The sequence below is a fragment of the Channa argus genome, chromosome 2, assembly GCF_033026475.1.
Source record: "Channa argus isolate prfri chromosome 2, Channa argus male v1.0, whole genome shotgun sequence".
Taxonomy (NCBI): Eukaryota; Metazoa; Chordata; class Actinopteri; order Anabantiformes; family Channidae; genus Channa; species Channa argus.
The window spans coordinates 7,448,049-7,577,470 of record NC_090198.1 but is presented as its reverse complement, the minus strand read 5'-3'; the positions used below and the strand labels follow the sequence as shown (position 1 = coordinate 7,577,470).

Genomic DNA, 129,422 nt, shown 5'->3' with positions numbered 1-129,422 from the left:
CACACTGATGAGAACTGATGAGTCTGGAGGCGTCAATTCACACCTCAGCTGTGAGAACCAGGGACACGGTACTTCGAACCTCTTGCTGTCCCCATGTCTCCCTTCTTCTCTCTGTTTTCACAACCCTCTTAGTTTGCCCACCACGTACAACAGAAGAAAATGTTTCAACATTAGATTGAAAAAGAATAATGCATTTTGACATAAACTTACTTTTTGAAGTTTAACCATGTGTTTCATGGACACAGAATATTTTCATTATGAAATAATAATCCAAGTTGGGTGTTTTGCAGGAGAAAACTAATTCTGAATTTATTGGGGTGGATTTTTCTCACCTTTCTGATTTAAAATGTAGACGCAGGGTTAAATGTGAAATATTCACCTGTAAACATGTGTGTGTGACAAGCATTTCTTAAACATCAACAAGTCTGGGTTAGCGAGTGCATCTGCGCACATTTGGATTTTCTCTCTATTTTCCACATCTAATCAGATTGCAGGCAGAACTTCTCTTGAGGCATTGAGTTTGTTTCTGTACTATCCAACATCAACTCGACATGAATACACTCCTGATTCCCAACACTATTCAACAAAGTGCATGATTCTGGTCTATGTCACCTCAGTTTCCGTGAAACCTAAGTGCAGTGCTTTGGCTTAGAATCAAAATTTTGGGTGAACCAGGGCTGAACCCACTGCATGACCCTGCCAGTCAACCCTGACCAAGGTGAGGCTGTGGGAGCCTGGTTGGGAGTTTGGCACCTCTGGGTGGACACCCACCCACAGCAGGCTCAGAGACTGGGCTGCCTGCCACCTGTCTGTGGTGGCCATCAACCTCAGCACGACCTCCAGTGTGCTCCCTCTGCCAGGAATGAAATGAGACACAATTGAAATGATTCCTGTTGGACAAGGATTTTAAAATCTTGGCGGTAACGCTAACAGTGAGTGAAAAAATGGAAGCATGAAAAATGGAATGTCTGAAAACAAGCACATGCAGTAGCCTAATCTGACATGATAAACGTCATGGCCATTTTCACTGAAATTCATTTGGCATCACATGGTTGCAGATCACACACAAAATGTGAGAAACATGATGCAATACAAATATTAAAAGAGCTTTATTTTCTTGGTAGCTCTTTTGTCTTGTTTTGTCTCCTTAATAAAAAAGTGAAATAGCTCATGGCTGTTAAGAGAACACCGGCTCCTCATTGCAACACTGTCCAATTCACAACAGTAAATTTTAAAAAAAGGACTGAAATTATTGTGTGAATGTACCGTATGTATCTTCCTTTCATTCTGCCTTATCAAAACCTGGTGACTACATTACCCATGATACAGTTCTGTCAGACATCTGGGTGTTCAATGCCCACACATGGCTCATTTTGCTCTCAATATGATTCAGTAGGAGTATTTCTTTTGGATGTGTCCCCTATGGCTGCAGAAGCCATAACTAACTATTCACGATGTAACAACGTCAAGATTTGTTTAGGTTGAGGCTCCAGAGCCGTGTCGAGGCAAAAAAAGCCGTAGAGAATTGTCACGGTTTCTTTACAATGAGCGTTAAAACGTGTTTCTCCTCATGGTTTTTCAACCCATGCACCCACGCAACCTTTAGTTTTTTTGTCATAATTAGTAGGACCACCAGAGGGCTTGACCACACCGACGTAAAGTTTCTGGGGCATTTGCTGAAAAGTTCTGTCTCGCACAACAATCAAACAAAACACCAATAAGCTGCTTGTACCTTCTCTTCAAGCCATTAGTCTCAGACAAAGGTCTGCTACGCTCATTTCTTTCTAACGTTTTACCCACTGTACATTTTCTATCGTTAGCCCAAAGGGACGTGGAGTCTAGTGACACCAATTGAGGACATTCCAAAGACTTTCTTTGGAGCCATGAAGACAAACTTTGTGTTTTTGTACCACTGCACATACAGTGTGAGAGACTGTTGCACTGCGCTTTTTACCCCATTTTTTATATTTAGTTATTTTTTAAGTTTTGTTGTTTACAGCTGTTGCACGTTATTAGAGGAAACCACATTATCAAGAGATACTATGATCTGTCATTAAATTCACATAATATGGATTAATAAAGGTGTGTGGAGGGAACTGAGCAAATAAACCTTAATATAAACTCTGCTGAGTGGGGATTGAATTCAGCACCCAGGCTAAAAAAACAAAATTCACAATAATATTTTAATTGATTAGAAATATGTATGGTATGTGTGTGTGTGTGTGTTTGCGTGCGTGTGTGTGTGTGTGTGTGTGTATGTGTGTGTCCGTGGATGAGGTGGCAGGTGAAGGGGATACATTTTGCACCCTAGGTGTGAAACCTTGCTGGAACTGGAGGGGTCAGCCAGAGGTGGACAGTAAATTTAAGAGACTGAGGCACGACATGTAAGAAGTTCACAGTGACTGTCTCCATGGAGGAAAACGGAATAATGGTAATATTTCAGAAAAATGAAGGCATTATACATTAAGCATTATCAACACAGACCAGCTAAATCTCACTCTCTCTGAAATAAGACAAGATAAAATTTGTATTTCCCCAAAAAACATTGACTGCCGCTTGCAGTCTGACATCCTGATAAACCTGGTGGACACATCAGCAGAATTCGTCTTTCACACCCCTGCCAGAGTAAACACATACTCCTACTGCTGGCACTTGCTCACACTTGTATGCTGCCATGTTTTTACAAGTCCCAAACCCCCCGACAACACACAGCTGCCACTGACATGGGGAGAAATATGTTGGGTTTCCATGCACTGTTATAATATAAATATATGACAGGTTTCTAGAGAGTTGGGTCTGGTGGGACTGGTGACCTGTCCAGTTTGCCCCCTGCATTCACTTTATTAAAAGTGCTATATACAGTAATGTACTACTACTAATTGATATAGATAATGCACAGATTGATAAATCCATCACAAAACAAAAAACTAGCAATTATGTAATTTTATTCTTTTAATCTGAAATTTTGTAAATATTTTTCTAAATAAATGAGTGTTTCAGCCGTGTAGCTTTTCTTTAAGAGAGCACTGGCTTCTTAACCTACCTCGAGGACCACACTGTTATTATGACATGCTCTCTTCATCCATCTTTTCATATTTTTACTTGTCTTAGTGTGAAACACTGAATTAAAAGCTGCCAGCCTCACACTGTCTAAAAGGAAAACATACTTTGCCGAAATCGGCCGCTAAATAACCCTGCATGCATATTTCCACTACATTTTCTGAACAGATTATTAAATCCACATTTAATGAGTTAGTAATAAGCTACATGGTGTATTCAGACAGGTGTATATGTGGTTTATCTCCTACATTCAAACTTTATCGTTTGTTTTATGTTTCCATTACACCTTGTGCACGTAGGCTGTTCTTATTAACCAGGACACTGGATCATGAGCCCTCAGCTTTATTCAAGTCATGATGGAGCTACTATTTTACAACTAATACACACAGGTCTACAATATGTACAACAAATACGGTATGAGTACTATTGTGCTTGAATGAATTCACAGGCGTGTGAAAAACATCAACAACAACACACACACACACATGCACACACACTTGAAAGTTTTGTAAAACAGTTCTTCATCAGTGTTAAAATGAGAGCATCATATCAAAACATCTAATGTCACAGTTTTATATCATCCTTTTTTTTTTAGAAAAAAGATGAAAAAACAAATAAATAAACAGTACAATTCCACACACTTTGTCATGGCAAGAAGTGACAAATAAAACTCTAAGTTATCACCACCTACAGAACATAGCTCTACAGTTAAGGACAAGAGTCGAGGACAAGACGACAAACAGGAGGAGAATCCAGTCAGCTTAGATCAGGTGGGAATTATTACAAGGCGTATTTAATTTTAAAAATACCTCCTACATGTAATAAAATTCTCAATCCAAGTTTATATCTACGGAGAACAAAGCAAGCAATAATATGCAAACTAAGACTATGGACACCACGGGACAGTGCAGAAAAAAACACATACCGGACAACAACACCAGCAGTAATATTGCTGTTGTGCCTCTGCAGTAATACAACAGGATTTAAATTCAATTCAAGTTATGACTACAAGTCCTTTGTCTTTCCTTCCTTTTGGTTTTTTACGGAGTGAAATCAAAGCACAACCTGGCAACATGAACTACATCACCTTTCAAATACAGCCACATTTTCATCTCATCTTAATCTTTCTTTTACACAAACCTCAAACGAAGCAGGGGGGGTTGGGGTGGGGGTGGGGTGGGTTTAATAGACAAGGAGCAGTAAATGATGAAAAAGAAAAAAAACACTAGTTCCATGTGATGGTGAAGAAAAGCTGAGCAGTCTGAGGAGCTTACAGAGTGAACAGAAAGCAACCACGGAGTTGTGGAGGCAACCAGACAGGTTCTTTCTTCCCTGTCTTTCCGTTTCGCTTTAAGTTGATGCTTTTCCGAGAAGCTCTCCTCTTAGATACACTGTGTTCGAGAGGCTGGAGGCTGCAGGAGTTTGGCTTTTCAAGACAGGATTTTCTCCCGGGTTTCAGGCAGCTTGAGAGCCACCAGACCCCCACAGGCGAGGGCGGCAAAGGCCATCAAGATGGGGATGATCTTAGTAATGCCGATGAAAGCTGCAAAGATGAAGCTGGCAATGATGGCTGCAAGCTTACAGATGCCATTCAGGACACCAAATGCTGTGCCCCTGTAGAGAGAGAGAGAGACAAAGAAATAATTAGATGCTTTTCCACATGGTGATGTCTTTTTGTCCTGCTGTCCCTGTAAGGGGAGAGATTTAATTGGCCCTCAAGTAAGTGCAAACTTGGACTAGACCTTGCAGGGTATGAGCACAGATGGAGTGTGGTGAAGGTTACGACAGAGTCAAGTGCTTCCCAGGGGCCTAGAGTTGACCTGTACCTTTTAGAGGAAGGGTAGAGTTCCACAGAAATGACCTCTAGTCCGTTCCAAGCCGCCACGCTGACCCCATAGAAGAGACACTGCCAACATATTACAGCTCCTTGACTGAAACTTAACAGCAGCAGGAAAGTACAGGCAGATGACACCAGCATAGATCCACCTGGAAATAAAGAAGACGACAAACTGAACGTGACTCACATCCGCACCAGGTTATTTTACTTCCACTGACACTTTCTGCTGAACTCACCTATTATTCGGATCCGTCCTATCTTGTCCATAAACAAGGCTGAAATGATGTTACCGGGCAACACAGCCAGGCTGCCAAGGAAGCTGACCATGTAAATGACGATATCATTCTCCTCCTTGAAATTCAGATGGCAGCCTTTCTTTGGGTGGAGGAAGGTGGTGTTCTCCATTCGACACTCTTTAAACTTTTCTTGCCAGAGGTCTGGGGAGAACACGAGTTATGGGTCATTATGTTCCAGCAGGTTTAACGTACTACCAACATAATACAGTCATGTATTGCGAACTCTGAGGTACCTGTGTTGTAGAAGACCGTGTTTTTTATGGTACAATTCTCAAAGAAGGTGTTGGTTGAACTGACATCCTCAAAGTAGCAATTCTCAAACAGAGAATCCTCAAACTTCACAGATTTAATCTCGATGTTTGCAAACCTGAATAGAAGGGAACAATTAACATTAAACAGTTGTTAAAAACTAATTTTTAAAGAGAAACAGACAAACGTCGTGACCGTAGAGTGTTGAGGAAACCAACTTGTCGTGAATGTATTCTCCCTCTTGGTGGACCTGGTTGACCAGAGAGAAGTTGAAGTGGAAACGCTCCACCCGTTCTCGGTGGAACACTCGGACCTTGGACTCATATTCCTCATACTGCATGTACTTGATCATGTCGGGGAACCACACTCCCAGACCATGGTAGCTGGCACACATGGAGACATACAAAATCAGAACACTTGAATCCAAAAGTCACCTGCGCAAAGCAAAATTACTGGTGTAGAACATATTCGCCTTTAAGTTTGTAACTATATGATTTTTTTATATTACAAAATTCTTAAATATTTGAACCATTGTCATCATCATGATCATATTACCTATGATCAGTCCATGTTGCAGGTCTGGACTTGGTAAAATTATTTATTTAGAATTGCCTCATTTTCTTATTATAAAAAACATTGATTGTATTATTTTACAAAACTGTAAGCATGCAACTTGCAACTATTAATTACCAACACTTTCAATAATCATAGAAAGTTAAAAAAGCCCCTCTTCAGCCATTCTGGGATTTATTAATTTTGCTCATGAATTCTTCAAATGAATGAAAGGGTTATAAAAATGAATTATTCAATTTATTAGTGAACTTTTCTTTTCAGTTGTAAGGCATATTTATTTATAATATTCCAAAAGGGCATAAATTGAATATAAATCTAGCCAAAGAGCACATGTGCATTGTACCATCATTTTTTATTCCCTAATATCTATGCGGTTCATTGTAAATGTCGTATTTCTACCTGAAGGCTAAACAGAACCAGACAATGACTAGAAAGAGGCCTTGCAGTCGGAGCTCTGGAGCCGATAATGACATCAAGTTAGCCATCACCTGAAAGACAGACAGACAGAAACAGAGGTCTATTATGCATGAAAGCAAACAAAAAGACTTTTTTCATGCTTCGGTTGAGAGAAGCAAAGTGACAGTTTTCACTGGACTTTAGTGCAGGAGTTCTTGCCAGACCTGTTGCAGCATGGTCACATGTCTGACGGTCCAGCGCTGGAAGGCGGTGCCAGTTTCACTCTGGATCTCTATGAACTCGTCTTCCTGTGTCTGTGGCGTCTTAATGCAGGTCACCTTCATAGAGAGAAAGGGGTGGGAACATATAATCAAGATTATCCTGCACATTATGGTTGATTATTTGTACTCGCATAGAGGGAATGTTAATGCACTTGCCCACTTGTAGGTAACTTTCTCGCTCTACACCAATCAGCCACAACATTAATCACCGGGTGGATTTAATGTTGTGGCTGATATGTAAATATTGTATTCCATAAGCATGAGAAGATATTTATCCACTGCACTAATTTTCTACTCAAATTCTTTTTTATAGATGTGGTATTTTTTTAGTGTATTTTGTAGTATTTGATATAGTCAAACATTATGTATCAGCATTGCCCAGATAAGTTTTGAGACTAACTCCTCTCAGCTCACCGTGGGATAAATGATTACCATACACACACAAAATGTATGTGTAGTTCTATTTGTGACCTTTACTCTATAAAATAAGACTTTCCATCAATGATATCCAGATTCTGGACCAGAAATACTAAATGAAAAGCTGTTGTGTTTACACCAGCACCATGTGAGCTCCTCTGTTCTGGTTTCTCACTTACTGTCATTGTGTGAAATTTATGCTATTTGTTACGTTCCTGAAATGATGCGTCAAAATACAGCATATGCTGTCAGGCCTGTACTGTTCGTCACAGAAAACGCTGTGTGTGCTGGTGTTTTGACTCTTCCTCATCCGTAGAGAGGCTTACAGTGAAGACTCTCTCTGGCTCCCCCTTTGCCTTCCAGTTGGTGTCATGAACTCTTCGCAGGATCATCCACGCCTCATCGTGTCTCGCATTCTGAAAGATACACACACACACACACAAACACACACACAATAATTTACAAACATATCTATAAATATCTGCACATCCACTGAGCAGTTTTTTGTATGTTGTATTAAAATTGTACAAGGATAATTATTTTTATCTGTTTGACCTTTTGAAACTTTCCCACTTACACTGTAGCCAGATATGCAGTTCCCATGAGGTCTATTTCCAATCAGAGGGGGCAATGTGTGATTATTTGGGTGTGTGTGATATAAACATGTTGGAGCAGTAACACACATATACAATACCACATGTGGTTATAGGTCTGACAATGTCTTGATGAGAAACAGGGCTGGGTGGTGTCGGGTGATTCTTTAGCGACCCTTTGTTACCTTTCCACGGCAGTGAGATGTTGCTGCAGTGGCTGATGACTCAACACTTTTTTAACCAATCACAACATAACAAGTATTTGTCTACTAGTTTTAAATCTGAGGGTGTTTCATTTGGTTACTGTATGTTGGTCCTAATATCTGACCTCCAGCAGGAAACGTGGGCTCTCTGGCATGAAGATGATGCCGATGAGCGCGGCCAGCGCGGGGAAGAGACACACTAGAATAAACACCCTCCAGCTGTGGATCTGGAACTCTGTGCCAATGGCGAAACCCCAGCCTAGACAAACCATCCAATAAAGAACAATTTCATATTCCAAGAACCCGTCCTTCTGGCACATGCTAATGTCCAACTCACAGAATTAGTGTAGTGCGACAAAACACAAACACAGTGCATTTAAAATGTTGCATTGATTAAAAAGTTGGCAGGCGACACACAGTGAAATGTGGGTTTGTTTTGGAGTCTCATGAAATGGATGCTGTCAAGATCTTGTTATTTTAATGGGAATTATTCATATTTAGCACATAATTGCTGAGATAACTTCTCAAGATGAGGCCTATTAGCAAGCTCAAAGAGGAGTCAAGAAATTAAGCCACAACCAGCTGAAAAGAGTCCTACTTTTCAAATAAAGCACTCCTGCAGTGATTTGAATTTCAATTAAATGTTAATTAAACAGCAAATGAAATCGCTTTTCTGAATGTAGGCATCTATGTACTGAATGTGTGTGTGTGTGTGTTTGTGTGTGTGTGTGTTACCATAGTGAGGGATGATTCCCCAGGCGGTGAAGGAGGCGTACAGGCCACCCAGCATCCAGAACATGCAGAGCCAGCTCAGATGTTCTCCACGTTTATCCATCTGAAGAAACTCAGTGAAGTAGGTGTAGACTATTGGGATGGAGCCACCAATTCTGGAGGAGGAGTTACAAGATATCGTTCTGACTTTTTAAAATATTAGCATCTTTGAGGATTTAAAGAGAATATGCTGGGGTCTCTGCCATTTGAGCTTTTGTCTATCAGTCTATCTGTTCCAGGAATTTAACTATATTCTTCTTTTGGCCTCTATGCAAGGGGGTCACCATGTCACACAGATATTTTTTAATCCAAACTGGTGGTATCATAGAGGAGCTCAAAACTTTGTCAGTAAAGTACCTAAACATGAAATTGAAAGCATTACACAGACACAGTCACTCTGGATAATCTGGATAGATTTGATTGTGGATGCTTTTAACCTCCTATCCAAACAATTAACAACCCTTTTGTGTAAATTAGTGACCTGACTCATTTGCGGGCAGCACAGTGGTGGAGTGATTAATACTGCTGCCTCTCAGGTTTGAATCCACCTGCTGGCTATGGTCCTTCTGCCTAGAGTTTGCATGTTTTCCCTGTGCTTGTGTGGGTTTTCTCCCACAGTCTAAGGACATGCATGTAAGGTTAACATGCTGCCGCTCGCCCTAGGAAAAGGTGGGACAGGCTCTAGCCCGCCACATCCTGGAACAGGATACGTGGTTACAGACAATGGATGGATGAATGACTCATTCTCACATAAACACAAAAACTGAACATGAATAGTCTGTTGATTGTTTGAAGAGGACTGACCAATTTGGGAATACGTTGAAATAATGTTTTGACCTAAAAATGGTTGATATTATGAGATTGGAAGTTTAATGTTTGAAGCCTGCTGATGGGGCAGTCTCCCTTACACTGGAATGGCACTGAAGAGGATGCAAACTTAACCCTAAACCTAACATAACAATAATGTACATTCAGTGGGTTCGTTGAGACCCTGGACTGAACAGAGGGACACAAAAGGACTGCAAATCAGGCTATTATGTAATTTTCTTGTATTTCTGTGTCTGTTTCTGTTGTTCTGTTGTATTTTGTCTCTTTGTGGTCACTTTGTGACTTCCAAACAAGAAAAATGAATGCTCACTTTATACAAAAGCCTCTGGCCCCTGTCGGGCCCCTGGGCCAGTGGCCAGTTCAGGAGTCCATCAGCTGAAAAACTCAGCAATACCAATACAGTACGTTAAACACTGAGTCACTGGCACTTTAGCGGATTTCTCTGTTTTTATGATGATGGACAATCTTCTTACGCTAGCGTTTGGAGTCTGCCCGGCTCTTTGTGTTCTGTAAAGCCAGCAGAAGGGGCACAATTGTTCAGCAGATGTGCATGTTAATGACTAACATGGGGCTCATTATCACTGTGCAAAAGCAACAGCTGAATGCTTTATTCTGGTGACCTTGTGTTTTTGGGCATAGCAAAAAAGCTCAAGCATCAATATTGAAAGTCTGGATACACTCAAGCTGCCGTCATTATCAAAAGAAAATTGTCTTTAAAGTTGCAAAATCTATCTGCGCACAGCAAAAAGCTTCACCCCGAGTTGCTGGTGGCAGCAAGAATCAAGCAATAAAAATCAAACACAAGCAAAGAGCACTTGTTGTCACTTGTTTTAATTAGTATAATGCAGAATTGCTTTGTTTAAGTAAATAAGCAGATTTCTCCTATAGTGCAATGTACAGCTATTGTGTCTTTGACTTTTTGGTAACTGTGTGTAGTGGTATGGTGGTGCGTGCCAACATGGTGCACACAACAGCATGCTATACCTGCTGCATGTTATCATCTCAGATCCATCCTGCAGACCACACCAAACTAGAACAACTACAAGAACGTCCTCATATAGCAGTGGCATTAATTTGATTGTATACTTTTAGAGAAAGTGACATTAAACCTTCCAGTGAGACCCAAACAATAACCTGGTTTCCCAGTAGGAGAATGAACAACCTGAAATGTCCTACAGTATATTGTCTTTTTTTTTTATCTGTTAGATCCCAACATCTTTTTCAAAGGAGACCCTGAATAGATGTTTAATTTACAGTAGTCTTTCAAAGCAGCAAGCCTTCATCTAGACATGAGGCACTGGGCAACTTGACAGGCTGCATCCCTTTAAGTGCTGTCTCTTATTTCGCAAAAGCAATCTTATTTTGTTTGTTCCCGTATATCATGTAGTTATTACCTGTGATGAGTCAGGACTTATTTTAGCATAACTGCAAATAAAAATGTCAGCCTCAAAAAGAAAATAGACTGTAAAATGTAAATGTGTTCCATTAATGAGGAGTTTAAACAAACTTGTTTGTGTGAGTTATGTCGTCTCTGCCACCATGTTGTTGTTAAAGCACTGTGATCTCTTTGAATTAAAATGCAAACTACTATTCATCTTGTTTAAATATCAGGCATCTTATTTTGGAACAAATGTGAAATATGTTATATGAAAATATTCAAAAAAGTTATTTGCAGACTACTAAAAGGATTCCGTATGGAAAAGGTCAGTCATTACAAAATGCTTGTCAAAATGACTTTAGTTGAAGCAAGGACTGCAAATGGAAATGGGAACGTGAGTGTAAATGGAAATGTGTCTCACCCAAAGCCCGAGCAGAACCTGAAGAAGAGGAAGAAGCCATAGCCCTGAGCGAAGCAGGACAGGAAGGAGAAGACCAGGTCGATGCTCAGGACGTAGATCAAACACTTCCGCCTTCCCAACTTATCACACAGCCCACCCCACACCAACGCCCCCACCAACATAGCCACGTACACCAGCAGACCTGTAAATACACAAACAACAAGCCGTGACTCACTCAGAGGTCTTTGACCTGGTACACATATAATACAGATGTGTTTTAGTCCTGTAATGCACGTTTGATCGCACTGAAAAAAATGCTCTACAGAGTCGCACATTATCATAAACCTGCAAACACACAAATGTCACTGAAATGAGTGATACTGGAAGTTCAACAATTTCCAAAAAAACAAGTGCAAGACCCCTAATCTCCACAGGGTGTCTCCCTTTACCCTTTTATGAACATTGCAACAAACAAATCATCACACTTTATGCCGTAATTCTATGTGCTGCCTCCAATCAACATCATGCGTTCTGATCAACCATTCTGATTATTCAGAATGACGTTCCAGGAAAAACGCAACTAGACTTACAATGACATTCTCAGAAAAGCTGAATGAGAAATAAAGGCCACAGTGATTTTGAGGCGTCAGGAGGACTTCACTTCACCACTACCATCGCTTATTGCTACCTGCTTTTGGCTTTGTTCAGATGTGACTGCTGTTGCCAGAATGTCCCTTTTCAGCTTTTTGTTGTTACTTTGATTACACGTTGTATCACTGCAGTATTCAATTTCTTTCCCATGCTACCTGCAGGTTCTCACAGTCGTCTGGGGTCTATGCCAATGTGCACTAAGCAGGTGGTCTAGTCTCATGTCTCTTTTAGATGTAAAGCAACAGCCCTTAACAGTGAACTGTGCTGGTCATTACTGTGCCAAGCAGATAATAAATATTACAATTAGATTATAGTCTAATTGTAATCTATATCTAATCTAATCTACATAGATATAGATTACTTCCTTTTTATGTCTCTGGGGAGACTAATATAGTCTAATATAGTCTCCCCTGCTGTCAGGACTCAAACCTACAACACTGAGCATCCATTCCTCAGTGTAGTTCACAGGATTGCTGAGGCCCATACCTCCTGCCTGCTCTGTGTTTTTACTACACAGCCCTAATTACAGTGGGGCTAAGCAGCTTAAAGGCACGTGGAGCCATAGTGTGCACCTTTCTTGTGGATTACTAGACTATCCAAATGCCCCTGTGGTCCACATGCCAAATTGCGCATCCCTAACTCAATCAACAAGAGACTGCTCAGACCACTGGGGGACAAAGAGCGAGGGCTGACATGAAACACAGTATGTTGTTCAGTTGGGCCAAGATATTAACCAATGTGCCAGCCTTGTACAGGTAGTAGGTAGGTAGGATGGGCTTGTGATGGAGGCCTAGGATCAACACCTGCAGCAACAGGCTTCTTTCTGCCTGCCCAAGTGTTCCTAAGCACAGGAAGTCGCTGAAATAAAAAAGGAGAAGTAATGCATTTGAATTTTTTTCTTTGCACAATCAAGAACCACTAATGCATTTAGCATGTTTGAAGAAAGATAAAAATACCAGAAAATGTCTATTGTCCACATGTGGTGACCAAAGAAATGCTAACCCTAATCAAAATAAACCCTTGTGATTTAAAAATTAATAATGTTACAGTTGGCAGCCTTGAGACTGGTTCCACTTCTGCTAACGTGTTTATTTAGGTGGAGTTTTTAAACATCTCTAAATTAAAACAGGTTGCAAATACTAGTTCCTACAAAGAATGTTTCTCCTTACGTTCATATTTAGACCCAGCTGTTATTGTTTCATAGCTATTGAACTAAGATGACATGCAGGATATGTCCAACACATTTGACCTGATGCTTGATCAATGGCTTTCGGCTTGTCCCTTCAGGGGTCGTCACAGGAGACTGTGTTCCACGCGTTGGTTTGCCGTGAGTTTTTGCTCTACCACTGAGGCACCAGCCCCCCTTATTTGACCTGATGCTTACTTTTACATAGCTACTGCACTACTACAGTAGCTCTGAAAATAAAATTCTTGTGGAAACAAATTTGTTCCCGAAATTTGAGTTTAATAAATGAAAAAAGTTTAGTCCCTACTTGTTAATATGGGTCATTACTTTTCTTTGGACAGTGCTATAGATGTCCTTTTTGTTTTATCAGTGATTTATCCATTTCTCAGTAGCTTAGACATTTATTAAGTTTTAATGGTCCGACCATTTAGGAAATGAAAACGACCTAGTAGCAAAATTAGCAAAACAACAATGAAGGAAAAAAGAAGCTACAGGAAGTGACGCATTTTACATTTTATCTCCCAAAATATTTGGAGTGAATGGGTAAAATTAGATAATTTTTCATGAGCAGTGAATCTATTCTTGAATAAAAAGTAGAGTTTCATCAGAAGGAAAAAGGAAACACAGACCTAGATATCTTTTTTGATTGATTTCTGACAGCCGCAATGCAAAACTTTCACAGTGAGAAAAACAAATCTGCATTACCATTTAACAGCAGGAGCCAGGTGTCATAAAACTATATAATAATATACGCAAAACTTTTTTAAAGTTTCGATTCCAGTTTTATTCAAGAAATGCATTGAAAGTTTTGCAATTTCCTTAGTTGTTGGTGAAATTTCTGCAACCACATCAAACCAGGGATTTACAACCTGCCAGAACTTTCTGTTCTTTGTCTCCAGCATTGTGTCTCCCGTAATAAGCCTCTTCTATTTCCACTTTATGGATTAAACAATTACCTCATTATTGAACATATAGCGAGTGAATCAATCATCCTCCTCTTTTTGACAAAACGTTCCAGAGGCCATCTGCTGTCCAGCACTAAGATTAAAATTACACGTATCTCTGCTCCTGAGTATCGGGTGAACAGAGCATGAGTGTGAATCAAACAGAATCATTCTGCAGACCTGCTTCATATTCTCAGCCAATGATCAGTGCTCCCCTCTTGCTCTGCACTAACAGACGCTGTGATTTCATTTTCGCCAGGCCTTCCTCCTGCTACCACAGCCTGTCAGAGGCCTGAAGCGTATCTGACAGCTCTGCACCGGGCACTGCAGGCCGCCGGGCTCTCTGACTGCTGCAACATGCTCCATATTAGCCTGGGAACACACACTGAATACAATCACCACTGGGTTCCTCATCAATCTCTCGCAATGCTTCATCCTAGGAGCCTGTTGTTAAGATGGAATGAGCGATGTGCAATCTGCCACATAACCTGGCTATACACAAGGCCTAGGAAATAAGGTGGGAGGCTTTAATTTGCAGTTTAGCTGTCCACACTGAAACTGAGGAACAGACATTTTTAGGGTATTCAAAGTAAACAAAAGATCTCCCTGTAAATTGGGTCTATGCTGAATACAAATGTCTGTGTTTGTGTGTGTGTGTGTGCGTGTGTGGTATTTTGAAGCATATGAAGCCAGCAGATAGTAATCAAAGAGACAAATGAGCAACCGTGTATTTCTGTATCTAGTCCTGCCATAATGAAATAATTAACATGTGGTGTGGCAGCCCTCAAGTAACCTCCAGACACTTCCATACTAATGCTAAGACAAAGTGAAGCTAATGTGGTGGCTCACGGTGGCCTCATGCTCTATTAGGACACACACGGCTTGGTATGGTCTTTAATTTTGCCTTTGCCTGAAAGAATGCCAGCTTTTTTCCTTAATTTGTCCTAGTAGCTGGGAGGTATTTCTGTGTGATACACTGGTCTGCAACCATGTGTTATTAAAAGCCAAACATATGGAGCATTTTGTTCCAACCAAGCACAACAACAGATTGCTTCACCGATGAGTTCTTCCTCTCTGGGTTAAGATCGGAACTCGCTGAACGATGATTGTAATTAGCTAGTTTTGTAGGTTTCCAAAAGGCTGTAGATGTTTTTAGGATAAATACATGTGTCCAAGGATGACAATATTAGGTGGTCCATAGTCACATTTCTGAGCAACTGTAGTGTGGTTTCCTCTGAAATTTGTTTCATTCTACATTCTGCTGTTCATGCATGTTGCACATTTTAGCGTTAATCGTCTTAGACTGATTACAACCTTGTGCTTTACCATAAACAGAAGCCATGGTGACACTTTGAAAAGTTAATGTTGAGATCACAACAGAGAAACTGGCAACACAGAAAAAACTATGAAAGTTTCTCCACATACGTGTTCCCTCCCTTTACTGTCACTTACCCAACAAGCCTTTGTCAGCATTGGATATGCACATGTCCTTCTCAGCACTGGGTAGGACGAATCCCACCACGAAGCCGTCCACTCCGTCAGCCATTAGAGCCAAGCCCAACACGAAGAACAGCATCCACTGGAAGCGCCCATGCCCGCAGTCCTCCATGATGGCTTCGTACTGCTCTGGCAGGTTTTCCTCCTCTTCCCCCTGCTGGGCAGCCAGACGGGCTTTCCTCCTAGCCTCCATCCGAGCTGCCCTTCTGGCCTCCTTGATCTCGTCTGGGTGGGGGATGCCCTGGTACTCCCCCTCATACATCTGATCATCCTCATCTGCCCCTTCAGTGGCATCGCTAGCAGCATCCTCGTCCTGTGGAGGGTAGTCAGTCTGGTAAGGGTAGCCATCGTTGCCTCTACCATCCTGATGGTAGGTGTACTCTCCAGGCTCTGTCATCTGCTGGTTCACATTGTTCCGATAGGGGTCGTCCATGGTTCCTGCCTCTTGGCTGTCGTACACTGAAGAAGCTCAAGTTGTCAGCTATAATGGCATAATCCTCCCCAGGACGTTCTAAGTTGCTCTCAGTGCTGCAGAGGTCAAAGGAAACTGCAGGTTTTCCGAAGTAAGAGTCTAGGTCTTAGTTTTAAGGCCTCAGCAGTTCTGTTGAATTGTTTGTCTTGCACAGTGCTGCATGCTGAACCTAAAACACATATTACAAACCAAGTTACACTGACAGTGAGAGAAATCTTCTCAATATATTGATATTAAGGATTTTAAGGACACATAGTAACTATTGACCATCACCACAGCAGAGTCCCAAACAGGGTAGATAAAAGTCTTTAAGCAGGCTTTGACATTTCCATGTAATTATAGAAGGGCAAGAAATGCTCTTATTGTTTTTAATATTGCTTTTTTTTTGCATGACTTTTTCTCACTTTAGTCTGCTTTCATTCCCTTTCCCCCCTAAATTTGAGTCATTTATTGTTTGTAAAGATTTAAGGTTTAACTAAGACCAAATTATTAATCAGAAATGGGAGGGAGTTCGGGACTCCCAGTTTCTCCCAGAATCCCCGGCTGCTTGTCTTTCCACACAAGCAGATAATCTCATCACCTCCCTGCTCGAATGCTCTGACGCCATTTTGATCCGTCACATAGCACCGCTGTAGTGATGACACATTCGGATCAGTGGTGATTTTCATAGTGAGCACAGGCCAGAAGCATCAATAGGGACACAATGACACAAATTACACTGGATTTTCAGAATTGTTCTGGCTGTCACAAGCATAACTGACATGACTGGCACAGTGAAGTCAGACACATTTTCTTGCAAAACATTAAGCTCTTCCTAGCCTGCAGCTGGTTCCTCTGTAATTTAGAGATAACAAATGACGACTCATTGTAGAAACGTTTTATGTCACACAACCGAGCATGCCAGGGTGAATTCCAAACACAGCGCACAACTTCAACAATTTTAAAGTCACACTTTTAATTAAACTGTTAATTAACACAAGTCTTGATTCAACCTTCATGTTCCTGATCTGGCCCAAATCTGGTTTGCAATACTCTAAACTCTGCTCAAATTCACATTGGCAATACCTTTAAAGCTAGCCAGCTATGTCCACCATTAATATACAAAATGATAGTATGTGGTAATGAAATAAAATGGTAAATGCTATAACCGTAGTAATATTAGTACAAGAAGACAGTAACAGTAATGACAGTTACACCACAATCTCATAAACTACCAGTCACACCAAACCATTTAAGGCTTGCTTCTTTTTTTTCTCTGTTTCTGCTTGGCTCACTACTGACTGTCACTGTGTCACACTGTTTCACCATTTGAACACATGGCTGACCAATCATAGAATCTCAACATACAAACAAAAAAAAAGTGCATGAAAACTGTTGAATCATGACACCCAGTAGGATTTGTGACCTGTTTCTTTCGAACAAGCTAAAGGTTTTGTGTTTGTCTTGCATATTTTGATGTAAAAACCTGTATTTTCTTTTGAGTAAACTTTGCAGAGTAAGTCCAGTAGTATCCTAATTACAACATCTAATGAGTTGATTTGTCAATATTTTTATGTTCGTCACTGACGACATTACTTGTTCAAACCAGAAACACTCACAGTCATATTGTCTAACAATGGTTGGTTTAGTTTGGTTTGTTCTGGTTTAGAGGCAGAATGACGAACACTATAATTTAATCCAGATTAAGACTGTAGATTTTTTTCATTTTGTCCCTTTTGCCTCACATTACTCTTTCAGCACGGAAATCACAGAGGTGCCTTCAGAGTGACCACGATTACTGATCGTGGATTGAAGCCCTGAAATGTATTCGCTGCTCTTGGGTATTTTTAAATCCTACCATCAATGTTCAAACATATGTATGCGACAGTTTGTTTGTTTAATGAGAATTACAGCATTGCGGTGTGATTTTTCTTTGTTTGTTTTCATTTGTTGCTTCCTTCAGCAATGTGAGAACAATCCAGGAGAGAAAAGAGAGGATGGATGCTCAGGCCGGTCGGGGGAAGCAGAGTTACTTTCATCAGTCTGTTGCAGCTTCTTCGCTCACACAGCTGGCGTTTACGTAACAGCTGGCTATACTCACTAATTTCCCCTCTGTCTCCCTCCCACTCCCACTTGATCTCTGTGTGTGTTTATGAATGTATCAACACATCCACGCACACACACACACGCACACACACACGTCAAATTTCAATTTCACAAGTGACCTTTTACTGTTCAGATCATTTATTAGCTCCTCACTTCATCAGCGTGTGAAGCTTGTTCTGCAGAGAGCTGTAGAGAACTATACACTGGTGTGCAGTTATATATTAATGCAGTTATAATGGAAGAACCACGGTTCACACACTCATACACACAGGCAGTGGATACAACAAAAGAGCCGCTCTGTGGTCAGCAGTTTAATGGAGTTCTTATATTTAATTCAAGCTTCCCAGTACAACCACATTGGCACCTTATTAGTAGTTACTGAGGGTTTGTGAAATGTTCTCCACTGTCTTCACGCGCAGATACACATGCAGTCTGGGCCCATCAAACGATGCACAGTTTTATGGGGATTTAATGTAAAGTTTGCACTCAAACATGAACTTTTTGGTGGGGAGAGGAGAGGAAATGTTTTAGCCTTACAAATACCAAAACGTCGTGTGACCTAATTTTTCTGAGTGAATACTGCATAGATCCCGGCTCCTGTGTGACCTTGAGAGGTCAAAGGACAACCGTGAGTGGGCTTGTGGGAACGACCTGTTAGAGACATTTATTTACGTACAATAGCGTCACTATAGGTCAGTTATGAAGTAAGAGCTATGATTCCTTATAAGTATATGCTGCTTATGTTGTTAAATAATGATACCTTTAAATAAAAATGCCACTTTGAGTAATTTGTAATCATTGACATTGCAGATTTAATAGACAATGTTCCTACCAATCTTTATAAATCCACTTTGACTTAAAAAAGACAAACGGTAAATTATGTACAGCCAGAAATCTAAACATATGTAGTTGTACATAAATGAACTACATGGTTGACGTGCTATGTAGGTAAATGGAATTTCCTTGATTTGTACTAACATTGATGCCTGAAAAAGAACTGTTGCTCCATGTTGATGTTGTTGTAACACATAAAAGTAATGGTAATGGCACTGCTGGGAGTTTTTGACATCTAATCTATTGTTCACTTCCTCACTAATTTGTCTAACGGAACTATTGAATAACACAAAACAGCAAACATAAAAAAAAAAAATCAGTTTCTTACCAGAGTTGTCATTCCCTTAATTTAAAAATGACAAAAACAAACATGAAACGAAACAAGGATGAATAAAAAAATCGGCAAAGCCCAAGTAGCATTTTCAAAATGTCCAGAGCCTACATGTCAGTTTATCCTAACGATGTGCTCCAGCCAAGGCTGAGGGATTAGGATCCAGCCTCTCGATCCCCCCACCCCCCACTCCTGCCACAAACACACACACACACACAAACACACACACACACACCACCCCTCCCTCACCACTACTCATCCTCACTGGAAAGGCCTCGGAAACGCACACCCACCCCACCGCTCCACCACTAGGCCACAGTGGTACAGTCCTCAAGGTTTCAAAAGCAACAGGCTCCGGTGACACAGACAACAAACTGTGTGGATACTCCACAGGAGTTTTTGTGATACTCTCGATCTCTGAAACTAGATCCATTAGATCAGTTACCAGAACAGGGGCACTGGTTGTGATTTTGTGTATGATTGCTCAAGGATACTTCAGCAGGGCAGATGCATGTTGTCACGAAGAATTTAATGTGGGTCTCTAGTGTTGTGCAATCATTGTGAAGACTTCTGAAATCAAGCACCAGGTGGTTTTAACTTTGAAGACTGGTTGTCTATGTGTATATCAGCCAGTTAGAAGGCTTTTTGTCCCATAAGCAGACGGCCACATCAGTGCAATAGCTGCATGCCCTGTCAAAGTGTCCTTGAGTGAGACATTGAATCACTACAGTAACTGCTCATTCATTCTGAGTCACTGCAGATAATCATATCAGTAAAAATATCCCTTCTCCCTTGAAGCAGGAAGGAAGGGCTGGTGGCTTTATTTCTTAGGGTGTGGATGAGTGCTGAGGTGATTATGGATATGTCTGAGTGGCACCTACTGCTAGAAATAGATAATCATAGCTCTCCTCCACCAGATATCATTGCTGAGCGTTACATACAGAAAATATAAGACTCTAAGTAAAGGGAGGACTGACGCCACAGGGAGAACAGCAGTTACAGTTCGATATTATAGTGAGTTTATACCGGATTTTACTAAATATAAGTACATTTTATATCATAAAAAACTTTTCATTAGATCTATTGCTCAGGGTTCAAGGGGCCTTCACGAGTGTTGAAACCAATATGAAACCTCTGGTTTCTCTTAGCCAAAACATTTTTAGTAGAATAATATAAATATAAATGAATATTAAAAGGCTTGATGCATCCACAATATGCTTGGGCAGAAATTATATTTATTTCTGGTAATTGAAATAATGGTTCAAATCTAAATAAAACTGCTCTTTAATATTCAGTCCAGACAATGTAAAATGGCTCAAACTTGAGCAGCTACAACATTAATATCTTGACTAATATATAAATAACAATAATTTAATAATACTATATATACTAGTACTTTTATTTTTGACACTTTTCGACATTACACTTGTCCTGTAATTCATAAGAAAATAAGATAGGTCAGTAAAGGTCAGACAAACAAATGTATCCAATCCTCGAGCAGGGAACCCTAAGTCTATAGGATCCAGTATGGAAGACATGACTAAAAGTATGCAGTGGTACTTATCACTCTGTTCGACTGGTTTCATTCACATGTTGTCTTTGTACTTCTGCCACTTTACATTATTGCATTATAATAGTGAATGATTTCAGCCTATTAAACCAAGTTCTTTTTCTCATTAAGCAGCCAGTTTTGGAATGAATGCACCCCCACCAGGGGACATGGTATGACCTGCTACTGGACATCATTATAGAGAGTAGATGTCTTGCATAGAGGCAAAGCTCTCTAATCCGAAGGCCAGATAATTCGAGTGCAAAGAGGATTAGCTCCACCCTAGCAGAGCCATTGGCTAAATTCAGCCTCAATATTCCCTGTCTTCCCCAGTCTCCATTTAACCTCGCATGAAACCCCGCCTAGACTTTCTTTATCCATCCATCCATGCAGGCATGCTGTTAACCAATAACACACCGCAATTCACCATTACCCCACCATGACATGCTTGGACCTCTCCGGCCAAATAATCCAGAAACTAGACCTAACCCATGCATCCTGTCAGTATAGTATGAAATCAAATCAACGGAAGGCCATCTTGATGTGATCGTGTAGATGAAAGTTTGGCTGCTAACACACTCTTCTCCCAAACATCTCTTCTCATCTGCACAGCTCTGTCCTCTGGCAAACACATGGGGATTACAGTTGACAGTGCCGGTCTGGCCTGGCTCACAATCCCTGTGATGGCGAGCAAGCGCCATTGCAGAGAAGTCTTATGCAAATATCCAAGAAATTAATAGCTTCCAGGGGGAGAAAGCTGGGAAAGAGTGATAAACCCACTCCCTGTGCCCCTTTCATTCTTATTTAACTTGAAACCATTGTTTCCTGCTTAGCTTCAAATATTGTCCTCCAGCAAACTCCATGAACACTTTAGAGCCATACGAATGTTTTATCTGACCCTGGACATCCACACTAGCAGGGATCATTAAGGATGCAAAACAAAAAGAAATAAAATATGCAATGTATTGACTTATATACAAAGGTTATTTTAGTGTCACGTCTTTTCTTTGCTGACAGAAACACTTGATAAATATTGGTTGTTTGCCTGCAGTGATCTCAAATATTTTTTACAAGCCCCTCATGGGTTCTCTAGCACCTTTTTCAAATGCCACATCTTCTGTAGATGGGCACAAAATAACTTTAAGATAACAAGGCAGAGGAGCCGCACAGCAAACAAAACCCTGCTGGTTCAATTACCGCTGCATATTTTTGTGACTATTTTTTCCTCTGCCAACTGGGTCTTAATTGAGTTGGTGTCACATTGTTTGGGGTGAATGTTTCCTTAAAAACACCTGTGGAGAATCACAGTGGATCTCATAGTTAGGGCAAGTCCCCTTTGTGATGTGAGAGCAAAATATAATCCAAAATATAAATACTGCTTCAAACAGTATATTTGAATGCTCTAAATTAATGTCTTTACAAAGAAATATTCAGAGAGATCAAATCTGACATTATGTGTCAACAGCAATACATCTCTCATGTTTCTCTCTCATGTTTATTTCTGCATCTATGCTCCTTTTGAAGGATCTCTATGGAGTCATTGTGCCTCCCCCCCCTCCTTTTGGCTCCTAATTAAAGAGGAGAGATCTGAGGCAGTTAATCTGCTGGGCTTTAGTGAATGGAGGTGGGACGTTAAAAAGCATAGGCACAACCTCCTCGTATTCCTCTCACCTGGTTGGACAGGGCCCCTCGGCTTAAGTCACCTGACCGGGATCCACGGCTGCATGTGTTTGGACTCATACAGTACTCAGACACAGAGGCTGGTAAACTTTGACGTAAGATCAGGCCTTTTGAGGCAAGGACAATTTGAGTTTTATTACAGTGAAAAAGCCTTTTGAACACTTTATACCATTTCAGATTATTAATGAAACACACTGAAACACTGTATGGGACCACAGATTTGTTCTGTGGTGTGTTTAGACTCAACAAGCGCAGTAAATCCCAGATGATAGGATCAACTGGAATTACTGACCTGCAGCATCACAGACAATGACATCTTGTGGACATGAGAGCAACTTGATTTATTCATTGATCCTGCTAATTACAAAAACGTTATTAATTTATCTCACAAAGACCTAAATTGGGACGACAATGAAATTTTTCATATTTTCTGTCTCGTCTTGCATATGATTCAAATCAAAACCCTTGTTGCAACTGCCCGCCTTATAGTTAACCTTTTTAATTAAATATTACACCACATCAGTAACCACGGCCAGACTGATAGCTTACAACTTTGATTGGATGCGTTTCTATATGTATTTAGGCTATAATTATATTTGTTTTTATTTGCTTTCAGACAATAATAGAGTTCTGATTTATAAAGCAATGAGTTATAACAGGCTCAAAGGAATTTGCTGACAATTAAAAACGAAGATTTATCTTTCAAAGGAGCACACACATTGGATGTGGGACAGCAGCGTTGCCCCATCCAACCAGCTGATTGACAGCAGCACGGCTGGTATACTATTATCTGTGGATTTACACAGTATTAGGATAATTCTGCAGTAAGTTTTGATGCTTTGAGACATTTTTACAAGCTGAGGTGAAAAAAACAATCACACACACACACACACACATCCAGAGTCAATTTAAAGTCGACAGTTACAGAGAGTTTGTTTGATCTATCCTGGGAATTGTTGTACCTGTGGGTTTAAACAAGCACAAAGTGCCGCTAAAACAAATTCTGTGTGGCGGTTGAATAAACTTTGTTGCCAAGAAAACAGGCGTCTTTAGCCCAGAGGAAGCTCTCAGAGATCATTTTGATCTTTACAGTGTCAGAACTCCATATGCTGAGCAATGTGTCAACTTTGCCAAAATAACAATGATCAAAAGTTCTAAAGCAAAACAGCCAGAGCTTGATGTGCTATGATACAAGTCAAATATTTAGATTCAGAGATTTTAGCTTTCGCCCGCATTTCGAGATTAGATTTTTTTCAGTTGTCTTAAAGATGCACCTACCATTATTTTTATTTTAACACTAGATCAAATGACTATGTGTAATATTATAGGGCCTATTCATAGTGATCAGCTTCAAAATCTTGTCAGCAGCTAATACTGCATGAAAGTTTTGTTTTCATCTTGTGCTGCCTCTAAGTGGCCAAAGATATCAACTATTTTTATCATTAATACTTGTGATTGAATTTCTTCTTCTTTTTCTGAGTTTGTTATTCTGGTGAGGTTCAGTGTAAATTCTAGAACTGGAAAACAAGCAATTGACTAAACAAATTCACTTCAAGAAGATCTTAAGGTCCCACTTGTTTTGTAAGCTACGGTCAACATTACTGCGAATGTTGAACCCCATATATTTGCCCAACATACGTGGGAAGTGTTGAAACTGTTACGAAAAATTCACAAAGTGAGCAAAGTTAATTTTCTGATGAAGATCACACAGCCTCAGAACAGCTACTAAATTTACCTTCAGCTTAGACCCTTAGACACAATTCCACCTTAAACAGCGGTGTATTAAGTGAGAGCAGACTGTCAGAATCCCATTTTTTGAGCTTGCAGTTAATTCACAAATGTTAGATTATTTGGGTAAGAAACTGACAAATTTAAACATTTCATGGAAAATATTAGCTCAATGCAGTGCTGCCTGAGGGCCCGAAGATCACGCATCATCCAGTTTTTAGCTTCTGCCCTGTCCATTGCACACAGAGATTCCTCCTGAATCTCTGAATCTTTTTCTGAAAGTGTTCCATAATTTTTTGGCACAGATTGTCACCGACTGGTGAACCTCTGCCCATCGTTACACTTGAGAGGCTCGGCCTCTCTGAATCATTGCGTTCGGCTTTTATTTATGTTTTCACATCATTCCAAAACTTTTTTGGAATTCGGGTTATACAAATTTTCCCAGTGCAGCGGAAGGAAAACAAATTCTTCGTGGCCCAGGCTCACTGAGAAGAAATGTGGACACTGCTGCTGCATGTAGCTTTCCACTGAATAGTGAGACAGTGCATGCATCACTCCAATGGCCCTTCAGCCAAATGATATGCCTCTCGCTCCCTCGCTTTCTCTTCCTTCTCCCTCCTCTTGCAACCGGTGTGTTTTTGTCCCTCTATTCAACTGTTTATTGTAGCTGGGGGTTTTTCAGTGCTATCTCTTGAATCTAAGTCCTCCAACTTACAAAACCTCCTTTTATCACTGCACAAAGGCAGCAATGTACTTCACTGTGTCATTCTGATTCCCTGTCTTGCTTATATTCTGGCAGTGTGCAGACCGCCCAGTTTCAACATTCCTCCCATGTCCTTCCACTCCTCCTCCAGACTGCAATAATGTGTCTAAGTGCAGCTCAGCATGGTGGTGAATGGGGACACTTTTCAATACCATCTGCCATTTATCTAACCCTCGGTTAGTTACAGGTGGAGAAGAGAGACAAAGCTCTAAGCTGAGAAGCTTGTGATCAGAGGATGACCTGGATGCCTGCTGGGTCTCCAAAACAACCTTTCTGGGGTTCAATTTCACATACAGTGATGGAAACCGTACACCTGGTGTGTTTGCAACACAATGGTGTGTGCTGTGTTTGATGAGGTGCCAGACACCAGCTTGTTTTGCAAAAAGTTAAGCTTTAAAAACAATAAAACTGTTGTGCTGTACAGTGCATCTTTGTATCTTGGTACAGGGTGTAATGAAAATCAGATTGAGGAACAAAATATATCTCAAGTTCAGCAAGAAATATTTTAAGTTTTATTATGTAATTTAGTCAAAGAGTGACATAACAAACTTCATATCTCTTTCATTATGATCAGCCTTTTTGTGTTTGTACAAACCCCAAATGAAAAAGTAATAACGACTGTTCCACAAATGTGTGGAAATGTATTTTTCCTCAGATTTTATGTAATGCCCCTCTATCCATGTGGCTTACTTTAAGTCTCTGTGTTCTTCCTGCTGCAGCTGAAGGCACTCAATGGCAGAACACGAGGTATTTATTCTGTTTTTTTCTCTTTCTGGCAAATTATTTGGAGAAGGCAGCAGACAGTAGTGTGATTCGTCTGTAATGCTTTTGTCACCGTTATGATCCATAACAACAGATAAAAGCTGAGAGTGGAGGGAGACAGACACAAACGACGATTCCAAATAAAATCTCATTTTGAGGGACTGCTCTTACTCTTTAGTGACAAGCCACCAATCTAGAGTCATACTTTGCTCATACAATTATCAAAATATAGTATTTAAAATGTTTCAGGGTTTACAGTCGATGAGACTCCTTGTCTGGATAATGCACAACTCCCTCTTTGCCACCCCAGGAACTATTGTAACATTAATAATAGTGATTTCATCCGGATGTGTGCAATCACATGCTAGCAAGGCTCAGCTGAAAACCACTGTATGCTCTTCGTTTTTCATGTTCACATAATACAGTCTCTGTTCAATTCCTGTCACTGAAATGATCCAGAATATCCTGAGGCTGAAGAGGTGTGATTTTAAACACCTTCGTGTATTATGCATTTTGAATATTTGATGTTATTTACACATTCTAGTAAGTGATATTTCAACTAACATTAGGGAATGAAAACACATTTTCAGTTCTACTCTGCCTTGCACACATACATACCCTGGTAGAGGTGACACGTAGGAGAAATCAATTCACAACAATGAGCTGCACAAGGACAGATGAATTTGAATGCTAAATAGTATTCATCATAATCATTTCTCGTTATCATATCTAAATATAAGTAACTAGTGAATCTGACTTGTTTTCTTGGGCTGTTAAACAGACCTCTGCTTAGGTTTGACTTTCCAGTCTCTGTGATTAGTGGTTTCAAATCCCGTACACAGGCATGTGAGAATGTGTCGTTGCTTGCAGACATCATTGCAGAAGGTCTCCTGAGCCAGCAGAGGGCGGTTCAAGCCACACATGTTTTTCCTGGGGCCTACAAGTGATACACAACAAGAAACCTCTCTGTAGACCTTTACAAACACCTGACAAGTATCTGTGATCCATACTTTAACGACTAATTGGCCCAAAACACTGAGCACTATATTATACATTAGTACCTGAAAACAAAAAAAGCTAGAAAAGAAAAGATTCTCTACAAATCAATTACCTTTATCAGAGGGTCCAATCAATATGGTTTTATGGATGATATTTCTACAGACAGGCCTGCAGCTCTGAATACTGAATTCAAACAAGTTAATGCACTTGATGGTTTTAAAACATAACAATAATACAATAAGTGATTTATATTTGCACTTGGTATAAAACAGTTATTAGCTACAGTGGCGTGGAATATGCACAGCAGGAGGCCAAGTTACTACATCTGAGAAAAACTACAACTAAAATGTAATAAAATATGCATCATCATATCATTTAAAAAATATACTTCCACTTTACTTTTTCTTACTTACTAATGAAACGTAACATTTAGTGGCTGGTGGCTTTGTGATTTACCTTCAAAATAAAGCCGACTAGCTGTTTCAATCTACTCGGCCAAATGTGTTTCTGATGTTCACACAAAGCAACTCCAGGGGGGTTATTTTACAAAGTTACTACAAGATATGAGCAACACGGAGAACAAAGGGGAACATAAATACGTTAGAAATGGAAAGTTATAACGCAACTTTGCTCACTTTTATTATGAAAAGTAGAAACAGGAAGTAAACGTCAGTTTGCTAACTTCAAACTGTCGTTGTTGCGCGTTCTCCACTTTTTATCCAGAAAAGTCTCAACGATACGAAACAGTAACAAAGGTAACGTGTTTCCTAACGCTAACCAGGCCAACACGAAGGCTGGAAATGTAGCGTAGGAGTGAAGTTGGGAAACCCGGCGCACACACTTCATTACAGTCCTCCTGCCGACTCCTCCCACCGAAGTGTCCTGGGAAACACTAACAACTGCGAGAAAGTGTGGACCGGGAGACTTCGACAGGAGAACCACGCCGCCGCTTGTCCATCTCACTCTACAAACCGTTTTAAGGGACGTTTCCCCCCCTAGGACCAAGCACAGCAAGTCCATCCACTAACTTACTATGTTTCCCCAAACTCCTGCTTCTCCTTCACGCTGACCTTCATCTGCTTGAGGTAAGAAGAACCCTTTAGCTCGCTGTTAACTCCGAGGACTAATTCTGGCGTTAAATACTTGGTGGGTTGTCGTGCTGTTTCACATTGGGGGAAGCCGCTGAACGGTTGCTGTAAGTTGGGTTTTAACTTGTTGCTTGGTAGCCATGACATCCATCCATGCACAGGGCCAATGTGGAGCTACTCACGTTACTGTGAACTCGGCGACAACGAGGAGCAGCTCAGTCGGCCCACAGACATGTAAAATGATCCCAAACAAAGGCAGAGAGGGTGAAATATACGCCATATGTTCAAACTACATGCTAACGATGGAAGTATGCTAACGCCAAAAACTCAGGCTCCACAGAGGCCATTAAGACAGAAATGATCAGTTAGCATTATAGATATTAAGAATGATAGAAATATGCGGGAAAATTATAAATACAACGGGGAAAAATACCTTACAATGAATTTATTGTGTATATACCTCCAATTTCCAGGTATTTCCAAAGTAATTCTGGTAAGATTTGCACACAATTAATTGCTTCCTATAATGAATCAATTATCATCTATGATTTGATATAAAACAGCTCTTTGCAACTTCACTGTTTTAGATGTAATGATACAGTCTGATACCGCCCTGTCTTAACTGTCCATATGTAAATAATTACATTTCAAATTTAAAATCCAAATAAGACTTTGAATAAACCAATATACAATAAGAATATTATTTTTATTATTAAAGTAGCCCAGTTGCATAATCTGTTTTAACTATATGCTCTAGTTTTTATGCTTGTGGGAGGGTCTTTGTATTTATAAGGGAAAACAGTAGCCAACAAATTCATTGACACTTACTTGACCTCACCCACTTAAACATGTTCAAAGGCTAGGTGCATAAACATGGCCTGCCTCTGTTTTCCATGTTCTAACACACCCATATGTTACGAACCTCATCTTCCTCACTTGGAGGTTGCTTATGCTTCCCACGCTCAGAGCTTGTGTACAAAGGGAAGACATTCAGTATTAGAGCTGAACTGGACAGCAGGTTTCTTTAAAGACTCAGGAACCACTGGGGCTTTTTTAGTATGGAGCCTAAACCCAACAAATTGCACCTTTTCAGTGTCTTTTCTCTCAAAACGCACAAAAATCTGGCTATTTTGCTTTATGTTGTCTTACTGCCCTATCCCCCACAGAAAGGATATTGGTTCCATGGATCAAACACAAAATGTAATCTCACATGATCTTGTTTTAACCTGTAACCTCGCAAAAGTTGCAGAAAAATAACACAATGTGAAGGAACAGCTGGAAGGACATAGGAATTTGCAGTAGAACCTGTTTTAATAGCAAATAAATATTTCTGAGATGTAAGCCATCACCAAGGAGGGTTGATTTAGTGATAATTGTGATCACTTTTCTAACAGTGGCATGAGCTTTATTTTACACTAACATTTTGTGACAAGCATCTGTGTCTATTGCTGTCTTTGCAGAGACTTCGTACAGTCAATATTGACTCAGTAGAACTAGCTCTGATGTCTGCTTTGGCAGCACAGTCCTCTGTGTTTTCCACATCTCCATGTTGATGCTCCTCATTGTGGGATTGGACTGTATATCTGAGTCGTTTCCTCTGAATAAGTATTCACCATCCCTGTATTATGTTCTCTGGAGTAGGTGGCAGTGTGAAAGAAGGAAATGCACCTGCTCTAAAGTCCTTCCTGAAACATCTTAAAGGTGTGTCTGATTTACAGTATCACTTAAATAGTTTAATAATTTTTAACTTTTATGTTTCAATAGAGATTTGCCTGAGCTTCACAGAAACCCATACGGTACATAGTTCCACGTCTAGGAACCACTGATAATAAGTGCAGTGATCTACAGCAGAGTTGATTTTGAAATATTTGAAATTGTAGGTTCTTTTTAGTTTATTGTTAAATAAAAGTCTGTTTATTAGAGACTGCTACAGCAAGCAGCCATTTAGCTTAGCTTAGCATGAAGACAAAACTATGATGTTTTGTTGGTTTAATCCGTACACTATTGGCCTGTCCTTTTATTTATGATAAGCTAAGCTAAATGGTTGCTGACTTTACCTTTATTTTGAACTTATTCTGCAAGTCTGCTAAAATGAAAACAAGTAATTTTTCAATTGACACTATCTATTGATAGTGAATTGAGAACAAACTATTTCAGAGAGCCATAGAAAGTGAAACGGTAGACCCAGGCGCAGTTGAGCTGTAGGCTAAACGTTTATCCAGTTACATTTTTAATAAGACTATCAGAAACCAAATATCATGACTATGCTTTCACTAGGTAGACAAAATCTTTTTAGTCTACTCTCTGTGTTTCTCCCAGCAAACTTAACGCTTGCTTCTGAGGCAGTCCCAGTCGGAAATATGCATTTAGCTCCAGTACAAAAGACAAATGAAAGAGGAGTTGCCCTCCCATCTAGAGTGCTGTAAATTACCGTGAGGATTCTGCTGGCTCCAAGCTGAACCCAGTCAATTTCTCATCTTCATAAACCCCCTAATTTAATGGTGATGGAGGATACACACAGTGTCAGCCTTGTAATTACACTGTATTTACCATAGAATGGATGCATTTGGGGAAATCTTAAAGGTACTAGTTCATGATGTAGCTCCATCTCAGGGATAAGTTTTGTGTGCTTGGGATGGCGACTGCTGAATTCCTTGTTGATATTCACAATAAAGCCTTGACTTAGTTTTTGTTAAGACTGGAATTGCAGGAATCCTCTCAGCACGCCAAACAGCAGTCGCACTCCCTGTTCCAAAACAGCAGCGATCTTGACAGCTTCTCCAAACCCAGTGCCCTGGAGTAGTGTTTCTTTTCTCCTAGAAATGATCGAGGACACTACTGTTAATTGTTACTGTTCCTGTGGTGATACAAATATTTGCCAGGCTATGCCCATACTCACTTTCCACAAAAATGCCACCTTAAACAGCCGGATGTTTGACTTAAAGTTAAGTTTACAAATTGCTGACATCTCTGTGGTTTCAATATATATGAGGATTATAGGATGATTACAAGTACTATAGCACGGCTGGGAATCAAATTCTTTTTTTATACTAGATATAACGCCCGAGTGTTGATAGCAGGATGATACCATACAAGACCTATGGCTAATTAAAATTGTTTAAATTTGACAAAATATTAAGTGAAATACCAAGAGTATTTAAACATTTATGTACCCACCAAGAAAAAACACACATACACACACAAACACAAAACATAGGGTTTCTTGAACAAAATGATTCAAATAGATACTTATAAAAACTGCATTTTTGGAATACATATGGTAGACATGAAATAAGATATTTAACAAGGCTTCTGGTGAAAGTCTTTTCCTGTGTGGACATTGAAGTCTGATTTCAATATTCACAGTATGTCCTGTCTTTGTATGTAATCCAGCTGAAAGCAGTCTTAATGCAAGGTACATGTAACGCCATGTAAAGAGATGGCAGCTGAGCCTTTGTGTGTTCACTCAGGTTCTGAACTGCTGAACACTGAGACAGGGATGAAGTTTTTTCCTTTCTGTAGACCACAGAGTGGTGTTGCTATAGCTCAGGCATCTGTACTTCTGTGTCGCGCACACTGTTGTATTGATTTTCTCGACATCTTATGACTTTATCAGACAGAGATAATGTTGAGAAGACAAGGATTAGATTGAAAGAGGGAAGCCGCACTGGTGGCCAACATGAACTGGGGTTGTTGCAGTTTTTGAGTCCAACTTCTGTTTTTCACATCAGCATGTCTGCTATGGTATCCATGACACGAATTTAGGCTTGTGTTAAGTATGTAAGGACTGGGCTCTATGGGTGTCCGTGTCCAGCTCAATAAAATCTGTGTTCAAGCAGGCTGTTCCCATTGCCAGTAAATGGACACGTGCAAACAATGTGCCAGAGAATTAAACTCGACACTTGTTTTATGCGTCAAAGATAATTGTAAAATTTAGTAACATCCTTGATTTTGTTAAAAACGGTTTCCTGTTGGAAAATACTCTTGTATAAGGAATCTGGAGAACCAGCTCCAGCAAAACAGCTTAAAAGGTGTGTGGTCGGGTATAGAAAAAAATCACGGGACTTGAGGAGAAGGAGAATCAAGCTGAGGGAAATCTGGATAGAGCCAATGACCACTGAGCCAATCAGTGGTTCAACAGGTTTAGTTCAGGACCCCTAGCTCGCACCCCCCTTGCCTCCCGACACACAGACACACCTCCCCCTTCCCCCCACTGTTTCCACTGCTTCTCTTGCTACAGACAGACATCACAGAAAACAACAGTACTCCACAATCACCTTCCTCCTATTCCACCAGCACGTTCACCTCCCTCAACCACATGCGTGTTTCCAGCAGCCAGATGAAGCAGTTGCTGCAGAAGCGGAATAAGAACAAGGCTCCTCTCACACTCCTCTTACCTCTTCACCCTGTACACCTCTGATTTCCAGTACAACTCGGGCTACTGTCACCTGCAGAAGTTCTCTGACGACTTCAGTGGTGGGGTGTATCAGTGATGGTGAGGAGGCAGCGTACAGAGGCTTAGTGGATAGCTTTGTGGACTGGTGTGGAAACAATCGCTTCATCTTGAATGTGGCTAAAACCAAAGGGATGGGCATTGACTTCAGGAGGACTAGGAGCAGAGTCAACACCATCTCCATTCTGGTTGAGGAGGTGGAGGGATACAAATATCTTGGAGTTCACCTCAACAACAGACTGGCCTGGACATGCAACACAGCTGCAATCTACAGCAAGACTCAGAGCAGGCTCTACTTCCTGAGGAAGCACAGGTCCTTTAGTGTGTGCAACCAGATGTTGCACAAGTTTTATCAGTCCGTTCTGGTTAGTGCAATCTTTTTTGCCGTTATCTGTTGGGGCAGCAGTATCAGAGCCAGTGACCCTAATAAACTGAATAAACTGATTAGAAAAGCTGGCTCTGTCCTGGTGACCACTGTGAAAAAATCAGGGTAATGGAGAGGAGGGTGCGGCACAAACTGTTAAACATCATGGAGAACAGACCACATTGTCTCCACGTGCTACTGGTTAAACAGCGGAGCAGCTTCAGCAAGAGGCTTCTTCAGATCTGCTGTGACAAAGAAGCTTACAGGAGGCCATTTCTACCAACAGCTATTAGTCTGTACAATAACTCTCTGTGGTGTCAGGAGACAGACCTTCAGCATTTCATCACAGCCACTGTTTCTGCATATGCGCATGAGTCAAACAGTATACAGCATGCATTAAGGCATTTCAGTGGACAATACAGGAACATATCTCTGTTCACCTCACTAAACTGCACAATGTGGAATGTAGATTTTGATTTGATCAATGGCTTAAGTATGTATCCCTGATCCACATTTTCACGCCTGCATTTAATATATTAGGGAATATTAATAATAGAGTCATTTTCTCTCCTCCACCTGAAGTTGTGTCCTGAATGCCATAGCATTGTTAACATTAGCTTTTCAAATACATACAGGCAGAAAGAGGGTGGAGGAGAGAGAGCCAGGTAAGATAATTTCTGTTATATTATTCAAATTCATGATTTTTGACTTTTGACCCCTGAACAGACAAGCTGAAAGCCATTGCTCTTTTGTTCACCGATATAACTGATATGCCAACTAGGAGACTGACCAACAACTGTTTTGTATGCATGTAACCTATTATTTGTAGAGTATTAATTCTTGTTAAACAGAAACTGTGGTAGTGGTGTTGTGAATTTTCTCCTATGCTCAGAACTACAATCGTCTTAAGACAGTCATGCTCAATGAGTGGAGGCAAGTAGTTGGAACTGCAGCAGACACCTGACGCACGGCCTGAAGGCTCCACCTCTTCCCTCTGACATCAGAGCTTTGATCAGCCTGCTGTCTGTGTTAGCAAAAAGCCATATTTAGCTCAGTGTAATCAGTATGGCGAGAGCTCGCATGCCTGCTGCTAAGGATACCTACCTAGTATAAACACACCTGCTCTCTCTGATGGATGTAAAAAGAATTTGATGTAAACCTGAAGGAGTCCATTTGCAGCAATACTTATTACGCTGTGGGTAAGGTTGCCATTGATGTTTTTAAGTGCTTTGAAAGTTGCTCTGCAGCATTAGATGACAGAGTTAGAAGAATTAAGCTGTTAAGTGGTAGGTGATGATGTTGAGTAAATGATACTAGTTTTATGCATGTCCCTATACATTCAAATTTGCAGGTTATTTTCATTGTTTTGTTTTAATAATAAGCCCTGGGGACACAGACTGTTATGTACCTACAGTGCTTAGCAACACCTGCCTCAGAGATAATACATAATGATTTTAGGAACATAATGTGTGATCAAAGAATGTACTAAATAAATATTAAGTCAATATTTTAAATAAACAATAATATACAATTTTAGGTAATAAATGCTCAAAAGGGGCTGTGTTGTTTTCAGCAAACCAGTATTTATAGAAGCAGTACTATTAAACAGGTAATGGAAAGTAAAGTTACCCAAACATAAATAAATTACTACACTAAAATATTAAATTGAGAGAAGAACAAAATGGATTGGTTGGTTTATATTTTCTAACCTCATTTGCTAACTGCTTCTCTAGCCCCTCTTTCATTCTGTTTCTTCATTTTCTTTTTTATTTTCATTACTTTCAGTTTAATCTCACCTCCTCGGAAGTTATCCCAGTACTTTATTTTCCTGTTCGACAAATCAAACATCCTTGCAAGCTGTGTTGCATGTTACATATATACTGAATCAGTGCAGGGAGTGATCAACTCAAGCACATCACTGCCAATTCAGTTCACAAAACCATCACTTATCCCTGTAATTCTGCCATTATTGAAACATTTCCGAAGAAAGACAATGTGTTGACAGTTATCGGTTATTGGGTTGTAGTGTAAGTTGTTGAAAAGACCCTGGAGAGCCCACCAGTGTGTCACATGGTGCACAGACATATGCATATTTGTTGGAGTTTTTGATTGACCAATCTGAAATCAGACATAAGGCATGGTCTGAAATTGACCATGCCTGAAATTCACAGAAACAACCAGGGCTAGTGTGTAATCCCAGGAAACTCTTGTTTCATAATACTGCTACTAACCAGTAGTGGTATTACCAGTCACTATGTGGTCACAGTCAAAGCTTTAAAATTGTACAAATCTTGACATTTCAATTAAAGTCAGATTTTATTTTTTATTTTTTTAATTGAACTAATGCCCCCTAACTATACGCACCAGTATTTACTGCAATGGGATGATATTAATCTGATCAGGCTTGCTGTGAGACTGAGGTTAGTGTTGCTTAGGGTTCTTCAGACTAAACCTCTTACCTCTCAGATGGAACTAACAGCCACTTTCCTTGTTTAAAACTCTGTCTTCCTATGAGCTTTCTTTTCAATGTTACTTTGCTGTCTCATGCACAATAGTTGAATACATGCAGTAAAACGTAGTATTGATTATTTTGAGATATTTTTCTCCCTGTTAGCTTTCACGAATAAAGTGAAATCCACATTGCTCACTTATTAGAAATGAGGGATCCTTCAGAAAGCTAAATTAACAACTGAAATTGCCCTGCAGTTTTGAAACCTATCACAAAATGTTGACTGTTGATACAGCAGTATGATAATTGGTAGGGAAAATTCCCAAATTTTTCTTACTTGCAGTACTTCTGTAATATAAATGTTAAAGGGGAAATCTTTGACAGTTTGATTTGATTTCGATTCTTGGTGGGCTAAATTGACTCAAAAGAGTGATTCAAAAACTATAATTCAAAAACAATTTGATGCAATGAAAAGAAGCCAAGGTGTGACATTGATGTCACTCTAGTGCAATGTGTGCAAAAAATGTTTATCTGGCCACTTAGCTGCAAATTAAACTCATATACAGTGCATTCAGAAAGTATTCACAACACTTACTTTTTCCACATGTTGTTACAGTATATTACAGCCTTATTTCAAAATAGACCAAAGTCATTATTTTCCTTGAAATTCTACAAACAACACACCATAATGAGAATGTGAAAGTTTCCTCAAACTCTTCGCAAATTTATTAAAAAAAAAAAACCATAAACATCACATGTACATAAGTATTCTTGGCCTTTGCCATGACAGTCAGAATTGAGCTCTGGTGCAACCTGTTTCCACCGATTGTCCTTGAGATGTTTCTATAACTTGATTGGAGTCCACCTGTGGGGAAATTCAGTGGACTGGACAAGATATGGAAAGACATACCGCTTTCTACAGGTCACACAGTCAACAGTGCATTTCATTGCACAAACTAAGCCATGAAGTCCAAGGAATTATCTGTAGACCTCTAAAACAGGATTGTATTGAGGCTCAGATCTGGGGAAGGGTACAGAAACATTTCAGCACCATTGAAGGTCCCAATGGAAGAATTTAGGAACCAGCAGGACTCTCCCAAGAGCAGGCCAGCCGGCCAAACTGAGCAATCAAGAGAGAAGGGCCTTAGTCAGGGAGGTGACTAGGAACCAGATGGTCAATCAGAAAGAGCTCCACTGTTTCGGAAACCACTCCTCAGTAAAAGGCACATGACAGCCCGCCTGAAGGACTCTCAGATCATGAGAAACAAAATTCTCTGGTCTCATGGCATTCAGAGTTCAATCTTTGTTTCAAGTGTCATGTCTGGAGGAAACCAGGCTCCGCTCACCACCTGGCCAATACCATCCCTACAGTAAATGATGGTGGTGGAAGCATCATGCTTTGGAGATGTTTTTTAACAGCAGGAACTGGGAGACTAATCAGGATCGAGGGAAAGATGAATGCAGCAATGTACAGAGACATCCTTGATGAAAACCTGTTCCAGAGAGCTCTGGACCTCAGACTGGGAGGAACTGCCCAACAATAAGTGTGCTAAGGTTGTAATGTCATAATCATCATGACTTGAGGCTGTAATTGGTGTTAAAGGTGCTTCAACAAAGTATTAAGCAAAGGCGGTGAATGCTTATGTACACGTGATTTAAAATAAATAAATACATACATAAATAAAAATAAAAAATAAATAAATAAATAATAATAATTAAAAAAAAAAAAAAATATATATATATATATATATATATATATATATATATATATATATATAAATATATAATATAGTAGAACGTTTGAGGAAAATAATGAATTTAATTCATTTTAAATTGATGCTGTATCATAACAAAGTGTGAAAAACATTTTAAAAAGTGTGAATATTTTCTGGATTCACTATAAATTGAGAAAAGCAGCTAAAAAGCATTTTTATTTTCTTTATTTTTTGTTCTGGGGTAAAGGGGGAGAAGAAAAAGGTGTTCTGCAGCAGTGGAGAACAGCCTAATTTATCTCCAAACAATGAATTGACACAGGAATTTTGAAACAGGGTAGCTGATTTGCTCCACAAGAGTTGACCCAACTTTGATAAATTGCTGCAGTGTGTATTGCTGAGCTGCTTGTTTCTTAACACCACAGTTCCTGAGTCTGCTTTATTAGCATTAGTCTGTAGGTTATTGGGGTACAATGTATTTACAAAATCCTCCTCCGTCGCCATGCAAACATTAAGTCACTAATTTAAGCTGAAATGTTCTCTCTGAAGGTGGAGATGAACTACATGTGTGGACTGTATGTTGTCCAGGTTGCAAAGTGTGCTTTGGTTTTTTTTCCCCGTGATTCAGTGCAGAGTCGAAGAGGATATCAATCAAGGTTCCTGTGGAAATTGCAAAGTATGAAACTAGCACCAGTAGCCGGCTAACTTAGCTTAGAGGTAAGATCGTAAAAAGGTGGAAACAGCTACAGGAGCAAGCAAAAGCCAAAGCATTAAACAACTTGTGGTTAATTTATTAGGTCCTTCATGGCTATTACCAATGACAACGTTCACTGTGCATGCACAAGATTTAATACCTTACAAAATCTTACAAGGTATTGGCGGAGTGTTTACATGCATGACAGAAAATGCTGCTTTCAGACTTTTTTCTTTGTGTGTGTGTGTGTGTGTGTGTGTGTGTGTGTTTAGGTCACAGCAGAGTGACCGCCCAGGGTGAGAGAAAGGGGGGGGGGGGAAACTACAGAGGGAACTGTCTGCATTTAAAATGTTCCCGGGCCAAAGTGACTTCTACGAGACACTTTGTGTTAATTACATTTTCTGTTGGACCTTAGGCTCACTTTGTTTCCAGAGGGAAATGAGATTGCATCACCCTGTTAATCTCTACTTTTATTCATACCTTCACTCAGTTGCACGTTCTTTTCTGCAGCCTTTTGTTACGGACATGCGCCGTTGTAGAAAGTCAATTAGAAACCTGGTTAAACTAAACACTGCAAAAAATCTGTGTTCTCTGACAGAAATCTACTTGGGGATGCCAGGTTTCCTTAATCACCTACCCCGATTTCGGAAAACGTTTAAGTAATCAGCTTTCCTAAGAAAGGAGACTGTAACATGGTTACTTAAGTCCATGTAAAGGACTCCATGAAGTCTACTGGTTGGTATAATTATGTCAAAGAAAGCTTTGTTTCTTTTACACACACAAAAGTTAGAATCAATAATTTCTAACTTTTATTTATCGATTTATTGAATTTATTCATGAGAATTAAAGGTGCTGGCAGGCAGATGTTCTGTTTGGACAGAGCCAGGGTAGCTGTTTCCCTTGTTTCTTGTGTCTTTAGGCCAAGCTGAGCTAATCAACTACTGGCTGTAGCTTTGTATTTACCATACAGGCAAGCATAGCAGAGACAATCAATATTCTTATCTAACTCTTTGAAACAAAGAGAATAAGTGGAGTTTTGCCAAATGTGAATCTCTTTAAAACTGTGTACAATGGTAAAACAGAGAGTGGGGTGGGTGGATGGCATCAAACCTGGGGACGAGCACTGATCAAGGCTTATGCTCTAATTACAGGCCAGCCCCCAGTGTGCCCCCTACAATAAGATAATGCTATCTGGGCCCACAGGTATTTGGTTTCAGTGGAGAGGGTAATAACTGTCACCAAACACTGAAGAGACCTTTCATCCCCTGGCCTTGTGTTGTCAGCCAGCATTTGTGTGCAGCCACTGCACAGAGGCAGCTTTTGTGGGGAAGAGTGAGGTCACGTCACCTTCAAGCTCTCATATCTATCCATAGACACAATAGCTAGGTCTGATTTAAATCAAACAGCTGTGACTATCTAAACAGTGGTCAACATGGTGTGTCCAAGTTACTGTGGTGCTGTTATTGAGAAGGTGACACAGCTCTGGCTAATTTATCCATGCCCCAGAAGTGCAGCGCTGATAGTGAACCAGAGAAAGAATCTGTGGTTCAAAAAGAATCGGACAAGTGTTCAACACAAAGAAGAAGCGCTTTCCTCTTTCAGGACTTTTTGTGCTATGGTTTAGCAGAGAACCTGCTTATCCTAATGCTGTGGTGGGCCTACTACATGGGGGTCAACTATAGTAAGAAAGCACAAGAGGTTTAATAAATGTCTGAGTTAAACATCAAACCACAATGAGCCACACAGAGCCTTAAGCTTTCCTTAGTTTGCTGAATTTCAAGATTGTGATTGCCAACGCCACATTTAGAAAACTAGCTGCGGACAAAAACGCACCGGCATATTCTTAATGAGTTTGAGTGACATGGCCGTGAAGAATTTTAGAAGTCTGGCAGTATGAGTCAAATGTTGATCATGCTTGGAATTAAAAGGCAAACTGCATGTAGCTCATCAGCCAAAAATGTCTAGTCCTATTCTGTCTGTACTTACAGTTTTACAGCAATATTAAAATGTAAAATTGGATTTCACATCTATCTCAAGCTTCAGCACTTTCACATCTAACGAAATATGTAAGCTATAAAAAAGACAGTTTCATAATAACTGAAGAAACGGAAGACGCACAAGGATGAAGTTCAGTGAACTGTCAACAGCCTTTGAGCCATCCTTTAGGCTTCTTTGTCCAGAGGGGGTGTATTTGAGAATGCAAATGTCAGAGTGAAACATTCCTCACATTATCCGGACTTTATCCTGCGAGCCCCCTAGTACAATGTCCGTATTATGTGCGTGTGCTCATGCATGAAGCACGCTGCTCTGGCCCAAATTGCCAGGAGTATTAAAAGCCAGTAAGTGATCAAACCATTTTTTTATTTGTATTTTTTTTTTTTTTTTTTTTTTTTTTTTTTTTTTTAGACGCACGCCTCCAGTGTCCCGTAAACAAAACACTGCTTCCCACAGCCTATGTTTTCTATCATGTTGTGCCTCCTGTGTGCTCTGACCATGGCCTGAAATCAAGAGGGTTTTCTCTTTAAGGATGTTTCTCACTCGGGTGATCTCCCCCTGTTTGTTACATGTGTATTGGTATATTGGGCCTTCTTGATATGAAGTTCAGCCCTTTGTGCATTGTCAAATTCAAAAATACGTAAAGAGGAAGCAGCCCACATGCATTGTGTCACAGATGTGACCTTCTACAACAACCAATGGGAAGTTGTGGAACTAGAAAATATAAGTTTGAAGCTTTAAGCCAACCAAACTTTCTTAATGTTGTAAAGTTAAGTTTTACAGTATATTGCCTGTTTTTAACATTTCAAGATGTGTCCTTATTTTTTAAAAGTATCTACTCTGAATTCTACATATTGTGTATTAAAATGTCTGTTAGTTTCCATCTGTCCTTTATCTTATCTTCTCATCCTTTTCATGGTTATATGGGAGCTGGAGCTCATCCCTGCTGTTATTGCGCAAATGGCAGGGTACATTCTAAACAGGTCGCCAGTCTATCTCAGGGCTGCTATTAGTTTCCTTTTGTTGCTATTTTGGCAATTTTTGCCCTGGAAACATTTGATGAGCTCTAAATGTAAAGCATAAGATGAAAAAATTTTATACCATTGATTGTTAATAGCACTGGTTAAGATAAAATCGTTTATGATGTTTTGTAATCCTGTGCCCTTAAATGGCTTTCTCTTGTGTGTGGTTCCTCTGCTGACTGTGATTTGTAGGACAGGCATGATAGCTAGGTTAGTCTACAATTCTTAATGTTCCTTGAAGTACAAAATGATGAAGTATTGAGTTATGAGCTAATAGGACTCATACATACACTTTGAAACCTCACAATATTGATTTTTAGTGAAGTGCAGCTAGTGCAAGGAGACAGTGTGTTAAACATAATCAACCTGAACTTCCTTTCCAATATTGATGCCAGTGTGTTGATAAGATTAGTACATAACTAAATTAAGGTGTGATGATAACCCTAAACATTGCTCAGATCAGTGCTACGCTGTTAATAGGCACATAGATCATGGTTGTGGGGTGGAGTTGGGACAACTACAATGGTTTTATTTCCTAGTATCTTTTTTTATTTACTAGTACAGTATCTTGGTTTTGAGGTTATCATGTTTCCAACAGTTTCCTAGCAACTGCTAGAACTTTGACCTGCACCTAACATGTGAGATTGCTTTATAGTTTAAAGAGACCATAGCACGCTGACAGGTAAGATTTTTCTGATGCTAACGTGAGCCTTGATTCATCTCTGATCCACTCACTGTTTTATTGTTCCTACCACCAATCCATCGTTAACATCATGCTGTAATGTGATCAGCTCTCTGTTGATTAGTTTGACTTTGAGATGGGAAAAATTTAATCTCATGATTATATGTCATGCATTTAGGCATATAGTTTAAATACAAATGATAATTTTACAACGGTTGGTGCCAAAGCAGGGCTGGCCCTGATAGGGTTGGTGCCCAAGTTTTTCTCAGAATGAAAGAAATGCATGACTAAAAAAATACAAAATGTGTTTGTGACAGAGACCCACATCTAAAATGTAATCAAATTAGCTTATTCATTTTATTTATATAGTCTTTAAATGAATTTGACAGTAAACAACTCCAGAAAGTCCCAAAAGGCAAAAATACCTTAAGAAATCCCAAATATACAACCCTCAGCTGAAGGCATCTCATTTTTAACTTTATTTTAAATTTATTCAAAACACTGAATTACCTATGCAATAAAGTAGGTACAAATCCATGGATTGGTGCAACCGCAATAAATTATTGACTGCATATGATGTCTGTGTTATCTTATTTTGTATGTACACTGGTGTTTATAGAAATTTAATACCTGCAGTAATTCAAATGCTGCAAATATTTTTGTCAATAAAGCAAAACTGAAAATACCATAAAAGAACTGACTTGTGATGACAGGAAAAAGGGAGGTTCTCCTTGAGAAATTAAATTAGTTGGAAATCTAAGTATAGAGACAGCTTTTGATGAAGCTGAACTAATACAGCATTTCAAGTCAAGCTAAGCTTGACTCCAGTGAAAGGCTGTTTTGAAAGTGGAGAAATGGAGACAGCACTGGTGATATGCACCTACTAATGCAGAACTATGGGCGTAAATAAAACAGATGAGTGGATTGTATTGCAGTATCCAGTCAAACAAAACAAAACAAAACAAAACAAAACACATCCGCACGCAGTTCACCCTTGGTAACGCGAAGTGAAAAGACATGAAACATTCACAGGGCAGTTTGCAATCCACTGTAAATGCGCCTCATCCCAGTGATTAAAGCTGTACCTCTGGCACATATTAGCAGTGGGGCGATGCATCGACGTAATCGTTTACAAAAATACATTAATTTAAAAAACGTGAACCAACACATCGCAGGTTGTCTTGGACAAAGTCAAAATTACTTCTTAACCCAACCGGGCAACAAACACTGATGTTACAGTACCCAACAACTAGCTCGTTGGTTAATCGTTAACAGATACAAACACGAGAGTTTACATCAGACCTAAAGGTGGAAGTTAGAAAAAGCTGGATGTGCTGCACTTAATGCACTAATTGTTCAACCTGATGTGCTACAGGTTCTGGTGGACACGGAGAAAGTCACAGTCCCAAACTAGGCAAGACCCTGTAACAGGTGTCACCATAGAGTCCCCATCAGCAGCAGAGGAGGACAGTGATAGGGATTGATTTCATGTTCATTCTTCCTAAACTTCACCGACTTTCCATTTGACAAAGGAGATATCACTGAGTCTATCTGGTGACTTTGCTGCTGTAGGTATGGATGAACAAATTCCCACCCAGTTGTACGTTTATTGGGCTCAAACTAAGCTGGTGTAATCCATCAGTCCTGCAGTAAATCCTCCTTCATAACGGTGATAGTGTTCAGTTTGTGTTTAGACTCAGAGGAGTTGATTTAGTTTTAGAGGCTGTTTTTCTGCTGTTAAACTGTAGTGCATACAGGAGATTTTGACCCTCCCCAATATCATCACTGCTTGGGACCGACTCTGCACGGCTAGGGATGGGCTGTTGGTGGTTCAATGTCCTGCTCAGGGACACTTCAACATGTGGTCGGAGAAGAGCAGGGCACGAATCTCTGACCCTATGGTCTGTAGGAAGCCACTCTACCAACTGAGCCACTGCCACGGTAGAAATCTGCTGATAATATAAATATAAATTTAAAAAAGTCTAATATTTTTGCTATTATAGTATTTAAACTAAAGGAAACAGTTTACAGAGGAAGTGAAGCTTGCCCTGGTCATTAGGACTGGCATGCAGAATAGTGCCCTGGAATGCATTCTTTGGGTTATTATATTGAAATATAAATGAAATAAAATGGAGAGCTTAATGGGAAAATCATTGATAGAGTAATCGATTAATTGATAGATTAATTGACATAAAAAAATTGCAGCCCTACTTATTATTACGGTCAAACTGTGGTTATTTTGCGGTGACATTTTCCTTTTATTGTATACACCTTTTGATTTGGTAGAATTGGGTTATTATACCAAGTGTGATGGCAACTAGCCTAGAAACCAGAGTCAAATTCCTTTTATGTGCAAACCCACAGTACAGTACTAACTTATTTTATTGTATTCTGTTCTAATAAATTGTACTCTGTCTATTCTTTGCATGTAGTTGTGTTGGAGAATCCTCAGCTGAGTATTGGAAGGGGTGTAAGGGTGACAGTCCAGTTAATGAGCTGTGAGGCTAATCCTGCTCAATCCCCATTCATGCAGCCGTCACATGGTTATTATGGCTTATTTCGATAGCCAGGGGACTTGAGGCTATAACGGGTCCATTCACAGTCCTAACTCGGCACATCACCACTCCCACCCTGGCACTGACGAGCTTTTGTCTCTTAATTTATTGGTTCGTTTGTGGCATCTCTGCTTTTAAATGTGGCTGATGCTCTGCCTCTTGTGGCTTTCCTGAAGCAAAAAAGCAAATTCTTTATTAGCAGTTCAAAGGCCGTTTCTGCCATAACAGAGCCTCTTAAGGAACTAAGTCGAGGGCTGGTTGTACCTAGTTTTTTATGTGCATTTAATGGTTAGTGTAAACTAAGTAAGTGTCGACTTTTTGGGGGGTTCGGCTGTTACTTTAGAATATGAGGGGCCTGGTGGCTCAATGGGTAGAACATCGGCTTGGAATCCACAAGGCCACAGGATTGAATACCACCCCACCAGATGTGGCCAAGCCCTGCCATCAAGGGCCACTTTGGTGCTGGTCCCAAGTCTGGATAAAATGGGAGTGTTGCGGTATGAAGGGCATCTGGCGTGAAAAAAAAAAAAGAACTCATGCCAAATCAACATGCGGAACACGTTCCTTTGTAGCAACTCCTGAAGAGAGAAGCCAAAAGCCGCTGATCTTGTCTGTTACCTTAGAAGAAGGTTTGATTAGGATAAAGGCCTTTCCTGAATTACACAGATGATCTGCAGATTGTTATTAACCTGTCTTGTCAGAGGGAGAACAGATGGCAAAAATATGAATGTATGTCTGAGGGTATGTTATGCAATTTATGTTTGAAAATAATGGGTTTAACTAAAAATGTTTAGTTTTGCTTAGGCTCATTCCTTTCCTTTTAATTTAATATTTACTTCTGTTTAGTGTCATTAAACTGGCTTTACGTACAACTACATGATGACTATTGAACTGTAGAAGTTATTATTTCCCAACAGGAAAATGTGTCCAATTGTAATGTTTTCAGTTTCTTCAGTTTTACCATGAGAAAGAATACATTTTGCAAAGTGCCAAAATATGTATTTGTACTTAAATGTTTGAAACAGGTTTACATATTTAAAAACATTGCAGCTTTGTGTGAAAAATTAGTTAAAAATGAATTGTGGCTATCTACACATGAGATGGGCCCTCTGTTCCCCTTGTTTCATTTCTGAATGAACAAATGAGCTGTTGCACCTAGTATACTGCTGATTGATTGAGTTAACTGGAGAAAATAGATTGAAGACAGTCTGGGGAAGAGATATCAAACGTGCACTAAGAGATGTGTTTTGATACTAAAATAGAATCAAGTGACTCCCTTTCTTGTGAAAGACTCTGTTGTATTCAGAACACCCAACTTGGTGGCTCCACACAGTCTCTTTTAATTGTGTTAGCTTTGGTTGATTTACTTTTTTGTTAAATCCCACCTTCATCAATACTAAATAAAACCTCCAAATAAAAACCTTAGGCAGACAGGTCTGGCAAACTAGCTGTTAAGCAAAACAAGTAAAAAGAGAAACTTCTAACATAATAAAGATGGAGATTTCTTATGGGTTTGTGGCGACCAATGTAGAATTGTTAGGACATTTGTGGTTGCAAGATGCAGCTAGGACACAAGCAAACTAGCTTATTTTGGTGGCCACACCATTATTTTGTGTTACAAGTGTTTCAGGCCCCACAAACAACAAACAACTTCATCCCGTGATGATGCAGTAAATCTGAATTGGCTTCCTTTGCATGGAACTCAAAAACTTAAAAACAGAAGAGGCCATGTAAAAGCAGGGAATCGGGTGGACAGCGGAATTCCCCAATGGTAAGTGTAGGCGGCCTGTTGGTTGATGGCTAATTCTAACATGTTTCTTGATTTGTTGTGTTCAACTGGTAAGTTTAGAATCAACTAAATGCCTAGTATAGCAATTAAAATTGATGTCTAGGTGTTGCAGCTTTGTGCAAGAAGCTACAAAATATGCAAAATGGGATGGTGTACTGTAGCTATCATTTAATGTACTAGTTTGCAATTTGATACTAAAAAACAGTCGCGCTTTTATTTTTTTATCTTTTTACACCCATGGGTCCATGACAATCTTCCCAATAATTGTTAATCAAAGTTGTGTAGGGAGTGCAGACATCTTAAACAGTAAATGTGATTATCCTAAAGTATAATTTGAAACTTAGATGAAAAATGCAACTTAACTTGTCATGTTAGGAAAATCATGGTGTTAACAGCTCTCTGAAGTGTGTTTGAGCTGGCAAAGTGACAATTAGCTATCTGCATTTGCCAGGTGTGAATGTGTATAGAATCTATAGGAAGGCAAAAGTATTAAATGGACCCTTTTCTTAGGGTAATAAATGTTATCAGCTCTGTTCTCAATGCTTGGGTTTAAACGGACTTAAGTAACCAGGTTAGAGTCAGCTTTCCTGAGAAAGCTGATTTCTTAAGTGTCATCTAAACGGGAAAGCTGGTTTCTGAAATCAGGGTAGGGGATTAGGGGAGCCTGCTTTCCCCAGGTAGATTGCTGTCAGCGAACCAGATTTTCTGTCATGTATACATGTAACCAGGCTTCTAATTGGCTTTCTCAAACTGTGCACGTGGGTAACACAAGGATGCAGACATGCAGCTGGGTGAATGATTGAAAAGAGAGATTGGTAATGTTAAGGTTAATAGGGCAATGCTGCCTCATTTTTAACACGAAGTCCACCTAAGGTCCGACAGAAAACTAACACCTAGTGCCTTGTAGAAGTCTAAATCAGTCACTTACCCCCAGGGGTTTTTAAAAATGAAAACTATTGTGAATCAGCTGCATGTGGCTTTCCTTTCTCGTCCCCCACTCACTCACTCTTTCACGCTCTCACACACACACACATACACATACACACACACACACACACACACACACACACACACACACACACACACACACACACACATACACACACACACACACTCAAAATGAGTTATACAGTTAAAAACAGTGCACCAGGCTTCCAAATTAAATCTGAGGGGGGAGAAATCCGGTTACTCTTCTGCTGCATTAATGCACAGATTTCCCATTACCAGGTTTCTTAAGTGCACGTACACACTGTTCCCCAATTACCCATGAAAGCTGATTTCTCTTCAGTGACCTGGTTACTTAAGTGCATGTAAATGCAGTCAATGTTGAAAACTGAATGTGTCAACAGTTCTTCTTAGGTCATCTAGTCATGTATCATATGTCCTGTAAGTGATGTATGGTTCAAGACTAGATGTCTTGACATGTGAAAGGCCCAACACCTGCAACAGCCAATGTGATATCTGTCTGCCTTGTTAAAGAATTTGTGAGTAAGACCCTAACCTATGATTGTTATAAATAGAACACCAACTAATGACTAATAGTCCAAAATATCAAAACACAAAACAATTAGTAAGCCTGCTGGGGACATGATTTGAGAATCTTCTCAGTCAAAGTCCTGCATGTGGCAAGGAAGCTGGTCCCTAGCCCAGTGCACTTAAGGCAAAAGGATTAGACTCCAGAGTATTATTAGAGCTACTGATTATCCCCTTACCTGATCCGCCTAATTCTAGCTTGAGCCTATTTATTTAGCAGAAAAGTGGAAAAATGTTTGGATTGGGCTGCAGAAAGTGAATTGGCCTTGCTGTGCTTCAGTGGTCTGTCGAGTCCAGCATTGACTCTTTTTGTGTTCTCTGCTGAACTCATTAGGTCCTGGCTTTTTGTCGCCGCCTCCCCCACTGTGGTGTTCATATGATTAATGCACTGCTGACCACTGAAGCCAGAGTCAAGGACTTGTTTTTATGGTTTTATTAAGGAACAGCAAAAAAAAGAAAATTGTATTTTCAAAAAACTGAATAGAATACAAGCTCTCAAAGCCTTCTAGTCCCTTGACTCAAAGATGAATGCAAGCAGGACGATATCTCGTCTCAAAGTTCAACAAATAGGGTTTCCAATCCGTTTGTTCCCATGTGTATAGTAGTAATACGTTTCTTTGGATGTAATTACACACTTACTGCTTCTGACCTTGTGGCCAGAAAATGGCTTTAAGGTCTACGTCCTAGACTGGGAGCGGGGAATCAAACGTGAATTTGAGCTGGCAAAGCCTGCTAACTGATCCTAATGGCATAAGCCCTTGTAGCAGAGGCAAAGCAGTGTGTTTTGTCACTTTACTTCCATTGCTTTTCGTACCTTGTGAAGAGTGATTCCAGGAAGCAGGAGCCTTAGAGCTCAGCAAATGTTTGTCATCATTGGTGCGCCATCTTTGTATTAACTACTGCAAATAGAGAACTGGCACTTTTGGTTGGATGATAAGTATATGTTCCCAAGTGTGATTCAGTGTGTCCGTTCTGTATTCCTGCACTAACCTCCTAATGAGTGGTGGGACTGTCACCATGTCAACCATGCTGTTCTGATGTTGCTAGAGCTGTATGCACCTTTTGTGAAATTGTCTTGTTTATTTTGTTTTGAAATAGATGTAATTGGCAGGCTTTAATTCCCGTTGAATCACTACAGTTTGACCATGGATACATCTCATACGTCTCAGTTTAGTCGGTTACTGTCAGCTAGCAGCAGTTGGCTAGTGTTATACAGAGCTTGAATAAATACTTCACAATAGTAGGTAGGATTTCAAAATTATTGTTAGTCAGTTTTAGTTTAGTTTTACTTAAAGTTGGCATCCTTCATTAGGGCTGCACAGTATATTGTATCAGAATTGCAATGTGCACATTTGTACTATGCCCATCATAGTATGCACAGTATCAAGTTAGGCAAAATATGACAATCAGTAATTATTTGAAAAATAAAAAGGTTGATGTTACTCAACATTATTTTCATGGTTAACAAATGTGTTAATCCACTTTTATTTCCCTCTTCAAAACCGCTTCAGAAGAGTACAGAGCTCACCTGCTAATGTCTTAGGTGCGCTTAAATCAGTTGCATAGCCAGTGTTGTGCATGGACACGCTACAAAAGATCTGTTCATTGAATACGCAATTTTTTTTCAGTGAACAGTCAATTGAATATATCCATCTAAAGAAAGATTCACCAGATTCACCCTTTAAATGCAAGCTAAACGGTGTATTAGTACTGCTTTCGATGATGCCTTACAGTGTCTGGTCTTCTAATTTGTTTTTTTTCTTTACAGTTTCCAGGGACATGAAACTCAATCCACAGCAAGCTCCACTGTATGTAAGTATACTTAGACTTGGAAGCACAGTTCTACTGTTTCTCTACCTGTGTAGGCACATTAAGGTGTACACTGTTAGTCCACCCACAGAGGTTTTCCCTTTGCAAATTGTACTATAACTCTAAGGACTGTATGGGTGTGGTGTGGAGTGTGCACTGTAAAGGCGGGACAGCTTAAACCATTATCATTATTGTTATTAGTAGCATATAGACTTTGATGCTCTAATCTAATTCCTGGAATAACTCCACCTGATTTTGACCTGACTCATAAACTGGAAATGTGGAATAACTGAAAATGACTATAAGGGCGTGCAGATGGTGGTTGACACAACATTAGATTGCATGCAAATAAAAAGGCTATTTAATATACTCTATGCTAGCAGCAAAAAATTCTCATTGTGGGCCTCAGTCATGTTATACATGCTAATTCAAATATGAACCACTTGATGGGCTGATGATATTTTAATAATAGGGCTCCTCTGATTTGTTGGAAAATGACTAACATGAGACAATTTCTTAGTGCATTTTAGTATGGTGACTTCATCTCCTCATATGAGCCCCATGAGACACTAGAAATTTAGTTATTTATACAAGTACAAACTCAAATAGCCAAGAGTTTGTACTTGCCTGATACTAACATAACATAAAATTGAGAGGTAATAATAGTGTACAAAATATGTATATGTATTAAATAGAATCTGTGCTTTAAATTAAAAGTTGGGGTAACTGTGGCTCAGCTAGTAAAAAGGGTGATCGAGTAAAATCAGGGTGATAAAAAAGTATGACTGATTTTACTTTTGAGGCAGTTAGTAAATTTGTCTAAGGATGTGACCTTTTTGTATTAAAAGTTAAAAATAAATAAAGCACTGATGTAAGCACTGATCTCCGGTCACGATAAACCCAAACAATGAGAATAACCACCAAGAAAATCACATGTTAATCAAAGTATCTGAGACATTAACTGATTAACTGACACTAAGTGATCCAAATACTGGACGGCCTGATACACAGTTGTGTTTTGCAGCTTTAAACACATGACCTCAGTGAGAGTAAGGGTCCTTTAAGTAATGAATAATAATTTTACATACAGGCAGGAGTGTTATTCCACCCTTTCGTTACATTTCATTACTTAAATGGAGTCTACACTGTTATGGTGAATTTGAAGTGATTTATTTTTGCCTCAGTTGGTAGAGTGGCCACCTATTGGCTATAGGGTTGGAGGTTCTCGCCTCGCTCTTCCCGACGAAGTGTCCCTGGGCAAGACACCGAACCCTGAGCAGCCCATCCCCCATCCCCAGCTGCGCAGCGCCGTTCCCAAGCTCGGTAGAAATTGGGGAGGGTTGCGCCACGAAGAGCATATGGCGTTGAAATGTGCCAGTTTAACATGGTGACAAATGATCCACTGTGGTGACCCTGAACTCGCAGGATAAGCTGAAAGGAAAAAAAATGCTTATTTTTCATTATTACATATATCTGGAAATAACAGACGATCCCTTACTTAAAGCAGCCAGTAACACCTGTGTTGGTTGATGGTTATTCCTACTAAAATGGCCTACATAATCAAAGTTTAACAGTCACAAGATTTTTTGCCACCTGGTAAAAATGTTAATATCACATACTTGTTTTGTTATTTGTGACCATTGGTAATGTATTTGTTTTGGTGGAGTTTAGCTGCTCACATAAAGCTTAAATTTTGAGTCTGTTTTAATTTACGAGTTTATTGCTGAGACTTCAAAACATTTTAATGTAATAGTGTGTTTTTAATAATTGTACTGTAAGAAAACTAGTTCACTTCTTATTAATGTTAAGGATGACATACTTATACTGCTGTGGCAGTTTAATATAAAATAACAAGGAAGAAGTTAAGGCAACTTCTGGAACTGCAGCAGAGTTTGGCCTGTCAGAAGAGAGAGAGTTAAATTCTGTCTGCGTTTTTGGAAACACACCTTTCAGCTCTGTTTTAAAAAGAAGTAGCATCAGTCGGCACTAAATGATCAACAAAATGTGAAGCTTTGTTAACAACACATAATTTACTACATTCTCACAATATAAATTTGATCAGTAGCTATAGAGAATAAAGTTGATAGCGTGATGAGTGCTTCATTAATGGAGTGGATCCAAGTTGTTAAGGTTTTGTGAAGGAAGTAAACATGTAGGACAGCAGGAAATGTAACAATAATTACCCAAGCTCTAGTCTACCTAAAATTAGAGATTGTGGACAAAGTGAATATGCTGAATGCAGGTCTACAATCACATATGAATTTAATCAGTTTGTTACTGGGCAACACAGAGAAATCAATGTTGTATTTATTTTTCACTTGGCCGATCAAGCAACAGTATTATGCATTCCACTTGCCCGAACATAAAGTTTACCCACCCTGGGCCAGAGGGTAAGCATTAATGTGGAGCCCAGCTCTAACAATGTTGGAGAATTGTTTTTTTTTTTTTTCAACAATTTCTTTTCCAACCTGGTAACTTGCATATACTTGTAGTAAATAAGTAAGAAACCAGTGCAATCAGCTTTTCCTTAGTTTTATTTACAATTTATTCATTAATGTCAGTTAGTATATTTGCTCTGCTTCACTTGCGACTGGACTTTCACTGAACTCTATCACAGCATATTTGCATAAAGTTAAGCTTTCCTCAACATTCCCTGTTGCGTCGCGGGTTTAATTTTGTCTCTGTTTTACACAGTGTAGCTTGGCATACTGAACGACTCTGCAAAGTTTCCATTGAAACTGAACGGCCGCTATTGATGGCCAGGGCAGATATCACGTGGTGTAATTTTACCTTTCCGCAGTTCAGCTACCGATGGCTGAGAGCTATTCTGGACCATTTTGAGTCCAGTGAAACTGCCAGAACACAACTTGTAAATAAAGTTATCTGCACACCACCACCCCTGAACTATGGCTTCATTAGAGCCCTGCTACAGAAAATTTGGGATCCATATATTTGAATATTCTGAAGTTTTCACCATTGTCTCCAAGCCTTGTTACCTTTTCTTGTCATATTGGATGTGTTGCTGACTGGAATGTGCGGTGTACTGTGATGCAGTCTACTGCATTATTGGATGGTGGTTTAAATGTTCAAATTAATTTCCTGTGGCATGGGCAGAGTTTTTCATGCCAGTGTGTTGAAGTCTATTCTCGAGATGTGTTTTTCTGTAATGTTTATTGAAACATGTTTATCTTATCTAGTGGACAGAAAAATATCTAAATAGGCAACTAAAAAAAAAAAAGCAAGGTCAAAGTTGTTAACTATTGAAATATGCTCTAGCTTGATATTAGCTACTATTTAACTATTGATAAACTCAAACTCAAACATGGACAATAGAAAAAAGGTAGCTAAATAAACTGACACACCAATAGATGGAAAGCCTCTGTATTTAACTAGCTATAATGTTAGAACCATAGATTATATGGTCAGGACAAACGGCAACATATCAAACATAGCCAACGTGTCATGTGATCTTATGTGACATCAGTAAAAACAACCTCAGTGGTGGTGACAAAGTAGAGTGTTATATCATTTAGTAGGCAGAGAATGACTTTAAATAGCTCTATTAAAAATTAGTTTTTTTTTCATAGCAGGTGCTGCTGTTCAGCCGAACTGCTTTTCTGATCAGAAACTCCTGTTTCTGATGCTTTTTACATTCTTGGCATTTAGCATTAAATGTTATCTAGAGAGGCTTGTAATAAAATGAGCCAGTAGGGGTTCAATGTCGAACACAGGACACATGACTGTGGGCATGGAAGCAGTTTAATGGTACCTGTGACCTCTCTCCTATAAGATTGTCTCCACTGCACTGCTGCAGGGATAACAGATGTTCTAGATGTAAGCAGTCTTTGTAAACTGGAATTTCTATGTAGTTTAATTACTGACAATTTTGCATGTCAATGATTCATGCAAGGATGTGATTACATGAATCCCGCTTTTTGAATGAATCTATACGATTCCCAGAAATTAGTGGGAACACATAGGGTAGCCACATTAAAATCTGCAGTATTCCTCTTCCAAGAAAACCTTCTAATGTCCTAACATACTGGCCAAATCATACAATATGTGTAAATGCCTGCAGGGATGAATCACACTGTCAGGAATAGGTAACTATAAACCTTTAACTTTCTTTACAGAACATCACCTCTGACATTTTGTTCATAGTACATTTGCTTTATTGTTATTACAGTAGTTTCAGTGAAACTGGACTGAAACAAAGCCAGAATTTTTTTAAATGTGGGATATTTTGAAAATTGACAGTTTGGGTACAGTGAACCACATTGTGCTGCCTACAGTCAGAACCCCAGACAGGGAAGATTATTAATTAACATTGCAAAATACATCCTGAAATCTTAATTGAAAAGGAGCCTTGCCGAAGATTGTTGAACAGTACGTGTCAAAGCACAAGCCTGGATTCACATACACATTTGCTCTGTTTAAAGCGATGCAAGAGCTGCTTTGGATTTTTTTCATAGAGGCAACAGCACAATCAAAATATCAACGACTTGTCACCCCAGAGGAATGTTTTCAGCACGTTGATTTTGGCATGAGTTTTCACAGCGGAAGCCCTCCCCCAGGACAGCCCCCCCCCCACCCTTTTTTTTTTCCTTTTTCTTTTCTTTTTTTAAAATCCAGCTTTGGGATCAGAATAAAGGTAGATTTTGGTGGCTGGGCAGGGCCACCACTAGTGGGTTGGGATTTGAACCCCCAGCCTTCTGCATCCCGACCCAATGTTCTACCACAGTGCCACTAGGGAACAGGTGTTTAATTTTCATTGACCCAGTTTTATAAATCAGAAAAGTTATCAGAGTAGTGATTATTTAATCTCTGGTCATGATGATCTTCAGGTAAACAGCAGAAAGTCAGTATTCATGATACAATTAATACTCAGTAAAAGTTTCTCTGAACAAGGCCAAAAATCAAACACCAGTCTTACTTAGTTATCTAAACCCGCTACAGTTGTTGGATGTGTAGAAAGGGCTAAACTCACATGCATATTTAAAACGAGGGGGTTGGGTTCATAGCCTCCAGCTGTTCTTTTGATGTTGCTTAAAAGCCGCCTGTTCCTTGTTGAAGCTCCATGATTAGCAGGTCAATACCCCAGCAGGTCACTTTGTTAAGTACTTATTACCAGCAGACAGCACCGTCATACTGTGTGGCTGAAAGACATCCATTTGTGCATGTCAAACAGCTTTAAAACTGCAAGGTTGTTTTTTTGTTATGTTTTTTCCTTTCTTCAATTTGTGTGAGTTTTATTTAAACATAGTTTGCAATGGTTGCTAACACTGTGCAACTGGTGGCCCCAGCAAATGTTTTACGTCTCAGTTTCCCTGTCTCCAAAAGGACAGAGGGTGGTCTCATTCAATTACTCTATACTTGCTTTACTTTCTCATCTGATTTCAGGTATTTTAAAAAAACCCGGTTGCTTATAACAACATGATCGGTGGACAAAGATTTGTACAAAAGAAGACTGTTGCTATCAGAAGTCATTTAAACTGCTGTCTATATGCAGCAGGTTTTTGTTGTGACTGAAGATTCTTCCCACCTGCCCTTAGGAGTAGAAAGTAAATCATTTGTTCTGTTGTTTTGTCTTTTTTTCACAGTGAGGATGTGGAACTTATTTCACACTAATATGTTTTCATTTTCACATGGAGTGCAAGCTCACAAATCCACTGAGGTACCAATCTGTTCGGTGGTACCAAACCCTAATTTCCAATCTGGGCCCAGGATAAGAGATGAGTTTTTAATGGAGAGAATGTCATGCCTGCTGGCTTCCACCCATCTATAACTCATTTATACCGGTGCCTCTGCTTTGCTTGTTAAAGCTAAGGCTCTCTGTGCATAGCAAACTCTGCATCCTTCATGCTTCAAGTCAATGTATTCAGTCCTGGCTCTCAGATGGTTACTTCTGGCTGTTTCTCTTCCTTTGGCCTTTGTGCTATGGTCATCTTTCAACACATTTTCCCCCCTCACATTGCTCAGCAGCAGGAGTGAATTGCTAAATAGGGACTTGTCAATCCCATAGCTTCTGGCTAGCTTCACTGATGTCAACCTGCTGATTGCCACCCCCCCCCCCCCCCCCCCGTATGAAATGAGGCCCTGTGGCTACAACTTTATAAGAAGAGGAAGCACCTTTAACTTTGTTTAGCTCGCTCTCCCCACTCTGGTCCTTGATGGCTGAGACATCAGGCTGTTTATGTTGAATAGTGTAAAGATTGCAACACTGTTCAGATTAAGTGGGATGGAAAGTGCAATTATCCATCCTTGGTGTCAACAAGCTGCAGGCCCCCAGTGGAAAACGGCTAATTCTGAACAGTATCTCTATTTTCTCATTGTCCTTCCTCCTCTGTCTGTCCTCAGATGACACCACATCATACCCCACAGTACTCAACCACAAAACTTCCAATTGTGACTCTGGGGGGGGAAAAAATGCAGACTGCACAATGAGCATATACATGTTGTTTTTTTGTTTTTAAACAATGGAATCACTCGACTACAACAGCAGTCGAGTGATAAAAACATCATCAACACACCCACTTGCCCGCTTTTAGTCCTCAAAGTGATTCAGGACAGAGCTGTGTGTTATACACACAAGCTCATGGACATTGCACTATGGGGCTTGAAGGATATAGTCCAGATAATCTCTGCAGCGTTTCAGTCAGACCTTTGCAATTACACATGCAACCCCTCCTATAAAATTCCGGATAAGTGCATGAGTCCAGTGCATGACTGAACCGGACTCAATACTCCCATACCTTTTACAACCTCTGAGTAGCAGTTGTTTGTTTGCTTGTTTTAATTTCAGTCTACTCATTCATTGCATAATGTTTCCAAGTCTACTAGATTGATGGTTGTCTGCTATGTGATATTTAGTTCTGGAGACTGGAAAGGCTATGGTAAAACATTCACCTTATTTAAACCATTGAATTGACTTGGCTTTGGCCATGGTATCATTGTCTTGTTGAAGTATCCTTTGCCCCCTTTTAGCTCGTTGACTGAGAGTAGGATGCTTTTCTTTATTTATTCTAATATTGGGCTATATACATTCTGCTTTAACTTTATGCAGAGGTCTAATGCCTGATGCAGACAGACACCCCCCAAAACCTCAACAAGCCACCGTCATAAATGACTGGAAATGGTGTTTCATATAGTTATTTTCCTTTTGCCACACATACATGCAAATTATGGCCAAATGCACCAATCAGCAATAACTGAAAGACTACCCTCCTAATATTGAGTAGTTTTGATGGGAATTGTGTTCCTAAAATGGGGTGGTCGTACCTCAGTTGGTAGCGCAGTTGTCCAGGAACCATTGGGAGCTCTGCTGTGCAAATCAAAAAATTATTTGGATATAAAGCCACGGCGCCGCTTCATGCTAAAGAGACACAGAGGCTGCTGTTCTGAGGACAGAGATGCTAAACGCAGCTTGGAGTTTGAATAGTGTTGCCAACACCTCGCTTTGAATGTGAATCCCCACTTACATTTGTAGTCTAGTGTAAAAGTAAAAATTCATTCTTTTTCAGCAGTACAGTGTTAATTAGAAATTATGCAAGTGTCAACACTTCAACAAAGTTACAGTAGAGTCACACATATAAAGTCCCTCTGCAATATAAGTCACAGGAGCAGTTACATGACTGAAAAAGCACAACTTATACCTCTGAAAATACAATAAAATAAATACAGATTTGTCTGCTTTTTGATCAAAGGCAGATGTTGCTTCCTGGTTTGTTTTTCCCGCAGTGTGTATGCATATAAGAGGTGACTGACTGCAGAGTGAGGAAAGAACAATAAGAGATGCAAAACAGTTCGATTTCACACTGCACATTGCCTGAATTTATAGAAAAATGTCACTTGAAAGCTACTTATTCAGACTTCTCTGAACCATTTATTGTGAGTTCCAGCCCTTTTATTTACTACTTTTTCTGCTCTTGCAAAAAGATTATTAGAAAAAGAGATGCGTGTACATCGCAAAGAAATAGGCGTTCTCAAGAGGAAATCAGGTTTACTGAATCCTTTACCCAGATTATAAAAACCAGGTTTCATGTGTACAAGAAAGTTAATCAGCTTACTTGAGATAACCCGCTGTAACATGATTACTTAAGTGCCTGGAAACACACTCAAGGTCCTGGATGGCCCTTGCTGCAAAGAATGAGACACTGCAGGTTATCCCTTTCAATTATGTTAAAGAAAACTGTAAAATCAGACTGTTTAGCATACTCATTGTTCATATTTTCAAACACTATGGTTTTACTTTTAAGGTTATAAGAGAAAAGGCCATGAGTTTGAGTCAATTTTATTTATATAGCACTTTTCATACACTGTGGCAATTTAAGGTGTTTCACAGTCATACAAGCAAATCGATCAATATTATAAAATCAGATCTGCTTAAAACAACATCTCCGCGTCTGACACCTTCCTTTGTTAATCCCCCAAAACAGATCAGGAGAAATTCTCCCAAAAAAACTTTTAGGGGGGGAAAAAAGAAACCTCAGGATGAGAAGAGGAAGACCAGTGTCATTTAAAAAAAATCCTATCTCAGGTAATATCTCCTAGGGTTTTCTGAAATGTAAAGATTGGCAAATACAGAATATAAAATTAGCAACCAATAGTTGTCAACCTGTAACTCTTCTTAAGGATGTAGTTAAAATACAAACACCTTGGCTTTAAAGTAATGCCTGTTTATTACTGTTGGCAGTAAGCTAGCTAGCAAGCTACTAAAGCAATTGGTTGCTTGGTTACAATTTTTAATACATTGAGTTTGTGTACTCTCTTTAATCATGCTCTGACTACAATCCATATACTACAATCCATGCTGCAGCCCAATGCACCCTGAAGGTCATTGTTTTGGAAAGTGTAGCAGTGGAATGTGAATTACTGATTACTCAAAAGCTGCTCTTTACCATAGAATCGCAACACTGTTTTATGGTCTTTCTTCTCTTTTGTGATTTTAACCCGACTGAGCTCCCTGCAGAAAGTCAAGCTGCTCCTCCACGCTTTATCAATGTCTGTGTGTTAATAATGTCATGTGTAGCTTTTTGACGTCAATAAATCTTTACCATATTAACTTTGAGGCATTAGTGTAATTGCTATAAACAAGTGTGGTGCTGTGACGACAGGGAGCCTTCGTACAGCATTTAACACTCTGGCCCAGTTTGGGATCCACATGTTCGGTAAATGTGGTTCTTAAGGATTTCATAGCAAGCCTTGTCTTAAATGCATGAGATAAAACTGCTGGAGAAAATATATGTAGATCAGATAAATCACATCCAAAAGCTTTGACAGTACATTTGGACGCCTATTTAGAGCTGGGTGCTTCTTACTGGATCAGTCAAACTGGATTTTAGTGTGAGAACAGGGTGTGTATGCCTCTTCATTAAGCCTAGATTAAAATATTTTGTTTGTTTTTACAGAACCAGATATAGTTTTCCTGAAACATACCTTAGTGTTTGATAGTTTGAACACTCATATGAACAAGCCGCACAGATCAAGGAAATAGAAAAATATGTTATAATCCACCATAAAAACAATCCACCATAACAATACACAAAAATGTAATCCAACCAATGATTTCCTATAATTGTATGCAGTAAAATATGATACATCTCTATTTGTTGTTGGATTTTTGCTCTTTAGTTCCTGCCTTTTTTTGTGTTCTTTTTCTTTTCTGTCTTGCTTCTTGTCACTGTGTGCCTATCTCTGCAGGGGCGGTGTGTTATTACAGTTCAGCTCAATGATGAAGAGCTGGCTGCTGATGAGGGCGTGGACTACTTCCTGCTATTTTCTGGCAGCTCACAAAGACACCTGACCAGCACCATAAGGAGCAGTTATGACACCTTAAAGGCACTGTGCCCTGGTAAGCCACACCACCCACAACGTGTTGCAGCTTCCTTGTCACCTCTAGTGGACCTGTGGGAAGGCAGCTCCACCTACAGCATTTAGGTTAAATCTATTTTTAATTCTGCTGTAATGTTGTCCTGTGATAACTGGTACCAGTCCTTGCTGGCAAATCCTCTTATTTACCTACATTTGTGTGGGTAAATAAAAAGTACATGCCATTATTGTTTACAAAATGCAGCATCAAACCTCAAATTTGCCCACCAGTAACAAATAACACTGGGAAAAAATAGAATAATTAAAGAAAAGTGAAAACAGAGTTAGATCTATAGTGGTGAGTCCTTTGTAGCTATCTTGTGCTGTAGCAGAAAGTAAACATTTTGTGTTGCCAACACATATTAAAATATCAGACTGTTTAAAGAAGTAGTTGTAATTAAAAAGGGAATGGTGCTATTCTACCCTGAAATCACACAGAAAGCATAGGGCAGGTAGGAGTTATTATAGTTCAGGAAGAAAGTCAAAGTAATAAATGATTAATCCTCCACCACCCCTGTCTTCGTTTTTAAATCAACATTTAATGTGTCTTGAAGTAAGAGAAAACACCTTACTTCAAGATCTCTTTAGCCTGTATCATTGATAATTTTTCTTGGAGCACTTCCCGATTACTACAGTACTTGAATGAGCAATAACTGGTAACACAGAGGTCAAGGTTCAAAGTTTATACATGGTGAAAAAGAATACTTATGGCCCTGTTAAAAAAAACAAAAAAAAAAGGGGATGGTAGAAATATTCCAGGAAAATATGAAGGAAACAAATATGAAACATGTTGTTGAACTAATTTTGTGTTTGCTTTCTGGACAGGAAAAAAGAAGGCAGGCCATGATAAACAGTGTTATCTTGTTAAGAGCTCGACTGAATTACAGCCGTCTGGGGAGGGGGGGTTGTTACTCTGCTAACAGATTAGCTCTGCTTCACTGCTTCCTTCATCAGGCTCACATTGCTCAGAGCGCCAAAGGACAGATCCTGTGACCAAATGGAAGGTTGCAGGCATGGGAAAATCACTGCAGATCAACGGAGTCTCTACTTTAGCATAGACTGAGATGTCATTGAGCAAAGCGTTAGAACCTTCATATTTGATGCGGTGCCCAGTCACTAACTGACAGTATTTGTAGAGACAACACAGTCACACATTAAATAAAAGGTGTGTTGCTGTAAATAAATGGGGCTGATATGGTAGAAATATTGTTCTAGTTGCAGATGGGATTTACACTTCTGTGTTTTTGTGGTGGTAGGTTATTTAGGACAACTTCTTATTGTACACATTTGTAATATATATTTTTAATGTTTTTTTATGATGTTGGTTTTGTTAATATTTGCTTTGTGATTGTGTTCGTTTATTTCATCACCTCTCCGATATAATCCTGGCTCAAGTACCAAAGATAATACAATACATAGATTGTACAGTAGAATAGAGCAATGCCCTGAGATGAAAGAATCTAACAATGGAATAGCGCAGCAAGAGGAGCATGGCACAGTTTAGTGGGCTGTGGGTCAAGAGTTTGTGTCAGTGGGAGGACCTGGCATTTATTGATGAGGCCAAAAACAATCAGGAAGAAAATGTTCTTGTGGCATAAGGTTTTGTTCTTGATAGACAACAGCCTCTTGGCAAAGGGAAGTTTAACAAACAGTGTCTGTCCATGGTAGGAGACGTTGGCCATAATCTTCCCTGAACGCTTTAGGCTTCCTCGAGCCATGCAGAACCTGCAGTGAGAGCAGCTTGCAGCCGATCACCCTTTCTTCTGAGTGAGAGGCTGATGCATCATGTACTAAATTGCTTATGCGAAAAACACACTTATCAGTACTGTATGAAAAACCAGTTTACAACACGTGATAGACTTGATCATAAACACAGACAGACTGAAAAATACAAGTATGTAATGTAATATACCGTAAGTACACAACATTCTTTGTTTTGTCCTCATTCCTTTTTTCCCTTTCCTTTCCTCTGTCTTCTTTTCCTCGTCTTACCTCATAGCTCATGACTGCTGTGAGATGGTGTTGGTCACCTTGTGTTCTACAAGCCGAGGTGTCCTAGAGGCTACTGTGGACCTAAAGGCCCGTCAAGGTCATGCTGCTCCGTTGGCTGAACATCATTTCAGCTTTGTTCAAGATTTGGCTTTTGACATGGCCCAGTTCCTGGTAAGCAGCAAGACTAGTTATTTCTGTTTTAAAAGTAGTTATAAAACAACTGGAAAAATGTAAGCATGTCACAGAAGAGGAGATGAGTGGTTACCAGTGGTTACAAGAGATGCAGCAATGCGGGCAGATTGACAATAAACCAGAAGGTTGTCAAGTTATTTGTTCCCTGACAAGGATTGATGTCTCACAATATTTAGTTAGTTACTTATCTTCAGGATAATTTATCATCTCACATAAGTGTAATAGTTTTCTTTGTCAGGACGAACAAGAAATCCCTTCCTAAATTGAGTACATCTACTTCACTAAGCCTCAACTCCACGTTTATAAAGCCCATCTCATTTTTAAAATTACCCATCACACAGGCGAGCACAGCGGGCCGGCCTGACGGTCTCGACGGGGCACTGCTGCTGGATGAGTGTCAGATTCCCCTACAGGAGTGTGAACGTCTGGATGAGAGCCTGGCGCTGGCCCTACAACACCTGGTATTGCCTCCAGGATGGAGCTTACTGGGAAACAAACTAACCAACAGCAATGGTGAGACTGGCGTACAGTAGATTGTCCCTAACATGTCATTTATTTCAAATTGTAAAATGTCTAAGAATCAATGTGTCCCTGCAACGATGTTGCAGAAACATACTGACAAATTATAGTTGTATATGGTACAAATAGATGAGGCCAAAAACAATCAGGAAGAAAATGTTCTTGTGGCATAAGGTTTTGTTCTTGATAGGAAACAGCCAGTCCATTTGATGTCCAGGCCAACTGCTCTGGACATTCATGCTTTCTTATACAGCTCCTCCAGCTTATTGTATGTTGTAAAAGAGGAATATCGACCGACCACTGTGTAGTTGATATGTAATTTTGCTAAGCCCTTTGCCAGCAAGCTGCAAAATGCAAGCAAAATATCTATTAAAATAAAAATACAAATCAAGGGGCAGAGGCTTGTGGTTTCTACATATAATTTTTTCACCCTAGGAGTCTCAGTTTGTTCTCAGACCATACATGTAGGGTCCTAAATGTGAAATCCTTTACACATATCCTTTTATAGTGTGTAAATGGACATGCCACCGTAGCAATGAATTGTCTACATTCTGCTAGGCCAAGGCATAGTTTACATGTACTTCCACAGAAATGCAACTAAAAGTAAAAGCTACAGCTGGGACAGAGATACACCACGAGAACTGTTATTGTTTACATTGCTTGTGTTTTTTCTCCCACAAGTTTCTGATTCCAGTTAAGATTGCTCATAATGAAAATTACATAACCAGTTTGAGGAAAGGCTCAGCTGCTCATTTCAAAACCATCTCCATTGAAAACCTTCTGCCATGAATTTTAACAGGGTGGCTAAACAACAATAGTCTTCTATTTAGTAATGAGATCATGTGGAATAGATGGATTTAAAAAAAGAAAAATAAACAAAAACAGGGAACTAAGTGTAACCCACAGTTATTCTGCATCACAAAGTAAATGAATAACTGTGACCCAAAGCTAACTACCATTAACCTCTTGTACCAAGTCTAAACCCAACTTGGAAGCAGTAGCCAAAACAATCTTTATAGATATCAGCATATGAAAGTGCTTGTGAGTGTGTACTAAATTACTGAATTATATATTTTCTAATCTCTTGTAAACCTTTTTAAGCAGTGTTTGACACTCCCGAAATAATGGAGGCCATGCACATCACACTGCAAGTATAAGGAAGATATAGTCTGTGTAATTATATTTACAGGACCTGAACATGAAAGCATTTGTCTGTATGGACATTCATGTAACACTGATGTTGGTATGAATAAACCAAGTATCTCTGTGCTTCAGCTCAGCAAGACAGCTGTTTGGGCTGTGACAAATGGCTATGTCAGTGCAAACAAACATACGTTTTTATTAAAATGTAAGTGCCAATTTTCTCCAGCCATTGACTCTGATGACTTTAATCAGTTAAAGGAAGCCAAATGAGCTGATGGCGATGATAAACTCTGCAAGATAATTGCTCTCTGTGAAGCACCATAAACAAGACTTTTGGGAGTAGTTAGACCGCAGCCTCTGCCTCTGGCTGCTGTTAAGATAATAGCTTATGGTTTAACTTGGACTTGGATGTTAGACCAAACCAGTAGAACCAGCATGATTTTAGACATAACGGACAAATAATTAGCTGAGAAAACTCTGTACAATACTCCTTAAAATGTTTTATTCATTAATATTTTAGTACCTGGAAAAACAAAATAATCAAATCCAATTGTCAGTAATGACCTCCTGTCCGATTTAGATCAGAGCCACTTGTTGCTTTTGTGAAATGTGTTTTGGCTTTTTAGAGATGGATGGATACAACCCTACTTCCAAAAGTGGGGAAGATGTGAAAACGTAATTAAAAGCAGAATGCAATGATTTGCAAATCTCATCAATGATAGAGGAGCATTTGACAATTAATTAGGTTCATTGACAATAGGTCAGTAACATGACTGGGTGTTAAGGAGCATTTCAAAGAGGCACAGTTCATTGTTTCATCCACAAATGTAAGTTAAAGCTGTATCCTGCAAAGAAGAAGCCATATGTGAAAACAATCCTGAAATGCCACCATGTGAAACATGTGTTCTCACATCGGGAAAAGCACCATCAATGCTGAAATGTACATAAAGGTTTTAGAGCAACATATGCTCCCATCCAGACAACGTCTCTTTCAGGAAAGGCCTTTCATATTTCAGCAAGACAATGCTAAAACACATACTGCATCCATCACAACAGCATGGCTTTGCAGAAGTCCAGGTGTTGAACTGGCCTGCCTGCAGTCCAGAACTTTTATTAATTAAAAACATTTGGCGCATTATAAAACGTAAAATCCAGCATGATAGGCCCAGGACTGTTGAGCAGCTAGAATCCTACGTCAGACAAGAATGGGACAACATTCCTCTCCTAAAACTCCAGGAACTGGTCTCCTCACTTTCCAGAGATTTACAGACAGTTTTTAATGGTTGGAAAATGGTTAACGTCATCCTCTTGCTCCCATCAAATTCAAAATGAGCTAATATTTTCCATGAAATATTACAGTTTACCAGCTTCAAAATCTGATATGTTGTTTATCTTTTACACATCTTCCTAACTGTTTTGCAATTGGGGTTGTACTTGTTTTGAATTGCCAGTCAGTTGTTGTGTTGTTGATGTGGAAGGAAGCTTCCAGCTGTGGTGAGTGATGTGCGCTCTAATAGGCTCTGCTTCACAATATGTCACCACTTCAATTCAAGACGCTCAGCTGCAGTGAACTGTGGGGAGGGAAGAGGAGTGTGACTGTTCTCTATTTATCAGATCTGTCAGATGATGGATTGCAGTAGACTATAGGTAGAGGTGATGGTGGTTTATCTCAGTCATCCTTCACGCTGTGGACACGCAGCAGTCACTGATCTCTCCATAGCCAGCCATTTATTGTCCTTTGGTGTATTAAAAAAGCTGAACGCCCAAGTAATTCACTAGTTAGGAACATTGTGTCAAATTGTCCATTGACTGTGGTTTGTGTATTAGTATGTAGTGATTGTTTGTGATCTGATCTGTTGTGTCCATTTTAATTTTTAGCACTCTACTAATTGTTTACATCATTCATTGTCAAGACTGTCTAGAGTCATTCTGTCAGCTCTGTGAGATGCTTTGTGGTAAATGTAGTGCTTGGTATGCTAACATGCTTGCAGTGACCATGCAAACGTGCTAATGATTAGTAGATAAAATGTGCACTGTACTCATCATCTTACTTCACAATATTAGCATTGTTAGCATTGCTTGTCACCTTTTTTGGGTTTAATAGCAAAATGCAACGTTCAGCTCAGGAAACACATTTTTCTGTTTTTTATTTTTCTTTAAGATTAATAAATAAGAAAATAACCTGACTAGCTAGGATTTCTGCAATGGAGCAGCGAACATGTATTTGGTGAACATGGTGAGCCATTATACTGTACACAGTTTCTCTATTGCAGCATGTAGCTGTTACTACTTCCCAGCTACACCTCCCAAATGCTGTACGAGCCTCTCTTTTTGTTTATGTTGTGTATTGGAAGGTTAGTTAGTTTAAGGAGTATACGTATAACCGTATTGATTATGTCATTAATGACATCACATGGCTTTGATGTTTGCCTTTTATAAATTGCCTAGTTTATCTTTTATTAATTAGATGTCTAGGAAACAATGAATAACAAGGGGATTTTTTTAGAAGAGAGGCAGTTTGACTCAGTTATTGAAGGAAACAGACGTGGACAACGAGAGACAGTAACTAAAGCAAAGGAACTGACTACAAGGTAGTGGGGACCGCAACAACCTTGCAAAGTTGTTTTCACATGGGCCAAGAGTCAACAATATAAAAAGGCCAAGAAACTTTTAAAGGAGACGATGAATTTAAAATGTCTGTAGCCTACATGGATAAGGCCTTAAGTTGGAAAACAATTAAAGTTGAGGATGGTGAAGCGCTCAACTCATTCGCTCTTTTCCTGACTATTTGTGTAAACGCAATGACAGATTTGGAATATATGGAAGAGCTTAAAGCTGCATCCAATAGGCAGGCGATTGTTTCTAAGCTTCCATATAAGTTAAAAGAGGTGGAGGTGGTGGCTTATGATATCTATAAGAAAAACGAGCATACGGCTACATTTAAAGACCTAGGGATTGCCAAGTCGCACTATACCCTTACTTTGGGCACATAATAGACAAACCTAAAAAACACATAAGGTGTCCTTCAAGTTTTAATCCAGGGAGGGACGGTGGTAGTAAAAAGAGCTTCACCACCGCTGCAAAGCGAGTGAATATTCAAAGGGATGTGAGTGTAGAGCCCGGCTCTAACAAGAAACATCCTTCTAGTACCATAGAAGCTTCACCTAAGTTTTGTCCTTTATGTCGTGAAGAACATTCCTTTTGAACACTGTACAAAACTTCATAATTATTCTTACAAGGATAAGAGCAAAAAAACCTAAAAACACTCAAATCTAAACTCTAGGCCGAAAAACTCATGGCTGTTATTGCTGCGGGTTTTCCTGCTCCTATTCGTTACCCCACATTCTAGTCCGACACAGTTTGACCAAGTGGAGCATTAAATGTGACCAATTAGCCAGCAGGGTTCATCAGGGCTGGCTAGTTCAGTCAGGCACACAGTAAATGGAATGAAACCTGTCATCAGTAGACATAACTCGTTGCAAATGATAAAAACTAAAATTCGGTTTTGACCCAATTCTTTTGCTTTTTTATTTTTTTTTATTATTATTATTTTTTTACTGTTTGCTATGTAAGACGTAGTTAGAACGTCCTGGAAAAAAAATCCACAGAGGAAACTGCAAGAAATCACAGATGAACTGGAAGATAGAGTTGCTTGTCTGTCTACCTGAAAAAGGATTTTCCTATTTGCTCAAATAAAGATGTGGTTTTGTGTTTGGGTAGTAAAGGAACAAAATCCTCGAATTCACAGGATAGAGGATAACCTGTTATCTTTGTACTGCACAACAGTGAATAGACACTGTACAGTACTGTAGCTCTTTCATCTTTCCTAATCCTGTAGTTTCTAAAGTTATAGCCACCAATTCTGATACTGTAATGCAGTGTACGGATTACTGAAGTACTACTATGATTTTACAAACTACCCGCTACCCTCTAGCATGTACATGTTCACAGTGAAATTACCATATGTTGAAGTACCGATTATACTTATCAGTTCCAGGAAAGTTTTTCTCTTATCTCATGGTGGCCTTTTAAATTGACAATCAATTTGCCAGTCCCAGTGCAGACAAGATTAGGCAACTCCTGTGTGTGTCCCCATTACGGTCTTTGTGGATGGGTACCAGAGGGAGGGGAGGTGAGGTTCTGTTTGCAGTGTTTGATCGTGTTAGTAGGACTTTGACTAATGAATGCAGCCAGTAATGGTCTTTAATTAAAATGTGCATGTCTCACCTCTGTTAAAAAGAAATGGTCTAGTTAAGTTCATCACACGCATCATTACTGCTGTTGTTACCATGATTCGTTTATTGAAATATTAGGCTTTTCCATATTAACAGTTATTCAAGTAGTGTCCTATGGAAATTCAAAAGCTTGACATGTTCAGTTTTAAAATGCTGTCAACTGTTCTCTTTAATCTAAAAATAACAGTATGACCTATGTGTGCAGATCCACTGTGACTGACTGACTGACAGCCAGCTATTTTATCAGTCTGTAAATGTATAAAGATCTGTTGTTTACTGGGTCACCATGGACCCTGTACTAGTTTAGTTAGGCAACACAGTGGTGTTGCCAAGCTGCCACAACTGATGGTATGTCTGCTACTGCAGCAGAAATTGGCTGCCTGGCCTGCTGCACTCCTCTGCTTCTCAGTCTTTTGAGCTTGTTCTGTCTTTCAGTAATAATTTCTTTATTGTGCTCTATTCCACAGACCTGAATCCTCAGGAGACTCTGCTGCATTTTGCAGCCCGTCGAGGTCTGTTTCGGGTTGCGCGTTTCTTGTTGCAGCAGCCTGGAGCCAGAGAATCTCTGCAATTGGTCAACAGACAAGGCCACACCCCGTCTGACATTGCTGCTTCACGAGGACATGAACGCGTCTATGAGCTCCTCACAAAGTAAGCTCAAAGTCAGTGTTTCCCCTAATAATTTTTCAGGTATGGGGGCAAGACGATGATGGAAGTGTTGCACAACATTTTTGGTCAGCAAATGGTAAGTATTAATAAGATGTATTTACTGCACGCCAATAATTTCTCATCTCAATTAAAGCCCTCTACGATTGCTGAATGCATATACGCCAGAATATTCTTACCAATTATTATTATTATTATTATTATTATTATTATTATTATTATTATTATTATAAAAGACAATGTTTAACTGTGCTATTTTCATAAATATTGCTTATAAAAAGCTAAATTCTAAAAAAAAAGTTCAATGCCTTTCTGTTTAATACTTGGTTTTAAGCTTCTGATGCCAACAAATTGGAACTTATCATGGGAAGTCTGATATATCAGATTCAAATAAAACATCCCAGCAATATATTTTACGTTCACTTATATGTGTGGACTTATAGCACAAAATCATATTGCCAGACCTAATGTCACTGCTCTGTGTCGTAAAAATTACGTGCATTCATTTTCCGGTCTGTTCATCAGTCATGGACATCACGCACACACACACCTGCATAGTAAAGAGACCACAGAGGAGCAGACAGGGAAAATGTGCACTTCAGTTAACTTCATACGAAATTCTTCCTACAGGATTGTGCTGAAGAGTGATCATATTTATATGTATTTTAGAATCTAACTGCAGTGTAACAACCAGAAAAGAACATTTGATTTCTCTGATTTACGGGTTTGTTCTCTCTAACGCTGCTCCTTCTTCATTAACACGCTGTCAATCTAACACTGCTCTTGCTCTCACTGAGCTGGGGAGGAGGGGTATTTAAATGATGCTTTTAAGGTCAGCAATGAACAAATTATATGGCCTTAAGTCAACAATGTTTATCTCCAGGGAAAGGCTGGTTCTTTAAAAAATGTAAAAAAAAAGGAATAGATGCTGAACAGGCAGTGAAATTTGGGCACAGCGTTAACAAGAACAGCTCTAGGGTCATTTTGTATCTACCTGTGAGTTGTTTAAGAGAACTGGAATGCTTGCGAATGTAACGTTGCTAGGTTTAAAAATAAATTTTGGCCTGTTATGTAGCCATGGCAGGGGGTCTGTTGGTGTGGCTGCCTGCCTGTACTATTGTAGGGGAAACGCTGCAAACTATTTTCATTATGACAATCAAAGTTTGTTCAGTGCAGTAGTAAAATTTTCCTTTATAGTTCTTTTCAGTTTTATACCCTAAAACATGCTAATTCATTCATCAAAAGTATTATTGTTTTGTAAGGTTGAATGATTATGTCATTAAGAAATTTCTAACTATTATTGGTGTCTGCTTTTGTTGACAGGATTCATCATATATTGTAGCATTCTGAGTTTAAGGAAAAAAGCGGCCAGACCATGTCCACACTGTTTGACAATGATGTTAGCTCTGACTCTTAGTGAGGCCTTAGTGGCCTTTTTTCTGTCCAAACACACTCATGTCAACATATCAGAAAGCAGCAGATTTGGTTCCTTCAGGCACTGAATGGCAGTGTTTTCTATTGTGTTCATGGAACAATGGAGGTATCTTGCAAACATTACCACGAGCCTAGCTTAGCACTTTCTGCAGCATTTGGACAGTTGAGGGCAAATTGAAAGTTGTGGTTAGCCAGTATGTTCCAAGGGAATCCAGAGGGATGGGAAAACATTGCATAACCTGAAAGCCTTTAGTACCTCTCCACAACATTCGACTTTGTCAAACCCTAATCTACATATGCTGCATTGCTGTCTCTGAGGTTTGTAATGGCAAGCGAATGTATATGTTTTGTTTGTAGTTGTCAGGTACAGTATTATAGCTAACGATGCCTTTTGAGTGACTTGTGAGGTCAAATTCCTCTCCTCTCTTTATAGTGAAACATTAAACTGCAGGGGAAAAACAGCATTTCAGTAAGTGCCCCAAAACACAACTTAAAGTCTAAATGGACCCCTTTTATGCCATTTAAGCTCTCTACTTATCTGCTGCAGAGTAGTTTTTGCTTAAGTCAAAATGAAGATGCCACAAGCTGAAAACAGCTACCGCATAGCAAGCTCGCTCACAGCCAGGCGTGCAGAGACGTGGCTGCTTTACAACTTACAGCTCTCTCGTTATGTACTGGTAATTACATTTCCCTCATGAAGTCACTTGCAGCCTTGCTGGTGACCTCAGCAGCCCGAGCCTTGCAGCTAAGGCAATCCACCCAGGATTACGCAAGCAGATCTGACTGACTGGAGGTTGTCTCCCTTTTACAGCCCTGTGTATGAACAAAAACACTGCATATATTTTTACCTTCAATACTTAGAGCAAATGCAATAGGTGGAGTAGTTTTCTTGGAAAGTGCAATGACTAGGAGTGGTCTTTAGCCAGAGTACTGTATTACAGATTGCATTTTACTACTGGGAGGGTATGCGTTATCTTATTTAAGTTTCTACAACTTTTGGAACTTTTAAACATTTAATTGCTATTTTATTACTTTACAGCACCTATATAGGTGCCATGATTGGCTGCTAATAGGTTAGAATTGACTAATATAACCACACTCAATGTTTTAAAACCTTTTTTTTTAAGAGCAGCATTGTGTTCTCTTGGCCAATCCCATTACAGACCCTGTGGGATGATCTAAGTGTTTATTTCACTGCAGGGCGGTCACAGACACACACACGAATAAAGAGACTGAGTGTGTCCAGCCGGTTTCCACAGATGCTCTGGTAGTTTGCAATCTTCCAAGTCTGAACACACACACTCTGACACTGAGAATTCACCCCAGCCACAAACCTCCAACCCTTCAGAGGATTGTGGAGCAACTGCTGCACTTGATATGCCATCTTCATGCCAAGGTGAGTCACACCACCCTACCCTTTTAGCACTCTTTCTACACACGGCTTCATCCAGGAGGTCTGCTGCTGCTAAACATTGTGGGATTGTTTGCCTTTTCACTGCCCTCATTTTTTTTAACCTTCAAGCTCAGTTTGTTTAACCAGTGGAACACCTTATGCAATCAACGAGTTGGTGATTGATAAGAAATAGAGAGCAGCTCTGCTAGTTTCTCTGAGGAAAAAGCTAATGTATATTCCACTCCTTCTTTCCACAGGAGGTTTCTGTGCTCGAGCTGCAGTTTGATTCTCTGCACACTGCTGCTGAATGTTGTGATGGTGTAGAAACAGAGATAACATGTCTCAAGCTACTACAGCAGCCTGCTACAGCATCAGAGTGCCTGGACTGTAAAGGGAGCTGGATAGAAAACGGCCCTGTGGAATGCAACAGTACTGTTGATTGTGGACATGGTGAGACTGGGAATGCAGAGAAAGACTGGCGTTTGTCTCCAGTGTTAGAAGTACACCCCCAGAAGCATGGCCTCAATCCCCCAGAGGACCGGGTGTGTCTCAGTTCAAACACTGGGAGAGATTACTGTCAAACAGAGAAGGAGGGAAAGGAGCCGCCTGTTGTTTCCACCCAGAGTTTGAAGTTGCATGACAGGAGTGAACTAGCAACAAGCGAGGCTGAAGTGGCAAGCCTCACTGTTGGAATCCTACCACCAGAAGCCTCTAGTAAACAGGCAGAGGAAACTGATAGAGGAGACGCTGTGATCGGGGAAGGACAGGAGGCCACTAAGGCAGAGGACAGATCTGTGCAGGAAGCAGAGGAGAGCACGGCTAAGGATGAGGATACAAACTCGGACACAACAGATCTAATAACACACAGTGGAGATACAAAAGCTTTAGTAATGGGACAGACTCCGTCATCAGAAGGCTTGGAAGCTTCAGACATCTCTGATTTTAAAATGAAGGACTGCTCCCAGGAAGGAAGAAATGTTGGGAATGAAGACATGAAACTTAGTGACGAGGTTATTGATGGACTCTGTTTAGATAAGGAGAAAGAAGAGAGTGAAGGGTTAACCCCAGGGGACCTCCCTAACCCATCGCTGAATGATGTAATTGAGGAGCTTGAATCTGCTGTTCCTCATCTCTTGATGGAAAGCCTCCACGAGGGGGGACCTCCACCAGACAAAAACAGCCAAGAACAAAACCAGGAAACAGCTGGTAGGGATTACACTACAGAGCAGCAGAGAGGCTTGGCTCCAGAAACTGGCTGTCATTCTGTGAATTGTACTGAAACAGTGAGCAGTAAGGAAATGGAAAGTAAAGACCTAGCTAAACCTTCTGGACACATTAATGAACATATTGATGAACTTGACAGTACATCTGATTGTCAGTCTACGAGTAACTTAATGGATGATACACGGACCGATGAAGTGATCTGTGGGTCATCGCCTGAAGATTTCCTCAGTTTTGGTATCTCGCACACTGATCTAGATTCAGCCATGGCCCACAGCCTCTCCAGTGATGAGGACGGCAGTTTCAGGTCTGTGGGAAGCTCCACAACAGAGCTATTCAGCCAACCTCAGGACACTTCCACTGCAGAGGAAAGGGTTAAATTTCAGGTAGATGAGCTACACTCAGCAGGCTTCAAGACGGAAGAACAACATGATGTGGAAACAGGTGAGGCTGGTGAACATTCAATAAAAGAGGACATAGGGCTCTCCTTGGACTCAGCCAACATCAGTGCCCTGACAGATTGCAACCAAATTGGAACTGAGCCTGAGTCACAACTGTCACCTAGCCTACAGAAGTTGGAGGCTTTGAATCCTGAGGGGACAGGAGAGAAACTCACCCCAGAACTCTCCATCAAGAATTTGTCATTGGGTGCAGCATTTTTAGAGAATGAGAAACCTTCAACAGTGGAATCCAATCAACATGAGAGTAGTAGTAACGATGGCTCTGACCAGAATGAGCAGACTGAGCATTCAGCCTCAGAGTCTACCAGCAAAGGTGTGTTTGAACCTAGTTTATCTGTTGGAGAGGAGGACAAAGTGACGGACCTAGATGGAGAACACCAGCCCAAAGAGGCCAGTGTGGTGGCATCAGCAGAGGAGAGTGGGAATGTTCTAGTTGTACTACACCAAGATAAGCAGGAGAAAGCAGAGTTGACAGCAGATGAAAGGTCACCTGGTGAAGGATTAGGACACTTGGAAAACCAGATCAGTTTGTCCTTATCACAAATCAGTCCAGGTTCAGATAATGCAGAAGTGCAACCACCTTCTCTAAACAATGAAGCATCCAGTGAACGTGTTTTTGAGAATGACACAGAGAATAATCCAAAGACTGTGGATGGAGTTGTAGAAACCCACAGGGAAAACCAAGGTGAGCGAGCACTTTTTTAAATTATTTTATTTTTAGTCCCAGTTCTTGATTATTCTAATGCCACTCACTGATATGCATCACAGGGAAATTCCTATTTCTAAAGATATATACTAAATGAGATTAAGGCCTAAATTTAATATAACTCATCTTTTATTGGGCTCATAGTAGTTTTTGGCATTTTGTTTAACATCCTGATGCGAAATATCACTGTTGACAAGACATGTTTTACTTTTTTAGACTAATTTCTTAAGAGGATTGTGTTAATTCTTTATGATTCAGTTTTTTTCCCTAAAGTGATTTTTTTTTTTTTTTTTTTTAAATTGGAAATCACTTTCATTAGAATATGACCATAACACAATAATCATGCAAAATCAGTTCATGATGACACACTGGGATGCATTTCATGAAATATTACATAATAGGTAAATTGGTGCCATTTTATGTCCCTAAGCCACAAATAATTTGCACTTCCTTTTTATATTAACATGTTCTGTGGTAGTCGGTGTTCCATGCACATGTGCATATTCTGGCTTACAGCACTATATGTCAGCAGGCATAGTCACATTACCAGTGCATGTGACAAAGTCTCAGAGGAGTGGGTTCTTCAAAACAAACATACACAAGCCCATTGACGTGAGTATGGAGCAGGAAGTGAGACCGGCAGTGTCTCCCTTCTCCAAGTGAACTTCTAGCACTCCTCTGTCAGCAATTATCACTCATCAGGAATAGTTGTACTGGAACCAAGTCCAATAAAGGATGGTCAAGGGCAAGGCTGGTGCCGTGCGTCACATAGGGAGTAGGGTGTCATTATGAAGGAGAGGATATAATTACACCCTGACAGTAGCCTAGCATCAGGTAACATGGTGAGGCAAGTAGAAACAAGCTTTCTCTAGTTTCATCATTTTCCCATAGATGCCAAAATTAAATATGATTGTAATGAATGCTTAAAAACAAAATTATTTATTATTTAATAAATATACATTCAAATGGCTATTTGGCTTTCAGAAAATGTAAAATAGGAACTGACAACAAGCTGCCAAATCATTATTGTATACAGATGCTTCTCATTGAGTCTGCTGTTGCCATTGTCAAGTCTCATTTCCTTTCACTCGAAACACTTTTTATTGATTCCTATATTTGGAGGATTTTTCATTTTACTGATTGCATTGTGTTATGTGCATTTCTCCAGAGGTGGAAGTCATCAAGTCTGAAGACACTGTAATTGGTGCAGGGGAGGAAGAAAATGGCTCAGCAGAGGAAACTGACTTCACCATGGTAAGATTGAAGTGGTTGTCAGTCTGGTGCTCTGTTTTGTTGTAGACGCAAGTTTGATTAACAAACACGAGTCCAAGATGAGTCACTGTTTGCCAAAGCATTGAAACACCCAAAGTAACCTTTGGTAGTTCAGAGTTGTGAACAAACAGGCAGCTAAGCTCAGTTCCTTTAGGTGTTATACTAAAGTGGAGTATACCCACTTCACAGGAATAGCTACCACTAATTGCTGCATGAGCCCTTGTTAATGTTGTTAGTTTCACCTGTGCTTTTACTACTGTTCCAGGTCTGCCTTGCTCTAATGCTGTCAAATGTTATGTTAGCTGTACTTGGAGAATGACAGGTCATTATGGCAGAAGAAATGGCAAAGAAGTTTTTCTGCTGCTGAAACAATGATAATTGTTAGTATCTTATGAAAAGTTAAACTCTTTCTAAAAAAAAACAAAACAATTTGTCAGGACGATCCAGGAATTGCAAATTACCTCCATTATTGAAAAGTACTATTGGGGAGAGTGGAAGACAGGATTTGCTTTTGAGCAGGTTGATGTGCCATCTAGAGATTTGCAGTGGGTACAGGAAGAAAGCTGTCTGGAATGTTTTCCCCACTGAGTAAGAGATTGAGATTTGCAGCTTTTTTTTGTGCTTTCTGTACTTTCGGTTTGTGCATTCATTCAACAAGGAATATATTACCTGTTGGAATGTCTTAAAGTATGACCTCTATATTTGCTTTTATAATGAAATCCATCCTGTGGATCTATGCATTTATTCTCAGCCACTGAGCGCAGTAGACGAGACTTTCCTCTGAAATGTTGCTGACTGACAGATTCTTTAGCAGCCATAGACTGGAGTGGCTCTGCTTATTCCTGGGTTGCGGTCTGGGTCGATGGTGTGTTCTCAATGCCAGATGTTTCACATACACACAGTGTGCAGGACAATGGGGTTGCCAGCAGAGGGTGATGTAGCATCAGTGGAGTCACTGGAGCTTGTCCTTTTGACCAGAGAGAAAATTTAATGACCTGTTATTTGATCCTCTTGATCCTTGAAATCTCTTGTAATTTTTATGATGAGCAGACAATTTGGAGGCATGCTGCTGAACAAACTGTGGTAGGAGCTAAGGTAAAGAATGGCTTCTTCACATAGTGGACATTCATCTACTATGTGACTGCATCTTTAGACTTTTACTTCATACACAGTTTGAACTGTAGTAATATTATTAGATAAAGCGTGTGAAAGATGCAATAGTGAATTCTAATTAGTGCCAGAGATTTATCTTGGGAGGGGGCTATATGTTACAGGTTTGGCCAGGCCCAACTGATGAGCTACGTAGACAGAGCTTGTAGTTATGGAAACAATAGGATATTTTTACAGCGCCTCTAGATAATTAGATGGATCTCACATCTCCTGCTTGTGCTCTTGATTTCCTCACTAGCACTGCTTAGTTCTCAAGTGCTGCTCAATCAAGACAGATGTAGTGAGAATATAGAGGAATCCTTGCAAGATTGTCTTTGAATAGGTTACCATTTTCTGGAAATTTCTAAAGTGGTATCTAGTGGTTGAACTTTTTAGTTAAATGTTCACTTATTAATGACTCAGCGTGAAAAGTGACCAGACAGAGCTACTTTTCTTACACAGAGAGAGTAATGTGCATTGACCTTTTAATGTTACCTTGTGTGTATCTCTGTGCTTATAGGTGATTCCATCTGCTTTGAGTGTTATCATGCCATTGAAAGGCAAGTTATCAGTTATGACCACCCGTCGTTATGGTACTGGCATAATTATTATAAGGCTAGGTTAGCAAATATATAGCTGACAAAACACAGTACTTTTAGATGAAAAAGTTTGTGTCCCATTTGATACTGTTACTCAATGTTGTTACTTTAGAAAATGCTGTTTATGTATTTCAAAAAAACCCACAACCTTTTCACTAAGCCTAACATTCTTGGTTTTGTGCCTAAATATACGCACAAGCATGCATTTGGTGCATAATATGCCCCAATAATGACCTACTGAGCTTACTAGCATGTGAACGGTTACTTTGTGGACTATATCGATGGTGCTGATAACAACACAGGATGGTGTGATAACATGTGAACCAGGTATGGATTTCACTGAGAATGTGAAAAGCGTAATACATGCTAGAAGGTTGTTTGACTCTAATGTTCCCATCATACAGCAGTTTATAAACTTTGAATATAAACTTTCATTATAATGTATTTTCTTTCCAAACACTGGTTCATTTGGTTGAACAGAGTGATTTGAGAGTTTACCCTGAACTATAAAACACCTGGTACTATGTGGGAGGTTAGAGTTTGGATTAGGGGGAAGTCTGATTTTTGTTTGTGGCAGCTGGGGTTTATGCCTTTTGATAAAAGGACAAAGATAGGTTATAGAAATTAAGAGCTAGAATATTCTGAGGATTTTATTTCTTTTTGATGTTGATATAATGTCACGGAAAGCCATTTGAATGTTCTTTCATTTCTTTTCTTTCTTTTGCCCAAATTAGACATAGTCTGTGTAACAGTGATGCATACTGTATGTTTTAGCACATGTACTTGTGTGGAACACCTCAATGTACACACACAGTAACACAGGTTTATACACAAACCTTGATGTAATGTGTAATTGCCGACAGTTAAATTTTTAATATGTAACAGATCCAGAGCTCAGTTGGTAGTGTTGTTGTCTACAAACCATAGGGTCAGTGGTTCGACTCCCGGTTGTTAAAGTCCTTAAACAAGACAATACACCCCAAGTTGCCAATGGTTTTTGATACTTACTTGTAAGTCACTTTGGATAAAAGTCAGGTGAAGGTCTGCTAGATGACTAATTGTTGAAATTGGAAAAATGTTTCCATATAGAGTTTTGTAAGAATGGATACAGCAATTATAATCTCGTTCATTTTACGTAATTAAAAGAATACAATCTGCTCTCGTGAATAACCGCTAGATGAATATTGCATTAAGACTTACACCTTTCCCATAACAGCACTCCCAAGTTTTTCCAACACGGTGACTGACCATATCCAGTAAATGTCGGCACCATCTGAAAACGGTCTTATCTGATTTGTGATATTGGCTATATAATTCAAATTTGATCACTCATAGATGTTTTCATTCATAGATCTTCCAGCAGGGGGCGTCGAATTTCAACAGCATAAATTGAATGACATGGCATAGATTGGATCACATTAGCTGAAGTAACAATGTAGTACTTTGAATGACTGATTCACAGAAGAAGAGAGAGGCTTTCACTGGCAAATTGAGAGAGAGTGAGATAATGCAGAAAGAGAGCAAGGGCGTCAGTCTGGTAGAGACCAGAGAGAAGTTGAGAGGCGGCAGAGGAAAAGAAAAGGGAGGGAAGATGAGAAGGAGGGAGGGAGCTGGAGTCTAGTAGAATGTTGCGTCTCTGGCCAGATGTGAAGCTAAGCAGACAGCTTCAGCTCCCCTCTACAGTTTTTCTCCTGGATTTTTACCTTTTATTCAGTAAATCTGTTCCGGATATTTTAAAGGAAAATGTACGAACGGCACAAACGGAGGTACAGTCTCTGTGCCAAAGGAGAGAGAGCTGTAGACGTGGTTTTGATAAAGGTAGGCTTCCTATCTGCCATTTCATAAAAACTTGGTTGGTGTGACAACTAATGACTAGTGACTGCTAATGCTACACTAATGAGTCAGTTGAACAGAAGTTTTGAAAATGTTAAGTGCTTAAAACTGAGGAAAGGAAAAGGAAGAATGGAAATGGAATGGAATGGAAATGGAACAATAAAAGCATTGTAAGGAATATAAAAGCAGAACTGAAATCATAAAACAAAATAATTAAAACAAGTTCAAATCCAACTAATGACTTTAAAGTAAACCTATTGAACGGACTTTACTTATTTAGTAGTGTAAATGCCTGATCACACTTGTTCTTCAAAGCTCTCCAGAAAAAGAACCTTTGGAAACATAATCATAACTCTCACAAAGTGCTTCCAAGTGTGATCATGCCCTTGTAAACCTTTAGTGGTCTGCCAGGGATGTTGTGACGGGCTTTTGCTGTGTTGCACCCTGGGAGATGATTGCATGGTTTAGTGGCCCTTCAGATACCGAGTACTGGTTATTTTGGAGTTGAGTGTGGTTTCCGGACATGCTGCATGGGTATGCTGTATATAACGCCAAGATAGATGCCCGCACTGTGTATGAAACTTAATGAGCCTCAGACAGTTCAAGGTCTTTCTGGGGTTGTTTGGTCAGGACAGTGAGTACTAGACTGACATAACTATAAAGCTAAAACAGAATATAGCCTAGGACATCGCTCCACAGTGGAATGTGTTCCGCATGTTGATTTGGCATGAGTTTTTACGCCAGATGCCCTTCCTGTCGCAACCTCCCCATTTTTTCCAGGCTCGAGACCAGCACTAAGGTGGCCCTTGGTGGCTGGACAGGGCCACCTGTGGCCTTTTGCATCCCAACCCAGTGCTCCGCCACAGAGCCACCAGGCCCTCTCCTTGCTAGCAGTGTTAAATCTATGATAAAATGTCTGAGTTTCTGCTTGTTGTGCTCATTGTCTTTGTGTTTTTGGTCTAACTTAACTGAGATACTATAGGCATTTGACATGTCCTATGTCATGTCATACTGTCTGCTGAATGTGACATCCAGACTTGAAAGTACCAAGAGGAAAATATGTATGAAGTGGATTGCTCTGGTGTATGTAACACCTCTCTTTAGTCTATTGTCACTTTCTAAACTTGTTCCTGATGTCAGCTGCACTTTTTTTTCCCTCCTGAAGGGTGAATTAGCAAGTGTGTGTGTGTGTGCAGAAAAGGGAGAGGGGAGAGAGAGAGAGAGACAAGAGAGTGCTATGATGGTGTGGGAAAAAAGCAGCTTCGGGCAAACTGTTTCCTCTGGACTGAGATGGAAACAGGCATTTGGCCAAATGACTTCATTCCAACCAGCGTTTCACATCCCAGCATCTCTTCTGGCCTGGAGTCACAAAACAAAACGTCACACTTTTTACTAAGTACGGTCACTGGGGATAAGCCTTAATACTAACTAACTACAGTATGAGCAAAAACTTCTAGTTTAGCAGATGAATTGTCAAATAGGGAGAAATTAATAAGTTGATACCCATGACCTCTGACCTCTTTGCGAAGAAATGTTAGAAAAAAGCATTTCAGTAGAGATAGGACTTCATAGTTTGTCAAAACAAAGTCGTGTGCAGCTCATTGTCTGATAGGTGATGTGTTTGGTTGTGTTTGCAAAGTTAAATTCACAGCACTTCCTAGGGACAACAGAGAATAGCCTTCCCCTCAGGTTTGCTGCCAGCCATCCTTCAGGATCAAACAGCGTCTGCATACCTGGCTGGAAACAGTCATTCACTAAGCCATGGCATCCTTGAATAGTGCAGAACCTCTATAGCTGGCTGTCTGCCTGAAACATGGCAGTGGTCCAAGTCCTGTCTGCCCGAGCATACACTCACACACACACCAACTGACTATTATTTTTAAACCTGATGTGTTTTTACTGGGTACAGTTTAGATTCCCTCGGCACTACAAATATGCACTGGGCTGTTCTGAATACAGGATACATGCTTTCAGAGTGGGGATCAGTTCCAGTTGTAGACCTGCTAACTGGCTGGAACACTAGTTTTATGAATGTGTGGAATGACTGGCTGCCTAACTCGTTAACGCTTCCCGATTTGTACTGGACAAAACATATTCACCACCTCACTTCTAGTGATCCGTCTAACCATAGATGGGTTTTTATTTAGTCCAGACTGAGCTGTGTTCTTTCACTTTTTAAACCACTGCCATTGATCCTTTCATAAAATAATAAAAACTCAAAAGTATAAATAACATAACTTGCATGATTAGCAGCTACTTCAACATATGTGCACTCCCTAAGACATATATCCACTTCATATCCCTTCATGCCTAAGAGTTCTGTCCATTGTGTAATCGCTGCTAAAACATAGTGGGTAAACAATCTATTAAAACACTTAAATCTGCTGTTTCCTTTACATTGGACTGATCTTCATTTTATTCCAAAACCTCTGTTTTGGTTTAACGTTTTGCTGTCACTGTTCTAAGGTCATGCCATGTAGCCTTTTCTAATTTGTTGCAATGCTTGGCAATCATTTTATTTTTGAACAGAACCTGTGCATGCATTTGTGTGTGTGTGTTGGTGTGAGTCTTGGTGTGCGTGCATGTGTTTGTGTTTGTCTGTGTAGTGGCGCCCTCTGTGACCAGCTAATCTTTCCTCGTCAGCGTGTTTGTTCTCTCTCTGCAGGCTCTGTTTGATATCTGAACACAGCTGTGAGAAAAAAGAAAAGCCTGTGTGTGTGGGGAATTTTTGGTGTGCATGTGAGTTTTGATGAGTGGGAGGGAGGAAAGTAGCACAAGTAAGTGTTTGTAGTGTCTGTGCACACATGCAACGCTGGCTCATGGCTGATGTAAATGGAAGTACACAGTGCCAGTTGGTATGGAAGTGCTTGTCACTGTGTTTATAGAAATGCAAACATGTATGGTCACAGTTGATACTTTGACACACACCCATGCCCACACACTCACCACTCCCAGGCCTAGAAAACAGAGCCTAGTGTCTATTTGGATCTCATAAGGCTTGTAAGTAGCTTGCACTGGGACAGTTGAGGGTTAGTTGTTTAGAAATTGAGCTCAGCCTTTTCACCCAGAAAGCATTCTAGCAGGGTCGACCTCGCTCTTTGGTTGGGACCAACTAATCCTTGTCCGTCTTTTAACTTTGATTTTCTGTTTTTAACCTCCTGACTTGTCCCTTTTTAAAAAAAATAAAATAAAAAATTTTATCTCTGTTCTCTATTTTCTCAATAACGTCAGGTGTAAGGGCTGCAGTTTAGTTTGAACTTATTTTTTTAACAGCTTCTGTTTGTGGGTCAACACTTTCAATTCTGCTTTACAACAAGAAGCTAATTGCAAACGTAATCCCACTCAAAGGCTATTGCCTAAAAGATGCTTAAGATAAAAAACAAAAAACGAATTACTTCATTTATATAGTTCAATTAGAACCGGACTATGTTGACATTGTCTACAGTATCTCTGCTAAACTTCTCACTTCTAATTAGAGATAGTAGTGTCAATGCCAATATTTCTCATTTTTACAGAAACAAGGTTAATTGCATTAATGAACCAGAAGTTTGTTTACACCCACTGGTACAATAAGTAAATGCTACTTACAGGCTCCATGTAGTGACTGGCTGAGTAGACTTGGCGTTTATTTGGTGGAACAGCATCTGTGTTTAGTTTCTCTATTTCCTCTTTCAGATTTAGAGTTTTGGCCTTTGTCAAGGTATCTGTTTATACTGTTTTGTATATCGTTTCCTCAGAAACGACCCTACACAGTCAATTTTAAAGTATCATGGATTTTTTATTTTTATTGTATTTTTTTTTTACAACAACAAAAACACATCACTTGGTGTGGGACAAAAGACGTACTAGACAGAATACAGTAGTGTGTTTACATTTGTCTCATTTGTATATTGTGTGAAGGTGTTCTGTGTCCTGGAGGTAAAGCGGGTAAAGGGCAAGCATGGGGGGGGAGGGATGATAGAAAGTTAAGTTGATAGATATATTAAAACCAGCAGTGATTCCAGATAGGGTCTCCCTAGCATTCCCCTTTCGTAGGTCTGCTACTTACTATTGCTGAATGTGAGTTACTGACTGACAAACACAGTTTGGAGTCGGTCCCCAGTCTAGCAGATGAAGACCGACCTGATCTATTCTATACAGCTTATAAATCCTTAGGAGGGGGCTTCTTTATGAGAGGTTAATAGTCAAGTGATAAAAGACAGTGTTAAAGCCTGTTGATCTGAGTCCAATTTAACCTGAGGTATCTGATGTGAGAGTTAAAAGGGTAGAATTAAGGAAAGGAGGAGACAAGATGGTAAGAAAGAAAGGAAAACAAATCATTAAAGGAGAACAGACCATAGACATCTTAAATGTGCTGTTATCTATACTTCATCACAGTAGCTTAAGACCTTACTTAACTGCTTAAAAAGTAAAGTTTTCAACTAACAAGGCTTTTGTAATACATGGCTCAGCTGAATTTCTTGGGCTTTGTTAATAGATTATTAATCTGTTATTAGTTTACTTGGTGTGTATGAAGGGCACATTCAATGTCAAAGCTCATCGTATTTATCTCCATCTCATTGATGGAGTTCATTAAAACATAATAAGCTTCTGAATGAGGCTCTGTTAGCTTCACATTCAGAGCTGTCAGTCAAGTCTGCACAGCTTCGGGCCAAATTGATGCTTTTGTGTTGCCTGCGAAGTGGCGGTGGGTGTCTGTGGCTTTTGTAGCTTCAAATCATCTTTCACCCTCTCTTTTCTCTCTTAACACATGCACAAACAGCTGTTTTTAGAAAAATAAAAAAAATTGACCACAGAGAAAGCAGAGACCTAGTGTTGTGTGAATACAGCCAACCACAGATCTTTTTATCAGCATTGTGTGTGTGTGTATGGGTCAATATATTTGAGTTATTGTCAGTGTGGCTGTGTTCTGAAAGCTGCAAATGGCGCAAAGTTAGCTCTTTCCAAACATGTTCTCTAGGAGGATGCAGCTGCAGCGTAGCCACTTAAATCTGAATGAATGCACTTAAGCCTTCTTTTATAGTTTCTCATAGTTGCCTCCCACCCTGTGTACTGAGTACCACTTCCCTAACAGACACGCTGGTCTGCATCATAATTTTTTTGTGGGTGACGATCACATGTTGCTGAGACTCATTCAGTGTCTTCCTGTTTCTTTGTAGATCCACCGAGACAGAGAGGCGTCGTTCCATCAACCCTGCAAAACTGAACACTCAGGTAAGCCAACCTTAGCTACTAATGTGAACTTTGTACTTTATTTGTTTATGTTTAAGAGGATTTATGTATGTTGCAATAAGCCACAAGGTTGCCTTCCAGTCGGGGATAAATGTGTTAGAATGGGTCATTTATACATGATAGTTTATGCTAAAAGACGATGTAACTGTTTTTCTGTGTAGCCAGTTTGGTTGAAGTGAAAGCAAATGGATGTTTGGGACTTTTAAACAGTGCGATTAGTTTCACTCACACAAAGTAAATTGAAACTGAGACAATCTCACCTAATTTAGCTGGTCTGAAATGATGCCTTATAACCTCTCACGGTACTTCTCTTTAATGTATTGAACCATTTGGCCTGTTGCAGGCAATAGTATTTCAGGTCATCCCCTGTATCTTGGATTGTTTAGAGTTGTGTGTTAAATAGTAGATTGGTTGGTTGATAAATTCTTTACCTATCGTACATGTCTACGGTAGACTATAATGTTAGTTGAAGTTATTGAACAGTGGCGTATGTGCACACAGATGAAGCAAAGTAACACATTTGGCCAAACTGGCCAAACTCTCCATAGCAGAACATACAGAGAAGCAGAATTTTGTATGAAAGTGTGTGTAACTAAGGCCAAAATAGTGAGATTGTTTGAATAGCCGGACTATGTATATGTACAGCAAACACACACCGTCAGGGATAAGGGCAACATATTTTGACGGCTGCACATCGGTGAACAGTTGGTATTATTCCACTTGACCCTTTAGAGATGTTGGAAATGACCCAGTACATAAAACAGACCTAAATAATGGCAACAAGGTTTCAGAGAAAAAGCAGGTTGTACAATAGAAACCTGGTAGTAAGTGATGTTATGTTAGCTCAGTAACAGTAGCAGGTGTTTCAACTTGTGCTATCAACTAAATACTGAGGTTTACAATAAAATGTTAATGTTTTATGAATGAATTTGGACACATCTTTGATGCCATGGTTGCATTAGTTGTGGAGTCAGGTCCTTACCAAATCCTCTGTTGAACATGAATGTCTATACAGAATTTCATGACAGTCCCTCCTCTACCAGTTTTTGTTGAGGCGTTTTACTACTGGTATAGTAATAGAATGACTGACTAATCAATAGGCATTGTAGACCCTAGAGTTATGACATCTTGTGAGGCTAAAAACAGCGTCAGCTCATTTGTCATTAAAACGATAGTTTTTTTTGGCAGCTTTGAATATATTTTATTTAACATATGGGGAGTGTAAGACAAATCTTAATCTTTTTTTTCTACATCTGGTCAGCAGCCAAAAAGATATAGGGAAAAAAGGATATTTTGAATTCCATAAGACCAGTCTCAATAAAACCAACTTACAGATCGATGAGCTGGATCAGGCTGAGAACAAACTGCCTTTTATCTGTGGTGGAAAACAGATAAAGCATCAGTTTGTTAGATGGACGGGGAAATAAGAGATCCGCATGGAATAGAATTGAAGAAATTCAAAGTGGAAAACACAATGATAGGAGGAGGAAGATAAGGGAAAAACAGGAGTGTTTAATAGTAGTAAGTAGGAGGGTATGTGGAAAAGGGTGGGTAAGGGTGGGATTTCCTCTGCAGCGATTAGGACAAGCTGACATCACTTCCTTTAGGTGTAAGTCTCTCCTAATAAACTCATCCAGCTTGTTCTGCCTCTGTCTCTCTGGTAAACTCCTCACTGACGTTAGCAACAGAAAGTATCAGCAGCCACAGTAGGAAACTAATTGGCTCCTGGTAAATTTCAACTTCATCACTCTTTCATACCAGAGGTATAGAATAGAATACAAGATATTTCTAAACCCTCTTTCACATATTAACTTTAGATAATCCCGGAGAAAAAGGCCGGGATATTCTCTGGATTCAAACTCACACCTGTAGCGCACATCAGGAGATGGTCCGTCTGAGACACGTTGTCACTTGTGAGGAAATAGTGTTTAATCTAAAGAAGGTATAATGGACATAATTCATAAAGTACGATGTTTTGTTCACAGCACATCGAAAGTCAAATATGACAGAGTTTGAGCTGTTCTCTGAAATTGTTAAGCAATTTCAATCTCTGCTCTTACTGACGGAAATTCACAATTTTCCTCATCCCTTCAGTTAGCCTTTTATTGTCATCGTTGAAATGAAATGTTTTTCTTCATCGACTGTGTTTCTTTGCTTTTGCAGCATTCTCAGGATATAGACATCATCAACTGCTGCCAGTGCTTTGACCACATCTTTTCACATTAAGATAAGCAGTGGAGCATAATTCAGTTCAAAAATTGTTGCGTACTGATCTTAAAATCGGTACATAATTTACCATTTTAATTCATCTCGTGATACCAGCAGGTCCAGGTTTTCACAGATAGTGTGAATAATTCTCAAAGATTTAGGTACTTTCTGAGGGCACATCATCTGGGAACAAATGGGTTTTGTTATGACTCTGACAGGAAGGGCACCACAGTTCATGTTTGTGATTTTGAGTAAAATTTCATGACAGCTATTTGCTATGAAATTCACTTTAATACATCCAAAGTGTCATAATTGTTTGATGGGTCTTTATGTTTAGCCCCATTTAACGCATGACATATTTTATAATGCCCAGTACACAGCTTTTTAAACACTGGCCATCTTAACTTGCTAAACTAAGATGATCCATCTTATACAATTAACATATTAGAATTGTAATTGCAATTGTAATTGCTAGCATTTAGTCTTGTTATCCTGTCAGGGGTAGTTTGCATTTCCGACACATCTAAATCCTTAGAAGACACAGAGTTAGGCTCTATACCAGGGGTCTCCAACCTTTTTGAAACTGAGAGCTACTTATTGGGTACCGATTAATGCGAAGGGCTTCCAGTTTAATACGCACTTATGAAATAACAAATTTGCCCAATTTCCCATTAATTCTGTTATTATTAATAATTAATTAAATTAATGATATTCATCTATGTGAAGACACGGATCATGTTAATGATTTCTCACAATAACTATCAAATGTGATTTTAAAAAAGAAAGGCAACAAATAAATTAGATGCTCAAGTGGCACTACGGTGAGCTATTTTTAGAACAGGCCCCCCGGCTACTCATGTCGTGCCCACGGGCACCATGTTGGTGACCCCTGCGATACTCACATGAGATTAGTAAAGAGTTGGAGTTGATCTGCTTTCAGTCAAACACTGTAAATAGATTGATGCTGGTAAAAAAAAAAAAAAAAAAAAGGCTGACACATTGACACCTTTTTTCTTTTTTATTAACCTGACCTTTGTGGTTTATGATAAACCTTGACCAGCATTCTGCAATATGGCCATAATGTGCTGAAGGAAAGCATTTAGTAGTCTCCTGGTTACATGTGGTTTGTGACTAGTGTGCTTCAGTGTCATGCTGCTGCTTTTCATACTGCTTATTTGTTATGTTGCATGATAATACATGCATCAGGGCTGAAGCACACTCCTGTTTTTCCGCAAATCATCACAGTAAACCCTTATTTATATACAGATGATACTGGGTTTGCCTTTGGTAAAAGCAAAAATACAGTAAGAAAACAAAGATCCAGTTTAAGTAGTGGTGGCTTTGCTTTAGCAACCTCTTGGACATATTGTAAGGACGTTTCGGCATTTAAAATGTTTGTGTAGTATATAGTATAGTAGTAGTTTCAAAGGTGGATGTATTTTGCTTAAATTGGCACAGTGAACAGCAGATGGTAAGGTGATAGCTGATTATAATCTGATTCAGTTTACTTTCTGTAGAGCCGGCTCTGTTTTGAAGGCTTCAACAAAAACTGCGTTGTCCAGACTTCAAAGTGGATCAATTGTAGTCGGCCCACAGTCGTTTTTCAGCCTTGTAGATTGACTGAGTGTCTGTTGTCATACAAACATATCTTTATCTGCAAAAACAGACAGGCATCCTAAGTTTTACATGCTGTGTACAGGACAAGGTAATATTAAAGTACCTGGAGAAGTGTTAAAAAAAAGAAAAAAAAAAAGCTTTATTCTGTAAGGGCTGATGGTATCTACACTTAGTGCCGTCACTTAAGTTAGCTTCAATGGTAATAAAAGGTGGAGAGAAGGGTGTTTTGTGACAGGCCTAGTGGATATTTTTTTTCATCTTTTGTTTCTTATAACCATCATTTCTTCAGACTGGGTGATTTGTTTAGATCATATCTTGTGCTGCATTCATCCAATGTTGTACATTTCTCCAACCGAAATTCTGCTAGGTTACTTTTTTGTTTCTCTCTTTTTTTTACTTATGTCATGCATTTTGACAGTAGGTTTCTGTATTGCAAACAATATTTGATTTGATTAGATACAGTGTTAACATGGCATCTAGGAGTCAGAGTGTTTTGCGATGACTGAAGTGATATAGTTGTTCCAACTACCCTGTCTGAGGTACTCTAGAAATGGAAACTTACCCCAGTGGTCTTTTTAAATAAAAGTCAAATGATAAACAGTGTTGCATATTAGTTATGATAAAGTATACAGATGACTAAGTGGGGGATTTAACTAACAACCTTATCCACCCGCTGACTCATCAGAGGGCTTTACACCTGCTCTCTCTGCATTCTGTGTGTTTGTATGTTTGAAAGGAAGGAAAGAAGGCAGCTGTCAAAGCTCACAGTTCCCTGCTAGTTTTGTTGAACAGGTGTGAGGGTGGGGGTGGAATCCGAGGAAGAAACCTCCCAGCATCCACTAGTCACAACTCCTTACCAGCAAACCAGCATGTATTCACATATATTTTACTCTTCTTTGGGTTTCTCATTTTGTTCATATACTGTATAGTGGAACAAAGAACAAATGAAGAACATAGTTTTCTTCATAGTTTTACAACAACTTCATCAAGCACCTTGGGCTAAGCTGTGGCACTTGCAATCAAAGGTCAGTGTAGTTTTGGAGTTTGAAGTGTGAACATGTCTGCCATACTGTAAAGGAAACCGCTATTGATTATGTCATATGGTGACAGTCTGTTGGACTGGTATTCGCTCAATGCTTGCATGACAAAAGAACTGCAACAATTAAATGTGTGCCTTTCTTGAGCTGAAATTCTTCCTCAAAGAGGAAAGCAGAACTAATCTTGTGCATATTATCATGTGAACACCTTTCTCTGCTGTTAGAAAACACTGCAGCTCTGCAGTGTTAAATACAATTATGGGAATTAAAACTTCTTAGCTCTTTCAAGACTTGTAAGTAGAACTTATTGATGTATTATTTTATGTGTTGTTAGAGCTTTGCAATTGAAGACGTTTCTTTTTTCTAATCAAATTATAAAATATTTGATAAGTTCATCCACATTAAAGTATCTCAGGTTGATTGTGTAATTAGTCAACTGTAAATCAACTGCTCAATTTACAGTATATGTGCAAAGAGCTTTGTTTGCAGAGGACAGATAATTGAGAACTTTTTAGGTATTTTTACATTGTCCTTTGTGTGTGTGTGTGTTAGGGCTGTGTTACTGCAGTGGTCAGTATTGTGGTTGTGAAGACTGTTGTTCCTTTCTGAAGTCTTAGGCTTAGCACAGTCTGCTTTGTGCTCCTTATGTGCTTGCACATTAGTGAGAAGTAACAACGCATATTACTGTAAAGTGAATGTGTGACCGATCACTCCCCTGATAGCACCTTCCTCCGAGCAGCTGACTGCAGCTGATTGTTGTAGCTCCAAGTTTCCACCAGCTTTAGTATTCTTAGAAAACTTCCATCTTATATCCTGACGTTATTCTTAGTCTGGGCAATTCCTGTACATGCTTATTCTGTATCTCCTTAATTTGGCAATACGCATGAAGACTTTGTCATTTCTGCTATGGGTACTATTAGTGGGAACTCAACACCTGGTCCTGGTCATTTTACTGCCTCATTTTACCAATTAGCCAGAGAATCTAGCTTCTTGAGAGATGAGCACTCATATGCATACACAAACAGTACACATATACATGCAAAAATGTCCCTTCCTCTCACTCACATGGGTATAGGAAATGTAAAATGTTCCTTAGGGATGAAGAATAACTTCCGCTTTATGGGCAGAAATAGACCACAGAAATGATGCAAAATAACAAGCCTGGTGCATGATCTCATCCAGTTGTTCTTGGCAACTGGCTAAAGTAAGCCTGCTGGTATAAATCTGTGGCTGCAATGGGTACAGTCTTCTCTTTTAGCTTTGGTGGGACATTATCTGTACATGCCCTTACATGTACAAAAGAGTTCAGCCTCATAATCTTTTTGTGTGAGAATTGTTATACTGCATAAAGACTTTAAAATTGATTTTTATTTTTCTATTAGGAGGGTTTGAATCTGCAGGTGTGTATGTTTCTGTGTGCGTAAAAATGGCTTTAATGGCTGTATCATGTCATTAATGATATATCACAATAATTCCTCCTCGTTACATTGCCATATTGCAGTTTTGACATTGTAGCTGCATGACGATGCTTGCTTTGATATGCCTCATAATGTGAGCATCTGACCTATGCCTTTATACACAACAAATATGGTGGAAGATGGAGCATCAATTTGTCATTTGGACGTGGTTTGGCAGCAAATTAGGTGTGAATCAAACCATCCCAACAAAAGGAGGAAACGTGAAATGTTCCACATTTAATAATAGGCTTTCACCATCTGTGTTTGCCCATTTTCAAGACTCCATGGTCAAAGTATGTAAGCCGTTGTCAAAATGTACTGTTGAAAAGTATCATTATTATAGCAAAATATTGTAAAATATTACGATACAGATGTGTATCCATGTCAGCTAACCCTAGTGTAGAAGCTGTAACACACCATATATGCATTGGTGTGGCTGATGTTTGTAGACAATCGGTTGCTTTGCCAGAAAATGCAGTTTGCTGCAGTGTTAACAGCATTTTCAGTTGTCGTTTTGTCCGAGATATTAATTGTTGTTCTGCCCTCAGTTTTTTAAACACAAAAGCAGGACTTGTTTGGCTCTGCAGTTAAGCACAGACGGCTCTAGTCGAGACACTTGCTCATTGATCTGCATGGTTTTTCACACCTTCTCAAATTCCCAAAACTCTCTTCTTACATGTGTAACAGACCTGCTTGTGTAGAGCAAACTTTAAAGACATAGTACAGCTGAAAGCTTATGTTGAGGAAATATTAACATGTAACTGTTATTATGTTGTAACTGAACATTTTTTGGTTTAAAAGATTTGTACTGTTATCGTTTATATATTTTTCAGATGTCCCAAAATAAATCGATTTTCAGTTAACATGTGTTTTCGGCCTGCAATATTTCCTGGTTAACACATCATTGTTGGTTCTTTCAGGATCATCACAATCTTCAGCGTTTCCCAGTTTGCCCAGTAGGATCAGCAGTACCGCGAGTTGTCCCTCCACAACTCACAGAGATTCTGGCAGCGACATAGAGAGCTTCCTGAATGTGGAACCAGGATATGACAATGTCTTCACAAAGGTCTGACCTGCTGCTATTTTATTTTTTTGTACCTGTTGTGCAGGTATTGCCACCTGTATAGTATATAAACCGGCCTTGTTACTATAACTTTGGATCGTCTATACGAGGGGAACAAATCGGTGGTTCAAATACCAGCATAAAAAATGGGGAAAAAAAAACACTTTTTACAGAACCAAACCGCAATAAATGTTAAAAAAAAAAAAAAAAAACAGAAAATACATGAACTTTTATTTAGCTGTAAATTCAGTGTTTACCAAATCCTCTATTGGCTGCAGTCCAAATATGCAGTGCAGTCACGTTGAACAGTATTAATATATTTCCTGTTTGCTACTGGAACTAGTTCTATAGGGATTATATAGTGTAGATGAAGTCTTGTCAGGCTGTGCTTGGATTTTTATTTATCAGCACCCGGAGAGTGAGATGCCAAACACGTATTAAGCATCTTTTCAAGCCGGCAGCTGTTCACTGCTGCTGGGAAAGTGCAAACTGTGGTCCCTGCTGCCACTCTGCTAGCGTTACAAGTTTGTTTGAAGCCAAATGCCCTTTGGTTAAAGTTGAAATACTTGTATGTCTCAGCTTTTGCTGTGTTGAGCACTTGAAACATTCTCATGGTAATGCTCACCATATGTGCTTTTTTTTTTTGTTGTAAACAGTGGTGAAAGAAGTCGACACATTATGAGCTGCTTAGGAGTGTACAGTATGGTGCTAAGGGTTAGGACACTGTTGACAGACAGAGATGGGCAAATGTGCTGTACAGGCCACAAGCTTTCTCTTCGGCTAAATACATTTTCAGTAAGGGAAAATCGGTGTCTCCACTGTTCTGTGGGAACACAGTTGGCAAGATATAGAATTGTATCACGAATCAGTCATGGTCCCAGTAACATGTTATTTAAGCATGAGTCATGTCCATGTGCTCTTTGAGCAGCATATTGTACTGTAACCTTACATGCTCACTAATTGTGAGGATAGGGATATGAGCATCTGAAACTCAGCTGAATCCTTCTTCTAGCTGAATGCACTAAAGCTGAAGTCATTTGACTCACATTGCACTCTGAATACACATAGACACACACACACACACACGAACACGTGTTTTGCAGTCCCAGAGGAAGTTGTGTCTGCAGCATAAAGCAGATCTTTCATTCCTAGCTCTCCAACAGAAGGAGCTCTATGCGTGGGTCTCACACTGCAGCTGGCAGCTCAATAGGCCCAGTTGAGACTCACACCTACAAATTAGCTCTGAATGGACCATCCCAAACCTTTGTATGTGCAGGCTGAAGTGCTTTCCCACCATACACAGGCCAAATCTACCAATACTATTTGTTTAAAGATGCTGATGAGTTACATATATTTTTGATAGCTGCCTTAGCTCTAAATCCCTTTCAGTCCATTAAAAGTGATGCTTTGCCATTTGGTCCTCATTATAATCCATTCCTGTGGGTTAAATGGTTTTTCCAGCATGCCTTAGGGAAGAGACACTCATGGATGTATAACTTGACGGACCAGGCAGTTAACATCTAGTTTTCTATTGTTTTTTTTTTTTTTTTTTTTGTTTGTTCTTCTCTTTATATGTATGTAAGAATTATATTGGTTTATACTGGTCAAAGGTTCCACTTCCTGTGTGCTCTGTTAGCACAACAGGACTCCATAACAGGTCTCTACTTTCCATTTGAGTGCGCTTTGATTAATTGTAGGATGGAAGTAAATACATTAGAAAAAAGGGTAATTTTACAGTCTGTGGTTCCCTTAAATCACAAATCAATCAACATTTCATTAGAGTTTGGCATCCAGTCATTTAAGAATTAATGAACTGTGCTTTACGATAAAATATCATTGTTTTTTTTTTAACTTGGCAATTCCTTGTAGGCATGAGATGGTGCTCAGTCAGATATTATATATATAATTGTATTATTTTTTATTTTTGTATGTCTGTAGAATGATGAAGCCGTGACAGGAGACAGCGCCAGCGAGGTTTCTGTCTCCTGCTCTTCTACAGACGACACTGCCAGCGTCGGCCTGTCCAGCTCTAGTCCCGAACGCGGCCACGGACTGGGCTGCAGCTGGACCACAGAGGAGGGCATCCAGGCTGGGGCTACTATTGCTCCAGGACTTGATGGTGCTGGTGGAGGAGGAGAAGCTGAAGAAGAGGCCAAAGACAGAGTGACAGAGGTTCCACGGCGCTCCTGTCTCTTCCGGAACAGCATTCGCTCCTTGTCACCTCTTCGCCGTCACAGCTGGGGTCCTGGAAAGAATAACGGAGGAGACACCGAGATGAACCAGAGGAGGTGAGCGGTGGTAATGGGTCTAGATTATGTTCAACTCTTTTAAGATCAGGAATTTTTAATTACATTATGGATGAAGTTGAATTGATCCTTTGTCCCACACAATATCTCCTGATGTGAGTGTGGTGTTACTCAGCAGATGTCAGTATACCTGATGCGATCAGATCTCAGTATTATTAAAGCTTGTTGATGTCACTCCCTCTGTGCCATGTTGAGCGTTTCTTCCTCCTGCTGTGAGAAGCTGCCCCACCATTTGTTCAACATTGGTAGAAAGCAACCAGAATTGTACACACACACAATCACTTACATACTCACACTCACAGCAACATACAAAGTACTGTTAAGTTAACAAAAACTACTTTTAACTAGTACTACACCAACAACATTAATACAGACTACATTAAGAATTTGATAACCATTTAGTCTTCTGTGATACAACTGCAGCCCGTCATAGACTGTTTAGAGAGGAGTTGCTTGCTCTTATAGGGCATATGCTACAATATTGTGTGAAAACAGAAAAACTGCATTAAGCACAGATGTCAGAAAGGTTAACCTCTTGATCCGAAGCGCCCTTAGTAATAATGATAAAGACCAAACAAAGTAGACAGTACGGTTTAAGATAGATAGTATAGATTTAGTATAGTTTGATTTTTACATGTAAATGGGGAAAAAAGGGAAAATTATACAGCATTTTTATGTATATTTTCAAGGGATAGCTTGACATTTTTGGAAAACGCTAGATAAGACTTCAGTTAAGGGGTAAATGGGAGGTGAATGTGAAGCCTGTAGCCAGTTAGCTTAGCATTAAGAGTGGAAACAGCTAGCTCGTCTCTCTCCAATGATACAGAGATTCACAGACTGGCATCTCTAAAAAAGCTCACTAATTGACATGTTTGTCTTGCTTGTTAAATTCATAAGAGAGTGTAATATTAACAGTTTGGAACTTTAAAGGGGATTAGATACAAGGCTGTTTCTTGGCTTGGGAGGTTATATGCCAACTGACAGAGACACCAAGAAGTCAAATTTTGTTACCTGAGGACAAACTCAAGCTACCAGCTTTCTCTTTATTTCTAGTCTTACTCACACAAAAAAGGCAGCGTAGGTGTGTGCCTTGTTTTTGTTGTGTACATTGTGCGCTCCAAAGATCGTCTGATTTAATGAACTCTCACCTACTGTGCACTGACTTTTGTGGGTCCAGCCAAAATTGGTTGATCTTTATAGAACGAACACAGTACTAATTGGCCTACATGTGTCTCTGATTATTCCAAACTGTATAGTGATGCATTACCCTTATATCAAGACCAGACAAACACAGTCCCCCTTTTTAATTGGCAGAATATTAGTATGTACAGAAGGTGCAGCTGTCTGTACTTAAAAACACTTTGAGTCTCTAGTATGTAACAATCTAATGCTAGCAACATTACCAGTGTAGCTTACACTGTTAATACTTCATCAACCAGTGTTAGTGCAGCGCCAGACACTTTTTCTCTGTATGTAAACAAGCTTTTAACTCTAAATTAAACTATCTTTCTATTGGTTTAGGCTTCATATTTCCAATACACCTAAGGGAGGACTATTGATCTTTTTATCAAACGTTTGCCAAGAAATTTTTCTTTCTCAGTCACTGAACTGTTCCTTTTAGGATCATTACTCTAATAAATCGTAATTGTTTTTACTTCTCCAACATGGTGCCATGTGCCTTAGACTTTTATAGATACTGTACTTTATCTAGTCTAAACAAATGATTATAGATTGATTTTTCGTAAATGGGTTTATTCATACGTTGTCCTCTTATTGGCCTGCCATTCCCTCATGCTCCAACTCAACTCACTCATCGTCCACCATTTCCTGTCCCCATCTCATCTATCATCTCCAGTTCCATCCGTAGCCCTCGTGAGGGAAAGCCGACCTTTCACAGGAGAAGGTACCAATAAATCACATTCATCGGTTTATGTATTGTAAAACTTTATTTGTTGCTAGGTGACTTAAAATAACAACATTCCAGTGCATGTAGCCTTTGTAAATCTTGCTTTTTTTTTAAAATCCTTGCTGAACTACTGCTTTAATGTACTCAACCCCTACAGGCTGAAAACTGTAGCTCTCTTTTTAGCTGTTGGAATTCGCAAGAAATAATGTGCGCAGACATACTGGGCTTAATTGCAGTTTTAATAACAAGCAGCTAACCACGAAAGAGTTGGGTTTAGGTCTGAGGCCTTAGAGGCCCGTATTGACCAGAGATTGAGAACTGAGGATTGATTTTGTTTACTAAGTTACTGTAGGGAACATTTCAAACACTCAAAATAAGATAGAAGCTGTGCTGGATTTATTCCGAATTCTTCCAGATGTTAAAAGAAATGCTTTGTTCACGTCTTAAAAACTGCACTTGACACAGCAGCAATAGTAAAGGGGAGAGGGTAGGGTACAATGAAGGACCTAATGACTTCCACCTTCAAACAATCTTCATAAAATGACTCAGACTAGAATAGTTTCAATTCTTAAGCATGAACCAAACAGTCACTCACAGAAAAATTCCATTAAAAGGCTAAAAATATCCAAAATATCAGTTGGAAAATAAAGTGCCCTCTGCTGGACAGTGACAGATACGTGGCTAACTAAAACTAAGCTACTCCTTAAAACAGTCCTGCAGCAAAACCTCCCTTTGTAAAAGGTATTGATGTTCAGTTTTTAATGAAGCAAGACATGTGATAATTTTTGGGAGCATGTCTTTTGAATTGTTGAGTTGCGTTGTGGAAAAAACAATAAGTAGAACACAACAGTTCTATCAGTATCAGCTCTAGGTATGATGCAGTACAGTTCAGCAGCATTGCAAACCACAGCCTCTTTAATTATCAAAAAGTTGAATCAACACCTTTATAGAGAGGTTTGAACAAAAACTCCATGATCAGCTTGTATTACACTGCATTAATTCTACATACGTGCATGTAATAAACTGTCTGCTGAGTGTACTCTAGCTTTTAACATCTCACTGCTGCCAGTTCAGTAGTACTAGTATAGCTGTCAGTAGCTGAATAGGGCCAGTAATATGAGCCAGTCTCTGTCTGTCAGACTATTAGTTAAAACATGGCTGTTGTTAGAGATCACGGCTGTATCCAGTCGGTATATTCAAGAAAGCAGAGGCTACAACAGCAGTGGTTTCCACAGCATTTTCAGAAGCTTCTGTAGGCTTTGTCACCGTATTGTATTTTTTGAAAACAGCTTGAGTTCAAGTTTATTTCCTCTGATAATATCACAATACAACAACAGGAAATAAAGTTGTCACATTTACATTGGCTATTTTTCACTGTGTGAAACTCCTATTGTACATACACTAAGCAGTAGTGCAGTCACTCTCCTCAGACACTTTTCTTTTTAAATTAATTTTTGTCTGCTTAACTACTTCTCTGCCATATTTGCATACCTGACCATAACTCCTCCTTCACTGTTCTGCCGACTAATGCCTCCACCTCAAAATCTGTTACCACAACCTGGCACCCTCCTGACACTCCCCGCAGCTAGTGTGGAAGTAGTTAGTTCCCTGAAGCACGGTGTGCATGACCTACTTTTAAAAAGGGCGTATTTACATGGTGCTCAATTTGAATTTGCCATTGTTATGGGTGAATTTTCTTATGTGGGTTATATTTATGCATGTCTGTGTATGAGAGAGAAAGACAGAGAGAGAGAGACTGACTGACTGACTGACTGACTGACTGACTGACTGAGTAAATGCCCAGTCAGTCTGTCAGTAGCTTTCTACAGCAGAGCCGCAACAGCGGCTGGTGTTATTCATGTTTCTTTACTGAGGATGTACTGGCTCTGTGGAATAGTATGCAATAATACTGACATAATGGAGGCTTTAATATGACAAATATAGTCATCTACATTCACAGCCCTGAGGATAGGTGAGTGCTGTTTAATGCTGGTCACTGATAATCACCTAGTCATGATTCTATTGGTCCAGTTTAGGTTACTGATGTGTGAATGCGTTGGACTGATGATTTGCTGGATAATGGAGTGCTATACAAACCCAAGGGGTGGGGATAAGAGAGATTTACTGCTGGAGCTTTAACCGTCACCAAGTCCTTCCTGAAGGGAATAGAGCGCTGCAATCGCGTAGCTCATCCTGAAATGTAGCTCTAGATTTCCTCTCCATAATCATTGCATTGGCTTTTTCAAGGCCTCCTATTTTCAGTCACAGATCGATGTAATTGGTTTTGTAAATCACAGCTGCACAGCTCTCTATGCTGATGTTGGAAGTCATCTGCCACTGCTTCAGCTGTAAATCTGCTCCAGAGCCAGGTGATAACTCACCTGGTTAAACACTGTGCAGGACTAGCTGTGTGTACATGTATGTCAACAGGTGCGTGCGTGCGTGTTTGTGAGTGAGACTGTGTGACTAAAACCTAAAGATGTGAGGAATAGATCAGAGAGTGTGTGTGTGTGTGTGTGTATACACATTACAGTCATTCCTCTTTCATTGAGGTCACCTCAGCCTTCTGTTTGTCTTTATAGCTACAGCTTGGAGGGGCTCAGTGGGAGGCAGGAAGAGGTGAGGGGCCCAATGATCCAGGGGCCACGAATTCTGGAATCTTTACGGATGCCCAGACATGACAGCGATGACAGGGGTTCCCTGGTTTCTCTCACAGAGGAGCAGGAGGAGCTGGGGGAGCATGGCAGACTATGTAACCTGGTCAGTAAAAACACACACACATCATTTTTGTCCTTTTTAGATGTGATATCCTCATACGGTCAACAAAGTCTGCCCCAAGAGAGTCTCAGAAACACCATAAGTGTATTCACGCTAGAGGAGAAATGGAATTGTACAGCTTGTACATAAACAAAACTTAGAAACCGTCATGGGAAATTTGAGACTTGTCAATTTGGGGATTAGTACAAATTGATAAACATCACATTGCTCACGCAGCTTCTCTCTGCTGCCGAATTTCAAAAACAAATTGTATGTACGTCACAAATAATTTGGTTTCCCTTTTTTATATTATTGTTCCTGTTTCCCATTACAGGTGAAGTTTTGTTCCCTGTCAATTTGTTTGCTTTATTTTCCTGTTTGCATTGTGAACATCACATAAAATCTTGCGTCTCTTTGTGCAGAAGTCAAGGCGATATCAACCTCTGCGAAACAGCATCCCTCCCATGGCCCTGCCCCTCACAAAGTCTGTGTCAATGCTTGCTATAAGCCAGAGAGACATCGATGGTGAGTGACAAGTTGTGAGGCTGCTCTGATGCTTTGTCCTCCGTGATCAGGTTGCAATTGCTGCGTTAGATAATTTCCAGTAGATTTACTGTCTATTATTCTGCTTTAGTGTCACAATAAATTATAAATAACAAGTAAATTTTACTACACAAGTCAATATTTTATTTTATTTTTTTTTTTAAGTTTGCTTCACATGCTCATACATTTGTAAGATCTGAGAAAGCCCAGTATGCAGAAGAAGCTCAGTCATTTTAAAATGTAGAATTCACTATCTTTTATTACCAAAATACAGGAAAAACAAATTAAAGACATGGGTTCCCTGTTACTCAGTAATTTATTTACAGCTTTTTAAGAGTTAATTTATCAACACTTTAAGCAAGTTCTCTCTTCATCCTGACATTTCTGCCTCATTCGTCACCCTCCCTGCTGTTATAAACTTAGTCTATTTTACTAAGTAATCTGTTCCTGCTGTGGTTCTTTTCTCTCTGCCCCCCCTCTGCTTCCCAGCGGTTGGACGCCTGAGACGTAAGAGGCGAATTTCCTTCTCTTTTAACCTTACCCCAATCCTCACCAAATCTAAATCATCTAGTGAATCATCATCTAGTGATGACGAGGATAATTTAAGTGAGTACGATCAATGTAGGACAGTAGGAAATAAGTGTTGTCAGAATCCAAACTATAGCTTTTTGTGTTAGAGCCCTAGATCTCTTCTTCCACCTGCAACCCAGATTTTAGGGAGTAATGATGCTGGGAATGGTTCAGTTCACATAGTGACAAGAAATGCAGCCATACAGCCAAAAGGTTGTGTTTTCATCAAGAAACACTGCTACAATCTTAGACTTTCAAATATTCACAGATTAGTAGCTAGCACCCAGCAGTCCTCTTTTTGTGTTTATGTGCACACATGTCCACCTGTGACTGGAAGTAATGTGTTTATTCCCCCTCTCTGGATATGCGACAGCTTTCTAGAACCATTCAATAGACGCAGACAAGGTCAGCCGAAGAAAAAAAGTGGTTACTTGGAGAAAAAAAAACTTGAAATATTCAATCCAAACATACACATAGGACATTAAATTGAATATTCCAAGAAAAATATGCGTAATTATGCAGCCTAACCTTTAGTACGACCTTTCAGTGTTCACAGTTTTGCACTGAGTGAGCTCTCCCTGTAGGACATTTGCTTTTGCAGTCACAGAAACTATGCACTTTAGCGTGAACACAACTAGATGCTGAAGGTCGATGAAGCCTAAAAGTTCAGGTGCAGCCAATTTGGCATAAGGAAACTATGTATTACTGCAGATTCTGAGCTGCCGGTGGTGTAAATGTGCATTTAGAAAAGGCTTGTAGTGAAAGCTTTGATGTAGAAAATCACCTTTCACCTAGACTGCAGACTTTGTGTGAATAATTCCTGATCATTAAGAACGATCTTGCCTTCTCCTGCCCCTTACCCAGTTTGTTATTTAGCTGACATACTAGTGTTTGTTTTGTCAGTTTGCAACAAAAATGAAACGTCATGACCAAAAAAAAATAAAAAATCTGCAAATAAAGGAACCCATCTTCCCTCCAGATAAATGTGAGCCTACCACCTTTAGTCATAGACACTTGGTAATTTCTTGCCATTTCTTACTTTTCTTATCTGTGTATTACTTCCATTGGTAGTCTCAGTCTCCCATGAAGGCCGAGACTTTGCAGTCATAATCTATTTTGAGTTTGGATTTCTGATGCTGTTTAGACAAGCCTGCATATTTCTGTTTTTATCAAAATATTAGTTAAGTGATTAAGAAGACCGAGTAGATCTTTCTGAAAGATGCATGCTTTTTTCAACCGATATCAGAGACAGTAGATAATATTTTTTTTTTTATTTACTGTGATCAAATAATGAAATACAAATAGGTCTAAATAATTGTGACATTTTTGCTGTTACTGGAACCAGGAAATAAATATTTTAATAATGGAGGAGCCTGGGTAGAGCTTTGGTTAGGACGTAACTATCATAGCTTTGCTGTATAGCCAACAAACACAATATATCAAATGTTCGGTGAAACCAAAGTTTCTTGTTTAGAGAGAGATAGTGTGCTAGTGTGATGGTGCTTTGTAGCATTTTTGTGCAGCCAGATGGTTTTGCAGCTAGTGTAAAGCCCCCATCAACCCCACAAGCTCTCAGGACAGGACAGTACTCTTGCCCTTGTTGCTAATAGTCCTAATCAGTGCCACAGTAATTTTTCAGTTGGCCTCTACATGGCTTTACTGGGGCACTTAAAAGTTAAATGCTTTCTTAAGGGCATCAATAGTGTCTTGTTCTATTCTCTATCTAGTTGTTGTTGTCAGGGCTCGACCTGACCACAGCCTTCTGGTTAAAAGAATGATTTTTCAGCCATTAGGTCAGTATGATTAGTTATTTGAGTGGAAGCAGGATTCCCCAGTGGCTTGTGTACCCAACCCCTAACTAAGATTGACACTTTACAAAGTAGAAGAAGGACGGAGAATAACCACCTGGGATGACAAATATAGTTAATAAAAGAAAAACAACTCCTTTTCTGTTTATGCCAACTTGTGAATCTTTGTCCTAATGATTATTTCCTCTGTTGTTTGTTTCCAGGTATGAGGTCATTTTCCAGTGCCTCTGGGTCACTAGCATACAGGTCAGTCCAACTCTGCACATATACATCACCAGAAAACTGTTTTCCGGGTTTGTACTGCAGCTGGTATTTTTATAGTCGTATAAAAAATGTGTAGTTAGAATCTTTGAAGCAGTCAAATGATTCTCCATGGGACCTTTATAGCCCTGTAAACGAACATTTCTGAATGTGTGAACAGACTTGAGTCAGATCTTTAGGAAATAATATTCTGTGTGTGTATGTGTTCCAGTATATCAGAGGAAGAGCCCGGGCCTCTGCGGAGCAACACCGAAGGAAAGGGTGTGACAAAAGTCAGCCGGACCTTCAGCTACCTCAAGAACAAGATGTACAAAAAGACAAGGGTGAGGGGAACAAGCAGTATTTAAATCTCTAAATGAAATATAAGAACGTAAAGTGTATTTATAGTACTTACAATGCACTGTTCACTGTACCATTTCTCAGAGCAGCACATTCATGTCTGCAGTGTGCCTTCTTTTCTCCTTAAATATTTATTCTTCCAAGCAAGGAAGGACTGAATGGATGACTCAGTTTAGCTTTTTAGCCCCACACTGTTACACATTCATATGTTTGCACATATTCACACTTGGAGCTGCCCGCTACATCTTCTTTTGTCTGCTACAGTCGAACAGTAGGGGGTTACATGTCTTCCTCACGGAAAAGTCAGTATTTCTTGTAATTCCACCCCCCACCTGAATCTATAGTGTCAAATAAATTTCTCCTGTCATGCAAAACCATGTTTGGGGTTTGACTTTAATGCCCCTTTTTACTGTCAGAATATACTGCATTTCACTGCCTACTGCGTAGTGTCAGTTAAAAAGATTTTAGTGAAGGAAACATGACGGTACCCTAAGAAGGTTAACTACATTTAGAAACCACTATGTTCAGCATTGCACTTCATACTGTAAATTGAAGGGGTGACATACGGTACTTTTAATATATTTTATTAATACAGTTGTAAATATTTAGACTTGATAATAAGCTGCCCTCATCCATTGCCTTTATGATGAGCAGGTATTACACAGTAATCTATGTATTAATATAGAAGTGTCACAGTTTTTGTGGTAAAACTCATAGAAATCCTGGAAATACCTTCTCCTTGGGAATTAAAGTAGTGACAGATATAGAAACTGAAGGTTTGTGCTTCCTTAAAGCGTGCAGACCTTGCAAAGAGACACGGAGGGGTGAACAGGAAGTAACACAGGAAGACTGAGATGTGCTGCGGTTTTATAATCTATCCTCTTACCTCAGTGATCACTTTGCTTTTAAAGTGACAGGATTCTGAAGAACTCACCACAGCCTGTGGCTGTTTGCTCTCTGTCAAAGGGGTCAGGATTATTGAATTCTGTCTTGCAGAATCCGAGGTACAAAGCAAAAGTTAGAAACTACAATTGTTTTTTTGCTGCAGTAGTTACTGTCAGGGTTATTGATTGCATCCATAATTGGCAAAGGTATATGTCAAAAGTGTCCCCTTGGTAACCAAAGTCAAACCCCACAATTGTCTCCAAAACAATAAAACAAATTCCTTTCAATTTTTTCAATCAAACGTCATTTTTATAGTGTTTGACTGCAGATCTACAAATACAGTTTTTGCAAGGTATCGAAAGTCTGAATGTTCTGGAAGTGGATCTAGTTGTGCAGTGTTGTCACACTCCGATTGACTGAAGGGTCATTGCAGAAACAGCACGTCCTGTAGCGAGCCAGTCACTTCCTCATTGCAGCTTTCCTGATGGAGCCTCAGTGCTGGTAATAGCTTCAGTCGCTCAGCCTCAGCCAAGGATGTTATACAGGAGATTCATAGGGAGCCATGACTTCTCACTAAGATGGAAAAGTTGGCTGGAGGTAGGCTAACTATTTTCCCTGCCAAATTGTATTGAAAGACATAGAAACTTAGCAGTATTCTCTTCTGGGTCAGTGTCTTCTTTTCCAGGGAAATCATTGACTGTTACTTTTTGTTTCACTCATTCGTCGTCTTGTTTAAATCTCTGGTTTAGATGTCACATGTGGTTACTTACCTTGTTTTGAACAAACACCCATAACCAAAAGAAGTTTGCTGAGGATTGTCTTTGCTTTCTGGGGTTTTCCTGTTTTTGTAGTCCTTTATATCAAATCAGGAATATTGAAAAAAAAAAGACTTACTATAATGAAGAATACTTCTAGTTTCTAGTTCATCGAAGTTTGTCAGTGTGATCACCATTGGTTGGTGATCTGTTTGCAGAAATTTGACCTAAATGCTAAATGTTGTAACTGCTGTAAAACATGCATGCCTGCTGTGGCCCTGTCCACCTCTTGGTATCTTGCATTGACCGAACCAAATTAGCTGTAGTATGTTGGAGCTTTGTGGCTCCCTTAAAACCCACGGCTGGCCATTAAAACGAGCTGGAAACTCCATTTTCTCCATTTGCTCTGGGTTTGGGTGGAGGCACTGTGATGCAAGTCCAAGAGAATAAGAACTCTGTTCTTCCTTGCATCCCTTTATGGGATTTCATTCAACTCCTTGTGCAAAGATGACCAACATCTGATGGCAACCATGTCCATTAATGAAGAGGCAGCAGAAAGATCACCCTCTCATGAAAAGGTCAACAATTGGATTACCAGACTGTGTGTCTCTGTCAGCAGTCATGTGTCCTGCAGCATTGCCTCTGTCTGCTAATTCATAATATATGAAAATAAACAATAAGAGCAAATAAGAACTTTATAGTTGAGAAAACCATATCTCTGGCCCTTTGGTATAAATGGTTACAGTCTGATAGCTTTCCAGCATTTAGTCAAAAATCCTACTGCTGTGAACAGAGACAAACCAGAAAAATGCCTTAGAAAGGGGGAAAAAAAAATTAAGAGACTTCTAATGATACAATTTTTAGTTGCCATAAATAATGCATTACTTAATATGCAAAGCGCCCTGCTGAGTGGTGCATCAAACTAACGATGCTGCTCTGTTGGGTCTAGATTGGAATTTAACAGAAGCAAACAACCTTTTTCAGTGTTTGGTACATTAGTCTAATTTACAGGTAAACAACCATGACTTTGAGGTTCATTCTTTAAAAAACAAATCGGTTGACATTAAAGTTAAAGGACCTTCATGATTAGGGTGTGTGTGTTTTTTTATGTTTTTTTTTTAACTGTGGTATTTCCATTTGCGCAGGAAAAGGAGCGAGAGAAGAGGGAAAAAGACAAGGAGGGCAAAGAGAAGGACAAGAAGACTTTGAATGGTCATGTATTCACACCAGTCTCCACAGGCCAGGCGACCCAATGTTCCCAGTGCAACAAGGCTTTCAACAGCAAGGAGGTTTTCTATTGCACACGTAAGTACCACTGTTTTTTAATTTATCTTTCTATGTTATTGTTTTTTCATTTCAGTTGTTCTTCTTTCCTTATTTGTGAGTAATCAAGACGTCCTGCTGATTTAAGTCTAATTAAACCCCATTCAAAGATGTATTTATTTGCTAAAAGAATTAGTCTTATTATAAATGGATTTAATATATGAAAGCAAGCACATTCTTAGCACAGACATTTACCGCATGCAGTAAGGTGAATAAAGCGACGTGTTATAGTTCATCAGAGGTCACATCGACCTTCTGTAAAACCTCAGTCAGATCATGCAATTCACATTCACCTTCACTTTCGTAATTAATAATTTGCAGTAATGTAACGACAATAGCGTGCCACCATGCCAGAAAAAAACGTGCAATGCGCTCTCTTCACCCCATATCATTTATGTTGGTATTTCACTGTAAAAGGCTGATACTTATTGGAACAAGCTTCGTGATCTGTATGAAGTAGTGAAACGTCCAAAAACGCAACTTCAAATATTAGACCGAGTCAAACTACAGGAAAAAGGACAGTGTTTTGGGTTTTTTTTGCATTGTTTTCCCCTACATTAGCTCAACCAGCAGGCCTAAAGAGGATGTAGTTTATTGCACAAGGCTTTGGCGCAACCCCAGAGAGAGCCTAAAAAGGAGAAACTAGCTCTGCAATGGATCACAGCAACACGGAAACCCTCTGAATGGTCACAATCTTCCTCAGATTCTTTAGACTGGCAAAAAACAGCTCTCGTTGTGTTTGCTTCTTTTGGTCTGAATTGTTGGAGCCACAAACATTTCTGGGGGTGTTTTTTTTTTTTTTTTTTTAGGAGGTTTGCTCTCACAGATGTCTGGCTGGTGTCCATTCAGCAGACAAATACAGTAAACCTTTGTCTGAGATTAGCTATAATTAGCTGGACATTTCCAAAAAGCTGTAAAATACCCAATAAAACCATTTAGGAGGAGAAAATTGCTGCAGGAATTTAAGCTAGTTTTACTGTGTGGGTTATAATTAGATACGTCACATTATGTGCAAAGTGAATAAATTTATCCAAATCTTTTTGTGACAGTACATATTTTCAGGTTATAGGTGGAAGTGAAAAATGGAACTGTAGTCTGCTTCAGCTGTTGCCATTTCATACTTGTCAAAGGTCATTTTCTCACTGACTAAGAATGTAAGTCTGTTGATTCAATCCTAACAGTGGAAATACTGTATGCATTTTAGCATGGATGTCAGACAGTGAGGTTGTGAGTTTTACTTTTGCAACATGTTTCCTGAGTTCACTGCTGTAGGAAATATGCCTTTGTAAAAGTTAGTAAAAACTTGTCGTACATCCAGAGCTGATTTACTTCTAGCAAGCCCTTCCTGATCAACATGGCAGGTTTCTGCTTCTTAGTTAGCTTTAAGAAATGATTTTCTGTAAGAAATGTGTGTACATAGAATATAAATCCTTTATTGACAAAAGAGAAGATCTTATGTGTAGCAATCTCAAATGATAGCCATTGTTCTAAAATGATCATATGGAAATGTTCATGTAAAATTACAATTCTCTGTGTGTGTGTGTCTGTGTGTGTCATTTCTAAGCCCCTCTGTCCACATGCAGTATTACTCCTGATTGCATCACATGCTCTACTCCAGTCTGGCTTTCATTAGTGGGCTGGTGGAGTTTCCTGGTTAGCAATGAACACCAGTCAGAATTTCTGTCCCCCGCCTTTCCACACCACATGCTTTCAACACTCCCACCTCCGTCACCACTTCCATCATCAGACTCTTAGTATTCAATGAGTGTTCTGTTGCTTTTCTTTCCAGACTGTAATGCTTCCGTCCACAAGGGCTGCAGGGACAGCCTGCCTATTTGTGCCAAGGTGAAGATAAAGGTAAAAGTTCCCTTGCAGTTACTCTGCCTCTGATTCTGTAGTTTTGCGTTGTGGAACCAATATTGATTTGAACTCTTATTTTATAATTGTATACTCTGTTTCTCATTCCAGTTGCCCAAACAGCAATTTCTTGTACCACAGTCAAGCTCTGTACCTACGGTCAAGATGAGGAACAAATGTGAGTGTGAAACTAAGCTGGGATTCCATACATACAATCGTTTGTAGATTTGGCCCTCAAAGCTGTTATGAGAGTATATAGACATTTTTGTGTATGTTTCCATTGTTGTAGCAATTGTTTGCACTTAAGCCCTGAAATTTAATTAGTACACTTGATATAATTATTTTCTTTTGTCTTATAACCCAGAGTTATTAAATTCTTTTAGTTCTCCAGCAACCAGTTATGGTGCTTGGAGGGTTTTGACGATACCTTTGACTGTGCTATCTCTGTTTCTGGTCCAGCTGGTGGGATGAGGGAGCGCCCCTGGTCAGCCATCTTGTGCCCAGAAGACCATTCTTCTCTGACGCTCCCATCTTCACGGAGGCACACCAGCATCATGACTTTCCATGGCAACAACCTCTCCAAAAGTATCTCTATAAGCAACATTGCTGGGTGAGCTGTGTGTTTGTGTGTGTGTGTGTGTGTGTGTGTGTGTGTGCATAAATAAAGTGGTTTGAGGAGCCTTAGGTCTTTAAAGCTTCATTTAAATAAAGTGTTTGATGCTTCAGTATGTCTTTGCAGTAAGCCTTTATATAAAAGCATTTTCAAATTAGTTTGTGTTGCGTGTTACAGTAGTTTGCCTTTTTTTTTTTTAATTGTTAGTTTATTTGACCACTGCAACAGCTTTATGGGTATCTATAGTAGTGCTGTGTTACAAAAAATACTATATTATTGTAACCTTTTATTATCATTATCTCTCCATTCAGCCCAGTGTTTGAAGATATGCCCATTAAAGGCCTGCGGTATCTCTCCCAGTCTACTGACTCCCTCAACAGAACCCACCAGGTCACAGAGTCCATGGAATCGCTCACTGATGAAGGTCAGTAAACACACATGCACCATAACTTGAAGTAAGGAGGCCTTTGTACTTTTCTAAAACAGCTCAGTGTTAATGAATACTGACTAAATCAGATGTGAAAATGGGAAAAGTTGAAATATTTAAACTGAGCATCCTATTTGCATATAACAGTGTTTTGTAAATGGTTAAAAAAATGTTTAAAATCTGTGTAATACTGTTCAAGTGATATAGACCTTTAAGTTGTAATTGCAAGTTGTGTCATTTGTTCAGGGACAGAGATGATGGATGGGCAGTTGATGGGGGAGTTTGAGTCAGAGGCCAAAGAGCTTGAAGCTGATTCATGGAGTTTAGGTGTGGAGCCGCAGCACCTGCAGCAGCTGGACAAAGAGCTGGTGAAAAGACAAGATGTCATCTACGGTATATTTAGTTACCACACTCGCTCACCCCACAAGGCCTCTGACTGATCCTTGGCCATTAATGAAAAAAATATTGAATGCAATTCAGGTTTTGACTAGAGTTCCCACACGTTTTTGGGAAACGTTTGTTTTGATCATCTATTTATAGTAACTGCAAGCACATAAAAATCCTGGCTTAATGTCTTTTACAACAAGGTCAAAAATGTGAAATAAAACTTTGTTACTCTTACCATATATATCATGTGAGTTGTTATTTCCAGCCATGTTTTGGTAGACCCACACTCACTCAGCATGTTGTGATGTTTTTCGTTTAAATTTGTCTCAGTTGCATTTACAGGTCTCAAAGACATATTGAGCCATAAAATGTATTCGTTATGCACAACAAACATCCTGTTTCACATACTTGCAGACAAGCCCTTGACATTTTTCTACCTTTGATTAAATCATTTTACCTACTTGTGGGAAATACATTTGATTGAAATGAAATACCATGATGTAATGAATCTCTGTATAGACTTTTTTTGACAGAATTGTATGCACAGACCTGTAAAACTACTGCTTACGTCATTGTTTGGCTAAGTATATTTTTCTGCTGTGTCCTTCAGAGCTGATGCAGACAGAGATGCATCACATCCGAACATTGCGCATCATGTCAGAAGTCTACAGCAAAGGTCTGCAGAAGGAGCTGCTGTTGGAGCAGCATACCGTGGAGAAGCTGTTCCCCACTCTAGACGACCTCCTGGATCTTCACACACAGCTACTTCTGCGCCTAGTGGAGAGGAAAAGGGAATGCCAGCTGGAGGGGCGAAGCTTGGAGGGAGGAATAATCATCAGCAGGATAGGAGACATCCTGGTCAGCCAGGTGAGAGGATGGAAGTGGTTGGAAAGGTCCTAAAATGTATCTCTTTGAAGCCAGGAGGTTGAAGATATATTAATGAAATTTGTTTGTATCAGTGATATTTTATTTTATTAATGTTTTATTTTTTTGTGTATTTATGTCTGTTAAATCTTGCTGTAGTTCTCCGGGTCCAATGGAGAAAGTATGAAGAGAGTTTATGGAAGATTCTGCAGCAGACACAATGAAGCTGTCAACTTCTACAAGGACCTACTTACTAAAGACAAACGTTTCAAAGCCTTCATCAAAGTAAGGCTTTCATCCCATTCGTGCATTTTCATTTGTCTATGCTACAGTACTTTTACTTTTTGGCAAAATGCCGTTTCATTCTTTTGTCTTGTTCTGTCTTTATTGCCGAAAAAATATTTTCCCTGTCTTCCAGACATGATTGTCTTTACTGAATAGAGCTCTAATAAACATTGGTTTTTCTTGTATAATGTGCTTGCTATTGTTTTAGCAAGCTGTTGTAGCTGTCGTCCTTTCTGGCTTTTCCTTTGTATTTAATTATTTTCTTCTGCTCTTCATTTCGGTCTGTGTGTGTATTTGAAACATTTGTATAAAAGCCATATTACCCTTGAGGCAGTTTTTGTTCTCATTATAGAGGCTTTTGTGCTTCCAGTCTTGTGTCACTGCCAAATCCATAATGACTGCAAACACCTTCTCAAGTCTGTATTATTCTGCAGGAGAGTTTTAAGGTTTCTTGTTTGTTATTTGAAACCTTGTCCTGTTTTGAGCCACCTGTTGTGTGGGCTTGTTTTACTAAATCAACCCATGTTGTGTTGATTCTTTCAGAAAAAGATGAGTAGCAGCATTGTGCGGAGACTTGGTATACCAGAATGCATCTTGCTGGTGACCCAGAGGATAACAAAGTACCCTGTGTTGATTCAAAGAATGCTACAGCACACTAAAGGTTAGTTTCATGTCACCCTTGTCTCACTTTTAAGCCATGATTCTAGTAATTGTACACATGTTTTCTTGTTTTGGAAATGAGATGGAAAATGATCCTGGAACTTAAAAGATCCTGGAATACCACAGACTAACACAACAAATTAATTTATTGTGGTTTTAAGTTAATGGCAAGTTTTGTATTACAGTATTAGACTTATGCTCATCAAACTTCTAACCAAACATGTTGAGGAATAAGGTAGAAAAGTAGACGACTGTCATTTACCGTGTTAAACTATTTTTACCTGTCAATGCAAAGCAAATACGATTTAGAGGCAGTAAAGAGAAGTTAGTCTACGTATTCACTTGCAGGTTATCTTTTCTTTAATTTGAAACTCTGTAGTAATTATATTTTCATCTAAAGGATTTTTCCATAAACAAGTAACAGAAAACAAGACAGAAAAAGGCCACTCACTGCACAAAATGTGTAGAAAATATAGAGAAACGGATATATTTGCAGTTCAATCCGCATCTAAACATTTTAACAAGGTGGTTCCCTAAGAAGCACTTTAAGATCTGTCAAGATGAATAATGTATGTTTTTTCAAACCCATGCAAAGTGTAAAGGTCAGCCTAATCTGAAACATGGTCAGTTTTTAATCATCTTGACTTATCTTATTTTATAGAAGGAAATATACTGTCATCACAAAATCAAGGTCCACACGAACACAAAATAGCACTTAAGAAATTCTCCAAACTAGCACACACCACCAAAGTGTTGTTTTTAAAACAAACACGTTGAAAAGTTGAATTTCCCACTCATGGTTTCATTTATTTTAAGAAATATAAGGCATGTGTTGGATGAATGTTTTTCGGATAATGATAAGTCATTCTTTGAGGAGCTGAAATATTCCACATATTTATATCTGATTTAAGGCTGGCCTCCCACTGTGTACATTCTCTAATCCTTCCCAAAAGCCTGTTTATAGTTCCATGTGGGATGGGGGAGCTCTCACTCAATCCCCAAGGTGCTTTAAGAAGACAATCTCCTACTAACTTTGATAAACACTGAAGGAAAAGAACGCACTATATTCGAAGTCAGGGATAATATTTCGGTGCTGAGGAACACTGACATACACCCACTACAGGGCGAAAGTATTTCACTTTTGGAGGAATTTAAGTAAAACAAAATATAAAACATGTAGAGACTTATTGACTGGACTGCAGACCTACAGAATAATGGTGATGTTATTGCAACCCTCTCTGTGCTGTTGAAACTTAGTTCATGTAAAAAAAAAAAGTAGTTCTGCTGAGTGGACTACAAGCTTTATGTAGCATCTGCTTCGGTTGTTCAGAAGACAGGATTGTACAAAGTGTAGGTCTTCCACACTTTGGAGATGGTAAATAGTAATTTATATTACAAAACAATCAAATGAAGAAAAACATTTTCAAAATTGCAACCTGAGTGCCAACATTTGAACATCTATGTTCAGAATTTTGAGCAAACCCTACTTAGCTAACCACCTACTTGAAGTTAGTTTGGTGGTTTGGTTTTACTGCACTAATATGATCATACCAACGATCTTATGAACAAAGGAAAAAGTCTGGCCACTGTGTAACATTGAGAAATGAAAAGGTAATTTCAAAAAGGTTAGACCTCTGATATACACATCAGTAACGGTAACAATAGGTCAGGTCATGAATGCAACTTTTGTGATAATTTTATTTTTACCCTGACATTTTGCTTCACCATACAGTATGAGAAGAAATAGAGGGAAATATACCATAAGGTGAACTAGATTGCTTATATAATATTTGGCCAGCATTTTCAAGCTAATTATCCTCTGCACCTTATTCAATTACATGGATCTTTTTAGAAAACGAGGAACTCTTTTTAAAATACTTATGTGGAGTTGTATTCACAGTATTTACTAAAACTAATTTAAAGTGCAAAATGTTTTTAGTGAGACAGTGTAGCCAGTGTTATACATACTTGAACTGTAGCATAAGTAAATGGTCAGTGCAGACTATAAGTCTGAGATAGAATAATTACGCTTAGAGAACGTTCACGTGAATGTGGGTGGGCGAGGCAAAAAAAAAGTATTCAAAATTCGATGAAGTGCAAATGCAATTTTTGCATAGCTCAATATTGGTTGCACTTAGTAGTGTTTTCTACTTACACAGGCAGAAAGAAAAAATATATCAAAATAAACAAGGCAAAACTCAACAAATGTAAAAGAAGCTGACTTTATAGAGGTTTGTGTGTGTCTAGCTCCACCAGCTAAAACCATAAAAGTCTTTCGTTGCCTTAAGCAGAGGCATTTGCAATAAGACGTTTCTCAGCAAATGGAAAAGCAGGCGGTTAAATGACAAAATGGGTACCAAAATTTCACTGCACCTTCTGCTGTGCATAAACACCTCCTCATCTGTGCCGCTCAACCCATCTGCTTCAAGTGTGTTAATCTGGAGCCATTAAATTACCAAATGGACTTGGCCAACAGCCGTAGCTTTTGCCTGCTTATTCATTTCGGTTTGTTTTGCACCTGCAAAAAATAGAACCTTTTTAGAATTTTGACTTTTCAAATAGAACAAGTAAAACTAAATGAAAGTGAATCGTGTGAACAAATGACTGTAAAGGGTTTTATGGCCTGGTTGCAATCTATCCTGAAATAGTGCTACTGTATACTCTGTCTTTCTTACCCATTGTCACATGTTGAATGCAGTAAGTGAGGAAGACTACGATGACCTGATGGAGGCAGTTCGACTTGTAAAGGAGGTGATTGCAGCAGTTGATAACAAGGTAAACGAGCACGAGAAGAGACGGCGTCTGAAGGAATTTCACAGTCGTATAGACAGCAAGTCCATGATGATGATGAGGAAAGGTCAGATGTTTGCCAGGGAGGATATGCTGAGAAGGAGGTTGATCCATGATGGAGCTCTGCAGCTAAAGAACAGTCAGGGGAGACTGAAGGGTGAGGAGATGATTGATGTCTTACTGACTGTCAAATTCTTTTTCCCTTTGTGAACAATTGGAAATATTTTCATGTATTTTTTCCTCTCCTGTTGGGCCTCCAGACGTCCATGCTCTGCTTCTATCAGATGTCTTTGTGTTTCTCCAAGAGAAAGACCAGAAATATGTCTTCGCCATGCTGGTAGGACCTTGCTTTCATCTCTATTCTCTCCCTCCTCCCTTCTGCTGTTTTCTCCATGTCCCTTCCCTCCTTTTCCCTCAGTAATAAAGATCTTATGAGCGCTGCCAAAAATGTTGTCATATTTTCCTACTCTGTTATTGCCGTTAGCATTAGCTGCCCCGCTTAGCGTTCCCATTGTGTAATATTGTCCCCTGTAGCTAATACGCTAGCTGTGCCTAATAAAGCTGTGGCCTTGGGCATCTAACCCAACTGTGATAAATCATATAGGTTTATGTATTTTTTTTCCATGTTTACAGGACTGAGTTTCATGGGATGACACACATTTATTCACACACTCAGTAGGGGGAATGAAAACAGAGGAAAGGCCTGTGGTGTAATAATTACATCAGTCGTTTAAAACATTTTGATTTAAGGCTGTTGACAACAAAAAGAGGAGTAACATATGGTTCTAAATGGATGACAGCCATGTGAACTGGGTTGAGTTAAGTGCACTTCATTATGAAGACTCACCAATAGTAAATACAGCAAAGTGGTTGAGGTCAGAGGTCACAGAACCTAATGTCTGCCAAATCACAAAACGAAGAAAGAATTCTGTACCAAAGCAACAACATCTGAATCTTAATAATAATGATGATGATAATAATAATTATTGTTATTATTATTATTATTATTATTATTATTATTATTATTATACTGCTTCTGATTCCCTTGTTCCTTACGTAATTTGGCACTTAACTACTTTCAGCTAGAAACACTCTTCAACCTTCAAAACGTACAGCTTATTAAGGACGTGTGCAAATTGCTTTTTAATCTTTTATACTTTTTCAAATAAATGCAGACTCTTCAGCTATTTTTCACCTTTGTCCTCTTTCAGCTTTAACTGCTTGAGCATACTTCAGCCTCATGAGACCATTCAAACTTCCAGGAAATCACAAGACTTTCAGCTACCAGCCTTGTATTCTGCTTTTTAATATCTTTTCTGTTTTTTGAAAAATTGCAGTTTAAGTTGGAGATCATTTTTGGTGCCATTGCAACTTCTCCATTAGTGCGTATTGCAGAATGTTGGCCCAGCTAGAGTGACTGATATCACACACACGAAAACTTCTAGCATCCACTTTTTTCTTCTTTTCCTCATTTAACTTTCAGCTTTTCTCAACAACTTATGCATTAAAACGTGTAGTTTTGTGTTCAGGAAATGTAGCTCTCATAGTGACAGGACTTACAGTTCTCTCAGTATTTGGCCAGAATTGAAGAGAGTGCCGTCTAAAACTCCCTTTGGACCACATTATAGCGGAGGTCCAGAAATTCTCCTCAAATCGCAAATGCCGCCCTGCCTTCCTGTTATTGAGTATCTTCAAATAAAGTATGTCACCGTCTTTGGTAAAGCCTTCTGCCACTTAGTTTTTTAAGTTTGTTAATAGGACTAATAAGTTTTCACTTTTTGCAAGGCAAAGTCTGAGCAATTTATAACCTGTTGCCATGGTAATGGACACAGCTGAATCAGGTCATGTGATAATCCTCAGAGCTGTGTCCAAACACTTTACCTACCTGCAGTAATAGGTCTAGGTACGCTGACTGCACAAATGTTAGAATCTCACCTTTCTACCACATTGAGATGGAAATGGTTCTGCATACTTTCACCAACTGAGATTTCATCTTTAACGTGATGTTTTGAAATGGTCATAGTTTATAAATTCTAGTTTTCTTTAGGTGTTTGACTTAAACTTTGCACTCAGCTATGAAGCATTCACAGTGCATTTTCTTTTTGGAAATGCTTTTTCTAGTTTGCACATAAGAATGTATTTCTGCACAGAAAAGAAAGACTTTAGATGTTTATAGCAAGATAAAAGCAAAAAAATCTACCGTTGCACATAAAGTTGGAATAAAATATTTTTTACCTTTTCTTGTGAAATTATTGTGACAGAACTTTATTGATCAATCTTTTCCAAACATATCACAGTAAAAATTAAAACACAACCTTTGCAAAAAAGGTATTTGAAAACAACATTTTTCAAACTTTATGGCCAACAGTGTATATATAGAGCTATTCTTTGAACCTCAAAAAAGAGATTTTAGGAAAAAGAAATATTGGGATGTGGCTACAATTTCAGCCTTTTACCAGATAGAGTAGAAAAATTAAACAGCCTTGAGCCTACAAGCCCTGCTGATGCTGTGGACCCAAAATCCCCCTTATTTTTCTCTTGTCTCCCCCTTATTGAACTTCCTTTTTATTTTACTCTATCTGTTCTCTTCTGATAATCCTATTTCTTTTGACTGACCTTCCTTCCTTCTTTCCATCCCTCTGTGTTCACTTCTCTTTTTTCGCTATTGCTTTCCTCACCCTGCTATCCTCTTCCCCTCTGATAATTACGCTTCTCCTTCTCCTCTGCCCCTCCTTTTCTATTCTGCTTCAACCCACCCTTCTTCCTGCCTTTCCCATCCTCTCCCCTTCTTCACCATGTTCCTTCCCTCCTCCCCCTCTCTTCCTCAACCCTCCCACTGTCATGTCACTGTCTGTTTTTTTTTTTTCTGTTGTTCTTCCTTTTTGCATTCATCAATCTCTATCCTCCTTCCCCACCCTCCTGTCCCTATAGGACCAGCGGTCCACGGTCCTCTCCCTCCAGAAGCTGATTGTCAGGGAGGTTGCTAACGAAGAGCGCGGCCTCTTTCTTATTACGACAGGCATCGAGAAGCCAGAAATGATGGAGGTTCTGGCTAGCTCAAAGGATGAAAGAAACACCTGGATGCAACTTATCCAGGAAGCTATGCAGTCCATGTAAGTAGAAAACATTTAATGTGATGATTTTAGTTTTTTTGACAGCCTGAACTCCTCCAAGTTACTGAACAGCATGCCCAAACTTTTACTCTAACCCATGACTTGTACTGAAATTCTGCCTTTTGTTGTGTTTTATATTCGGTACTGGCCTTTCAGAGTCTACACACACTACATCTGTGTTGTAACCTGGGAGTTAGACCCAGCCCAGTTTTCTAGAGAGTAATATAAGTTAAGCTGCGACAGAGCACTGTGCTGTCAGGAGGATTAGCACTACTCTACCTGGGGATGGGATGTACTCAGGGACAGTCTAATGCTGGATTGGCTTCAAGGGCAGCTCACTATAAGCAGAGGATTATTCAACCGCAGCCAGCAGGAAGGAGAGAGATTTAGTGCAGTCTCTCTCACTCTCTGACTTCCGTCAAAATGCAATTTTCTTTTTCAAGAAAAACATCACGTGCATTAATTTTTTTGCTTCTGTCAACTTGTGGTATCAATGTTGTATAGAAAAGGACTGAAGCTAATGATTACTTTCATTAATCCAGTTTTAAAGAATTGTTTACTCTGAAAATATTCCCGGAGCCAAAGCAGACATTTTGAATTTCACGTTTTTTGAGATATAATCCACAACTAAAACATTTACACAGGCATAAGTCAGAGAAATGCAATAGAGTGTGTGTGCGTGCGCAAATTTTTGCCTGACACATTAACTGTAAATATTAATCATCATCAGGACAATATAAAAGGACTTGTCTCTATTTATCTGCTAATAATTAGACTGGTTGATTTCTGCACTAGTTGTGGATGTTGTAGATGGAAGTACAGTATAGTGAATAGATAAGATGGGATTTTTATTTTTTACTGTATTCACAGGGAGAAGGATGAGGATGAAGGAATTCCCAGTGAAACAGAAGATGACAAGAGGCACCTGGAGACTAAAGCCAAGGAGTTAAGAGGTGGGAGAAGCATGTTTAGTGTATTTGAATTTGAAAAAATGCATTGCTCCCAATACCACAGAATGTTTTTTCTCACCATCTGCATCGCTTCCTGTCTGTCTGTTCTTGCTGGTCAGACTTACTGAGGCAGAAAGATACAGAGATCATGTCTCTGCTAGAGGAAAAAGTGCAACTCTTCAGAGGAATGTGGGAGGGCTTAAACCCAGGTGAGGAAGCTTGTCGGCAGGTCGAGCCCTACTTCAGGTCAGCCTGCAGCTTGGAGCCGCCTAGGGGTGCATCCATCATGAGAGATGCTTTACAGGAAGGTAAGATAGAGTTTTTAGAATGTGATGGTGATTCAATGTTATATTTTATGTGCTATATTTTAGGTGCCGTTTAGTAAGTGTTTTGTTTTGATGAAAATCCTGGTACCTGTCTTCACCTCATGTCTCCCATTCCCCCTGGGCCTCCCCAGGGGTCATGCCCCATATATTTTGAAAACATCTTCTTTAGAGAATGTCTGATTTTTACAGTGTTATTACCCTTTTTTCATTTGCCGTGAGTTGAGTGGTGGTCACTCAGAATTAGAACAGTTGAATGCTATTTCTTGTACAGGTAAAATAAATTATTTGACAGGCTTAAGACCAGTCTGTGGTTTTTCAGACAAATTCATCTGTAGTTAATGATAACTGCTTTTTTTTTTTTTAACAGTTTACTTAGCGATTTTATAATGTACTCATCATAAGAGATCAATTACATAATTCATTGCAAGTGTATGAAATGAAACCATGAGAGTTTGCAGTATTTGTGTAATAGACCATTTTCACAAGAGCTATTTTGATTTGTCATAGCAGGAAGCACATTCACTTCCTGCTAATAATGTTAAAATGGCTCCGTAGTAGGTTAAATGTCTCAGTAAGGCAGTAAATCAATATACACAGTAGCAAGACCCTGCTACTGGAACGTCTACGCTGAACAGAGTCACCATTTGTCTCATTAACCTACACTTGGGACTTTTAGGGTTTTTCCAGTCCAAATATCTCCAATCAAAAAGGCTTTTGTATATTGTATATAAAAGTATGCTTATTTGTAAACAGTTTTAGCAGCACTGGTTGCTATTTTCATCTATCTTCAGCCCCAGTTTGCAATTCTAAGAAATTGCATTAACCAGTAATCTTTAAGCCTGCGTGTGGAAAAGTACCATTTGGACAATCATCTGGAGGGCTAGATGACCACTCCTTCTCACACATAACCTACACCGAACACCACACATCCAGTTTAATAGGTACTAATCAATTTGAGCATGTATCGGAATTGAATGTTAGAGAACGCTAGGTTATTACCTGAAATCAATGAAAAGAGGCATTTTTAAAAATGACTTTTTCTGTGAGAATTTTAAAAGGTAATTGCTTGGCAATTGGTTCACAACTTAGTTTTAAAGAGCAGAAGTTTAAAGGAAATAGTAGTCGTGTTTTGCCAATGATTTAAAGAGACTATTGAGTACATTAATGGAGCCGGTGTGTTTTTAGGATTTTATTCCTTCTCTTTTTGGGCTTTGACAACCTTGCTCTTCATGTGTCTAAGAAGAAAGCAGCTCAAGCTGAGACATAAACTGAGAGAGAGATTTTGGATTTTGATAAAGAGAAAATGAAATTTCAGGAAAAAAAAGATACTTTCTCTGCACATTCGCTTAACTTTTTAAATGTTAATTGTTAAAATATAAGTGTAAATAGCAGAAAAATATTTTTGACTGAAAAAGGTTTTTAAAATTAACATTTCAATATGTGCTGTAATGCTCAGTATTACAAGCACCGTTCCCTCTTATATTGATAGATCATGAGCTAGCTTGTGTTCTGTTCTTCATTTTAAAAATTATACAAACTGTTGTATGTGTTTCCTCTTGAAAGAGCTGTATGGTAATCAGAGCTGTGAGTTGCACAGGAAGGACTCAGAAACAACACAAAGATGTATCCGACTCTGATTTTCAAGTTCTGCTTCAGGCTAAGAATGTTCCAAGAAAAGATGTAGTTGCATTTAGCAGCAGTTTGTTTTAGAGTTGGCAATATTGGTAACTGTGCATTTAAAGAAAGATTGTATGGAGCTCTAATGCAGAAAATGTAGAACATAAATAACAAATTGCATAATATATTTCACTAGAAGGAAATTTAAATTTTTTTAACACTTTTTTGGGGGGGGGAAATCATTGTCCTAATTACAGGGTTAGGGTCAAAATCCACCATCAACAGCTTTGTTTTGCTTTGTTTTTACTGGGAAGGTAATTGCATTGGATCTGTGGATCCAGGCTGTATATAATTTCAGATGGTAAAAATAATTAAACTTTTTAGTATAAGAGCTCTGTCGTTCAAACGGTTGTCAATAGTTGCTTAGCAACAGGAGCAAATAGCAAGTTGAAAGCAGAAGTGCCTGGTTGGACTCTGTCTGCAGAGCTGAGCTGTAACACAGTTAGCTGGGATAATTCACTTACTGAGCTGTACATTGGTGTGTGTGTGTGTACGTGTGTGTGTGTGTGTGTGTGTGCGCGTGTGCATTTTCATGCACGCATACAACAGTGGAGACGTTACAGGCACTGGTGAACAGCAGCCTGGGTGGAGCGATGGCCAACATCCAGGAAGGAGGAAGCACAGGACCTGTGTGTTTGCCCCGTCGGGCCGAGACGTTTGGAGGCTTCGATAGTCACCAGATGCACTGTAGTAAAAGTAAGTCTGCAGCTGTAGGTTACCAGAGACCTGTAGCCTGTAACAGTAAAACACACTAAACTGGGCACAATAAATGCACAAACTCAATGAAAGAACTGCAAATGTGAGCTAGGTCTGCAGAAAGCCTGACATTTTAAGAATAAATTATTTGCTTTTCATCCTAAAACTGATTTTTAGTGGTCACATAAGAGCAGACATCACATCTGCCACTACCCACAGTGCCCCTTTTCAGTGCAGTTAGATATAACAGCAGAACTGAAGCTTCCTGCGGGAGATGTGGCCTGAGGCAATACCTCTGAACTGGTAGCTTGCAAGCTCAGTGGGGGGGAGACTCTGCTGACAGTGTGGCAGATATTGAGCCATAAGAGGTCCACACTTTTACATCACGAATGAGAAGCAATGAAAGAGACTCTTTGTAAAATTCTGATATTGTTAGCATTATAATTAACCATTTATTCTGTTCAGTAACCATACTGACAAATATAAACACTGGAGACAGTCAATTAAATTACACGTTTTAAAGTAAGAATACAAATCAATTAAACTATGGGTAGTGTTTTAGATTAAAAGAAGGTCCAGCGGCAGTGAAGTGATTAGTATGAGTGGGGAGGGAAGGAAATGCAAAGGAAAACAAAATGAAAATAATAGCAGAATGATAAATGAATACACAAACAGGTTGTGCATCATTTCCACAGGATCTATCAAATTTAATAACAACACAAATAACACAAAAATAATGCAGGTGGGCAGTTCCTCATCGTTTGATGTAGCACGTAAGTCAAAAACTATCTCACTGACTTGGCGGTGAGTGAACAAGTTGTAGCTCTCAAAGGAAGAACACTTGATCGGTCATTAATGTTGTATGAAAATTATGTATTTATGGGTTTGATACAACATTAACCCTTCACCATCATCACCTTGCACATATATGTACTGTTAAACATTTAAAAGAATAAATATAGACAACTTGTTTTAATTCAGAACTTTTGTATGCAATCAACACATCATTGGGATTAACATTATGAACTGTGCTGGACAGCTGTTGAAAAAAATCTTTTGGTGCAACTGGAAAATTGCAGCAGAAAATAGTGTTAATGTATCATCTCCAAACCAGTTGTTGAATGTGGATTCTTTGCTGCCAGGTTAATCCTTTCTCCTGTGGTTTTCCTTTATGTCAGGTGGAGACAGAGACGAGAGTGAGGAGACGGTGGGAGATCTGCGCAGGACAGAGTCTGACAGCGTTTTAAAGAAGGTCTGCATCTCAGGAGCCTATTATTGTTGGCTGTGAAGCCACTACGCCCCCACGCCTCAATGAGAAACTCGGGCCATGTGTGGGGGTGCCTTTGTCCTGCAACATTAACAATACCATTAAGATGAATTTAGATGCTTCTCTTCCTCCAGTGAATTAGCCTCTTTACTCTTCCTGCAAGGCCCCATTGCTATTAGCGACCACCAGCAGTATATGAATTCAGCAGTGGATAGGAATGAATGGGCTGCCTTTAGGTGCTGCACTTGTAATTCTGAAATAGATGCTGGCTTTTTTTAGTCATTATTTTGCATAAATCCAGCTGCTGGACAGCACGTACTGAAATTGTTTCTTGAATGTTTTAGTATAGCTAAGCTACTATAGTACACTGCTTAACAAAAGCATTTATCGTCACTGAACCATTAACAGACCAGGCCATTCTTTGTTAATTCTGCCGTCTTAACAAAAGAGGAATACTTGATTTTTTTTTTCCTAATATTTTATCCCGAGCATTGAGCAAGTGTTGAATCAGAGGCACCAAAAAAAGAGACAAGTCATACTCTTCAGTGAACAGATTTATTTCACATTTAATTCCTTTCATTTTCTGTTGTAGTCGCAGTAATTTGTGCTTTTGTTTGTTAATGAAAATCTTTAGAGACCTTCAACCCATAGCTTAGCCCACAGCTGCAAGACTGCTGCATTACCATATCTTTTGTACACAGTAACAATTACATTTTAACAGCACATACACATGCACAGCTATAATCACATTTATATATACCAGTTTACATACACATACTGTACACCCACACACACACACACACAATGAGACACTAACAGAAGTGTGCATGTGGGTGCATGACTGCGTTCTGGCTCAACAGTACTAACTGTGTGTTTGTGTGCAGGGAGGAAATGCCAACCTGCTGTTGCTGCTGCTGAAGAGGAACAGTGAGGTAACACTGACTTCCTGCCTCTGAATCAATTAGAGCGGCTGTTTACATGGAAACTGTCAAATCTCTGTGTCAGCATCGTTTAATTTATTAGCAAAAGCAGCAGCAATAGTAGTAGTGTTGTGGTTGGTATTTTTATATTATCAATGTTTGTATTAGCAGAATTATGTATTGTAACATTATTCAAAACACTTTTAAAAACACTTATTCGAAACACTATTAAATAAATCTCGAATAAATTACACCGACAGTAAACCTTTACAAAATACATACTATACATAAGAAATATTAACCCACATATTATGGTGGAATAATCCAATTGTGTTGGATGATAATGTTGTCTGTTTGTGTGACACACCTCCTTCTGTTGATATGTTTTTCAATCCTTTTTGTTTTTTTGTTGACAGCAGGTCCTCCACAGTGTCTCCAATCTGCATCTCCTGCTCAGCACTCTGCAGGTATATATTGTCCATATAAAGCTACTGTTTGCTTCAAATCAAAATTGAAATGATACAAAGAGTTTTGCGGCCAATATGAAAGCATTGCCATCATAATCTGAATCTAATCGTGTGAACTGACTAGAACTGATGAGACACAAATAATATGTTGAAGAGTAAACCCAACAAAATGTGGGATGTGTGTAACCTATTCTCTCCGGGCTCTGTCTCTCTCTACCCCAGGCAGTGGTGATTCAGCAGGACAGTTTCATAGAGGACCAGCGGCATGCCCTGAGTGAGCGCTCCACCTCCTGTACGTCTTTATCACGTTCGTCGTCACGGCCCAGCTCCCTCATCGAGCAGGAGAAGCAGCGTAGCCTGGAAAAGCAGCGGCAGGAGCTGGCCTCCCTACAGAGACAGCAGGCTGCTCATGCTGAGGAAAAGAGGAGGAGGGAGAGAGAGTGGGAGCTCAGGGAAGAGCAACTAAATGACAGGGAGAAAATGGTGCATGGACAGGTAACTTTGCATCATTTTCTATTTGCACAATGAATGATATATTTCTATGCATTTACAGCAGCACGAAAGTGGAGTGTTAGCACTGCCATCTTACAGCAAGAAGGTTGCAGGCGTGAATCCCTCGCCCACCGTGGCCTTTCTATATGTAGTTTTGCATGTTCTTTCCTCCGGGTAGTCTGGTTTCCTCTCGCAAGCCAAAGACATGTATGTTCGGTTAATCTATGTCTCTAAATTTCCCCCTAGGTGTGAATGTGGGTGTGGATGGTTGTCTGTCTGTGTAAGTCTCTCTGTGCTGGCCCTGTGATAGACCAGCGACCTGTCCATGTTGTACCCTGCCTCTCACCCTATGAAATCTGGGTTTCAGCCCCCAAGACCCTAAAACAGGAAAAGCGGTTACAGATAACAGGTGGATTTCTATGCGTTTATCCTGATTTGTGTACTTGTGCCAGGAAACACAGGGTTTCCCGCAGTGCTCTGTAGTGATGGCAAGCTGATTTTAAAAATACACCGTGAAAATGACAGAACTGGCTTTTAATGATTACTGAGATCAAAGCTGCCACATCAAGGTACAACTGTGAAAGATGCAATAATATTGAAGTGGTGGTAGAAAGGTTTACCTTTATAATGATTGACTTTTCATTACTTGCTGTTTTTCAGCATTATTTGAGAACTGTCATTTTCTACTGAAATGTCAAACCTACAGTACCTTCCAGGAAGCTATTTTTATTTTAAAGTTTTTTTTTCATGGCATGGCATCCAATAAATTGGAGCTACAGACTTGTCCTATCGTGCACAGTGATACAGTAAATTCCCTTTCAATATCTGAAAACATACTGTAAATTTGACATGTATCATTTCAATAAATCCAGCAATGTACCTCCCACCTACTGCAGGAGGAGGAGATGCTAAAGCAGCACCAGGAAGTAGAGCAGGAAAAGCAGGAGCTGCAGCTAAAGAAGGAGCAGTACCAGAAAGACCTGGAGAGGCTGCGAGACGCTCAGAGGAAGCTGGAGAGGGACAAAGAGGCTGTGCAGCGGCAGCTCATCAAGATGGAAGAGCTGCGTCTTTCTGAGGTAAGGAGAGACCCTTAGAATTATAGCAATATGATAACATGATCTGTTGCTCCCTGCAGGAAACAACCTCCTCTGTCAACCGCTTAGCAACAGTGGAACACTTAGATTTTGCTCAGTGGTACTTCAGCAGGGTTGATGTTTATGGATGCTTATATTGAAGTTTGAACCTGGGTCACTGTTGGAAGTGAATTTTAAAAAGCTCTTGACAGTGGGTTAACTAGCAAACAAGTAATCTAACAGCTCATCTCCACTATTAAACTATTTTGAAAAATTCATCTCATCTTTTATTCAGCTTGCAAAAACATGCACCTCTTATATATATATATTTACTTATAGATGTAGTCAGCAGCTGTTCATTCATCTAACCTTGTTCCTTTACTTCCAGAGGACTCCCTCTACAACTTCTGACGAATCCCAGTTCCCCAGCAGCTCCCAGTCCCTGGAGCTGGACCCACTGGAGCTCTCTTCCTCTTCCTCCTCCTCCCTCCCCAGGCAGCAGCCCCAGAGGTCCAAGCCCAAAGGAAAAGGCCTGAATCCCTTTACCTCATCCTTCGCCAACACCAACATCAAGGGAAGCGAAGCCAACAACCAGATCTCAAAGAGCCTGCTGCAGCTTGCAAAAAGCAAGAGCAAAGAGGGGAAAGAGAAGAAGAAGAAGAAGGGCAAAGAGGGAAGTGCACAGACAGCAGGTAGGAAATGGTGAACAGGTGGGAGTGGATGGATTTTCATTCAATGATTTTGGTCAAGGACTTTTCAGGCATGTTGGACAGAGAGAAAACAACCAGCTGATTAAAGAGTTTGGCCTTTGGCTTCAGTGACGGGCAACATGCAAGATGTACTAGTTAGAAAGTGCTCAGAAGAGGCTTAAACACACAGACCTAAAGCTAAAGTAAAAGTACAGTACTAAGTACATGATCTGAAATGTACTTTAAACACAAAAGTCCACGGCCTCCACTAAGAAAACGGTGTATTTCAAACCATATTGAACTTGACATTTGGAACAAATCTGTCTAGTCTAGATTTGTTCCAAATGTGCCTCAAACATAAGGTTACTGCACAAAATCTAAAACGGTCAGGCCTTGTTAAGTGTAAGTCATGTATGGGTTCAAGAAGAGAACCACTTCACAAATCAAGTTTTTGAGTATGTCTTTTAAAATATCATAACATTAATAACTTTCATCTATTCACAAATTGACGCTTTAGTTCATAGTACTAAAAAAAACTGATTTTTGGGGGCTACACTCAGAAACTTAAACATTTAAAAGGAGAAAATAACTTATTTGACATTTGTGCTGTAAACTGCGAACAAACTCAAAAATGGGGGGAAAAAAATGGCAATAAACATTTCTACACAAAGATTATTTTTACCAGCCCTTGGTGTCTGGAAAGGGCCACACCCACAAAGGCTGGGATTTGAACCTGCAGCCTTCTGTATCCCAACCCAATGCTCTACCACTTAGCCTCCAGGCCCCAATTCAAAATACATTATACATACATAATACACAAGCATTTATTAGCTAACGATATTATGATTATATTTACCTTTTAAATAGGGTAAAGTCCCAAAAACATTTCAACCACCTCTAAATTTATTACCCTCCAGTACAATTCTACCACCTACTATGACCTTAATAATAAAGACATATTAGAATTATCACCTTTCTGACAGTTTCAACTTATACACTGAGAAATGATAACCTTATAAGTAGAATTAATGGCAGAGCTGCTTTATCAGATTGCATTAGATAGTACAGGTGTAGCTAATGAAGTGTCAAGTTAGTGTGTACATGGCTGTTCAAGCAACTGTGGGTGAGAAACCCCGAAAACGTTTACATTTTCTAGATTTATTACTGCCAATGGCAAGACGTACAAAATAATTGTTAGATTTTCAGCGAACCATCTGTATTAATTCGAGACACGAGACACAATGAATAATTGATGAATGAATGAGTGATGAATGGTAATTTTCAACACTAAGAAGTGGTACATCATGTTCAGCATTTCCTGGGTCTAGAGCTTCAGAGTCAGTTTGCATCACACTGCTTCTTCATTTTCTTTGTCTCTTTTGTCTCGTATTGGATGTTGCCGCTGACCACACACAAGGACTGACCTAACACCAGACAATATGATTCATGACCTGGGATTCTGGAGTTAGTTTGAATCCCTAATAACACACTAACTATCCATTCTGTTAACTAATCTAGGAAAACGCTGTGTGGTGTTTATTTTTTTCTTTTCCTTGTTTCTTGTGTACAGAAAAACGAATCATTTATTTGTGTCATACTAACACAGAAAATGAAGTTCCTTTTTGCCTCCTGAAGGTCCTTCCTGCAGCTGTTTCACCACCATCCAGGATCACTGTGTTTAAATTTTCCTCCAGATGTGAGCTGCCTGTCCATTTCCTTTGTGAATGTGGGAGAATAATGTGCATCAGCAAAACCACAACCTGGAGTTGTTTTTTGTTATGAGTACGTTTCGAATGAACTCGTCCCTTTTGCCAGTGTGAACCCAGAACCTGACTAATACCCTGCTTGATGTAGGGACACAGTTTAGGCTATGGCTTTGCATTTTGGAAAAATCGGTAGCGGTTAATAATTTAACTGCCGTGCTTTTGTGGTTTGAAGAAGCCTCTGGTTTGGCTCGGACTTTACCTGGGCGTGGGTTTGTGTATGTATGAGTGGAAAATTTGTTCAGTGCTGCATTGGTAAATGTTTCTGCGAGCAGCACAGCAAAATTAAATCTGATATGAAAGCTAGAGATGCTCATGGAACTACAAATACATGTAGATATGGCTCTGTTGTGAATAGTGAGTAGCGAGCTAACACACACAGCACATTAAGCTGCTCACTGAGGCAGCTTTTGTCAATTCTCTAATGGATCTCATTGATGGCTCAGTGCACTGTGCTAAGGGTTTGATCAATGTGAAGCAGGTTGATGCTGCTCACTAAACCCACAAGTGGAATAGTACAACAAACCAGCAATCAGATCCTCCTAGGAAGAATCCTTTTCTTGTGACCTGACACTGATTCCTCTCCTCTCCTCCTTTCAGACCCCCAGCACCTCCCAGAGCCCCCTCTGGATGGAGAGATCTTCTTCTGCTGAGTGAAGGGACTCTCCTCCTCCTCCTCCTCCTCTTCATTGACCAATCATGTCCTTCTGACATGTAGAAGAACGCGTTGCTGCCAAGTAGCATTGCATTCACACTGCTGTTTACTAGAAGGTTTTTTGAGACTTTAATTTATTTTAGGTTTAAGGAGGTAGAGCAGTTAAACATCACGTGCAAGAAAACAAAGGCTAAACATGTATTTTCTTGCGTTTGTAAATTAAAGACCACTTGTTTTATTTTCTGAAAATATTTTATTGATTCTGTATTGGCGTGCGTTTAGGCATGCATACATTTGCAGCACATTAAATAGGGAACAGGGAGTAGCTGTGCCCTTTCTGGTATTATCCGTCCAAAAACCTGTTGTTTTCTTTTCCAAAGAAGTCAGTAGACTTGAAGAAGAATTATAAATTGGTTGACAGTCCACAGCAAAAGCATGTCCAAGTGGATTTCCTCACTAATATCATGTCCCTGCCTTAGTGTTTTCATTTTGTGGCTCAATTTGGACCCCTTTGTTTGAAGTGCCACACCAGCAGGCTGTTGGTCCACTTGGGAACAGATGTGAATGTGAACAAGCTCCGCTGGAAACTCCTGCTAATCATCACCTTTGACAATGATTGAAGATTTCTTCATCACAAAAATAGCTTTCATTATTTGGTCCAGTGTTTCTTTCCACAGTGCTTCTGCACGGATCCACACTGCACAAAAATCCTAGCCTGACATTCTTTCACATTCCTTTTTGAACAGCAGATGTAATTACATCCACTGATTTTGTCTCCAGCTTGTAAACAGAAGAGAATAGCTGTGATAAGTTTAGAATGAAACTCGAAAATGCAGATGGGTTTTTTTCCTGATTTAACGTTAATAGAAGGATTGAGTCTCTCTGTGCATATTGGCTCAATTCACATCCTTTAGTGTGTTTTGGAGACTTGAGTGGATATTAGCTTGATTCACCGTTTTATCTACCTGTCAGTGGGCTTTTATGCAGACATCTTTCGAGCTGGGCTTTCCTTCGTGTTAGTTTCTTAATGTCTTCTGTCTGTTAAAGAGTTTTACTTTCATCCTGTTTAAGTTCTTTTGATAGACTCAGTAGACACGCAGAGCTGAGGGTTTTAAGAAATGCTGGCTGTTAATTTAGGAACAAAAGAGCTAGTTAGACAAAATGAGAGAGGACAGTAACTACAAACACCAAATATCGTTTAATGACTAAGCCACCAGAGTCTCTGATCATTTCAAATGAATCAACACTCATCAGTGTTGTTGAGCACTTTGGTCTTGTCCGTTTTTTTGTTTTTTGTTTTTCTAATCACTATGAACGATCAGATCTTTTTTAATGGAGTGTACTGATGCTAATGAATAGCAGCAACAATCCAAAGCTAGGTAATGAGTAAAGGACAAAAGATGGCGAGGTTTTACTTTTGCTTGTATTTAAGTGAAGAGAGGCCGGTAGCTTTTATGTGATGATTTCAAGGTGATTGGTCTCACCTGTGTTATTATTTTTTTTATTAAACCTGTGTTTTAGCCCCACTAAAGCCCAGCAACCACCTGCAGGACAGGTGGAAAATAAAAACAATAGTTTTTAAAAAAGCCATTTTGCAGTGAACATTTCATACAGAACAGTGTCACTGAACTGTTTCATTGCTGCCTCTTGTGTCTCATGTTTAAGTGCTTGTTCGTTAACTTGATGTCTGTGTTGAGGATTTGACTTCATGTCCAGGTTGTTTATTATAGTGTGTCTTTTAAGAGGCTTAGAGGGCCGGTCAATTAGCTGCTTGATGTCTTTGTTTATGGCTTTGGCGTAATCCTGTTGAAGAAAAAGGAGAATGTGCTTCTTTCTGGTGTGTTCTGACCACTAGGGAGCACTGCACCTACAACTGAATGAGTTCCCTCACTCGCACCACAACAACAACAACAATTAAGCCTAAAAACAATTTTTTAAATTCCCTTTTTGTAAATATTTTCTCCCTGCTGTGCAAAATTGTCATTTTTCTCAGCAGGTCATTGCTGTGCAGAGATAATGTGATGAGCGTGGGCTCTCATACTCTGACATTTTCCCCCACTGTATTTGTAATTGACTGCAGAAACAAATAAGTTGTCAGAGCTTGTGATTGGTTATTCAGTGAAACCAGTCAACAGCAGCTTTAATATGATAGGGGGGGTCTAAACTAGGAGGGGGCGATCGGGCAGATGCACGGACCTCTCTGTGTAAGGGACAATCAGCCGACGCAAGTAAGGAAACGATGATAAGCCTGTCCATGAGACGTGTGTCCAACAGGTGAACCCTGCGTAGCCTTAAATTTGAAAGATTAAATGCACTAGAGTAGAACCCAGCATCTTCTCAGGACAGAGAGAAGGGCTTTTTATACCTCTGATTTGAAACGAAGGAAATGTTTGTACTATAAATGGTACCCAGTTGTCTAATTCTGAACTATGTAAAAAGGGGCAAATGTGTAAATATGATTTATGTATAAAACAAATTAAATGTAAAAAAAAAAATAATAATAATTGTTCCACTTGTGATTTATTGCAACATTTTGTAAGAATGTTTTATTTATGTTTTATTTTCACTATTGTGGTGATTTAAAAAAATGTAAAGTCGTATTTCTCTAATAATTAAATACAATCATTGGACCTTTGGAGTCTTGGTTGTCAGTTGCTGCTATAGTTTATTTCCAAGAAGTTGCTAAAAGAGGTAAAATTTGCATTTCATCACAATGTTTGCAAGATGTTCAATACTGTTTACTGTACGTTTGTCAGATAATAGGTGCTGTAGTTTCACACCCCATGGATACTTGATCAGCTGATTAATATGTGCCAGATGTTACCGGATATGTAATTTATTGGTATTTTACTTTCACACAGACTTTCCTTTACCAATCATGTTGTCAGTTTGCTAAAAGAGACGAAGGTACATGTAGTATTTTGCAAAGTAGCCCATGGTTAAGATCACATAGCTGACAACATTTGTGACGTATGGACACCTCTCGGATGCAATGTGGGATTCACGGTGTAAATGAGAATCAGAAAAAACGGCATTTGATTTAATTAACCTTAGAAAATTCTGATGGGCAATTTTCAAATGAAGTCAAATAAATTTATTATCTTACGCTTTTTTATCAATATTTTATTAGAATACAAATGACAAGCCTGTAAGTATTTGCCCCGACTGAGTCGCTGTCTACATTGACCTTGACATTTCTGTGAGTTTCGGTCTCTATCTGTTTTGCTGCAGTTCTTTCCACTTGTTCTTTACAAAACTGCTCGATTTATTCCACGGCCACCAAGAGTAAAGACTGCAGCCACAAATTCTTAATTGGGTTTGGACATAGGCTCATATTTATCAAGTGTCGCTTCCAGCAATTACACTGGAAGTTAACCTTGGAATAAAAATACTCAAGGTAGGACTTAAATGTTATTTATGACCCTGTGCTTCCAGCAGGACCACCCTTAGGTATCAGTGTGATGTCATGTTTTACTATACTCCAAATTTGAAAGTACAAATTAAGATTGAGGGGGAGCTGTCTCCTCATCAACCCTACTAAGGAATTTGTCGGCCCAATTACTAAATCCTGTTTGTCTCCACACCTCTGTGAAGCTTCCTCCTTCACTCCTCTTTTTTCCCGAACATCGCCTTCCTCAGGAGCTGTCCTACCCTGGTAATCTCCTCTGTCAGTGGATCTTGAAAGCCCCTTTCATTTCTTTAGTAGAAGGTGACCACAAACCATTTGCCAGGCAGTGAACTTCACTTTGTTGGGTCGGTGGGCACGTGGATGCTGAGGGTCTGCAGTTTGTTCT

The 129,422-nt window shown here is 39.5% G+C and overlaps 2 protein-coding genes across 12 annotated transcripts; one reads left to right on the top strand and one right to left on the bottom strand.

Annotated features, from left to right (window-relative positions):
• Positions 1-3,386: 3,386 nt before the first annotated feature.
• sv2ba (synaptic vesicle glycoprotein 2Ba) lies at positions 3,387-19,419 on the bottom strand. 2 transcript variants are annotated; one of them, XM_067495076.1, is made up of 13 exons: positions 19,280-19,419; positions 15,516-16,201; positions 11,304-11,484; positions 8,641-8,792; positions 8,031-8,164; positions 7,436-7,525; positions 6,636-6,749; positions 6,415-6,503; positions 5,661-5,825; positions 5,427-5,560; positions 5,134-5,334; positions 4,887-5,046; positions 3,387-4,674 (listed from the first exon to the last, which is right to left on the bottom strand). In XM_067495076.1, exons 2-13 carry the CDS (start codon positions 15,991-15,993, stop codon positions 4,491-4,493), a joined length of 2,082 nt encoding a protein of 693 aa, XP_067351177.1. In that variant the 5' UTR covers positions 15,994-16,201; positions 19,280-19,419; the 3' UTR covers positions 3,387-4,490. The 2 variants fall into 2 exon arrangements, with proteins under 2 accessions (XP_067351177.1, XP_067351178.1); XM_067495077.1 differs by lacking the exons at positions 8,031-8,164; positions 11,304-11,484; positions 15,516-16,201; positions 19,280-19,419 and having other exon boundaries at positions 8,641-8,782.
• Positions 19,420-27,468: 8,049 nt separating this feature from the next.
• Positions 27,469-128,258, top strand: LOC137111107 (A-kinase anchor protein 13). 10 transcript variants are annotated; one of them, XM_067495072.1, is made up of 40 exons: positions 27,469-27,848; positions 48,868-48,911; positions 58,608-58,758; positions 60,775-60,938; positions 61,301-61,472; positions 67,324-67,507; positions 70,157-70,352; positions 70,607-72,716; positions 73,906-73,991; positions 82,750-82,804; positions 90,062-90,207; positions 92,143-92,492; positions 94,366-94,413; positions 96,999-97,176; positions 97,596-97,698; positions 98,206-98,223; positions 100,298-100,340; positions 100,567-100,678; positions 103,480-103,639; positions 105,447-105,514; positions 105,626-105,692; positions 105,974-106,124; positions 106,439-106,551; positions 106,801-106,947; positions 107,552-107,808; positions 107,965-108,090; positions 108,634-108,751; positions 111,449-111,697; positions 111,801-111,877; positions 114,472-114,653; positions 115,524-115,606; positions 115,723-115,911; positions 118,156-118,302; positions 119,481-119,554; positions 120,454-120,501; positions 120,906-120,956; positions 121,179-121,451; positions 122,342-122,524; positions 122,910-123,213; positions 125,574-128,258. In XM_067495072.1, the coding sequence occupies exons 2-40, from the start codon at positions 48,879-48,881 to the stop codon at positions 125,624-125,626; spliced, it is 7,269 nt and encodes a 2,422-aa protein (XP_067351173.1). In that variant the 5' UTR covers positions 27,469-27,848; positions 48,868-48,878; the 3' UTR covers positions 125,627-128,258. The 10 variants fall into 10 exon arrangements, with proteins under 10 accessions (XP_067351173.1, XP_067351169.1, XP_067351166.1 ...); XM_067495068.1 differs by having other exon boundaries at positions 98,206-98,322; positions 120,909-120,956; XM_067495065.1 differs by having other exon boundaries at positions 98,206-98,322.
• Positions 128,259-129,422: the final 1,164 nt, after the last annotated feature.

Coding starts and splice junctions, on each gene's coding strand:
- sv2ba (XM_067495076.1), bottom strand. CDS start 15,993: ATGGACGACCCCTATCGGAACAATGTGAACCAGCAGATGACAGAGCCT. Junction 6,750..7,435: donor AGCCAGAGAGAGTCTTCACT/GTAAGCCTCTCT, acceptor CTCTCTATGAAG/GTGACCTGCATTAAGACGCC. Junction 5,047..5,133: donor AGGACGGATCCGAATAATAG/GTGAGTTCAGCA, acceptor CTTTATTTCCAG/GTGGATCTATGCTGGTGTCA.
- LOC137111107 (XM_067495065.1), top strand. CDS start 48,879: ATGAAACTCAATCCACAGCAAGCTCCACTGTAT. Junction 92,493..94,365: donor ACCGAGATGAACCAGAGGAG/GTGAGCGGTGGT, acceptor TATCATCTCCAG/TTCCATCCGTAGCCCTCGTG. Junction 115,912..118,155: donor GAGAGATGCTTTACAGGAAG/GTAAGATAGAGT, acceptor CGCATACAACAG/TGGAGACGTTACAGGCACTG.